At 46.3% G+C, this 144,179-nt stretch overlaps 2 protein-coding genes across 4 annotated transcripts in view; both read left to right on the forward strand.

Annotated features, from left to right (window-relative positions):
* Window positions 1–881: 881 nt before the first annotated feature.
* Window positions 882–72,454, forward strand: LOC120943730 (caspase-8-like). Of its 2 annotated transcripts, XM_040357213.1 has the most exons (9): window positions 882–988; window positions 14,850–15,170; window positions 23,870–23,969; window positions 30,923–31,061; window positions 42,902–42,952; window positions 43,033–43,085; window positions 52,878–52,986; window positions 67,805–68,285; window positions 72,161–72,454. In XM_040357213.1, the coding sequence occupies exons 2-9, from the start codon at window positions 14,866–14,868 to the stop codon at window positions 72,324–72,326; spliced, it is 1,404 nt and encodes a 467-aa protein (XP_040213147.1). In that variant the 5' UTR covers window positions 882–988; window positions 14,850–14,865; the 3' UTR covers window positions 72,327–72,454. The 2 variants fall into 2 exon arrangements, with proteins under 2 accessions (XP_040213147.1, XP_040213148.1); XM_040357214.1 differs by lacking the exon at window positions 14,850–15,170 and having other exon boundaries at window positions 887–988.
* Window positions 72,455–108,231: 35,777 nt separating this feature from the next.
* Window positions 108,232–144,179, forward strand: part of LOC120943731 (caspase-8-like) — a 44,356-nt gene continuing 8,408 nt past the window's right edge. The window contains exons 1-4 of one of the 2 annotated variants that reach the window (XM_040357215.1): window positions 108,233–108,429; window positions 108,520–108,606; window positions 134,184–134,522; window positions 140,976–141,081. In XM_040357215.1, the coding sequence (XP_040213149.1) occupies window positions 134,227–134,522; window positions 140,976–141,081 (402 nt within the window). In that variant the 5' untranslated portion in view covers window positions 108,233–108,429; window positions 108,520–108,606; window positions 134,184–134,226. Of the gene's footprint in view, window positions 108,430–108,519; window positions 108,607–134,183; window positions 134,523–140,975; window positions 141,082–144,179 lie in introns of both variants that reach the window. The other variant, XM_040357216.1, reaches the window with a different exon arrangement.

Here is a 144,179-nt window from a genome sequence, read left to right on the forward strand (position 1 = left end):
CCAAGTTGGGTGCAAGGTGGTTCGTCAGAATAACTAAACTAAAGCCTGGTACACACAGTGAACTTATTTTTAATTTCCTTTTTCGTTCAACCCAGCAGGTTGAACGAAAAACTTAATAAAATGGAGGAGCTCTCTGTACTAACTATGCAATGTTATTACAGCTATATCCCTGCTGAGATATTGTGTTCTGACAAGGGGACTGCCCACCTCTCCACCAGAACACACTGGTCTGTGCTCGCAGAAATTGGCTGCCAGCGCTGATCGGATACTGATCAGCTGCTGGTTTTCCAGCATGTCCATTCTACAGAAACCGGATAGGCTGCTGTACACACTGTTTCGGTCACTGTTTCTGTGGACCCGGGTGACACTGGCCCATATTCGGCCACTGTGTACCAGCCTTTAGCCTAACAAGTCCCTAATACTCAAGTTACCTCTAACTTATTTTTTATTCTTCATATCATAGACCGATCTAGTCCAGAAGTTTCAGCCTATACTAGCTAGCACTTCAGTCTCCCAAGGAGGACCTGGAGTCACATTGGTTTGGCTCATGGACAATGTCAGAGGTGAAGGATTTACAGAGTGGAGGCAACCAGTAGGGTACAGAATCTATTAGTAGCCCTCACTGGGGTAACATTATACAACAACCACCATTTTATTCTCCAGAGCTTTTGTTTTTAGAAAATATCTAATATTTGGGGGTTCTAAGTAATTTCCTAGCAAAAAAATGCAAACTTTTACATGACAAAATTGTCAGAATTGGCCCGGGCGTGAAGTGGTTAAAGCACTGTTACGTAGAATGGAAATATGTATAAGGAACTACCGGTAAGCACCATTCTGAGAAGGGGTGGAACCACATTAGAATGGAGCAGTGTAAGTGGGCGTACTTTACAACTGTTGTATAGCTAGTTTCAGTTGTTGGCTTCCTGAGAAGAAGTAACGTCTGGAAACATACAGTCTGCTACTGAAACAGCCAAGAATCATTCCAAAAGTAAGCAAAAATTACATAAACTTCTAACTAAAATTCATATTTAATCATCTAAATACTTTATAGATCCCTTCAACTTTTATTTCATAGATTATTTTGCTGTATATAGAAAACGAAAGTAAGATCGCATTCCATAAGTACAAAGTACATTATATACAGTATGCATAGCTACTGCATGTTTAAAGTGTAAGTATAGCTAAACATTTTGTGCTTTGGATAGAATAGGAAAGGGCTAAAACCTCTGCTATATTATTGTTTTGCTGTCTGGGTAAATCTCCCTTTATGTGCTCTCCAGAGACACGCCACAAAGTTAGAGAAAATCTCCCACAGCGTGGAGAATTCTGCTCTTAAGCATATACTAGTAGATCTTGGATTTAACTTTTGTACAGAAATGTTACATACACCTGTTTGAAAGCATTTCAAAACTTTGTTTGATTTTAGCATTTGATTTTGCAATGAGGCAGGGTTAACACTAGTACAACAAACGCTCCAACATTGGGAGCACAAGTCGCATGTAGTACTAGATTTTAACGGTGGTACAGAAGGGCAGGGAAGAAATTAAATTCCTCTAAGACTTCCAGCTGACATCAAGGGAGCAGCCGTCTGATTGGATGCTGGCACCCAACTGACCCCGCAGCCATCTTGGGTCAAGGCAGCGTTTTTTTTAGACATGAGTTCCTTATTTTTACGTGCATTTTGGTTAGTGCAGGGACAGGTTTCCCGACTGTCAGAGAGAGTGTTCAGGAGAGTTAGGGAAAGGTACTGGAGGAGTAGTGGCAGTGCAGGGACTACGTCTTTCTTCCATTTAGGAAGCCTCCCATTTGGGTGTGGACTGGCCAGGCTGCATTAACACTCCTCATTGAAGAAGCTGTCAGCATCATTCAAAGCTAATACTCTGCTGCTTCAGTTTCTGTAAGTGGCTCTGGTCAGCTGTGCCTACCCATTGGGCCTAATTGGGCATTGTTGTTGGAACTTTCTTAATATGCTAATATCATTCACCTTGGCCTCTGTGTGATCACTGCTTGCTGACACACCATGCTGCACCCTGCTCACAGTTATCGGTAGTCGGCAGGATATGCCCCATTTCCTCTCTGGTGCGGAAGGAGGCGCAGAGGAAACCATAACGCCACAAGGAGCAGCCTTGGCCTTAGTGCCCAAATTCAACTGGTCCAACATCTCTCTATCAAAGTGGGAAGAGAGACTGAAGAGTGCCACCCACCTGTATCAGGTCCCCACCCAGCTGATTGTGTTCGCCAGATGTTGCCCACTGAGTGGTGATGGTGCTACCGAAATACTCGCCGGCTCACCTAGAACAGATTGAAGTGCGGCTGGAAGGCCTGTTTTGGGAGAACGTGACAGTGCCGGAACTGAGACACAGGTTTTTCTTCAGCAGACAACAGAATACGAAAGCCTCAACCACTTTGCGATAGTCCTCCAAAATCTTTGGAAGTGGCTAGAGAAGAAAGGCATATATGACTGTGCCAACATATGCACCCCAGACTAGTTGTTGTGGGAATGAGGGCTGACCCCATTGGGAGAACTCTTTTGGAGGTAGTAGAAGTGGTGACGTGGGAGCAAGAAGATGCAGAGGCTACTGTCACCATGACAAAGAGACACAAACTGCTTTATGTATGACAGTCTTCCCCTCTGTCGGCTATGCAGACTGCCTATAAGGAGTTAACCCAGAGTATGGCATCCGTGCGGCAAGAAATGTTTACGTTCAAACAAGAGTTAACTCAGTTTGCAAAGGGCGAAAACCGTTAATGGAGGGACCTGGTCGGAAACAGGAAATGCTGGAGGTGTGGTCACTACAGGCATTTAGCTAGGGTCTGTGGCTGGTCCGAGAACAAGAATGCATCAAGGCTGCAGTAAAACTAGAGTTTCCCGGGGGAGAGGGACGATCTATGGGAATGGCACCACAAAGTCCAAAAAGACCAGAGACGATGGTTTCACTAAGCCCCGTAGTCGACAATCTAGTGAATGCTGGCAAGAACCGAACGAACGGGTAGGCACTTTCATGGCTGTGGCTTGGGGGCTGTGTGACTCAATGTGATTCAGGCTTCCTCCTTTTAGGAAGCCTTCCATTTGGGTGTGGACTGGCCTTGTTGCAGAAGTTGTCGGCATCATTCGAAGTTAACACTCCATTGCTACCGTTTACATAAGTCGCTTAGGCTAGCTATGCCTTCCTGCCAGGCCTGCATTATTGGAACTTTCTTAATACACTTTTCTCATTCACCTCAGCCTCTGTGTGATCACTGCTTGCCGACACACCACGCTGCACCTTTGTCACATGCTACAGGTGTGTATTCGATGGATATACAGATATTCACAGCAGGTAACAGGATATTTCACTTCAAATCAAAGCTCAATTCAAAAAAGATCTGTGGGTGGCCAATTGTCTTGTTACTATTAAAGTGTTTATTTTATTGCTGCACTTAGTCTGGCACCCCTCTGTCCCTGTTTTTATACAGAGTCATCTGCTTCCCTCTAAGGCCTTGTACACACGGTCGGACAAAACCGATAAGAATGGTCAGACGGACCGTTTTCATCGGTTCTTCGCTGAAGTGGCCTGATGGTCTGATGTGTGTACACACCATCAGTTCAAAATCCGATCGGGTCAGAACGCGGTGATGTAAAACACAACGACGTGCTGAAAAAAACGAAGTTCAATGCTTCCAAGCATGCGTCGACTTGATTCTGAGCATGCGCGGGTTTTGAACTGATGCTTTTCTGTACTAACCATCGGTTTGGACCGATCGGCAGCGGTCCATCGGTTCGGTTTTGAAGAACTTTTTTGGACCGAAGGAAAATTTTAGACCGAAGGAAAACAGACCGATGGGCTATACACACGGTCGGTTTGAACGGATGAAACTGAACCTCGGTCCATTCTCATCGGTTTTGTCCGACCTTAGGGTGCTGTGGCCAGGTACTGATTTATCATTCACCTATGGACTTTTACCATGGACTTTTAATAGACTAATAATATGATGATCTGCCGTTTTCATCTGTATAACATCCCTCTAGCGCCACTTTACACTTCTTTTTTCCTTTTTTTTTCCAAAAAATACGAAAGCCTTTATAGTGTAAACCATAAAACAAAGGGTATTAATTAATACCATAAATTGCACTCACATTAAGGAGCGAGAGTAACTGCACAAAGAAGTACCAAGCTGCCACCTCTCCTCACTTCTCTAATCAGCATAGACACAGCTGTATTGTGAGGAAAGAAGCTACCCTCTCTCTCCTGGATCAGTGGATAAAGCTGCAAAGCTTGAAAGACCTGGGAATAGTGGGATATATAGTTTCTTCACAGCAAGTGTCAGTTCTCAAACTATAGACATAGGTGATGCATTAACTTGTGCACTGCCATGCAATATGCCTCATGCATAGCTCCCAACTGTCCCTGATTTTGAGGGACTGTCCCTGATTCGGAGCAATGTCCCTCGTTCCTCCTCATTTTGGTCTGATCTATATAGTTGTATATAAAATACACTATTTATCTTTTAAAAAGTGTTTCCCAGTGCTAAACCTTTCATCCAATTTCTAATTTGATGCATTTGTAAATTTCTAATGCCAATATAAAGGAATAATAGTGGTAAAAAAAAGCCCTTGTGGATTCAACTAATCATTTTTTTTGTTAATTCTCCATTAAAGGGGTGTGGCAGGGGGGATGTCCTATGCCTACCTACTTTTGCTAGTAGGTGTCCCTCATTCACGTCTCAAAAAGTTGGGAGGTTTGCTCATGTTTGAACACAAGCAGAAAATTTTGTCAGAGGAATGTGATGATTTAGTCTGCTATAGGCTGTGCATACAGAGCAACAAATTACACCATGTAACTGTGATCAATGCACCTCTTGTGCAGGTGAAAAGCACAAGGTACAAATAGGAAGATTTATAATGCATTTACATACCTCCCAACTTTCTGAAATGGGAATACGGGACACCTATTAGAAACACTGGCCCAGATTCAGGTAGAATGGAGCAATATTTGCGTGGGCAAAGAGCAAAGATTTTTCTCTGCGCCCACGCAAATATTTCCATTTGCCCAGCGATTCACGGAGCAGTAGCTCCGTAAATTGCGCGGGCGCTATGCTAATTAGCCCTGCGTAAGGGCGCCTAATGTAAATGATCCCGCCGGGGGCGGGAATCATTTAAATTAGGCGCGCTCCCGCGCCGAGCTAACAGCGCATGCTCCGTCGGGAAACTTTCCCGACGTGCATTGCGGCAAATGACGTCGCAAGGACGTCATTTGCTTCTAAGTGAACGTGAATGGCGTCCAGCGCCATTCACGGTTCACTTACGTAAACGACGTGAAATTTAAATTTCACGGGCGGGAGGCGCAGCTATACTTTAGCATTGGCTGCGCCTGCTATTAGCAGGAGCAGCCTTATGCTAAAGGCGCCGTACGGAAACTCCGTACCTTGCGTACGCAGGGCCCGCGCAACTTTTGTGAATCGGTGGTAGTATGCAATTTGCATACTACACGCCGATCACAAAGGCCGCGCCCCCTAGTGGCCAACGCAAGAATGCAGCCTGGGATGTGAAGGCATAAGGAGGCTTATGTTTGTCACATCCTAGGCTGCATTCGGTGTAACGAGGTTCCTGAATCAGGAGCACTCGTTACACCGGAGCAAGTAAGCACTTGCGCCGCGCAACTATGGTTGCGCGGGCGCAAGTGCTTCTTGAATCTGGGCCAGTATGTAGGCATAGGACCAGGGCCGTTTGAAGGAATTTGGGGGCCCCAAGCAAAATGGACATGGAGGCCCCCAAACCCCAGAACCCCCCCCCCCCGCACGCAAAGCCTACAGGTACCACAGCATAGCGATACAGTTTACGTTCACCCACACGTTATATAAATAAAAAATGTTTACAGTGCAAATACTGCTGTTGCATATAATGTGCCGCAGCAAATGCGTGTAGCTGAATTGCGAGTGTTCTGCATGGAATGCAGGGGTCAGATATGTCCTGGGGAGAGAGGGCTAGTGCTAGAGAGGGGAGAGATAGATATGTGCTGGGGGCAGAGGCGGTCGGTGCTCAAATTTGTCAAATGCAGTCAGTGTGCCCCATCAAATGCAGCCACCGTGCCCCATCAAATGCAGCCACCGTGCCCCATCAAATGCAGCCACAGTGCCCCATCAAATGCAGCCACCATGCCCCATCAAATGCAGCCACCGTGCCCCATCATATGCAGCCACCGTGCCCCATCATATGCAGCCACCGTGCCCCATCATATGCAGCCACCGTGCCCCATCATATGCAGCCACCGTGCCCCATCAAATGCAGCCACCGTGCCCCATCAAATGCAGCCACCGTGCCCCATCATATGCAGCCACCGTGCCCCATCAAATGCAGCCACCGTGCCCCATCAAATGCAGCCACCGTGCCCCATCATATGCAGCCACCGTGCCCATCAAATGCAGCCACCGTGCCCCATCATATGCAGCCACCGTGCCCCATCATATGCAGCCACCGTGCCCCATCGAATGCAGCCACCGTGCCCCATCGAATGTGTTATATCCTCTGTGTTGTGAGGGACACAAGACTCTGGGCTGGAACAATGGATGTTTATTCAGTACAGCCTGTACACTGCAACATGCATCTCAGGACATTACATATCACTCTGCTTCCTACATGTGGTCTCTCTAAGATGGCTACTATGCCCCTTGACCCTTGTCATCACTGCTGGGTGGAGCCAGCCTTAAAGTGCCAGTACATGTGAAACCCTTCAGGTATAACACCTTCCATCCATCCCTAAAAAAAAACAAAAAACAAAAAAAAAAAAAACACAACAAAACAATAACAGGCACAAAACATTAACTGCTAACTGTCCAATAACAGTCCTCCAAACACAGGAGAATTACGGGACTTCAAGCTTGCGGGGTTAATATGTCATCGGATCACTTCCGTCGGCCCCGTCGAAAGTCTCGTAACCGCTCTTGCAACTGAAACCGGTCAGGAGGGCGACAGTGTCGTTGAGGCCGGGCATCCAGCGATTCGGGACCGGAGGATACTGGGCTGGCCGGAATGGGTACCGGCAGGGCCAAGAAGGGATCCCCCAGCTCAGAGGGTAAACAGACCTCCGGACCAGAGCTGGAGGGCTCTGTTGGAGCTGAGTTCAAAAGTTCAGAGTCCCCACAATCATCAGTCTCTGTGCATCCTGATTCGCTGGGAGCAGATCCTTGAGACACTGGTGGTTCAGCTGGCATCAGGGATTCGGGCAGTTGAGAACGAGGACGCAGTTGGTCCGCATGACGTCTGCAAATGGAACCATCTTCCAGGCGGACCTTGTACATCTTGGGTCCCAAAGTCTCTGCAATGACAGCAGGAAGCCAACGGGTGTTGGAAGCCCCATAAGATCGGGCCCATACCTTTTGTTGGGCTGTGAATCGGGGGAGCTCATTGTGTTGGACCATCTTGTCTTGGGACTGTAGGACATGTTCCTGGACTGTTTGAGGGCGGAGCATATCCAAAACAGTCCATGGCTGCCGCCCCAGAAGGAGTTCTGCTGGAGTTTTCCCAGTGGTTGCATGTGGTGTGTTTCTGTAAGCAGAAAGGAAGGAGTCCAGCTGCTGGGGTGACAGGGACTGTTGTTTACTTGCAGCCACTGTAGCTTTGAAATAGCGTTTAAAAGTCTGCACAAACCGCTCTGCTTGACCATTTGTAGCCGGGTGGTAAGGTGCGGTCAACTTGTGCTTGATGTTGTGGGCAGTCAGGAAATGCTGAAACTCCTGACTGGTGAATTGTGCACCGTTGTCTGTGACGATTTCTCTGGGGTATCCAAACGTAGCAGCGAGATGTAACAGTATGGAAACCGTTGCCTTAGTCGTTGGCTGAGGTACAGGAATGACCTCAGGCCACTTTGAATGGGCGTCCACTATGATCAAGAAGGTGTGTCCTCTGATCGGGCCTGCAAAGTCCAAGTGTAGGCGAAACCAAGGAACCGTGGGCCAAGTCCAGGGCTGGACGCACCCTCGAGGAGGGTCTCTTGCCGTTTGTGCACATCCAGCACAAGCATTCACATATGTTGTGATATCTGAGTCTAGGTTTGGCCACCACACATAGCCTCTGGCCTTTTGTTTCATACGTGTGCTCCCGGGATGACCAGTATGTAGCAAGTCCAGAATGTGTCTCCGGAGGGTCTGTGGAATGATCACTCGGTCTCCCCATAAAACACAGTTGCCAGCCACAGTTAATTCCATACGCCTACGGAAATAAGGTTCATACTCCTGTGTGACAGTTGCAGGCCAACCGGAACGTACCCAGGAGAGTATTGTTTTCAGAAAGGTATCCTTGTTTGTATGGGCTGCTATCTCCCCAGAAGACAAGAAGGACAGGCTGGTGTAACGACAACTCTTGACCGGTGGAGAAGAGTCCATGGACCTCCCTGTCAGTCGGGACATAGCGTCCGCATTAGCATTGGCATCATGACCACGATACTGAATTTTGTAGCTGTATGCCCCCAAGAATAGGGCATAGCGTTGGAGGCGGGCCGCAGTAGTCTGGGAGATGCCTTTGTCAGGGCTAAAGATCTGAAGGAGTGGTTTATGGTCCGTCAGTATGGTGAATTCCCTACCATACAGGTAAAGATGAAACTTCTTAATTGCCCATATCAGCGCAAGAGCCTCTTTGTCAATGTGTGAGTAATTGCTTTCTGCTTTTGTCAAAGACCTGGAGGCAAATGCCACTGGTTTTTCTGACCCATCTGGTAAGATGTGAGATAGTACCGCCCCCAGACCATAGGGTGAGGCATCACAAGCCAAGGTGAGAGGCTTCTGGAGGTCATAGTGCACGAGCATGCGTGACGCCAACAGCTTCCGCTTAGAAACTTCAAAAGCACGTTGGCATGCAGCCGACCAGTCCCATCTGGAGTGTTTCTCCAAAAGCTTGTTCAACGGAAACAAGGTGTGTGCCAGATCTGGCAGGAATTTGTGGTAATAGTTCAGCAAGCCAAGGTATGATCGCAGCTGCTGGACGTTGGTTGGGGCTGGAGCTTTGACTAAAGCATCAACCTTGGCTTCCGTGGTGTGTATACCTTCTGCATCCACAAGGTGGCCACAAAACTCCAATTTAGGCACCATGAATTGGCATTTTGCTAAGTTCACTTTCAGGCCCTGTTCTTGGAGTCTCGCCAACACAAGCTCCACATTCTGCTTGTGTTCCTGGTCGGTCCGTCCTGTAATGAGCATGTCATCTAGCAGGCACTGAGTGAAAGGAATGTCCGCCAAAATCTCATCCATTTTTCGTTGCCAAATGGCTGGGGCAGAGGCTACCCCAAACACCATCCGATTATATTGATACAGTCCCTTGTGGGTGTTGATGGTCAGAAACTTGCGGGAAGAAGGATGGACCTCAAATTGTAAATATGCTTGTTTGAGATCAAGCTTGGTGAACTTTTGACCTCCTGCAAGAGAGGCAAAAATGTCATCTACTCTGGGTAGGGGATACTGGTCTATTTCCAGTTGTGAGTTCAGTGCCATGCGGAAATCGCCACAAATGCGCAAGTCCCCATTCGCTTTCTTTACCGGTACAACTGGTGATGCCCACTCGCTGTGCTCTACCTTTGAGATGACACCTTGTTCCTCCAGCCGACTTAGTTCTGCTTCCACACCTGCTCGGAGTGCGAAAGGTACTGTCCGAGCTTTGAAGAACTTAGGCTGAGCGTTGGGTTTCAGCTTGAGTCTCACACAGTCATGCTTTATTTTTCCCAACTGGTCATCAAAAATCTTTGGGAACCGCTGCTTCAGGGACACCACCCATCCCTCATTATCTCCTAATGGAATGGTAACGGTGTTACAGGGACTTATGGCGATGTCTGGCATACCAAAGTGAGCAATCCAGTCTCTCCCAAAGAGAGGGGGTCCCCCATTTTCTAGGATATATAATGGCAGTCTCTTTGTCTGACCCTTGTACAATACCTTTACTTTTGCGTAACCCAGTGGGTGGAGTATCTGTTTTGAGTATGTCTGCAGTTTGATTGGTGTTGGGCGGACAGTTCTTCGGGTCTTAAGTTGTCTCCATTGTTTCTGGGTGATAACTGAAACTGCTGCTCCTGTGTCTACATCCATCCTGAGTTTCTTTCCCTCAACGGTTACATCTACAGTCATTGCGGAGGGTGCTGAATGCATATGATGTATGTCTAACCTGTGGAGCACAGCCTCATCCTCTGACTCAGATGATGATGTGTATCTTCCCACCATATATGTCTTTGTCTTGGGGTTCAGAGGTTGTTTATCTCGCACCTTCTTGCTACGGCAAACTCGTTTCAGATGGCCGGTCCTACCGCAATTATGACAGGTCTGATCCTTAAACCGGCAGACTTTGTGGTCATGGTCTGTATTGCCACAACGGTAGCAAGCTGACTCCCGGCTTGGTGGGGGTCTGTATTTCCAGTTTGCAGCAGTTGGCTTGACTGCTGTTCTGAAAACTTCCTGCTTCACCTCTTCCCTTCTGCTCTGGGGGTTCAATTCCTCTGTATCTTTCACAGCCATTTCCATCACTGAAGCTATCTCAATTGCCTTTGTAAGGGTAAGGTCTTTCTCTGTTAACAGTCTCTTTTGTGTTGACTCACAATTCAGTCCCATGACAAACTTATCTCTCAGTGCAGTAGGTAGGTAGTCCCCAAAAGAACAGGTCGAGGCTAGTCTGCGAAGGGCGAGCACATAAACTTTAATCTCTTCACCTGTCTGTTGCTGCCTCTGATAGAAGCGAAATCTTTCTGCAATTTCTAATGGTTTAGGCTGGAAGTGATCCTCTAGCAGTGTCAGCAGCTCTGCCAATGTCTTAGCTGCTGGTTTTACAGGGGAAAGCAGATCCCTAAGAGTGTCATATGTCTTGGCCCCAACCACTGTCAGAAACACTGCTACTTGCCTGTTGTCTGGGATGGCATTTGCACTGAAATACTGTTCCAGCCTCTCAACCCAGGAACTCCAAGATGTCTGTTCTCCAAACTCACTTAATGTCCCGATTAATGACATTTTCCTGCTGGGATCTGTGATTGCTTTTATCCAGGTGACAATCCACAATGTCTTTGTCTCTCTCTCAGACTGATAGACACTTTGTAAATCCCATCCTCGTCGCCACTGTTATATCCTCTGTGTTGTGAGGGACACAAGACTCTGGGCTGGAACAATGGATGTTTATTCAGTACAGCCTGTACACTGCAACATGCATCTCAGGACATTACATATCACTCTGCTTCCTACATGTGGTCTCTCTAAGATGGCTACTATGCCCCTTGACCCTTGTCATCACTGCTGGGTGGAGCCAGCCTTAAAGTGCCAGTACATGTGAAACCCTTCAGGTATAACAGAATGCAGCCACCGTGCCCCATCGAATGCAGCCACCGTGCCCCATCGAATGCAGCCACCGTGCCCCATCGAATGCAGCCACCGTGCCCCATCATATGCAGCCACCGTGCCCCATCAAATGCAGCCACCGTGCCCCATCATATGCAGCCACCGTGCCCATCATATGCAGCCACCGTGCTCCATCGAATGCAGCCACCGTGCCCCATCGAATGCAGCCACCGTGCCCCATCGAATGCAGCCACCGTGCCCCATCATATGCAGCCACCGTGCCCCATCATATGCAGCCACCGTGCCCCATCATATGCAGCCACCGTGCCCCATCATATGCAGCCACCGTGCCCCATCATATGCAGCCACCGTGCCCCATCATATGCAGCCACCGTGCCCCATCGAATGCAGCCACCGTGCCCCATCATATGCAGCCACCGTGCCCCATCATATGCAGCCACCGTGCCCCATCATATGCAGCCACCGTGCCCCATCGAATGCAGCCACCGTGCCCCATCATATGCAGCCACCATGCCCCATCATATGCAGCCACCGTGCCCCATCATATGCAGCCACTGTGCCCCATAATATGCAGCCACTGTGTCCATCATATGCAGCCACCGTGCCCCATCATATGCAGCCACCGTGCCCCATCATATGCAGCCACCGTGCCCCATCATATGCAGCCACCGTGCCCCATCGAATGCAGCCACCGTGCCCCATCGAATGCAGCCACCGTGCCCCATCATATGCAGCCACCGTGCCCCATCATATGCAGCCACTGTTCCCCATAATATGCAGCCACTGTGTCCATCATATACAACCTCTGTACCCACATGTGCTTAGGGGGTCAGATATGTGCTGGGGGGGAGCTTTGTGAGAGAAAAGATACAGTACAAGGGGGATGGGTAGGATATGTGCTGGAGGGGTGTTTTGGGAAGGAAGAGAGGGGTTGTCAAATTTAAAATCTAATCCACACTTCTAGCATTGACTCCCCCCTCCCAGCACATGTCCTCCTAACCTAACCCCTCGATCACTCAAATGACATCTACCTTGTCCTCCTTTCCAGACAGACACTCTCCCCCTCCTCCATCTACAGTAGTACAGAGCATAATAAAAACTTAGTGCAGACCTGATCAGAGTGTCCCATCTCCCCCTCCTCCTCCTCCTTCTCCTCGTGTGTGTGTGTGTGTGTGTGTGTGTGTTTACAGAACGGAGGAGGGGAGGAGCATTGATACACTGACTGCTCAACTAACCAGAGGGGGAGACTGGTCTCTGCCGGGAAAAAAAAAATAAAAAAATGTTAAAGTAACAGACATCGCTGCGGCCGTAAATCGCTGGGATTAAATATCCGGCCTGCCACACACAGCCCAGTCCGCCCCTGCTTCTCTCCCCTCAAACAAAAGCCCCCATTCCCGCAGTGGAACAAACAGGCACCTGCTTGGGGGCCCCTGGCCATCTCGGGGCCCTAAGCAGTTGCCTGCTTTGCCTCTCTTGTTCCGACGGGCCTGCATAGGACACATCCCTTGCCATGGCCTCCTCAAAGAAGAATTGTACAAAAAAAAAAGAAATGATTGGTTAAACCTACAAGTGCTTTTTACCACTACTATTCCTTTATATTGGCTTTTAGTATTTACAAATGCAGCAATTTAGAAATTCAATGAAAGGTTTAGCACTGGGAAACACTTCTTGATAGATAAGTTGTGCCTTTTTATATACAACTATATAGATCAGACCAAAATGAGGGACAAATGAGGAGGAATGAGGGACAGAGGGACATTGCTCCAAATCAAGGACAATCCCTCAAAATCAGGGACAGTTGGGAGCTATGCATTTACGCTGGTGGTAAATACTAAGGGCCCGATCCTCAAAAGGGATACGCCGTCGTATCCCTGTTTCTAACTATGGAACTGATCCACAGAATCAGTTTTCCATAGTTGGGCAGAAGATCCGACATGTGTAAGGGACTTACACTGCCGGATCTTAGGATGCAGTACCGCATCCGCCTCGGGTATGCAAATTAGCACTTACGGAGATCCACAAATCTTTTCAGCTTCGTTTTTCTCCGTAAGTTTTACACCATGTAAAAGCAGACCCTTCTGTCCAGCGACGCGATTTTTTTTTTTGTTTTGAGTTTTTTTTTTTTTCGCCGTATTTTTTTTTTTTTGACGCAACTTTATTGACCCGTCGCGATCCACAAAGCTCGGCGTAACGTAATTTCGCGCTAGGCACGTCGGAAAAATGACGTCACGAGCATGCGCAATACGGCCGGCGCGGGAGCGTGCCTAATTTAAATGGGAATCGCCCCCTGTTGAAGAGGAACGCCTTTGCGCCAGACGGATTTAAGTTACACCGCTCAAAATTTCTAGGTAAGTGCTTTGTGGATCGGGCACTTAGGTAGAGATTTTGCGGCGGTGTAACTTAAATGCCAAAAATTACGTTGCGCCGGGTTTGTGAGGATCTGGCCCTTAAGCACTATATCTAGCCTATAGTACTTTGCCCTAATATATGTTATACTTAAAAGAAGCTGGCGATATACATTTCTGAAGAAAATTTTATAAATTTTACCTTTTCTTCATATTATGAACTATGAATGCATTTTCTTGTTAGGAATCTTAGGGCCAGACCTCACAAACCCGGCGCAACGTAATTTTTGGCATTTAAGTTACACCGCCGCAAAATCTCTACCTAAGTGCCCGATCCACAAAGCACTTACCTAGAAATTTTGAGCGGTGTAATTTAAATCCGTCCGGCGCAAGGCGTTCCTCTTCAACAGGGGGCGATTCCCATTTAAATTAGGCGCGCTCCTGCGCCGGCCGTACTGCGCATGCTCGTGACGTCATTTTCCCGACGTGCCTAGCGCAAAATTACATTACGCCGAGTTTTGTGGATCGCGACGGGTCAATAAAGTTGCGTCGAAAAAAAAAAAAGATACGGCGAAAAAAAAAAAATTCAAAACAAAAAAAAAGAAAATCGCGTCGCTGGACAGAAGGGTCTGCTTTTACATGGTGTAAACAGTTTACACTTTGTAAAAGCAGCTTTAATTTTGCGTTTGCAAACTAAAACTTACGGAGAAAAAACGAAGCTGAAAAGCTTTGTGGATCTCCGTAAGTGCTAATTTGCATACCCGAGGCGGCATTTCGACACAAATGCCCCCAGCGGCTGATGCGGTACTGCATCCCAAGATCCGGCAGTGTAAGTCCCTTACACATGTCGGATCTTCTGCCTAACTATGGAAAACTGATTCTGTGGATCGGTTCCATAGATAGAAACAGGGATACGACGGCGTAACAGCAGTTACGCCGGCGTATCCCTTTTGAGGATCTGGCCCTTAGTTCTTGTACTGATTTTTACAGACCTATAAAAAATATTTTTAGTTTGAAGGGGACTGGGTAATGGCGGCAGTTTTCCAGAATGCTGGGCAGTGGGCAATGTCTGTAATCAAAGTCATTGGCTCTTCTGGATTACTCATTATTGAGTCTATTTGATTATTTTATGAAAGTCGTATCATTTAAGGCAAAATGTGCATCACTGAAGATTAATTCAAATGTACAACATTTCTTTCACAGTCACAGCCTGCTGAAAATGAATCAAGAACTACAAGCCAAGCTGCTAAAAATTGCTGACGCCCTTGATAATAAGGCTGTGAAGGAGTTAGTATTTTGTTGCGGAGACAACATAAGGGCTACAAAAAGGCAAAAAATACATAATGCTCGATCGCTTTTTGAACATCTGCAGGAAAAAGTTTTGGTGTCAGAGGAAGACTTATCATTTCTAAAAGAGATTCTCTGGAAAATAGACAAAATTGACATCCTAAAAAAACATCTGTCAGTGACTCAGGAGGAACTAGCAGAGCTACAAAAATCTCCAAGGCACATCTCTCCTTACAGGTGAGACAAAGCTGCATTCTTCCTGGTAACTATTTTATGGAAACACACGTTACACATGTTAAGTATCACTAACATGCCAGAGTAAGAGCAATAATTCTAGCATCAGGCCTACTGCATAACTCTAACCTGATGTCCTGTAGGGGCTTTTAAAGTGTTGCCTATGAAAAATTATAGCATACTGAGGTTTTTTGCCGTTTTATGGGTGCACACACGTGTAGCGCCTGGCTACTTTCAGAGCCGGTGCTATGTTAAATTTCAGAGAGAATTCAGAGAATTAGTTAGCTCTGAATTAGTTTGATTGTTTAAATTTGGGTCTCTGCTCTAGCTTGGCTGTACTGTGGGCTAGCCTTTCGTTCGGGGACTCCCGTCACCCTCGGATGGCAGGTGGCAGCAGTGGGGTCAAGTGAGACTGAGTATCTCTCCTTGGCTGCCAGCCAGGGGTGTGCCGCCTCGCTGTGCATGCTGGGAAGGGGTATAAAGGGGGCAGACGCCATTGCCTCGAGGTTCTTCCTCGTGCGGCGCCCACCTTTGGGGTAGCCATTCCACGTCACCCCCGCATATGGCCCTCCTGGCCGGGGTGTGCGTGGGTAGCAGTGTTCCTGGTTCCGGGACCACGTTGGCCCGGAGCAATTGATCTGCTGTGCGGGCCCAGTGTTTGACTGGGTCCCCAACTTGGAGAGGGTCCCGAGCTGTCTGTCCAATTGGAGGAGACTCACTGATGAGGAGTCTGTCCGAAGGATACGAAGCACGAGGCTGGTGTTCCAGGAGGGGCCTGTCCATTCATTGGAGGACTACCTGGGATCTGACAGGCTGGATGTTGGTCGCCTGCCAGTCGCTAACTTGCAAAAAACTACCTGAAGAAGATCCGGGTGCTGAATCTACTGAGAGAGGATTCTGGACCATAATTGTCTCCATTCCTTTGGGAGGGTCTGTGGTAGAGACTTGATCCTAAGTTCAAGTGACATTCTGGCTGCCAGGCTTGTGAGAGAGGCCTGTCCAGGTGCGCTACACCCACTCCGGCTGGAGTGGCGAAGTAAAGTTTTGTTGGAAGCAGGACTGTTTCCCCATATGCAGTTACACCTCTCCTATTTGCTATCCCTTCACCTTTCTACTGTTTAATCGTTTTTACCCGGCTGGGTAATAAAAGCACAGAAAAGATACCTGTTGTGTGGACATTCCCTTTACTACAACTCTCATCAAGTACCCTAGATGGAGGAGATAAGGAGGTAACATGCCACCCAAAACAAACCAGTAGCTCCTTCGGGGGTAGTGTTACACACGCAAAGCCCCTATAAATCATCAGTTTAGTGTTATGCAGGAGTTCTGGTTCTAAAATGATTGAATTCATTTGGATTTTTTTTTTTGGGGAGGGGGGGGGGTTGGTGCAAGTAGCTGGTCTTGCCTAGGGTGCAAGATAGTCTAGCACTTTCCCTGAAGGGTATGGTTGAATAAAACCTGAGCCTATGTTGCTATGGGTCAAGAGAGTGTAAAGCATAGAGTACAGAGATCAGGAACAATTTGGACATACAGTGCAGTGGTCAGAAGTAAGTAAAACACAGAGTGCAGGGGTCAGGATTAAGTAAAATACAGAGTGCTGGGGAAGTAATTAACGCACAGAGTTCAGCAGTCAGGATTGGGTAGCTTTCAGGAAAGACAAAATATACCCAGGTGCATTGTCAGGTGAGTCCAAATATGCCGAGGTGCATAGTTATGCGCAGATGGAGAATTTATGTTAGCCATATGTGCGCACACCATCCACTACATTGGCGCCAAGTGGGCTATTTAAACTTCTCTACTACACTAGGACATTGCCTTATATTTGACAGCATTTTGCTACCTGCTACTTGTTCCTGTGCTTGATCTCCTGTTGCCGTTCTGCTATCTGTCTGACCACACTTGAACTCTGCCTGAACCAACCCCTGGCTTGCTCTTTGACCATGTGCCTGCCTGAACCCTCTGCCTATCTGCTTACTGTTGGCAACTCCAGCCTGAACCTGCCTACTCTTCTGCCTGCTACTCTGTTCCTGATGTACCTGCTAGTTACCGACCTGGCTTGCCTGATCCTGCTCAGTGTCCAGCCTGTGGAGGCCATCCCTACTCCTGCAGTCTGCCAAATACCCACTGTCTGCCATATGCCAGCCTGCCAAGTGCTTGCTGCCTGTATGCTGCCAAGTGCATGCTGACTGTCTTCCAGCCTGCTGTGCCTGCTGCCCTGCTTCATGGTCCAGCCTGCATTCAAGTGCGCACACAGATCTCTCAGCTGCCATCACCAGAACTGCCAGGCACTTGTGCCACTCCAGGCTCTTGCGCCTCCTGCTACCTTATCTGGGGTACTGAGAAAGAGGTGTAAGAGATCGCCTTCCTCTTCATGTTAGGCTCATAACCAGGTACGTGACAGTAGCACACAGAGTTCAGGAGTAAGTAAAGCACAGGGGTTCAGGACTAGGTAATGCACAGAGTTCAGAATTAAATAACGCAGATTGTTCAGGGGTCAGGATTAAATAACACCCAGAATACAGGAGTCAGGATTAAATAACATGGAGAGATCAGGGGTCAGAATTATACCCAGAATGTCGGGGTAATGCACAGAGCTCAGGGGTCATGAATAATCCTGATCCCCTGAGCTCTGCTTCTTACTTAATTCTGACCCCTACACAGAATTCCAGGGATCAGGTCAGGAGCAAGTACATGGTGGCCCCTACGTCTGGCATTCAAATTCATTGCCCTCCCCCAGTATCGTCCCAAGGTCCTGGGCAGCACAGAGTAAACATTACAGTGCACAGGTTCAAACTCAAGTCACACAAGTCAAGCATAGAGCATTCTAGCACTCTGTTTTGGATTGATGCTTAAGTTATGCGACTTAAATTGGAGCCTGGACACTGAAGTGTTTCTCTGTAAATCCTGGCCTGAGGCCTCCTATTTTCCGGGCACAAACCCCTCAACAACAGGGACCAAGGGTAACCATATTCCATAAAGATCACCTTTTCAGGTGCACACTATGCATAATTCAGTTCTGTAAAATTCACAACCTTATTACCGAACTCAGTAGCAATTCAAAGTGATAGCATCATAAACAAAAAGAACAAATATGTTAGTGAAGGTGAAAAGGTCTTTTAACTTCTGTGTCAATACCTTATAACCTGACAGTATACGACTATATTTATAGTATATTTGTAGCTTCTGTGCAGATTTCTGGATCTCCATACTCAGTCAGTCTCTGTCAATCAGGTTACTCTTTGTGTCCTCCCTACTGGCAACAGGCCTACCTGCCTATAAAAATAGGAATTTTTAATACAGCTTACCTGTAAAATCTTTTCTTGGGAATACATCACGGGACACAGAGCCTTAATTACTTAATGGGTTATGTAGTCACCACAAGTGATTGGACACTGACAAACCCAATTAGAATTGAGTTCCTCCCCTATATAACCCCTCCCAAATGGAGAGTACCTCAGTTTTGTAGCAAAGTAATAAGTGTTCCATGTTAACTCCGAAGAGGGGTGGGAGCTCTGTGTCCTTCGGTCCATTTTTTTGTTACTACTGTGTACCCCTCTCCACAACTGCACCTCTAGACCCCTTTACATTGCACAGCACCCTGCATCACTGGACCCCTTTACATTACACAGCCCCCTGCATCACTTGACCCCTTTACATTACACAGCCCCCTACATCACTGGACCCCTTTACATTACACAACCCCCTGCATCACTGGACCCCTTTAAAATTGCATAGCAACCCTGTATCACTGGACCCCTTTACATCTCACAGCCCCCTTCACCTCTGGACCCTTTTACATTACACAGCACCCTGCACCTCTGGGCCCCTTTACATTACACAGCACCCTGCACCTCTGGACCTCTTTACATTACACAGCCCCCTGCACCACTGGACCCCTTTACATCACGTAGCCCCCTGCACCACTGGACCCCTTTACATTACACAGCACCCTGCACCTCTGGACCTCTTTACATTACACAGCCCCCTGCATCACTGGACCCCTTTAATATTACACAGTACCCTGCATCACTGCACCCCTTTACATTACACAGCACCCTGCATCACTGGACCCCTTTACATCTCATAGCCCCCTGCACCTCTGGTCCCTTTTACATTACACAGCCTCCTGCACCACTGGACCCCTTTACATTACATAGCACCCTGCATCACTGGACCCCTTTAATGTAAAGAGGTCCAGAGGTGCAGGGTGCTGTGTAATGTAAAGGGGTCCAGAGGTGCAGGATGCTGTGTAATGTAAAGAGGTGCAGGGTGCTATGTAATGTAAAGGGGCCCAGAGGTGCAGGGTGCTGTGTAATGTAAAAGGGTCCAGAGGTGAAGGGGGCTGTGAGATGTAAAGGGGTCCAGTGATGCAGGGTGCTGTGTAATTTTAAAGGGGTCCAGTGATGCAGGGGGCTGTGTAATGTAAAGAGGTCCAGAGGTGCAGGGTGCTGTGTAATGTACACAGCCCCCTGCATTACTGTACCCCTTTAAAATTACACAGTACCCTGCATCACTGGACCCCTTTAAAATTACACAGCACCCTGCATCACTGGACCCCTTTACATCTCACAGCCCCCTTCACCTCTGGACCCTTTTACATTACACAGCACCCTGCACCTCTGGGCCCCTTTACATTACATAGCACCCTGCACCTCTTTACATTAAACAGCACCCTGCATCACTGGACCCCTTTACATTACACAGCACCCTGCATCACTGCACCCCTTTTACATTACACAGCCGCCTGCACCTCTGCACCCCTTTACATCACATAGCCCCCTGCACCTCTGGACCCTTTTACACTACACAGCCCTCTGCACCCCTTTACATTACACAGCACCCTGCATCACTGGCCCCCTTTACATCTCATAGCACCCTGCATCTCTGGACCCTTTTACATTACACAGCACCCTGCATCACTGGACCCCTTTACATCTCATAGCCCCCTGCACCCTTTTACATTACACAGCACCCTGCATCACTGCACCCCTTTTACATTACACAGCCACCTGCACCTCTGGACCCCTGCATGTCACACAGACCCCCTTCAGTGCAGACACCCCCTCAGTGCAGACACCCCCCCCTTAGTGCAACCACCCCCTCAGAGCAAATCCCCCCCTCGGTGCAACCCCCCAGTGCAAACACCCCCAGTGCAACCCCCCCTTAGTACACCTCCCCCTCAGTGCAAACCCCCCTTAGTGAAAACCCCCTCAGTGCAAACACCCCCTTAGTACAACCCCCCCCTCAGTGCAAACACCCCCCCTTCAGTGAAATCCCCCCAGGTGCAAACACCCCCCTCCCCATTCAGTACCTCAGATCATCGCAGGCAGCGCCACGGCACATGGACAGAAGGTCCCCTCGGCCCCTCCCCCTCTGTACACACAAACAAAGAGGAGGGGGCTGTGCCTGTGTGCCGAGCACCGCTAACAGCCCGTGGCCTCAAAGGTACAGTATAACTGTCCTGCCCATGCCTGACACTGACATCCCGTGACATCACCTCCTGACTGAGGGCGCAGAGAATTACCGCTGCCTTCCTCTTATGTGACCTCACACACACAGAGTGATCATATGCATGCTATCCGGCATATGATGCCACCTACTGACCCCATGCCATCATCATCATCATCCCCCCTGTACCCCACTGTCAGCTGCCTACCACTCCACGTCATCAACCCCCCACCGTACCCCGCTGTCAGCTGTCTACCACCCCACGTCATCATATTCCCCCCTGTACCCCACTGTCAGCTACCTACCACCCCATGCCATCATCAACCCCCCTGTACCCCACTGTCAGCTGCCTACCACCCCATGTCATCATCAACCCCCCGTACCCCACTGTCAGCTGCCTACCACCCCACGTCATCATCATCCCCCCCTGTACCCCACTGTCAGCAGCCTACCAACCCATATCATCATCACCCCCCTGTACCCAATTGTCAGCTGCCTACCACCCCATGTCGTTATCATCATCACCCCCCCTGTACCCCACTGCCGACATCCCACTCATCAACATCCCCATCATCCCTCTGTATCCCACCTCTGGCATTGTACCGCCCCACCCCCTGTCATCCTTCTCATCTTAATCCCTCCTGGTACTCCACTGCCAGCTTCCTACCACCCCACCCCCTGCTGTCATCCCCCGATGTACCACAACCCTGACATCCTACCCTGCCTCCTGTCATCATCATCCCCATGTACCCCACCTCTAGCATCCACCACCCTACCCCTGTTATCCTTATCTTTATCATCCCTGTACCCCACTCTCAGCTTCTTACAAACCTACCCCCATCATCATCATCTCCATCCTTATGTGCCTGGTATCCTACCACCCCCTATCGTCTTCACCCCCCCTGTACCCCTCTGCCAACATCCTACCACCTTACCCCCTTGTAATCACCTTCCCCCGTACCCCACCTCTGAAATCCTACCACCCTGCCTCCTGTCATCATCATCCCCACATACCCCACCTCTAGCATCCACCACCCTACCCCCGTTATCATTATCTTAATCCCCTTGTACCCCACTGTCAGCTACCTACCACCCCACCTCATCATCATTCCCCCTGTACCCCACTGCTGACATCCTACCACCGCACCCATTGTCATCAACATCCACATCATCCCGCTCTACCCCACCTCTGGCATCCTACCACCCTACCCCCTGTTATCATCCCCCTGTCCCCCACCTCTGGCATACTACCACCCTACCTCCTGTCATTATCATCCTCATCCCTCCTGTACCCCACCTGTGGCATCCTATCACCCTACCCCCTATCATTATAGGGGAGATATGCTCTCAGCCTCTCACCAATTCTGCCACTATCACCCCAAACTGCATCCTGTCATCCAATGAACTGTACCCCAACAGTTGCATCACACACACCATAATACTGCCCTGTCACCCAGTGAGCAAACAGCGAGTGATAATGATAAGCAGTAACCCATAGCAACAAATCAATGAGCAGTAATAATGTGCAGTCTAGCAACCTACCAGTGAGCGTTAATCATGTGCAGTAACCTCTAGCAACCAATGAGTAAGCAGTAATGACATGAAGTAACACCTAACAACCCATCAGTGAGCGGTATTAAAGGTGAAGTAACCTCTAGCAATCCCATCAGTGAGCTGTAATAATGTGCAGTAACCTCTAGAAACCAATCAGTAAGCAGTAATGATGTGCAGTGACCTCTAGCAACCAGTGAGCCTGGAGCAATCAGTGAGTGTGAACTAGATCTTAATGCTTACATTATTAAAGTTTTTTTTTTTTAGATAAGTCTATGTGCGTTTTTTTTTTTTTTGGGATTGGAAGCGAAATTGCTAAATGGTGGGGGGGTCAGAAAAATGTTTGCATTATTTTTTTCCATTATAGGCATGAGTGGGGCCTCAAGTCATGTCTAATGCCGCGTACACACGATCATTTTTCGGGTTGTAAAAAACAACGTTTTTCAGGCTCCAGAAAAAACGAAGTTTTTTTCAATATTTGAAAGGCGTTTGGGTGATTTCCAGCACAGACACAACTGCACCAGTCCTTTGAAGGGTTAAAATTATAGGACGAGACAAACCGAGTGGGTATTTAGCCACATCAGTAAAACAGGACTTTGTTGGTGCGTGATGTCAAGGATAGGTGAGCTAATGAATTGAGGTAGAATGTTTTATAGAAAAAATAAAAATTGTATTATAAATATATAAAACAATAAAAAAATCAATTGTTGCCCTGTTACAGTAAAGATGCTGCGATTAGTTAGATGAAATTGATGCTGGTCGCCAACATGTTTCGCATAGAGTTGCGTCGTCGGGGCGCCGCATCCATCTATAGTTTTTTTCAACTTGATCGTTGGAACGGCCTTGCCTACACACGATCGTGAAAAAAAATGCTCTAGCATAGCGCGGTGACGTATAAGACGTACGACGGCACTATAAAGGGGAAGTTCCATTCGGATGACGCCACCCTTTGGGCTGCTTTAGCCGATTTCGTGTTAGTAAAAGACGATTTTCGCTTTTCTGTCTGTTACAGCGTGATAAATGTGCCATCTCCATTATGAACGCTAGTTTTACCAGAACGAGCGCTCCCGTCTCATAACATGCGTGGGTTTTTCACATCGTTAAAGCCCACACACAACCATTTTTTACAACCCATTTAAAACGTTGTGAAAAAATAGAGCATGTTCGAAATGTTTTTGGGACGTTTTTCAGAACCCGAAAAACGCTCTGAAGCCCACATACGATCACTTTAAATGACATTTTTGAAAAACGTTTTTTTTACAACCCGAAAAATGATCGTGTGTACGTGGCATAAGATTTGCCTAAGGCCTCACAAAGCCTAGAGCCGCCTCTGTCTGTGTTCACACTTCGTGCAGGAATGAAATCATACTGAACTCGCACGATTTCATTCCTGCATGTCAGTCCCGATTTCGTGGACGATTTCAGAGACATCTGTGTGGGTTTCTACATAGATCTCAATGGAAATCGCACCCCGAAATCGCCAAAAGTAGTACAGAAACTACTTTTGGAAATCGCCGCACCGATTAGGATGGTGCAATTTCCGGCAATTGCAGCTGATTTGGCATGTGATTTGACATGTCAATCGCATGCCAAATCACCACAATGTAAACCAGGGCTTAAGGATTAGTAAACTGAAACTATTTGTTAACATTTTTAGGATGTAATAAATATAAGGAATTGCATTTTCTTTTTGAATCTTATAGGTCAATGCTATTTGACATTTCACAAGATTTAGATTCTGATGATGTGAAGAAGGTGACGTTTCACATGTACCATGAAAAAGCCATAATGAAGCAAGAAGACGTAAGAGACTTTTATTAAGAATTATAAATGAAACATTTAACAACAACAACAACAACAACAACACTATTTACTAACCCTCTGCACTGGTATCAGGATAAGCCTGCACCCATGCTCTGGGAGACAGGGATATGCTTTTTTACTGCTACTCTGAGCAGCGCAAAAAGCAATATAACAGATCACAAGATATAAAATCATATTCAATTATGATCCATATGAACTTATGTGTGAATGATCAATATAAAAAGTACAATCGATGTGCACAACCAGTCAATAAAAAATGACAAACATCAATAAAAATCAAGTTTATATAAGATTGTGTTCACTCATGACCCATGCAAACTTATTTGTGACCAGTGTTGGAGTTAAAATTGCAAGGAGAAATATTAATCCAGAAAAGCACACATTGGACTGACACTAAGAATCCCCCAATAGGTGTATACTCACCTTAACCACTTTAAAACTGCACGCCGTCATATGACGTCCAAAAAGCGGATCTGTTATCCCGGGTGGACGTCATATGATGTCCTGTTCTTTGTGCGGTGATATCTGAATGATGCCTGCACCTAGAGGCATCATTCAGATATCATTTTTTTCCGGCGGCGATCCTGCGCACCGTAAGAATGATCATAACGACGGTTCCACCGCTTGATCGTTCTTATAGGCGGCGGGAGGGGACATCCCCCCTCCCGCTGCCATCCGAGAGATGATCGCCGTCCGCCGGATGTGAAGCATAGAGATGACTGGTGACGAGATGGTCACCAGTCATCTCTATGACCGTCGGAGGCCCAGGCGCGATGTGATGACATCACGCCCGGGTACCCGTAAGTAAACAAACCACAATTGCGGCTAGTAAGAATGAGATCTGTGAATTTTTTCTCACAATCTCGTTCTTTCCAGCCTGGAGGAGAGATGTGGGGTCTTGTTGATCTCGCATCTCTCCTTAAAGAGGACCTGTCACACACTATTCCTATTACAAGGGATGTTTACATTCCTTGTAATAGTAATAAAAGCGATAAAAAAAAAAAAAAAAAAGTGTAAAAAATAAATAAATACGTAAAATAAAAAATAATGAAAAAAGAAATTAAAAACACCCCAGTCCCCGGTAGCTCGCGCTCAGAAGCGAAAGCACACGTAAGTCCCGCCCACGTATGTAAACTTTGTTTAAACCACACATGTGAGGTGTCGCCGCGTGCTTTAGAGCATGTGCAACAATTCTAGTACTAGATCTCCTCTGTAACTCTAAACTGGTAACCTGTAAAAAATTAAAAGCGTTGCCTATAGAGATTTTTAAGTAATGAAGTTTGGCGCCATTCCATGAGTGTGCGCAATTTTAAAGCATGACATGTTAGGTATCTATTTACTCGGCGTAACATCATCTTTCATATTTTACAAAAATATTGGGCTAACTTTACTGCTTTGTTATTTTTTAATTCATTAAACCATTTTTTTTTATTATTGCGCAAATACCGTGCAAGATAAAAAGTTGCAATGACCGCCATTTTATTCCCTAGGGTGTTTGCTAAAAAAACATATATAATGTTTGGGGGTTCTGAGTAATTTTCTAGCAAAAGAATGATGATTTGTACATGTAGGAGAGAAGTGCCAGAATAGGCCCGGTATGGAGGTGGGTTTTAAAGCCGGTATTGAAGTGGTTAAAAGTTCACCTTTTATTTTTTTCTAAATTCCAGCTCCCTTATGTAACAATAAAGCATTAGTGTACTTATTTTGCAAAAATACGGATTTCCATTATTGTACACATGCATAACTCACTCTCTTCATAGCTGTTTAAACACACTGCTCGATTACTTCTGCCTTACTTACTGGTCAGATTTTAAGTCATGACACAGGAAGGAGTTGACCAGTAGAAGGTAGATGATGCAGGATGTGTGCTAAGGAGATCAGCAGGTCAACTTCTTCCTGTGTCATGACTTCTAGGTAGATTCACAAAGAGTCAGGCCGGCTTATCAGTACGCCGTTTACGTAAGAGATAGGCCGCGTAAAGTTAGAGCTAGGCTCTAGTGGAATAGTAATGTCAAGTATGGCCGCCGTTCCCGCCGCGAAATTAGAAATTTTTACGTCGTTTGCGTAAGTCGTCCGCGAATCGGGATTTACGTTGTTTATGTCCACGTCGAAATCAATAGGCCCGTGCGGCGTACGTAACCGCAATGCACACTGGGAAATGTAGTCGCCCGGCGCATGCGCAGTGACAAAAAATGTCAAAAACGTGAGGTCAAGCCTCATTACCATGAAACACGCCCCCTCCAAATCATTTGAATTTGGCGCCCTTACGCCCACCCGCTTTAGGCTACACCTCCGTAGATTAGCAGGCAAGTATATTGAGAATCATTACCAGGGCTTTTTTTCAGGGGGAACTTGGGGGAACTCAGTTCCACCACCTCTGGCTCAGACCCTTTGGTGCCTGCTCACCACAATCACTTGTAAACACAAAAGTCTGGTTTCTGTGTTTACAAGTGACAGCTTTGTAACCCCCTGAACTCTGAACTCTGCACTCTGCATGTAATGCAATTCTGGTATTTAATGCCCCTTTAAGACCCTTCTACTGTTTGTGAAATCTGAACGGGTCGTGGTTGAGTTCCTGCACCTATTTTCTGAGAAAAAAAGCCCTGATCATTACTAGCCTAGCTAATTTATGGCAGCGTAGCCTAAACAGGCTAAGCTACGCCGCCGTAACTTTACACAATTGTACCTGACCTATTAGTCTGTCCAGGAACCAAGGCATACGTAATGGAGCAATGTGTTTAAACAGCTTTGAAGAGAGTGAGGTAAGTGTGTGTAGAATTAATAGAAAGCCATTTTATTTTTGCAAAAGAAGTACATTAATGCTATATTGGTACATAGGGGAGCTGGAATTCAAAGAAAAACAGAAAAGAAGGTGAAAACAAAGGTCAGTTTAGCCTTTAAAACTAGGCCCTTAGTACAAGGGCCAATGAAGACTCAAAACTATCTGGGGTCCGAGATGGCTGCTACAGGTGTGTATCCAATGGATATGCAGGATGACAGGATATTTCACTTCAAACCAAAGCTCACCAAAAAAAAAAACAGAAGAAAGCCTCAGATTGTAAGCTCTAACAAGCAGGGCCCTCTGATTACTTTTGTAACTGTAATGTCTGCCTTCATTTTGTTAAGCGATGCGCAAACTGTTGGCGCTATATAAATACTGTATAATAATAATAATAATAATAATAATAATAATAGTGTATCCCATAAAACAAATTTTATTGATTAAAAGCATGACTTGCAATCACATTAACCACTTCCAGGCCCATTGTAAAATGCGTCCACAACGGACCTCTAACGATCCGGGTGGACGTCATATGACTTCCTGGGCTTTGTGGGTGGATATCTGAATGATGCCTGCAGCTAGAGGCATCATTCAGATATCCTTCTCTTGTGCCGGCGATTCTGCACAACGTAAGAATGATCATAGCGGCGGAGAACGAATCGTCCGGCGCTGGCAGGAAGCATAGAGATGACCAGTCATCTCTATGACCGTCGGAGGACCCGGGCGCGATGTGATGACGTCACGCCCGGGTCCCCGTAAGTAAACAAAGCCGCAATTGCGGCTGCTAAGCAACAGTAAGCATGAGATCGGTGAATTTTTTTTCACCAATTTCATGCTTTCCAGCCTGGAGGAGAGATGTGGGGTCTTATTGACCCTGCATCTCTCCATAAAGAGTACCTGTCACACACATTCCTATTACAAGGGATGTTTACATTCCTTGTAATAGGAATAAAAGTGATAATAAAAAAATAAAAAAAAAAAAGTGTAAAAAAAAAAAAAAAAATATGTAAAAAAAAAAAAAAAAGAAATAATTTTTTTTTTTAACGCCCCTGTCCCCAGTAGCTCGCGCGCAGAAGCGAACGCACACGCAAGTCCCGCCGACATATGTAAACGCCGTTTAAACCACATATGTGAGGTATCGCTGCATGCGTTAGAGTGCCAGCAACAATTCTAGCACTAAATCTGTAAATCTAAACTGGTAACCTGTAAAAAATTTCAAAGCGTTGCCTATGGAGACTTTTAAGTACCGAAGTTTGGCGCCATTCCATGAGTGTGCGCAATTTTAAAGCGTGACATGTTAGGTATCTATTTACTCGGTGTAACATCATCTTTCATATTTTACAAAAAAATTGGGCTAACTTTACTGTTTTGTTATTTTTTTAATTCATGAAACAATTTTTTTCCAAAAAAAAGGCGTTTGAAAAATTATTGCGTAAATACCGTGCAAGATAAAACGTTTCAATGACCGTCGTTTTATTCCCTAGGGTGTCTGCTAAAAAAAACATATATAATGTTTGGGGGGTTCTGCGTAATTTTCTAGCAAAAAAATTATGATTTGTACATGTAGGAGAGAAGTGCCAGAATAGGCCTGGTATGGATGTGTGTATAACAGCCCGGTATGGAAGCGGTTAAGGAGCCAGAGAAATTGCACAAAGAAGTACCAAGCTGCCACATGCCCTCACTTCTCTATTCAGCATGGGTACTAGCTGCATCGCATACTAGCTCATTTTGAAAAACTTGCCTTAGATCAAAGCTGTTGCAGTGGTCCCCGCACAGCGATGTGACTGGCGACATATCTCCCGGAGTTTTTTTATGGGTTCTCGGGTTTTGGCGCTGTAATGGCCAGAGCCACGGTGACAGCACTACCCGCGCAGGAGCTGCTGGTCACGGCACAGCTACTGAAGAAACGGTGCGAGCGAGCCGTTTCTTCAGTGCGCATGTGCCAATGACGTCAGCACATGTGGATACAGTGAATATCTCCTAAACTGTTCAAGTTTAGGAGATATTCACTGTACCTATAGGCCTTATTATAGGCTTACCTGTAGGTAAAAGTGGTAGTACAGGGTTTTCAACCACTTTAAGAAGTGTGATATAAGGTTATCCTTTCATGTCATATCCACATTAATATTATAGCACATACAGTAGCACTGTCATAATAAATAGCAAGTTTATTTCAGTAATTCAATTCAAAAAGTAAAATTCATATTTTAGATAGATTCATTACACACAGAGTGATTGGTAAGACGCTTCTGAAGTTGTCTCTGGTTTAGGAGTGGCATGACACAAGAAATGTGACAGTTGTAGCCCATGTTCTGGATACATCTGTGTGGTGGCTCTTGAAGCACTGGCACCAGCTGTAGTCCACTCCTTGAGACTCCCCCAAATTCTTGAAAGGCCTTTGCATCACAATCCTCTCAAGGTTGCTTGTGCACCTTTTTCTACCACACTTTTTCCTTCCACTGAAATTACCATTAATATGCTTGGATACAGCACTCTGTGAACAGATTGCTTCTTTAGCAATGATCTTTTGTGACTTACCCTCCTTGTGGAGGGGGTCAATGACGGTCTTCTGCATAACTGTCAAGCAGTGGCGGCTGGTGGTATATTTTTTGGTGGGGGCAGCAAACAATCCATCCAGTCCTCTAATTTTCTAAAAATACTGAATTAAGGGTGTTCACTAACTGTAAACCATAATCATCAAAATTAAAAGAAAAAAATTCTTGAACTATATCACTCTGTGTGTAATGAATCTGTATAATATGAGTTTCACTTTTTGAATTGAATGAACTGATGATATTGAATTTTTTTTTTTTTTACATAAATGGTTCAATGTCCCTAATTGTATCTTATATAATTTTATATCTTATATCATTTTTAAATAATCTCTCGTAAGATTGCTAAATGATAAAACATGCATTCAACTAAATAAATAATAAATAACTGCAGGCATCACTTTATCGCAGTGCATCACATAGCACAGCACCACATATCATCTAAGTGCAGCACAATGCAAAATGCTGCTGTATGGAGACTTGAATGAAGTGTAAAAAAAAAATGAAACCCTTACCCTTCATCACCCTTACTGCTCCTACACAGCAGACATTAGCAGCCTCGCGTTGCTGGTGTGAACCAGCCCTAAAATATACTCCTGACCTACTTTAAAATGTTTGCTAATTTTACAGAGGAACATGTTGGAATTCTGATGAAAAAATTTAAAATGTAAAAGAATGAAAGAATGTTGCATGAATGAAATGAATGAAACAATGTTTTCCCATGTCTCTAGAATACATGACTACGTATGGGTCACAAAATACACTTTTATATTGTGGCATCAGTTCTACTTTTGTGTCAATGTGCCCAAACAGAGATTTTTCAGATGTGATCTGCAAAAACTTCCCAGTATGCTGTGAAGATCTATCACTATCACTACCCCTCTACCCCTGACCCTTATTCCTAGTACACACGAGCAGGATTCCAGACGGGAAAGATCCGTCGGAAATCCCAGGGGTAAAACCGAGAACCTGCTTGGTAACTTTTACCCCGTTGGGAAAACTCCGATGAGAGCTTTGGTCGGGAATCCCGGCCATGTGCATGCTCCCTCACAGTTTTTCCCATAGGAAAACTGCCAAAAACTGACAGGAAAAAGTCAGCTGGGAAAAAAGCAAGCAGGTTCTTTTATTTTGGCAGTTTTCCCGTCGGAAAAACTGTGAGGGAGCATACGCACGGCTGGGATTCCCGGTCAAAAGCTCTCCTCACAGTTTTCCCGTCGGAAAACCCGCTCTTACATGTTGAATGTCCTTATCTCCTTGCTCACTGACACCAGAGTACATGTGTGGCATTTTACAGCTAGGTTTAAAGGACCATATTTCAGATTTAGTTTGTGGGAGAAGTTAGCAGGTTTTTATTTTAAAATAAAATCTTTTGGGTTGTGAATATTTGGCCCTGCCAAATTGATTACAGGACTGGATTTGGTGGATTGCAGACAACCACTTGAATTTAATAGAAATTTCTAATTTCCAGCATTTTGTTTTCATACTGTAAACCTAAATTAAGGCACCATCTGCAAACTAAACTAAAAATGTTGTATATTTAAAATTCACATCTATATTTGAAATAATTTGGCCCTGTTTTTTATGTTTTTATTGCTAAGGTATCCATGTTGGATGTTATTACTGAAATGGAAAAGGATGCATTTTTGAGTGAAAGTAACTTGGAAAAATTAAAAAAAACGTTAACTGCAATTGGCCGCGAAGACGTCCTTCTGAAAATTGGATCATATGAAAATCCAGGTATCTGTAATTTAATTAACCACTTCAGCCCCGGAAAAATGTACCCCCTTAATGACCAGGCCATTTTTTGCGATACGGCACTGCGTCGCTTTAACTGACGATTGCGAATCGCATGACTCTGTACCCAAACACAATTGATGTTCTTTTTTTCCCCCCACAAATAGAGCTTTCTTTTGGTGGTATGCGATCACCTCTGTGTTTTTTACGCTATAAACAAACAAAAAAAAAAACGACAATTAAAAAAAAAATAATAATAATTTTTACTTTCTGCTATAAAACATAAAAAAATAAATAAAAAATTGTTCATCAATTTAGGCCAATTTGTATTATGCTACATATTTTTTATAACATTATCCAAATAAACATATATTGATTGGTTTGCGCAAAAGATACCGCAACTACAAAATAGGGAATAGATTTATAGCATTTTTATTATTTATTTCAGTGATTTTTAGAGGGACTGCGACATTGGGGCGGACAGATCGGACACCTAACGGACATTTTTTACACTTTTTTGGGAACCAGTGACTACAGTAGTGCTAAAATAATGCACGGTTACTGTACTAATGACACTGGCAGGGAAGGGGTTATAATCAGGAGCGATCAAGGGGTTAACTGGTTGCCTCATTGTTTGTTTGTTCTAACTGTATGGGGGAAGGGCTCACTGGGACAACACACAGATCCATCTTCCTGCATAGCAGAAAGACAGTATCTGTTTGCTCTCCCCTGTCAGAATGGATATTTACCTTGTTTACACAGGAAGAGCCCCATTCTATCACTGCGGGGAACGATCGCGGGTGGCTGGCGGACATCGAGTCCCCCGGACCCGCTGATTGGCTCCCCCGCTGGCAAATTGAAGCGTGTGTGTGCCTCCGGTGGTGTGCATGTGCCCACAGCCCTCGCAGGGGGGTTCCAACATTCCTGTATCTTGCAAACTTCAACAGCCGCACACAGCATCTGATTCGCACACAGCGTCTGATTCGCACACAGCGTTTGAGCTTCTTTGACGCACACAGCATCAATCTTCTTTTCTCACACAGACACTAGCCGACATCTGCCTCCTGCAGATATGCATGCTCTAGCTGCAACCCATGCAGCCTCTCTCTCCTCTCATAGAGATGGAAGCTCACCTGGCTCCCGGGTACAGACCTCCTGTCTGTGGGGTGGGGCCCTGAGTCATGTCAGATCAGAACTATATAGCTGGACACACAGCTGTCCAATTAGTGTGTCTTTTTCTCCAGAATTTGGCGTAAGCCAGTAATTCCTCACACAGCACAGGGTCCTACACTCACAATATATATATATATATATATATATACTAGCCCCCTGCAACCACACTAAGGTCTGATTGGTGTTTTGGGTGACTTTGCAGTTTGCTGCATCTGGCTCTGCTTCCTGTGTGGACCCAGGGTAGGTACAGCGCTTGTCTCAGCTTCTTCACAATGGTTATTTTCCACACATTGGATCCATGTTTGTTCATTTATTCTCTGAGAACTCAGCCCTGTTTTGAATCATTAATTTTTTCATATTCTCTGAACTAATTACCTGTATGTATCTTTTAATAGATTGTACAAAATACATTGATTGATTCATACCCCTGAGGAAGGCAACGATTTGCCGAAACATGTCGGGACTTTGTAACAACCCATGTCAATTCTAGTCTACCGTTAATGTTTTTAATACTACTTTTGTATTATCAATAAAATGTTTATATTTATTTACTGATTTGACTATAATTTTTTGTGACTTGTTTAAGGCACCGCTATAATCCCTCCCATTTTCTCTCACAACCCTGTAATATAACTTATAGGGATGAGGTGCCAGATTCAACAGAGGACACATCAATCACTCTTATTCACAATTTTTTAAAGGTATATATGTGTTGTACACAAATTACAATCCCTTTTTTTTTTAGTTTAAAATATCTGTAAAAAAAGAAGTGTGGGGAAAAAAAAACATATATACTGCTGCAGCATCAATCTGCTGTCCCCCATCCGCTTTATGCCAAAGCGATTGTTCAGTTCTCGGTCCACTCTGAACATAGAGCAGTGACTGTCAGACACCAATCTCTGCTCTGCCCCTCCAGCACTCACTGGAGCCCAGGGCTGAAGAGGGAGTGTGAGCGGCTGGCTTGACTCTCAGAAGCACACTGAAAGGCTGAGCCAGCTGCCAATAAGGCATCTAGGTGGATCCCGATATTATTGTCGGGATCCTTCCAGAGCCTGAACCAAGGTCAGCCAAAACTGGGCTTTAGCCCACTGTCATCTGATTTTGGGTCACAGGAGAACACTCTTGTGGCCCACAAGAGAAGTGTGGCCAAAAAAGCTATTCTAAGGAGTTCATATGTTGAATAACATTTATGACAAGTGTAGCGGTACCCTTGTAGGGGCTGCAGAGAATTATGGTCTGTCTGTCACCCTGTATTCACTCTTAGGACTTCCAAACATAAAGCAGTCAATTAACTATTTTTTTTTGAGGGGTATAACTTGGATGGGGATGGGAGATATGGGCTACCCAACGTGAATAAACGGCAATCATTTTTTTTTGGAACAACTATGTACACTCCCTGTACATACTCCTCCAGCTTGATCACTTGCTGCAGACTGTCACTTCTAGTCACAACACTTGGTTCCCCAGGGACAGCTAGCAGTATTTGTCCATATTTGCAGTATTTGATCTTTCCAGATCTTTCTAGCAAGCTAGAAATAAGCTAGAAATAAGATGGAGGTCTCAGAGATTCTGCCTATGAGCCACCAGCTGCTACCCTCTGTCACTCCTAGCCCAGAATGAAAACAAACAGGCCTAGCAACCAGCCAGGTCTGCTTAAATTTACCTCGAAACGCGTCAGGGTTCTCATATGGAAGCTAATTTATCAACGGCATATAATGTACTGTACTGTATTGTTGATCATTTCAATAATGTTTTTAACCAGAGATCACCTTTTTAAATTTAACTATTTTTCATTCATTGTACAATAAAAGGTGAGATTTTAATATATTTTCATCTTTTGAATTTAATACACTATGTCGCTTAAAAACCCCCTGGGGGAACTTTTCCAATTTTATTGTTGCAATTTTTGGGGTGCGCAGCCCTTGGACTCTCAATATACCGGTATGCGTTTTTTCCAGTTCTGCTTAAATGTACCTATCCTCCAAAAATCCTAACTCTAGCACCTACCTACCTAGAGGGTGCTACACTCACCTCCCACCAAAATCCAGCCAGTCCCTTGGCTGGGAAAATTAGAAAAATGGCTCCTGGGCCCAGAAGCAAGGGCATCCCATAAATTGAAAAGGAGGGGGAAAGGAGAATAAACTTGGATGGGAATCATATATACAAATAAATAATATAGAAGATTATTTTGTTCAGTATCTACAGCATACACATTGCATTCCTAACTACAAATCCCTACCACTAGGTAATCGTTCAAATAAAATGGACCAGAGCATCTCCCCCTCAAGGGAAGTCCTCAGTCCGCAGAATCCATAACTCCTGCCGGAGATAGACAGCCGTCCCATCCGAAGGCTTCCTTTGAAAACGCAACAATCATCCTATTCTACCAGTTACCTGTTCACTTTACAAACTTTCTGTTAGAAGGGGGTTATGACCTGCAGACAGAGCATTAAAAGAGAAAAACACAGCATAAAGAAGCAACAGTCCTCTTTGGATTTTGTGATGGGAGGGTCACCTTCCCAAACAAACTGTCATGATCGTTACTGTGCCAAACAGACAGCGAGGCGTGGTCGTGCCCCAGTTGGCTCTGGGTGGAATTGAACCCAGGGCCTCTGCGTTGCTGGTCCAGGTCTTTGCCTCTGAGCCACTGCTCAGTGATATTCTTCCTGCTGTCCGTCGGAGCCTGGTTCTGAACTTGTGCTACTTTGGACCAATCAGTGGCCTGAGCGGCCTATTTAAGCCAGCCCCTTCCTCCTTGCAAATTGCTGGTTCGTTGTCAGTGTTTGAAGTATTTGCTACTGGAAACCTTATCTGTGGATATCCTGTTTTACCTGACCTTTGGCTTGCTCTCTGGATTGCTGCTCTCCTCAACCCTGTGACCCCGGCTTGAACTTTGGACTATCTGACTTCTCAACCCCTTGACCTCGGCTTGTTCTCTGGATTATTCTTCAGCCTTGTCCCTGTTTGAGCACCTTCTGTTTGGACTATTTCCTGTGTGCTTCTGAACAGCCTCCAGTGAGCTTCGGCTATCCAGTTCCCGGTCCACCTTGGATTCCCTCCTGCCACTGGACCCGGTGCCTCTTGGTGCGTCCTTCCCTCTGTCTCAAACTCCAGCGGGTGGATCGCATCGAGTCGCAAAGGTGAGCCGCCCTTGGCATCTCGGCCTCGGTAAGTAACGTTCCTGACATTACGAACCAGCCAGATGTCCGAGGCCGACAGGGCACGCTCACCCTTTGAAGCCCTGTGTCAACAGGTGTCTGTATTGACTGATGCCATTCAAAAACTGCAAGAAGGTAAGCCCTTACATAATGGACTGACCAATAACATGGAGTCCGCGGACTTGTACAAAATGCTCACCTCCCTGGCTCTGCAAGTCTCCAGCCTGAACCATACCATTCTGGAACTACAACAAGAAGTTCAAATATTTAAAGGGACAGCACGCCCAGCCCCGGAACCAGCATATTCTGAGCCATTTGTTGTCATGCCAGAGAAATTTGATGGTAACCGTGCATCCTTCTTGTGTTTTAAAACTGATTGTGAGCTGTTGTTTACACTTAAACCTAGGACCTATGCCACGGACTATGTTAAGGTTCGTGCTTCCATCAACTTACTAACAGGGCAAATCAAATCTTGGGCTCATCTGCTGTTGCAGGAAAAAAGTCCAGTCTTGGACAGCTGGGAGACGTTCATGTCTGCTCTGGACTCATACATTCCTGTCTCCAAGAGGACCAGCGCTCCCAGGTCTGCTCTCAGTTCACGTGGCCTACGTGTATCTAGGGACAGGAAGCCCCAGTATGGATATGACATCAAGCCAGTCCAGCGTGTGCCAAGTTATGAAGCTCTGTATGTGCCCAGCCATGAAGCTCCCCCACCACAAAGTCTTGACATTCCTGTGGATGCACACACGCCTACCTTGGAGGATGAGGAACCCATGCAAATCGGGGCCATCCGGTCCAGCCTATCTAAGACCGAAAGAGAGCGGAGGAGAGGCTTTGGACTCTGTTTTTATTGTGGTGCTAGCGGGCACTTAATATCTCTCTGCCCAACTCGCCCACCTCGGCCAAAGGTTCTTCAGGTGGGTACTATTGGGAGTTTTTTCTCTACCTCAGAATCTGTACCTACCTTCCCAGTTGAAGTTCCGGCTCCAGTGTCCCCAGTTCCGGCTCCAGTGTCTCCAGTTCCGGTTCCTGTGTCCCCAGTTCCTGTGTCCCCAGTTCCTGTGTCCCCAGTTCCTGTGTCCCCAGTTCCTGTGTCTCCAGTTGAAGTTCCTGTGTCTCCAGTTCCAGTTCCTGTGTCCCCAGTTCCTGTGTCTCCAGTTGAAGTTCCTGTGTCTCCAGTTCCTGTGGCTCCAGCGTCTTCTGTTCCAGTTCCAGTGTCCCCAGTTCCAGTTCCTGTGTCTTCAGTTCCTGTGTCCCCAGTTCCAGTTCCTGTGTCCTCAGTTCCGGTGTCCTCAGTTCCAGTTCCTGTGTCTTCAGTTCCGGTGTCCCCAGTTCCAGTTCCTGTGTCTTCAGTTCCGGTGTCCCCAGTTCCAGTTCCTGTGTCTTCAGTTCCAGTTCCTGTGTCTTCAGTTCCGGTGTCCCCAGTTGAAGTTCCAGATCATGTGTCCCCATGTGAAGTTCTTCCACCTGACTGTGCATATGCCTCAAATCGTACTATGATCCGTAAACAGGATCTAGTAGTGTTTGAACGAGCTTTGCAAGCGGTGAGTGCACCCCCTACCAGAACTTCAAAAGCAACGAAGTCCAAAAAGAAAAAGAAAAAGTCTTCGGACTCTGTCGTTGGTGCTTTGTTTCCCCATGGGTTGGATGAGAACTGTGTGTATGGCATGGATGCCTATGGCAACATATCTCTCCTGTCGGACGATGTGTTTGGCTACTCTAGTGAAGAGGGTGGTTTGGACCTTAAAGACAGTGCCTATGAGGAAGCTCCTTTAAACGCCCGGAGGGCGTTTCTAAGGGGGGGGAACTGTCATGATCGTTACTGTGCCAAACAGCGAGGCGTGGTCGTGCCCCAGTTGGCTCTGGGTGGAATTGAACCCAGGGCCTCTGCGTTGCTGGTCCAGGTCTTTGCCTCTGAGCCACTGCTCAGTGATATTCTTCCTGCTGTCCGTCGGAGCCTGGTTCTGAACTTGTGCTACTTTGGACCAATCAGTGGCCTGAGCGGCCTATTTAAGCCAGCCCCTTCCTCCTTGCAAATTGCTGGTTCGTTGTCAGTGTTTGGAGTATTTGCTACTGGAAACCTTATCTGTGGATATCCTGTTTTACCTGACCTTTGGCTTGCTCTCTGGATTGCTGCTCTCCTCAACCCTGTGACCCCGGCTTGAACTTTGGACTATCTGACTTCTCAACCCCTTGACCTCGGCTTGTTCTCTGGATTATTCTTCAGCCTTGTCCCTGTTTGAGCACCTTCTGTTTGGACTATTTCCTGTGTGCTTCTGAACAGCCTCCAGTGAGCTTTGGCTATCCAGTTCCCGGTCCACCTTGGATTCCCTCCTGCCACTGGACCCGGTGCCTCTTGGTGCGTCCTTCCCTCTGTCTCAAACTCCAACGGGTGGATCGCATCGAGTCGCAAAGGTGAGCCGCCCTTGGCATCTCGGCCTCGGTAAGTAACGTTCCTGACACAAACATGCTCCTTAAAGAGTTAGTTCAAGGAACAGACCTCACCCTTAGTGTCCTTGAAACAGGAAAAAGGATTACTGGGCACAACAGGGTGGCAGGCTGGTCTGATTCTGCAAAGCCAGGGAAAAGAAGCACATTCACACTGCAACTCCCCAGCAGTCCATGTGACCACTTTTATGATGGCTGTACCTCCAACAGTCCTTTCAAGAATAAAAGTGTGGGTCGGGTAATCTCTTCCTGACACTCCTTCCTCCCTGATGGAGACAGAGTGACTCTTCGTAGGCTGTGCCAAATTGGCAACCATCACTCTGTCCCTGTAGATGGACCTCCCTAGCTGCCATTCCTTACGAATGCCCTCAAAACGGGCCCAGGTCTTCTGTCCTCTCCTTGCTCTCTTGTGCCTCCAGTACAGGACATTTTCAGGACCTCTTCATGTGTTCCTGACTGCACCTGAGCCCAGGCCCAAGGTCATCCTCCCAGACTGGGGAGCTCCCTCAAAGGCCCCAAAAGCCTCCACACTCTCTCATTCCAGCTCATATGATCTCCTTTCCCTGAAGAATCCTTATGTGGGGAAATGTATTGGGTGGAGTCATTACCCTAGACGCTATTATACTTGAGCTGGTCAGGCTACGTGCTGTGGTTGTGCTTTTTGAATTTTGTTTGGTGTTATGTTCTGATTTTGAGCAATAAATCTTTTAAATGAACTGCACCGTGAAGCCTTTATACCAATACCAGTATGGTGAACAAGTTTATATATTCATTTGATGTGTAAAATCCATTGAAAAAGGAGTTTTGCATAGCACCTTCATTGGAATCCTCAGGTGCTGATCCCTATCTGGCTGTTGGTCTTCTGACATGCCTTTCTGATCTCTATAACCTGAGATCCAACAGATCTGGAAAGCGGCGGTGATTGCCTTATTTTCTTTGATGAACAGAAAATCTTACCTGCAGGCAAGTTGTAATTGTGGATACCAGGAATTCTGAAGTTACTCCGATTATTTTTGGATCCCTAATTGTTTGTTTGGGACATTGTATATATTGTATCTATATCTTCCAGATATTCTCTCATTTATGTCATTTAAGGTTTTACACTTATTTCACCCCTTTTTTGATATTTATGTGGTAGCACACTATTTTTTGTTTTACACTTTTATGGACTGAATATTTAAGGTTTTTAGTTGCTGCACCACTTCACTTATTTTTGTTTTTTATACCATCCTGATTATTATTAATTCACAACATATTTGTTCACTTGTTTATTTAGTTTATAGGGTTTAGCGCAGTTTTTTTTTCCTTTACACACACAAAAGCTATTGACTGCCCAATTCATACGGCGGATGTTCCATGAACCCGGGAGCGGTACCCCCCAGCTCTGTGCCAGAAGTTCAAGGACTTGCATCTAAACATGCTGCAAAGCAGGGTAATTCGGGAGAACACCTGCAACCACAGGGAAGCTTACCTGTTGCCTCAGGTAAAGGAATCACTGATGGTATTGGGGAAGGCCAAATATTTATGAGCGGCTATCATCTTTTTTTCCAAGGCTTTTGAGAATCATGTCCAACACTTGGACTGGGTGTTGGTGAAAAATTCCCAAAATGAGAGAGGTAGCAAACTGGAACCCAAATGAGAACATACCCCTTATCAGGTGGAAAAGCAGCCCTTCTCTCCAACTCTGGTGTACAATGTAGTCTCGGAAGGGCCTAATCCCACTAAGAAACGCCTCCTCTGTAACCTACTGAGACCTTGTGTGCCAAGTGGCGATTGCTCTACCAAGCCAATTGAAGACAGATATCCATTCAACTCTACAGATATTGCACAAGTACAGGAGGTGCTCGAGGAATGGTACCTGCCCCCTCTCCTTTGGCTCCTGACACTCTTGAAGTTAAAATCCCAAGCACACCATGGACAGTCCAACTACCCCAGAAAGTACCACAGACTGTCTGGAACTGTCACAAGTTAGCCTGCAGTTTCCTACCTGTGTATTCTTACCTCCTTGCTATAGTGCTTTTTCTACCCTGATTCCTTTCACATGTGTGGTTTGGCTGTGTTCACCTATGGGCGTCATCTGTTATTCTCTGGGCTTTTATTTCCTTCCCTTCCATCACTTCCTGGCCCACCTCCTAGTTAGCATGCCTATATAGGACATGCTCAGTGTAGCCCATGTTTCCTGAGCAACTTCACAGTGCTCTGAGCTCCCGTTTGCTTGCTACTTGTGTATCCCGTGCCTGACTACCTGTGTGCCGATTCATTCTCGGTCTGTGCTTGTTTGCTGCCCATCCTGACCTAAGCTTGTCTCTTGGATCTCCTGTTGTCTCCAGCTGTTTACTTTGCACATGCGAGTGGTCTCTGCTCCTTCAGCTAGGCATACCTGGTGGCTGCGACCTGGTTTCAGCTTGCTGCAAGGCCATCCCCAACATCAGGGGCCCTGGTGAAGAAGAAGGCTGGGGCTTAGACTCTGCGCCCTGGGTAACCCAGAGTTGGCAATCTACAAGGACTCACTGCCACAGACACGAGTCATGTGGGGATACCTGGACCAGCCAGACTGCATTCCGCCCCTCAAGACAGTGTCAGCATGACTAAGACCTGCTCTGCTACATTCTGCTGTTATCCGCGAGTGTTTCCCAGTAGCTTCAATACAAGTTTTTCAACTGCATCTGGACTGAGTGTGTGCTACTGCCACTGTACCACACTGCACCCACCCACATTCTGCATATCCAGCCAGCTTATATGACTGAAGGATCAATCGTTGTAATCCTTTTAAAATCCACTACGTGGCCCTGTTGTAGAGTTCCTGTGACTACCTGTCTAGTAAAACCACTGTAAACCGGAAAAGATGTGAGGGTGAATCTCTCTTACCTAAATCTTGGTGTGCTTTGTGTATTTATTTCATATCTGTACACACATATGTGGTTTTATTCTAGTGTTAGGAGTACCAACATTGAGACATACTGTATCTAGAAATTTAAAGAGGAACAAATAAAGTGCAGATCACAAATGAAGCACAATTCAAACATTATTAGCATTAATGTAAATTAAGTCACTAAAGGAAAAAAAAAATTGTCTGAAATTACTGTTTACAGGCTCTAGAGACATAATAGTTAACTGATTCCTTTTAAAAATGATTAAAAATAGATAGATAAAAATCAATCATATAATGTGCCTGCAGTTTAGTTTCGTTTTTGCTGTTGTTTCCTGGTTCTCTGATGTACAAAGTGATACTTTGTCTAAAACTCCTCAGCACCAATCCAGTTTCGTTTTACACACAGTAATCACACCTCCTTGATTAGTCACCATAGAGAGAAATCTCCCAGTACTGTGGCGATCAGGAAACAGACAACCAGGAAGTGTGCAGAACAGAGAGGATTTACAGCAACATCAAAGCAAAAACGAACAATTAGGACATGAAACCAGGACTGCAGTAAGGTTAAGGAAGCTATTAAGCTAAAAAAAAAAATCCTTTTAGTGACTCTTTAATCCATTAAGTTAAAATGCCAGGACAAGAATCCTTATTTTCAAAAAAGTGACTCGTTTTCTACTGGGGATCCAAGCCTGGTGAAGAAACTGGCCCGGGTGAGGATACCACTGGATCCTGGGACAGGTGAGTGTCTAATTATTAAAAGTCAGCAGCTATAGTATTTATAGCTGCTGACTTTACATTTTTTAATAGAGGACTGAAGAACCACTTTAGGTCCAGGGATAGAGGTAATACTTACCTTATTCCTCGCTCTGGTAGGCTTCCTCCATGCTGTGCGACCAATCCATGGAAACCTTTTCTCTAAGTTGCTCTGGCTGGGGACTGCATTGTGACATCATCACATACAATGCAGGATCAATAGTTCTGCATTGTATATGACAGTGAGAGCCCACCCACAACCTGGAGCATTGGGTAATAGAGGTAAATGCTGGAAACCTGGCAGAGCGAGGAGTAAGGTGAGAATTGCACTTTATTCGTCTACTCCCAGACATAGCAGGGGCTGCCCACTGCAAAAGTATTTTTGTTTTGAACCCAGAGTTTAACTTTAACCACTTCGCACCCGCGCTATAGACAAAAGACGTCTACAGCGTGGCGCTCAATTGCCGGGAGGGCGTCCCTGGACGTCCTTATGTTTACTAGTTCCCTGCACGCTGCCGCGCATTGGGGAAAATCTGTGCCCGCCGCGTCACGCGATTGCCGATGCACGTGCCTAGTGGCCGAGATGTCCGCCAAGTACCCGCAATCTGCATTTACAGAGCCAGGGACGTGGATCTCATAGTGTAAACGCAGAGATCCATGTCCTGTCAGGGAGAGGAGACCGATGGTGTGTCCCCTACCCCCACAGTAAGAATCACTCCCAGGGAACACATTTAACCCCTTGATCGCCCCCTAGTGTTAACCCCTTCCCTGCCAGTTACATTTATACAGTAAACAGTGCATATTTATAGTACTGTTCACTGTATAAATGTGAATGGTCCCAAAATAGTGCCAAAAGTGTCCGATCTGTCCACCGCAATATCTCAGTCCTGACAAAAATCGCAGATAACCGCCAATACTAGCAACAAAATAAAATAAGTTATAAATCTATCCCCTATTTTGTAGGTGCTATAACTTTTGCAGAAACCAATCACTATACACTTATTGCGATTTTTTTTTTTTTTTTTTTTTTACCAAAAACATGTAGAATACATATCAGCCTAAACTGAGGAAAAAACTTTTATTTTATTTTTTTTAAATTGGGATATTTATTATAGCAAATATTGTGTTTTTTTCAAAATTGGCAGTATTTTTTTTTTGTTCATAGCGCAAAAAATAAAAACCGCAGAGATGATCAAATACCACCAAAAGAAAGCTCTATTTGTGGGAAAAAAAGGACATACATTTTGTTTGGGAGCCACGTCGCATGCCCGCGCAATTGTCATTCAAAGCGTGACAGCGCTGAAAGCTGAAAATTGGCCTGGGCAGGAAGGGGGTGAAAATGCCCAGTATTGAATTGGTTAAGGCACACAAGTTATGTTTCTCTGCAAGTGTAAGTATTTTTATAGTATAAATGACCTCGGGTGTATTGTTTTTTACAGGCAGACAAGCAAAATACCTTGATTCCACACAGGAGAAGATACCAATCCAAGGTATGGATACATTTAAAAAAATCAATACTATTGTAATCAGATTTATTGTTAAGTCCTGTATTTATTTTACTTTCTCTTAGAGAATCCAAATAATCAGCCAGAGGAGCTGAAAGCTGATTCTGGAAGAGGCAAAGTAAGACAAATTTTACATAATAAATAATATTTATATTAATATATTGTTTAAAGTGATTCTGTCATTTTAACCATTGCTGACAGATATAAAACTAAACAGATGCCAGCACACTAATATTAGCAATACAAGTTGTAACTTTAGTTACAGTATGTAGCATAAACACTGACATTTCAGGGCCATACAGTATCACACAGCCCCTTAGGCCAGGGGTCTCCAAACTGCGACCCGCATGCCAGATGTGGCCCTTTGCTTGCCCTAATCTGGCCCTTGAGGAACTATTCCTCCCACTGACAGCAATGATGGGTTACTACTTCTTCCACTGACACCAGGGATGTGGAAATAATTTTCTCACTGACAACAATTATGTGGCGCTATTCCTTTCACTGACACCAATGATGTAATTTTTTTTATTCCCACTGACCACCATGGCGTTGTTTACCGATCCCAGGGCATTTTCTACTCCAACTGGCCACAGTCTGGCCCCCTATAGGGTGACCACATTTCCAAACTGCCATTCAGGGACACACCCCCTCTCTCACCTTCCCCCCCAAAAAATGAGGGGGGGGAGGTAGTCTCGGGGGTTGATGGGGAATTTGGCGGTGGGTTATTTGTCAGGTGAATGTGCCTTTTGCCAACAGATGCAGTGCCGCTTGCCACCCATAGCCTGCCTCCAGATGCAGTGCTGCTGTCACTCCCTCTGCATGAGCCACGTGCATAGAAGGAAAGGAGTGGCGTCACTATCTGGAGAGTGAAGATCACACCAGTCCCTGCTGCTTGCCGCTGGGTGCCAGAGAAGGAGGTGCCGAGGTGGGTGGGGACAGCAGTGCTGCACTAGGCGCAGGCCTCGCTCCCGATCTCACTGTCTGAGAGTAAATTGTCACTGGTTGCAAGACGCCAGGCAGTGCTGGCCCTAGCAATCAGTTACGGAAATGTAGTTATTAGTTAGTAAGGGGTGGCTGTGTCCTCTATTTCATTCCGGGACATTGTATTGTCCCAGAATGAAGGTGCCCGGGACCCGGGACAGACATGTCAATTGCGGGACAGTCCCAGGCAATCCGGGACACGTGGGCACCCTAGCCCCCTATAGTTTGAATGGCAGTAAACTGGCCCTTTGTTTTGAAAGGTTGGAGACCTCTGCCTTAGGCAGACAAGAACCCTGTGGCAGACACAAGCTAATACATGAGCACAGTATAAATAGTCAGAATGACCAATATGCACTTGTGCTTTCATTCAAGGGCAAAGTCATTCACAACATCCAATTTGAATTGAATCTGAAAGGCCTATACAGATATGATTAAAACTGACCTTCAGTAATTTTTTCATCTTTCCATTTATTAAATCTTCTGTCCTTGTTGTTTTAACTTTGGATAGTAAAAAAAAAATTCTGCCAGTAAATACCTTATACAGCCCACTTCCTCTTTCTTGTCTGGTAATTAGCCTAGGCTTATGACATCATGCACAGCTCTGTCTCTCACCCTGGGGAGAATTTGCCAGAAAGGGAGGGGGGATAAGTCGTAAGAGGGTCAATGAGAGCTGTAGGGCTGCAGAGCTGGAGGTATGCCTCTGTGTGTCTGTGTAAAACCAGGAAGTGAACAGGCAGCAGCTTCAGCTGCCCACAGTTCAAATAGATGCAGCCAGACTTAATGGACAAAGATTTCTCCAGCATATTTGGCAAATAAGAATCACAGTATATATAATATAATATGTGAGCAGACTGCAGTTCCCCCTTAAAGAAGAGAAAAATGAAAACAATTTTGTCTTGATTACAGTTAGGCCGGAATCACACTAGTGCGTTGCTTTTTTGAGCTGCGTTGTCGTTGCAGATTTCTCTAGAGGGTGTTCTGCAGATCAACTGCGGTTTAGCTGCAGATCAGGTGCGAATTTGGAGACCTGGGAGAACTTCCGGGTGAGAGGAGAGTGGGGGAGAATTGTATTGAGCTGAATGAGAGAAACTCCTGCAGAGAACTGAACACATGTGCGAATTAGATGCGTACCCATAGAAGATAATGGGACTGAATTCGCACCTGAGCCGCACCGCAAGACATAAAAACCGCATGCGGTTTGGAGGCAATACGCAGTGCGGATGCATCGCACATATGTGAACCAGCCTCATTGAAAACAATGTATTTTGAAATGTCCTGCGAATTAGATGCGGTTTAAACCGCACTCAATTCGCATAGGTGTGAACCTGGCCTAAAGGTCCTGTTTATCCCTGGCTTATGGGAATTGATATCCCTATACATCGGCCACAACGCTTTGGTTGCAATAACTCTACCACTGCTAGACAAAGAGTATGGACACCCAACAGTGATTTACTGACAGAAAATGCAACATCTGACAACTTTTGCCTAACCACATCAGGCACAGTTATCAACTCTGGTTTGCATGGCAAACACTGACCCAAGAGGGGTGGCCATAACCCCACTTCAACAAACATGAAGGCACAATATACCACTAGGAGATACAACTTTAGAAGCCGGAATGAATCATATTTCCAGGTTACACACACCAGCCAAGCTGAGTCCTTTATCTTAAAGGGGTTGTAAAGGTTTGTTTTTTATTTTCTAAATAAGTTCCTTTAAAGGAACACTAAAGGCAGGATTTTTTTTGTTTAAAAATAACAAACATGTTATACTTACCCCCCACTGTGCAGTTCGTTTTGCACAGAGTGGCCCCAATCTGTGTCTTCTCGGTCCCTCTGCGGCTGTCTCTGCTCCTACTCGCAAAACCTTTCTACCTTCATGCGAGCTCCCTTGCATGGTGGAAAACTTTTGCGAGCGCGCTCCCGTGATACATGGCCGGCCATAGCCGCCGACTGTATCACTCGGCCCCGCCCCCCCCCCGGCGCTCCGCGTCATCCGCTGTGATTGACAGCAGCGCCAGCCAATGGCTGCGCTGCTATCAATCCACCCAGCCTAGCCAATGAACGGCCAGGCTGGGAACCGAACAGGATGACAAGCACGCGCCCGGGACTTTCGAGGGGTGAGGTAAGTAAAACGGGGGCTCGGGGGGGGTGGTGCTGTCAGATGTTTTTTTACCTTAGGACTATAGGATGCATTAAGGTAAAAAAACTTTTACCTTTACAACCCCTTTAAGCTAGTGCATTGTTGGTTCACTTACCTTTTCCTTCAATTTCCCTTCTAAATGTTTTTTTTCTTTCTCTGAATTTCTCACTTCCTGTTCCTCCTCAGTAATCTTGCCCCCATCATCCGAGCCGTTCTGGCTGGGGGTTAGTCAACGTGCTCGCCCCCTCCCTTGGGACTACATCCCAACACAGCGTCTCCCCACAGGGATGTAGTCTCAAGGGAGGGGGGCGAGCACGCTGACTAACCCCCAGCCGGAACGGCTCGGATGATGGGGGCAAGCTTACTGAGGAGGAAGTGAGAAATTCAGACAAAGAAAAAAATCATTTAGAAGGGAAATTGAAGGAAAAGGTAAGTGAACCAACAATGCACTAGCTACCTCGACACTTCCCTGCGCTGCTGATGGGGAGGGAGTTGAGTGCCGGCAAAAGAGGCTTTGTGTGTCGCTTGCGGCACCAGTGCCAGGGGTTGTACTACTTTACATTGTAGCAAAGTGTCATTTCTTCAGTGTTGTCACATGAAAAGAGATATATATATATATATATATATATATATATATATATATATATATATATATATATATATATATATATACACACAAAAATGTGAGGGGTGTACTCACTTTTGTGAGATACTGTATATGCCAACACTTTATACCTGTTAGTATCTTTTTTTTTTTTTTTCCAATTAAATTTTTATTGAAAAGTTTCTATTTTTTACAAACATACAAAAAAAAAAGAAGTCATAAGTCATAAGTCCACAGAGAAAACAGGAACATATCATGAGTGTTTGACAAAAGAGTGGGTCCACATTTCCGCCACAACATAGATAAAACAGGTTACATAGTAAGACTTATTATACTGACTGGCGTAATGCAACTACTTCTAATAGACAGCCCTGCAGACTCCGTCAACTACAGGCAAGGAAGGGAACATAATACCAGTAAACGACTTGCAACAGGGAGGAGTGAGCAGCAAATAATAAAATAAAATAAAATAAAATAAAAATGGATCAGAATAAAAGGGGTGGGAACAAAACGAGGGCGAGATGGACCACGAGTAATAAGTAATATACGGAGTCGTAGTCATATCAGGGCATGACGGGAACCTCTGCCAGCTTTACGCTATCATCAAGAAAACAATGTACCAAAGGTAAGTTCACACTCTATCCCATTCACTCCAGACCTGCCATTTTTTATCAAAGCTTCTCCTCTGACCAGCTCTCGAGGCTATTTGGGATTCATATACATAATTATTACGAGTGAAAGTGATTACATCGGAGAGACTCGGAACTGTGTTTGACTTCCAATTCCGAGTGATTAGTGATCTCGCCGCTAGTAACAAATGAGTCACTACAGTACGGAACTGGGGGGGAATGAGTCGATGTTCAAACCTAGCAGGGCCAACGCGGGTCCTGACCGAGTAAGAACTCCCGTAATAGAGGATATACACCTGAACACACTATTCCAGAAGCTTGTTAAGCGTTTGCACTTCCAGAAGACATGCATAATGTTACCCACCTCCCCACAGTCCCTCCAGCACAGAGGGGAGTTGTCTTGAGAGAACTTTGACATCCTGTATGGCGTAAGGTACCATCTTAGGATAATCTTCTGGGCAAGTTCCCAGTGGTTAGTACATTTGGAGGCCTTATATACAGAGTTGAGAGCAACTTGCCACTGAAGCTCTGTAAAGGTGTTACCCAAGTCCTCTTCCCATTTCAGGAACGGGGGGGATTTGACAAAGGAGCGTCTGTGCTGAAGAAGACTGTAGAAAAGGGGGATCCCCTTGGTGGAGGGGCTAGTAGACATGTAGAACTTCCAGACCTGGTCAGGGAGGAATACCCTACACTCAATGACAGATTTAAGGAAGTGTGATACTTGGCGGAACTTATACACATCTGCCTGAGTGAGGTTGTATGTAGCTTGAAGGGACTGGAAAGTGGAAATATGGCTTGCACTTAAAAGGTGAGACTGAGACATGAGTAATACCCCTGTCTCTCCAGCTCCTAAGGCTGACATTGGGAATGGCATTCTCCAAGGACTCAATAGGAACTGGTATCTCCACCAACACATCACGGGGATCAGAAATGTTGCCAAGGTCCCTCCAGGCCTCCAAAGAGGCCCTAAGAGACAAGGGCAGCTGGTGCAAAGGAAAAGGTCTCATCCTGTCCAGGTATAGCAGGGAGATCAAGTCCTTAGTGGGGCTCAAATATCTTTCAATACTACACCAGGGGGCCACCGGGGGATCTGTAAACCACAACTTAAGTTGGTTTAGAAGGGGAGCGCGGTAGTAGTCCCTTATGTCCGTGAGACCCATACCACCCGCAGATCTATGTCTAGTCAACAGTAGCTTTGAGCACCTGGGTTTACGCGAGCTCCAAACATGGGACCTAAGGATGGAATTCAATGATTGGAGATGTAGGGGTTTCAGAGGAATAGGGAGTGTGCGAAAAATGTACAGGATCTGGGGAAGTAGCAGCATCTTAAAGGAGGCAAGACGACCAGCCCAGGAGAGGTCTACTTTGGATAGGCGCAACGACTCCTTAGTGAGTTTTGCTATTAGCACTGGGTAGTTGGCATCAGCCCGTCCATAAGGGTCTGCTGTGATCTGGAGACCTAGGTATGATATGCTTTTCTTAGCCCACGAATAGGGGAATGCTCCTTCCAAATAAACCTGGGCAGGGGTTGGGAGGTGCATTGGCAGAATAGTTGACTTGGAGGAGTTCACTTTATAGTAGGAGATATTGCTGAAGGAGTGTAGAACCTCCTGGACGTGGGGGAGCGAAGTGGTCGGGGATGTTATGGACAAAATGATATCATCGGCAAACAAATTAATTTTATGGGATGTACCGTGGATAGAGAAACCCGTGATGTGGGGATGGGCTCTAATCTTTTCGGCCAGTGGTTCGATCAGGAGGTTGAATATTGAGGGTGAGAGGGGGCACCCCTGACGCGTCCCGTTTGATATATGAAAGGGTCGTGAGAATTGGAGGTAAAGACCTGGGCTGAGGGGTGCGAGTAGAGGGCCAGAATAGCTGACCTAATAGGGCCATGGAACCCAAATTTAGTTAGGGCATGGGACATATATGTCCAGTGGACCCTGTCGAACGCCTTCTCCGCATCCAAAGAGAGGAGCAGAGAAGGCGTCCGAGAGGCCCAAGCATGTTGCACCACTCCAATAATCCTACGGGTGGCGTCTGATGCCTGTCTGCCCGCAGTAAAGCCGGATTGGTCAGGATTAACTAAGGATGGTATAACAGTCAGAAGTCTCTGGGCTAGAATTTTGGCATATAGCTTAACATCTGTATTTAAAAGTGAGATGGGGCAAAAGTTAGAGGGAACATCCAGAGGTTTACCAGGTTTGGGGATTGTGACAATATAGGCAGAAAGCATCTCAGGAGGGAAACTTGCAGAGGACATGGCCTGAGAAAACACTGAGCACAGTGAAGGGGCAAGGATCCCACCAAACGTTCTGTAATAGTCGTTTGGCAGGCAATCAGGGGTGGGGGATTTACCTAGGGGCATCTTAGATATTATTTTCTGGATCTCCGCAACTGTGATGGGGGCATTTAAGGCATTTAGTTGTGTAGGTGACAGGGCAGGGAGGGATACATCAGCCAAAAAATGTTGTATGTCTTGATCTGAGGGCTGCGGGGTGTTGCTATCTTCTTTTATGTTGTACAGGGCAGAGTAGTAATCTGTGAAAGAGTTGGCAATGTCTCTCGGGTCGTACAACTTGCTATTGTTAGTTGGGCTGCGAATGAAGGGAATGTTCGTACGAGTTCTCTGGTCTTTCAGGCGACGTGCCAAAAATTTGCCAGCCTTGTTTCCTTAGGAGTAGTACGTTAGCTTCAGGGCGTTAACAAATTTGCTGTGGGATTCTAAGAGTAGTCGCCAAAGATCACATCTAAGACTGACCAATTTGTTTGACAGATCTAGAGCTGGCGAGGCCTTATTTTGCACTTCCAGAGATCTGATTTCCTTCAGGAGAAGGTCTATCTTCAGAGTTCTCTGGCGTTTTAGTCGTGAGCTAATTTGGAGTAGAATGCCCCTAATGAAGGCCTTGTGGGCGCACCACAAGACCGCCGGGTCAGATACCAAACCTTCATTCAACTCAAAGAATTATTTTACATGTTTGGTTATGGTATTCACCTGAGCCTGTGTTTGAAATACCCCGGCATTGGCCCTCCATATGTAAGCAGGGCTGGGGGTCATCTCCTCCACCAGCGAAATGGAGACAGGTGCGTGGTCTGACCACGAGATATCGTGGATGGTGGAGGAGGTGACCGCCCGAAGCAGAGCCTTATCAACAAGTACCATGTCAATACAGGAGTAAGAATTGTGCCTGGTCAAATGGAAGGAGTAGTCCCGTTCACTAGAGTGCTGAAACCTCCAAACATCATAGTAATCCTCTCTGATAAGAGCAGGGTGTAGAGAAGGGAGAGGGCGTTTGGATTTAGAGGTAGTGTCAACACTGTAGTCAACCGTCATGTTATAGTCACCACATATAATAACATTACCTTTCTTAACAGCAAGTAGTTTCTTAAAGACCTTGTTGACAAACCTGACCTGATTGGCATTCGGGGCATAAAGGTTCACAATTGTATAAGTGCGATTATTAAATTCTCCCACAAGGATCACAAATCTACCCGCCGGGTCAGAAATCACTTCCCCTAGTTTGAACGACACAGAGTCTCTAATGATCGTGATAACCCCTCTATGCTTCTTGTTAGGGGCGGAAGCAGAAAACAGATGGGGGTAGTTCTTATGCTTGAAGCAAGGGGGATTGGAGGAGAGAAAGTGGGATTCCTGTACACACAAGATGTCCGCCTGTAGTTTCTGAGCCTCCTTCCACAGTGCCCCTCTCTTAGCAGGGTGATTTAACCCGTGCACATTAAAGGAAACTACGTTAAGCACCATGGCAATGTGGGGTGATGATGTAACAGTACCTCAGGTTGAAGAAGCTGGCGTAGCAAAGATGGAATCCAAGGCGTCGTTTCCGGAAGTGGAGGCCTCGACATATCCTGGTCCATGGGGTGCAGTCCATCTCTTGACAGGGGATAAGGAAAAACAAAGAGAGAAGAGCAAAAAAAGAAAAAAAAACAACGCCACATGGGTTAGTGGTCTTTAGACAACAAAACAGTTCGATCAGAACCAACTCGAGTAATAAAAAGGGAGATCCTATGGAGAATCTGGGAGCAGGAGTACTGCTCATTTAACACGGAGGGGGAAACATCAATGTCAGTAGGGCAGTAGGTAGTACGATGTTGTAGTCGTAACCAAGGAACTTAGGAGGGTCATTTCTTGCCCTTTTTCTTGTGGGACACCGTGTGCCACGAATCCTGAGTAGCAACTTTAGAGGCCGAGGGCGGGTCACCCTACCCCTGCACCAGCACAATGTCCCAGGAACGAAGGAGGGCCAGGCCCTCTGTGAGGTTATTGACCACGGAGGAGTGGTTGTCTCTCGTGACAGTGAGTTTGGCCGGATAGCCCCATCTGTACACAATGTCATGGTTGCGTAGTGCCTTAGTGACTGGCAGAAGGGCCCTGCGTCTCTGCATTGTGTATTGGAAAAGGTCTGCAAATAGTTGAATAGATTCGTACTGAGCAAGAGGGTTCTTGTTCTTCCTGAAGGACATCATGAAACGCTCCTTTATTTGGAAGAAATGCACCCGCATTAGAACATCCCTGGGGATGCTATCAGGGAGGTGCGATGGCTTAGGCAGGCGGTGTATTCTGTCAATAGCCAGATCTGCATCCGACAATTCAGGAACGAGCAATCTCGTGAGGTCTTGAGCATATTGCTGCAATTGGTGAGGGAGGACAGATTCAGGGACACCACGAATCTTGACGTTGTTCCTCCTGGACCTGTCCTCCAGGTCCGAGACCTTTGCTTTGAGCCATGCCAGTTCATCCTCCTGGTCGTTATGGGCATCCACCAGTGAATTGTAAGAGGAGGCAAAATCCCCCATCTTCTGCTCTACATGATCCACTCTGCCCCCCAGCTCCTGAACATCATTTTTAAAACCCCTCATGCACTCCATCATATCAGCGTGGAGGGAGCTGCGAAGGGACACCAGCATGTCCCTCAACATGGTGTCAGATAGTGGTTTGTCAGCAGTGGGGAAGGAGTTAATGGGCACCGCCAGCTCTCTAGTGTCATTCAATGAGTTCTGCAGAGTAATTGCCTTCGCGCCGGAACATTCAGGGGAAAGCTGGGCTGCGCACCAGCGGTGTGGAGGCCTCAGGGGACCTATGCGCCTCTCCCGGCATCGGATTGGGGCTTGCTGGGGCTGAGCTGGAGCCGCTGGAGGAGGACGGTGAGGCGCCGCCGGCGCCATCTTGGAGTAGGCCGCGGGGCGTCGGGGGAAAGAAGTGGGAGAGCTTCTGTACCTGAGGAGCCGTTTTGCGTTTGCGGGCCATCCAGGGATTCTAGTTGGTCCGGAGGAGCGATCCAGGTAGGTTGGGGCCGATTTCAGTGCCTCGGTATGTCAAATCCCCTACAATTGTCACGGAGCTCTCTGCCTAGACGTCCATGCAGAAGCCCGGTAGCCATGCCCCCCCCTGTTAGTATCTTTTGTTTACTTTTTTATAAAGCTTGTTAGCAATTCAAGAAATAAACCATAAACGCATCTGTGAAATAAACATAGTTTTCTATAAATCACATTCTTTTTGGAATATAACTAACCACTGTCATTATTATTGTTGCAGAATCTGGAACATTACAACCTGGACAAAGAACCACACGGCTGGTGTGTGATTCTGAATAATGAAGATTTTGAAAACGGTGTGAAGAGGATTGGAACAGATAAAGATGCTGGTAAAAATAAACAATCATGCAGAGTTTTTATAACCATGTATTTAATGCCAAGTTTTAAAATAAATCAAAAACGATGTTTACCATTCTGTAATGGTTTTAACACATGCAGTAAATGAGCTGAATGCACCGCTTGCATGCTGTATTGTAGATTTAAGCTGGATTCACACCAATGCAAATTGTATGCATATTTTCTTTGCATTCAATTTGCATGGTAGGAGATTGTGACCCGTTCTCTATGGAGCCAGTTCACACATCTCCGCTAAGGCTTTGCACAGGGGTCCTGTGCATCTTTTGGTGCTCTCCAGGTCCGAATTCAGCCCAAAAATTAAAGGCTGAAATTGGACTTGAAATGGTGAACATGGAAACGCACCGGACCCCAGTTGTGAGCCACATGCCGCAATAGTGTGAACCCAGCCTTATGTTCTATTTTGCATAAATAGAATGCAAAACATTTTCTGTGTGTCTTATGTTAAAATATCACTAGCCTTTGAGGTGTTAGGTGATGCCTTCCTTCTTTTTCAAGAAAAAAACATCATAATCATGAGAATAAAGGTTTACAATGGGTAAAAAACAATTTCACACAAAGATAACAATTATGCACCTATTAGTAAATTGACCTTAATGACTGAATGATTGTGGAGGCTGTGGGGCACACCTTAGAATCTGATTTAAAAAAAAGGAAAATAGTGTACAAAGTAAAAAATTATTACAACTTTAGTTATTTATAACTCCCCATAACCCCTAAAACCTAATTTTGCCATATTACATGGAGGACACTGATGAAATCAAGAGCTGGCAGCTAAAAAATGTTCTGCAGCTTACAGGTGAAACTCAAATGAGTGTTGGTCCACTGTGCTTCATTAAGCCCAGGGTCAACGCAGTCGTCTACCAGGAGATTTTGGAGCACTTCATGCTTCCTTCCACGAGCTCTGTAGGGATGCTGACTTCATTTTCCAGCAGGACTTGGCACCTGCCCACACTGCCAAAAGCACCAAATCCTGGTTCAATGACCGTGGGATTACTGTGCTTGATTGGCCAGCAAACTCGTCTGACCCGAACCCCATAGAGAATCTATGGGGCATTGCCAAGAGAAAGATGAGACCGAACAATGCAGAAGAGCTGAAGGCCGCTATTGAAGCATCCTGGTCTTCCATAACACCTCAGCAGTGCCACAGGCTGATGGCTCCCATGCCACACCGCATTGAGGTAGTAATTGCTGCAAAAGGGGCCAAAACCAAGTACTGAGTACATATGTATGCTTCTACTTTTCAGAGGTCCGATATTGTTCTATGTACAATCCTTGTTTTATTGATTGCATGTAATATTCAAATTTTCTGAGATTGTGGATCTGGGGTTTTCATGAGCTGTAAGCCATAATCATTCATCACAATTATGACAAATCACGGCTTGAACTATCTTGCTTTGCATGTTATGAGTCTATCTCATATATTAGTGTAGCGCTACCCCCGCAGGAGCCGCTGATTTGTTGTTGGGATCGGCATATTAAGTTACCTTGATGTGGCCCAGGGGTGCAATTGTAGAAACAAAGTAGTGAGCGAAGGTCCAGACAGTGAATAAAGGTTTTCCAATGCTTTATTTCCAGGCCAAACACAGCCAACATCAACATCAATTAGGAAAGGAAAGGTTGATCAAAGAGAAGGGAACCTTGCGATATCAGGCCTGGATATGAACAGAGCAGTCCTGCTCTGTGTAGTATCAATTTGCGATTCGTTGCCACTCAAGCTGGAGTGGGTGAAGTGCCCCCGGACAGACCCCTCCCACAAGCCTGGCAGCCGAAGTGTCACTTTGGATTTCTGGGAGGAATAGATCTCTCTTACAGACCTGGCTCTAGGGCCTCTGCCACAGGCCAATTACTTTAAGTGAGCTGAATGAATGAATGGAGCAAATCCTCCCAGTAGATTTCTGCATAGGTCACTGGATGACAGCAAAGCATACCTGTCAGCGTTTATTTATTTATTACTATTTGTTTGTGAAGCGCACATATACCACCAGTTGGTGGTGCCAAATCGCTTCTGGTCACCAGATCCCCGATTGGTTCGTTCAAGCCCTGTTGGACAACCTGCCTCCGGGTTCTCCTCAAGCCGACCCCCCAATCGAACGGCATCCAGCCTGGGATCTTCTCAATAGGATCGGGAATCCAGTAAGTCACTTGAGTCCCCTTTTACCTCCGGATGAGATTCTGTATAGCCTGCAATTTTGGCCAGGTTGGCCGCGCCGGCGGGGTCCATGGATGCGCGCAGCCTGAAGGTGGATGCCACACCTGGAACCGGGACCCCGTGAAGACTTTTTAGCACATGACACCTGTCACAGATATACCCCTCCCCAGCATGCCCCGCAAGGGAAAACTCCTCTAATTGGCTGCTGGGTAAAGTTGCTCTGCCAGAACCCCTCTGGTGCCAACTGCTGGCCAGGGATGGTATCACATCCCTGGAGTACAGACTGACCCAGTGGACATTTCTGGAATGACAGAGGTCCAATTTAAATAAATTGTGAATAGGAGTAAAGTAACTCTCCTATTCCCCATTAACCTTAGCGTAGTGCCCATACTGAAAGTAAGGGGGTGCTACATTAGTTTTACCTTTTAAGTTGCATTAGTAAAATAAATAAACTTTTGCACGATATTCAAATTTTTCGAGTTTCACCTGTACTTATTAAATACAGTGGAGTTACTTTTTGTGCTACTGGCCACATCAGGCAGCAGTTTCTGGCTGTTTATTAAATTGGTTATTGATTTGTTGTGGAGCTTAATGTCATATCTGCATAAGCCTCACCAGTATCACATAGACTTCTTAGTAATATTCTTCATTCCTATGGGTAGGATGTACTCTGCTAGACCACTTTAGGGCCACCATGAGTACAGACTGTCCACTAAAATGAATGGGGCCTTGGCATACATTCACACTAAGGCCGGGTACTCACGACCAAACATGTATGGTGAAAGCGGTCCGTCGGACCGTTTTCACCATACATGTCTGCCAGAGGGCTTCTGTACGATGGTTGTACAGACCATCGTACAGAAGTCCGCGCGTAAACAATACGCGGGGCGTGTCCGCGGTGTCGCCGCGTCGATGACGCGGTGTCGCCGCGACAATGACGCAGCGACGTGGGCGGGCCGCCTTTAAAATGCTTCCACGCATGCGTCGAAGTCATTCGACGCATGCGAGGGACGGCGGGCGCCTGGACATGTACGGTAGGTCTGTACTGACGACCGTACATGTCCGAGCGGGCAGGATTCCAGCGGACTGTTTTAAAACAAGTCCAGGAATATTTGTCCGCTGGGAAAAGGCCCGGCGGGCAAATGTTTGCTGGAATTCGGCCCGCTCGCGCCCACACACGACCAAACATGTCTGCTAAAAATGGCCTGCGGACCAGTTTCAGCAGACATGTTTGGTCGTGAGTACGGGGCCGAAGAGGTAGACCAGGCAGGGGCTTTTATTGCTAGAAAGGCTGTGGGGTACTAGTCTGCATTTTTGTAGGTACCAGAAGTTTTCTCTACACCCTTATTATTAGTGAACACTAAATGAATCTTATACATTCATTAGCAATTACAGTAGAGGCTGGAGTAGAACTGCTACTTATAGTTTTAGTGCCTTTATCTGCATAGGTACATTAAATGGTGAGGTGTGTACTCGCTGTTTTGTAGTTATGAGTTGTGTTAGATTTTGGCTCCTTGCCCTGAGGTAGTCATGGCAGGATGTGTGTCAGTATGTCTTCCTGGCACCTATCAAGTGTCTCCATGGGGGTACTTCATTGGCATTGACTGGTAAATAGCTATATTGCTTTTTTTGTAGTAGAGATCTGCTGGCTTATGTCACATGGCATGTTTCAATGTGCCCCGCCATCATAATGTGCAGACTCTGGGCCATTGAGGAGATTAAACAGGTTACCAAGCCTTTACAATTTAGGACAGCTGACCACACATGTTTGATGCTTAAGTGGTGTTACCAATGATACAGAATAGTTCCAGGGCCTCCATAAAAAAAAGTGGAAGCTCTTCTGTCAAGGCCACGTTGAGCCTTATCTTTGGTCAGTCAGCAATAGTGATAGCTGTGAAAGGTCAAGCTGGTCAATGGGACAATGTCTGCTGCAAGGCCTTCTTAGGGGAGGTACCCCAGGTAAACATAACAAAATCTGACTATCTTCTGGTCATTAATTGATGTTTGGGAAAATGATTATGAAGAACAAGTAAATGCCATTGAAGAAAAGTGGAGAAAAGGAATCTGAAAGAAGAGACGAGCAGCAATCAGACATGCAGTGGAGAAAATGACCAAAAAGGGAAATAGAACAGAAATGGTAGCATTACCAGGAGCAAAAGTTGGCTTGAGTGAAAATAAGGAAAGGTACCAGGGAGAAGGGTGGGTATCTAAGGAAGGAAGTGACCAACGAGGAATGAAGAAAGTGGCCATGGGTCAAAGTACAATGTTGAGAAGATTATCATGATTAAAAAGAAGGCTTGGGTGAAAGTGGAGGAAAATGGCCATAGAAGAATTACGTCAGGAGAGTGGTAATGGATGGAAGTGGAGTAAAGACTCAGGCCCCGTACACACGGTCGGACCGAACCGATGAGAATGAACCGAAGTTCAGTTTCATCGGACCAAACCGACCGTGTGTATAGGCCATCGGTCTGTTTTCCTTCGGTCCAAAATTTTAAAACATGCTTCAAAATCGAACCGATGGACCGCTGCCCGATCGGACCAAACCGATGGTTAGTACAGAAAAGCATCGGTTCAAAACCCGCGCATGCTCAGAATCAAGTCGACGCATGCTTGGAAGCATTGAACTTAATTTTTTTTCAGCACGTCGTGTGTTTTACGTCACCGCGTTCTGACCCGATCGGATTTTGAACTGATGGTGTGTACACACATCAGACCATCAGGCCACTTCTGTGGTGAACCGATGAAAATGGTCCGTCGGACCATTCTCATCGGTTCGGTCCGACCGTGTGTACGGGGCCTAAGGAGGAAAAAGAAAATCATAAAAATACAGAAAGGAGCACTAGACCAAAACCAGATAAAAGAGCCCAAGATATTGTTATTATTTATTAATTAATGAAGAAGGTGAGCGCCCATGGATGGAAGTGGAATATAATGTCTAGGGAGGAGAGTGGCATTGGGGAAAGAAAACTAACCAGGGAGATGAGCAAGCATGACTGTATGTTCAGAAAAATAACCAAGGAAGGAAGCGGGCTTGGATGGAAGTGCAGGAAAAAGACCAGGAAGTTTAGCTGTTATGAATTAATGTGGAGAACTTTTAATTTAGAAGCAATCAAGCAATAGGAAAAGGAAGAAAAGTAGCAGAAGAAAGAGAGGGCATGGGCTGGGTATGCATAAAAGGGAAACAAATTGATAAGGAGAACAGGTATTTGGTGGAAGTAGTGGAGAAAAAATAAAGAGGAAAGTGAATATGGATGGAATCTGAGAAAAATTAACATAAAGGAAGGGAGAAAATACATGAAAAGGTATACAGCATTACAGTGCACTGCAGCTAGAGCAGACACGAAACAAGGGTCGATCCTAAAGTTAGACACATGGGTGCAAAAATATTTATGGTGCCCCCCCACATGGGCATGGTCATCTTACTAACTCCTCCCCTGTACAAATGTTTCTATAGCAACGACTCAAATACAGAGATGCTCCCAGAAGGAGTCTTTGTTACCCTGGGGTTCTCCCACGATCTTATATATATTTTTTTGTAATTCATTTTTTTACCTTTTTTAAAGTTTAACACATATTCATTAACATCACATTACATACTAACATCACATTGAGATCTAATACCCCCCTTCCTCTCAAAGCAAACCCACACAAAACAAACAAATAAAAAAATTCCCCTCCCGAAGTTTCCCCCTCCCTCCCTCCCTCCCTCCCCTTCTAGAGCCATCTTGCCCCTTCTATTAACTCATCATACCCTACCCTAATCTCAACCCTACATATACCTATTATCTCTCCCCTATTTACCCATCCCCTTTTTTAATCCCTAATAGCTTCCCTTTAGGGGGCATTGATGAATTCTATCCCCCATCACTCACATATATCTCCCAAAGAAAAGCGAGTAAAGAAAGGGGGTGGGGAGAAGGAAGGGATCGAAAAGGAGAGGAAAAAAAAAAAAACCCTCCCTTCCCAGGGGCAGTAATATGTCTCGACCAGAGGGACATGAAGGACATTCTGCACTGTATGTCCATTTGGTCTAATGGTGCTTTTTCTTCATCCCAACTCAGGGGAATAATATTCCCATCCTGCCCATATTTCATTAAATTTGTCCTGTTTATCCTTGACTGCATGTATCCATTTCTCGACCTCCCTGATTATATTAACCTCTCTTCCATTCCAACAGGGTAGGACCTCGGGTCTGTTTCCATAACCTGGGAATTATAATTTAGCTGCATTCAATAGATGTGGGGTGATGCTGTTCCTATATGATTTGATAGATCTTGGAGTCCCATGAAATAGGACATATAGTGATGTTGCCTCCATGGGTTCCGCAGTTAAAGGGTCACTAAAGGAAAAATTATTTTTTGCTGAAATGATTGTTTACAGGGTATAGAGACATAATATTTAACTGATTCCTTTTAAAAGTGATTAAAAATAGATAAAAACCAATCATATAATGTACCTACAGTTTAGTTTAGTTTTTGCTGTTGTTTCCTGGTTCTCTGATGTACAGAGACAAAGAGCCAATAGAGGGCAGCGATGCTTTGTCTAAAACCCCTCAGCACCAATCCAGTTTCGTTTTACAAACAGTAATCAAACCTCCTTGATTAGTCACCACAGTGAGAAATCTCCCAGTACTGTGGTGATCAGGAAACAGACAACCAGGAAGTGTCCAGAACAGAGAGGAATTACAGCCACATCAAAGCAAAAATGAACAATGAGGACATGAAACCAGGACTGCAGTAAGGTAAAGGAAGCTATTTAGCTAAAAAAAAAAATCCTTTAGTGACCCTTTAACTTCCTGACCCATGGGATAATCGCATCCCAAAACAGTTTAATCTTGGGACATTCCCACCAAAGGTGAAGAAATGTACCCTTTTGGCCACACCCTCTCCAGCATCTACCGTCGGGAACATCTGCGCAATCTTAGCTGAAGTCCTATACCACCTTGCCAGAAATGTGTATGACATTTCTTGTATCCGAGTATTTATGGAAGTAGAATGTGTTAAATTAAAAAAAAAAAATGTAACTTGCATAGTGGAAAAGGTTTGGTTTAATTCACCCTCCCATTCCCTAAAAAAATAGGGAATTGTTGTGTTTTGGGCCCCTAGGACCAATTTGTACATTTGTGACAACAAATGTCTGGCATCTGGTATACGGACACACATGGACTCAAATGTAGTAAGAGAATTTCGAGGCCTAGTGATGGTTTTAGTTTAATAAAAAAGCACCTCAATTGGTGATATCTCCATTCCTCCATTGGTATATTCCCTAACCTCTATACCAGATCCGAAAGAAGAATCAGCTTAGTCAGAGACTGCAGACATGATACCGGAGATGGTCAGAGACTGCAGCCATAGTACAAGAGATAGTCAGAAACTGCAGACATGATACAGGAGATGGTCAGTGACTGCGGACATAATACAAGAGATGGTCAGAAACTGCGGAAATGATACAAGAGATAAATGCAGCCTCACCAGTGCCCACCAATTACAGCCTACCATTGCAGCCTTATCACTGCCCACCAAATGCAGCTTATCACTGCCCACCAAATGCAGCTTATCACTGCCCACCACATGCAGCTTATCACTGCCCACCAAATGCAGCCTACCAGTGTCCTCCAAATGCAGCCTTATCAGTGCCCACCAAATGCAGCCTCATCAAATCCCACCAAATTCAGCCTACCAGTGCCCACCAAATTCAGCCTACCAGTGCCCACCAAATTCAGCCTACCAGTGCCCACCAAATGCAGCCTTATCAGTGCCCACCAAAATGCAGCCTTATCAGTGCCCACCAAAATGCAGCCTTATCAGTGCCCACCAAAATGAAGCTTATCAGTGCCCACCAAATGCAGCCTCATCAAAGCCCACCAAATGCAGCCTACCAGTGCCCACCAAATTTAGTCTACCAGTGCCCATGAAATTCAACCTACCAGTGCCCCTGGATCACACAGAGTGGCAATATCCTGCTGTCACGGAGCTTGTATTTAAGTCGCCTGGGTGGTCACTGTAACAAAGTCCCGCCTCCTAGACCGGCTCACAGCTCCTATGATACAAGTCACACTGATTAAATTTGGCTGGATTGGATCAATGTTCTGTCTATCACAGTAGATGGTCTTGGAGGAGGTGATTTGTTACAGTACTGCTGGGCATTTCAGACCAAAGCTACACAAGGAGAGAAAGAGGGAGGGCAGCATTTTTGACTACATAGGCGAAGATGCATTTTGCCACCCCCAACCCATCTGCACCATCCTCTTGCTACTCCCTGTCTAAAAACGAGCTGGCACCGCCTTCACAGTGCGCCTGATGGGGCACAACGTGAAGGACGTAGCACATAACTGAAAATGGAGCTGTGCTAAACTTCCAACTAAACGACAGTGTGTAATAAGGGGTGGGGTTATGCATTCCTCGCTTACCCTCACTGGCCACAGGCAGCTGAGGCGAACTAAAACTTTCAATGGCTGGGTTTCCCCTATAAGGAAACTCCCAGATCACCCCCCCCCCAAATACTCCCACCTCCCTTATAGTATATCCCCATATACCCCCCCCCCACCCTGATCACACCTCCCCAGATACCCCTACCCTGATTGCAACCCCAGATACCCCCCAAACTAATCATAAACACTGAGATACCCCTACACTGATTATACCCCCAGATACCCCCCACTCTGATCACACACCCCAGATAACAGATTTCTTTCAAACCAAATAGTGTGATTTTTGGGTAATTCTAGCTCCAGTATGGCAGGCAGGGGCTTTCAAAGAGAAGCTGAGCAGTGGCCTCCATGAGAATGAAGTGTACTAGAACAGTGTATGTGTCAGTGAGGTAGCAGCAGACTTGTAGGTCCCAATGCCTAACCTTTTATTCATGAGTCCAAGAGGCTGATTGTGAAAAGGGGATGCAACACAGATTGAACAATTCAGACTGCTCTTGGTAAGTAAAGATAAAGGCAAAGATGAGCGGAGGAGTAGGACAAGGCAACACTAAAAAATTATGGTAGTGAAGCAGATAGTCCTGGAAACCTGAGTTGTTGTCAATATCAACAAAAGATGAAGGAGCAGAGGAACAACAGAAGCATGGAAGTAAAGATATAGCAAACATACATAGTTTGCAGAAATAGACAGAGAGAAGAATACAGTTTAGCTCAAAGGGTGAATATTATTGATCAGAATATTGATATGGACCAGGCCTTAGGGGAGGAGGCCATGCATTTAAATTAGAAAAGTTAAAAGTATAACTAAAGGCAAATATTTTTTGTTTTAGTTTTGGATAGAGTAGAGGGGGATTAGAACATCTGTCAGGTTTTTACTGTTGTCTGTTAGGCTAACTGGTTCGTAATTCCCAGAGATGTATTTTGTCTCTTTTTTAAATATTGGTGCTACATTGGCTTTTCTCCAATCAGCTCGTACCATTCCGGTCAGTAGACTGTCAGTAAAAATTAGGAACAATGGTCTGGCAATTACCTGACTGAGTTCTATATGTACCCTCGGATGCAAGCTATCTGGTCCCGGTGATTTCTTAACCAGTTAATCACCGCCTCATAGACAAAATACGTCTACAAGGCAGTTCCTTAACTATCAATCCCCCCCCGCTGAAACCACCACCTGTGGAAGGGACGTCCTTCCTGAATCGCGCTACCGCGCGCCACCTGGGGCGCGCACACGGGAGTGTCCATGACCGCCGTGTCCAGAGGACCCGGCGCATCACGAAATCGTGGTAAATTGCCGTGGATAGCGGCTGTTTACCACGTGATCGCTCCGTCCAATGATGGAGCGATGGTGATGGTGATCGCTCTGTCCAATGATGGAGCGATCACATGTAAACAAACCGGCGTCATTTAATACTCTGCAATACCCCCTGCACAATACTCTGCAATACCCCTGCCAGTACTCTGCAATACCCCCGCACAATACTCTGCAATACCCCCGCACAATACTCTGCAATACCCCCGCACAATACTCTGCAATACCCAACCAATACTCTGCAATACCCGGAAAATACTCTGGAAAACAAACTGCGTTTTAACCACTTCCTGTCCGCCGTCATATGACGTCCTTGACTTTGTGCAGGGATATCTGAATGATGCCTGCAGCTACAGGCATCATTCAGATATCATCTTTTTCAGCCGGCGACTCTCTACACCATAAGAACAATCATGGTGGCTGTTCCACCTCTGGATCATTCTTACGGGAGGCGAAAGGGGACGTCCCCCCCTCCCGTCGCCCTCCGGTGCTTCTTCCGACTCACCACTCACGATCGAAGCCAGCAGAAAGCAAAGTGGTGGGAGGGGCACAGCAAGTGCCCACTATAAGCTGCCTGCAGAAAACTACAGGAAGGGGCCATCATTAGACCAGTCACCCTGTATGGGGAGAGAGAGCAGCAGTGACCAGTCTTTATTACAGGAAGCTATGGCATAGAGATGCTGCACACTGGCTAACTGCAGAGATCTGGAAAAATACAAAAAGCACAACAAGGTTGTCATTCAAGATGTGAGAGCACCGAAAGCTGAAAATTGGTCTGGTTATTAAGGGGGTTTAAGTGCCCAGTGGTCAAGTGGTTGATGTTAATTTTCCCAAGTCTATTTCTAATTCTGTCCTCTGTTAGCCATGAGGGTGCTTCCTGTGATGTGTCATAAAGACAAACACTGCAGTTTTGGTTACTGAAGCCCCCCAATTCCCCCTGTAAAGGGAATTCTTTATGGGGCCAATATGGTCTGTCCTGCCTTTTTTACTGTTGATATACTTGAATTTATCACAAAACATCTTGTGATAGCCAGTGTTAGTGCACCATCACAATTTCTTATTGCAGGCAAATAGGGAGTTTTGGACAGCATAGAGGAGAGAGAAGTACATGAACAGAACAATGGATTGGGGTGCTAAAATGGAGATAGATGTAATGTTTGGGGTGGGATTGTAAATACTGCAGAGAGAAGAATGTTTGTAGAGGAAGCTTGGACACTGGACAGTTAAAAAATGCAGTGCTAAGGTGATACATGTATTATTTTTAAATTCAATACTCCAGCATTAAAACCAGTATTTGCAATCTCTCTTTGGACTACAAAATTGGATGGAATAGGATGGGCTCCAAAATTTGCACTGAGCTCTGTACATTTTTTTTTTTTACATAGAGTCTGTGTTGCTGTATACATGTTTACATCCTTCCTCTGGGGTGCTTTTTATTGCCAGATTGCTTCCAAGTTAAATAAATATAATTCTGGATGCCCTATACAGATATACTGCACTAAGGTAAAGGAAGCTATTTAGGGAAAAAAATTGTACCTTTACAACCCCCTTAACCCTTAAAATGTGTGATGTTATTCCTGTGTCAAGTGGTTAGACCTTCCCTTGCTGTCCAAACAGGCCCATTAACTGGGCTCCCATGTATTTTTATAGTAATTACTGTAATGGCCCCATGTGCAGGGAACACAGGTAGCAGTCCTGTCCCTTGTCTCAACCTTTATATTTGCATGGGTTTTCAGTTTCTTAAAAGCTAGTCCTGGTTCCTATGAGAACTAATTTTTTCAGGTTTCAAAAACATTTTCTAGATAAAAATGGAACCCATGTTATTATATTGTATAACTAGATAACACAGGACTGCTAAATACCAGGGGCACATTATTAGGTACTTGGGGTTTGTCTACAGGAATCTGTTAGTACTAAAGGTCAATGGACTGGTTAAAGCGGAGCTCCACCCTAAAGTGGAACTCACGCTGATCGGAACCCTCCCCCCCTCCGGTGTCACATTTGACACCTTTCAGGGGGGAGGTATCTGCACCCACTTCCGGCCACACAGTTTTGGGTTTTCTGCGGGCAGAACGTCACCTCCCGTTGTGCTCTGGGAACACTCGGCTCCCAGAGCACAGCGGGAGCCAATCAGCGGCGCAGCGCAACTCTCGCATGCGCCGTAGGGAACCAGGTAGTGAATCCGGAGCGCTTCACTTCCTGGTTCCCTCACAGAGGATGGCGAGGGGAGCAGCAGAGTGACGAGCAATCGCTCGTCCTCTGCTGCGGACGGCGCTGGACTCCAGGACAGGTAAGTGTCCTAATATTAAAAGTCAGCAGCTGCAGTATTTGTAGCTGCTGGCTTTTAATATTTTTTTTTTAGTGGCACATCCGCTTTAAAGGGGTTGTAAAGGTACAATTTTTTTTCCCTAAATAGCTTCCTTTACCTTAGTGCAGTCCTCCTTCACTTACCTCATGCTTCGATTTTGCTTTTAAATATCCTTATTTCTTCTGAGAAATCCTCCGTTCTTCTGTCTGTAACTCCACACAGGAATACAAGGCTTTCTCCCTGGTGTGGAGTGTTGTGCTCACCCCCTCCCTTGGACTACAGTGGAGTCAGGAGACCCACTAACACACAGCTCCTTTCTCTATCTGCAACGTAGAGAGCGTCCTGACTCTCCTGTATTCCAAGGGAGGGGGCGAGTACGACACTCCACACCAGGGAGAAAGCCTTGCATTACGGTGTGTAGTAACAGACAGAAGAACAGGAAGTGAGGATTTCTCAGAAGAAATAAGGACATTTAAAAGCAAAATGGAAGGATGAGGTAAGTGAAGGAGGACTGCACTAAGGTAAAGGAAGCTATTTAGGAAAAAAAATTGTACCTTTACAACCCCTTTAAAGCTGAACTCTGGGCACAAAAACTTTCAATATATACCCTTAATAGCCACAAATGAAATACGTAAATCCACTTTGTGTAAACTAAATGCCTTTGCGAACCCAGTTATTACTTTGCAAAAGTAGCAGTGACATAGGGCCAAATCCTCAAAAGAGATACGACAGAGTAACTGCTGTTACTCCGTCGTATCCCTGGTCCTAACTATGGAACTGATCCACAGAATCAGTTTTCCATAGTTAGGGAGAAGATCCGGCATGTGTAATTGAATTACACTGCCGGATCTTAGGATGCAGTACCGCATCCGCCTCGGGTATGCAAATTAGCACTTACGGAGATCCACAAAGCTTTTCTGCTTCGTTTTTTCTCCGTAAGTATTAAGTTGCATACGCAAAATTAGGGCTGCTTTTACATGGTGTAAAGTTAGTACACCATGTAAAAGCAGACCCTTCTGTCTAGCGACGCGTTTTTTTTTTCGAATTTGAATTTTTTTTTTCGCGCCGTATCTTTTTTTTTTCCCCGACGCAACTTTATTGACCCGTCGCAATCCACAAAGCCCGGCGTAACGTAATTTCGCGCTATGCACGTCGGGAAAATGACGTCACGAGCATGCGCAGTGCAGCCGGCGCGGGAGCGCGCCTCATTTAAATGGGAATCGCCCCCATGAAATGAGGAACGCCTTGCGCCGGTGGAATTTAAGTTACACGGCCAGAAATTTCTAGGTAAGTGCTTTGTGGATCGGGCACTTAGGTAGAAATTTTAAGGCAGTGTAACTTAAATTAGAATTTCGCCGTTACGCCGGGTCTTTGTGGATTTGGCCCATAATCCCTATGCTGCACATAGCCTCTGCAGAAAGCAAAGTGGTGGGAGGGGCACAGCAAGTGCCCACTATAAGCTGCCTGCAGAAAACTACAGGAAGGGGCCATCATTAGACCAGTTACCCTGTATGGGGGAGAGAGAGCAGCAGTGACCAGTCTTTATTACAGGAAGCTATGGCATAGAGATGCTGCACACTGGCTAACTGCAGAGATCTGGGGGGAAAAAAAAGCACAACAAAGTTAAAGGGTCACTAAAGGAATTTTTTTTTTAGCTAAATAGCTTCCTTTACCTTACTGCAGTACTGGTTTCATGTCCTCATTGCTCGTTTTTGCTTTAAAGTAGCAGTAATTCTGCTGTGATTTCCACACTTCCTGGTTGCCTGTTTCCTTATAACCATCATACTGGGAGCTTTTCACGGTGGTCTAAGCTGTCATTACTGTGTGTCTAAAACTCCTCAGAACCAATCAGATTCATTTTAAAAACAAAACACTGCCCTGGATTTGTTTGTTTTTGTTCTGTGAGTCTTCCCGACTCACCTCTCACCCGGAACTTCATGTATGTACCTTTAAAACCGAAAGTGAAACTAGAGGCACATTATATGAAAGATTAAATTCAATTTTTAATCATTTTTAAAAGGAATCAGTTAACTTTTATGTCTCTATACCCAATACACAGTCATTTCAGCAAAAAAAATGTTTTCCTTTAGTGACCCTTTAAACTAAGAATAAACTTGCCTATTATATTTAGACAATATTTGCTTATCCTGGAGTACAGCTTTAAGTATCTACACACATTTGAGTAATTTTTGAACCATTACCTTGTGGCTATAGAATTAGTTCTGTCACAGCCTTGGCTACCTTAGGTCTAAACAAGACTAAAACATGAGTGGTCCATACCAGATCCTTTTTTTAAACTTAGATTTTGCAGGCTTTACATGATTGAATTGCCACATCAGCTTGTACTCCTGCAGAAGCATAGGTTGTAGTGTGTCGATATTACTCCTGCATAGACCTTTAGAGTCAGTTTTGTCACCCTAGGAGTGAAAGCACCAGGGAAGGCAGGATCACCAGGTACATTAAAGCCAAAGTGCAAAAACAAGACACCTACTGGACATAATTTTGGTTAAGCTACCATTAATTGTTTTTTTGGTTTAGATACACTTTATATTTAGGTTCTTGATATTAATATATTTCTTGATTGTTTTGTATGGCAGGTGCAATACGGAGAGTATTTGAACATCGAAGATATACTGTAGAAGAATGCAAAAACCTGAAAGGAGAAAAAATGTTAGACATCATGAAGGAGTATTCGGAAAAGGATCATGCTAATAATGACAGCTTTATCTGTTTTATTCTCTCACATGGGTGTCAAGAAACTGTGTTAGGTGTTGACGGAAAAAAGGTGCTCATTAAGGACCTAACTAGTTGTTTCAATGGTCAGAATTGTAAGTCTCTCATTGGGAAACCTAAGGTGTTCTTCATTCAAGCATGCCGAGGAGATGAACTTGATGGGGGAGTCCCTTATGAGGGAGACGGCAGTACATCTACATATGAATGTGATGGAGGAACTCTTCCTATTACTGCAGATTTCTTAACAGCCTACGCTAGCACTGAAGGTTATAAGTGTCTACGGGGTCTCGAAGGCTCTGTTTATATTCAGAAGCTGTGTAAAATCTTGGAAGATCCTGACCATTTGTAAGTACAAATATTTTGGTAGATAACGATAAAGGATTTTTTTTTAGATTTCAATGGGCCATATTCTTGTACATTTGAGGCGGGCGGCGCGTAAGCCATTTACACTACGCCGCCCCAACCTACAGGAGCAAGTGCTGTATTCCCCAAACACTTGCTCCGTAGTTTGGGGCGGCGTAGTGTAATTGGCCCGGCGTATCCCCGCGTAATTCCAAGGGGGCGGCTTGTATTTAAATTAAGCGCGCCCCCGTTTTGATTGAACTGCGCATACGCCGGGCTAAAAATAGCCCAGTGCGCATGCTCCAGTTCTCGGCGGAAAACGTCAATGACGCCGACGTGTGCGTCATTGACGTAAAGTCGTATTCAAGAGCGACTTAGGGAAACGACGTACCCGACGGGAAAAGACGACGCGGACCCGACGCCATACTTAACATGGCATACGTGGGACTGGCGTAAGGTTACCCCTCATATAGCAGGGGTAACCTTACGCCTACGCAAACGACGTAAGCGACGGTTACGCGACGCAAATTCGTTCGGGAATCGGCGTATCAGGCTCATTTGCATAAACAAATGAGACCTGAATGTAAACGCCACCTAGCGGCCGGCTGGGTAATTACATTTAAGATCCGACAGTGTAAGTGACTTACACATGTCGGATCTTCAGCGTATCTATGCAAAAATGATTCTAGGAATCACTCGCATACATACGCGGGCCAAAAAAGAGAGATACGACGGAGTATCCTGAGATACTCCGTCGTAACTATACTCAGAATATGGCCCAATATGTTTATTACCGTATTTGCTGGTGTATAAGGCGACTGGGCCTTTAAGAAGACCCCCTAATTTTACAGTTTAAGATTTTTTGCCTGTACTCACTGTATAAGACGACCCCCCTTCCAAGGCTTCCGACACTTCATATTTCTTCCTTCTGGAGCCATATTCTTCTTCCTTCTTGCTGGAGCTGGAGCCAATCACGGCGAGCAATGTATTCTATTAATGAATACAAAGCCTGCTTGGATTGGCAGAGGTTGTAACATCATCAGCCCCCGCCTCTGACTCTCAAAGCCAATCTGAGCAGGCTACTGTATGTATCCTGCTCGGATTGGCAGAGGTTGTTACTCCAATTTAAATACATCGCTCACCGGGATTGGCTAAATAGTATATACAGTGGGGATCGAAAGTTTGGGCACCCCAGGTAAAAATTTGTATTAATGTGCATAACAAAGCCAAGGAAAGATGGAAAAATCTCCAAAAGGCAGAAAAATTACAGATTAGACATTCTTATATGTCAAAAAAAGTTAGATTTTATTTCCATCATTTACACTTTCAAAATGACAGAAAACAAAAAAATGGCGTCTGCAAAAATTTGGGCACCCTGCAGAATTTATAGCATGCACTGCCCCCTTTGTAAAGCTGAGACCTGCCAGTGTCATGGATTGTTCTCAATCATCATTTGGGAAGACCAGGTGATGTCAATCTCAAAGGTTTGAAATGCCTAGACTCATCTGACCTTGCCCCAACAATCAGCACCATGGGTTCTTCTAGGCAGTTGTCTAGAAAACTTAAACTGAAAATAGTTGACGCTCACAAAGCTGGAGAAGGCTATAACGCAAAGCGTTAACAGAAGGCTATAACGCAAAGCATTTTCAGATGTCAATATCCTCTGTTCTGAATGTAATTAAGAAATAGCAGTCATCAGGAACAGTGGAAGTTAAAGCAAGATCTGGAAGACCAAGAAAAATATCAGACAGAACATCTCGCAGGATTGTGAGAAAAGCAATTCAAAACCCACGTTTGACTGCACGATCCCTCCAGAAAGATCTGGCAGACACTGGAGTTGTGGTACACTATTCCACTATAAAGAGATACTTGTACAAATATGGTCTTCATGGAGGAGTCATCAGAAGAAAACCTCTTCTACGTCCTCACCACAAAAATCAGCGTTTGAACTTTGCAAATGAACATATAGACAAGCCTGATGCATTTTGGAAATAAGTTCTGTGGACCGATGAGGTTAAAATAGAACTTTTTGGCTGGAATGAGCAAAGGTACATTTGGAGAAGAAAGGGCATAGAATTTAATGAAAAGAACCTCTGTCCAACTGTTAAGCATGGGGGTGGATCAATCATGCTTTGGGGTTGTATTGCACCAGTGGCACAGGGAACAGTAGAAGGAAAAATGGATTCAATAAAATTTCAGCAAATTTTGGATGGTAACTTGATGCCATCTGTAAAAAAGCTGAAGTTGAAGAGAGGATGGCTTCTACAAATGGATAATGATCCTAAACACACCTCAAAATCCATGGGGGATTACATCAAGAGGCGTAAACTGAAGGTTTTGCCAGGGCCTTCACAATCTCCTGACCTCAACATAATTGAGAATCTATGGATAGACCTTAAAAGAGCAGTGCGTGACAGAAAGCCCAGAAATCACAAAGAACTGGAAGACTTTTGTAAGGAAGAATGGGCAAAGATACCTCAAACGAGAATTGAAAGACTCTTGGCTGGCTACAAAAAGCGTTTACGAACTGTGATACTTGCAAAAGGGGGCAGTAAAAGATATTAACTCTGCAGGGTGCCCAAACTTGTAAATAATGGAAATAAAATCTAACTTTTTTTGACATATTATAAGAATGTCTAATCTGTAATTTGATTCCTTTTGGAGATTTTTCCATCTTTCTTTCCTTGGCTTCGTTATGCACATTAATACAAATTTTTACCTGGGGTGCCCAAACTTTGCGGAAGCTACATACAGTATTACCGCACATTCAGCAGGCATCCGCGGAGCTGACCCGGCGTATAAGACGACCCCTGCTTTTTGGCCAGTTTTTTTAAGTGTAAAAGGTAGTCTTATACGCCAGCAAATACAGTATTTTTTTTCCCAACAATAGCAGTTGCAAAAACATAAGATAACTCCAGAACTCCACAAACAAGGAGAGTGATGGGCAAATATTTTCAAGTAGTAATGCGCACATTTTCGAGCAACATATACATAATGGTAGTAACCGGATATATCACAGAAGATAATGACGAGATAACACTTAGGCCCCGTACACACGATAGAATCCATCCGCTGAAAAATCTCAGCGGATCGGTTTCAGCGGATAGATTCTATGGTGTGTACATTCCTGCGGATATTTATCCGCGGAAATTTCCCAATTCCAGCAGATAAAAATTTGTAGACATGTCGCATCTCAGGCCCCATACACACCATAGAATCTATCCGCAGATAAATCCCATCAAATGGGTTTCTGCGGATAGATTCTATGGTGTGTACACTCCGTCGGATATTTATCCGCAGATAAATCTCCCCTGGGATGGATTTCCAGCAGATGGATATTTGCTGACATGCTCAACAAATCCATCTGCTGGAATCCATTCCAACGGATGGATCCGCTCGTCTGTACAGACTTACCGGATCCATCCGTCCAAAGGGATTCCCCGCACGCGTCGTAATGATTTGACGCATGCGTGGAATTCCTTATATGACAGCGTCGCGCCCGTCGCCGCGTCATAATAGCAGCGACGGCGCGACACGTCATCGGCAGAGGATTTCAGCGGGGATTTCAATGCGATGGTGTGTACACGCCATCGCATAGAAATCTTCTGAAATCCTCGAGAGGATTTATCCGCGGATACGGTCCGCTGGACCGTATCTGCGGATAAATCCTCTCGTGTGTATGGGGCCTTAGGGCTATCTATGCGGAAATGATTCTATGAATCAGCCGCATAGATAGGACAAGAGATACGACGGTGTATCAAGAGATACGCCGTCGTATCTATTCTGTGAATCTGGCCCTTAATTCCTATGTTAGTGTTAATTTTAACAGGTTAATAGAAAAAAAATATTAAATTGCACTTTTTGTTTTTATTTTTTAGCCAAGATGATTTGAGAGACCTCCTGACCAAATTACAGGATGACATAGCGAACGACCAACCTTTCAAGGTTAAAGAAAAAGGAGTGACACAACCTGGAAAACAAATGCCATCATACACATCAGAGCTTCGCAAAAAACTGATTTTACCTCGTCCAGAAAATATATAAAACCAATGACTTCTAAATCCTCTCTCTGTTTTTAACTTTCCCTTGGAAGCAGCTGGAGATGAACAAGAGACACATCGATACAATCCTCTGAATATATCTTAAAGTAAAAGTAAACCTTAAGAAAAGCACAGCGGGTAGGGTATTTTGGTAGAACAACTTACCGTATTTGCCGGCGTATAAGAAAAATTTTGGTTTTGGGATATACTCGCCATATAAAAATGTTGGTTTCGGGATATACTCCCCATATAAGACGACCCCCTTCCTACTAGTCTTTCTGGAAGCTGAGGGGTGGCCAGAACAACCGCTGACAGAAACAGGCTTTTTTCAAATCTCACTGTGCCATTACATTACATGCCTCACTGCCATTACATTACATGCCCCCACTGTACCATCACTTGCCCCCACTGTGCCATCACTTGCCCCCACTTTGCCATCACTTGCCCCCCACTGTGCCATCACTTTCCCCCCACTGTGCCATCACTCACTTTTTGCAGATTCTGGCTTCTAGGCCGATGACAATCTCCGTCAGGCTGCGGGCGTCCATGATTTAAAAGCCGCGCCTTCTCCTCAGACTGTTCCGTGATAGGCGGAACACAAATTTTCCCAGCAGGGCCTCTTTTCAGTGTTCCGCCTATCACGGACGTCCTCTCGTTCGAGGATGAGAAGGCATCCGTGATAGGAGGAACACAGAACAGAGGCGCTGCTGGGAAAATTTGTGTTTCCGCCTATCACGGAACAATCTGAGGAGGAGGCGCGGCTTTTAAATCATGGACGCTCGCAGCAGACGGAGACTGTCATCGGCATATAAGACGACCCCCGACTTTGGATGCATTTTGTTGCATCCAAAAGGTCGTCTTATATGCCGGAAAATACAGTACTATTTGCTAAATCCAATGGCCTCTACTGAGTACTTTTAGGCCTCGTTCACACCATGCTGCATCAGTTTTTTTACCCGTGTTCTGCAAGGGCACACAAAAAACAGTTGTTCCCTATGTGCCCTGTTCACACCACAACACTGGTATCATGTGCGGATTTTTTCTGCACAGGAATCTGCAACATGTATGCAGTTTTCTGCATGGGACAAAAACTGACATGACCATCAACATTGGTGTGAACAGGGCACATAAGTGACGGGCATGAAAATTGAGGTCAATGGGCCATATTCTCATAGAAGTTACGATGGAGTATCTCAGGATACTCCATCGTAACTCCCTTTTTTGGCCCGTGTATCTATGCGACTGATTCTTAGAATCATTTTCGCATAGATACACTTAAGATCCGCCATCTGTAAGTCACTTACACTGGTGGATCTTAAATGTAATGAAGCCGGCCGCCGCTAGATGGCATTTACGTAAAGAACTCATTTGCGTATGCAAATGATCCTTCTACGCCGATTCCCGAACGAGTTTGTGTCGCGTAACCGTCGTTAACGTCGTTTGCGTAAGCGGAAACTTACTCCTGCTATATGAGGAGTAAGTTTCCGCAAGTCCCACGTAGGCCATGTTACGGATGGCGTCGGGTCCGCGTCGTGTTTTTTCGTCGGGTACGTCGTTTTACTAAGTCGTTCTTGAATACGACTTTACGTCAATGACGCACACGTCTGCGTCATTGACGTTTTCCGCCGAGAACTGGAGCATGCGCACTGGGCTTTTTGAAGCCTGGCGCATGCGCAGTTCATTAGAATTGGGGGCGCGCTTAATTTGAATACAAGCCGCCCCCTTGGAGATCCGCCAGGCTACGCCGGGGCATTTACACTCCGCCGTCCCAACTTACGGAGCAAGTGTTTGGGGAATACAACACTTGCTCCTGTAAGTTGGGACAGCGGAGTGTAAGTGCCTTAAGTGCAGCCCGCGGATTTTTAGAGAGAATATGGGCCCTGGTGCATAAAAAACTGATGTAAAATTATGAGAAACTCATGTCACTGCAAGTGAATTTTGTGTGGTTTTCCCATCAGTTTTAATGCACTTATGGTGTGAATGAGGCCCCGTACACACGTCCGAGGAACTCGACGGGCAAAACACATCGTTTTGCCCGTCGAGTTCCTTGTGAAGCCGCCGAGGATCTCGGCGAGCCGCAATTTCCCATTGAACAACGAGGAAATAGAGAACATGTTCTCTATTTCCTCGCCGAGATCCTCGTCGGCTTCCTCGGCCGAAAGTGTACACACGGCCGGGTTTCTCGGCAGAATACGGCTCCGACCGAGTTTCTGGCTGAATTCTGCAGAGAAACTCGGTCGTGTGTACGGGGCCTGAGCCTTTTGGCCTTATTTTACACCTATGCATTTTTAGTGCACATTACGACAAGATCTAAATAAAGCTGGCCATACATTATACAATTTTTATTCTTGTTCCATTTCCTTTAGATTTACCTTCAACTATGTAGTACAAGGGCCTGTCTGATTGAATACAAATTGAAAGTGTTTACGCTTGACCTCATATTTTATGGTTTTGGTACATCTAAAGACAAGTTTACAAGAACATTGTATGATGTATGGCCAGCCTTACCCCCACCACAGTTTAATTTGGCTTTAAACATGAAAAGTGTTGAAATGAAACAGTTATGCCACGTATACACGATCGGAATTTCTGAAGAAAAAAGTCAGATTGACCTTTTTCATCCGAAATTCCTATCGTGTGGGGGTCCCATCAGACTTTTTTCCATCGGGGTAAAAAAATAGAACATGTTCTAAATTTTTCCCATCTGATCGAAAATTCCTATCGTCTGTGTGCAACTCCGAAGGAGAAAAAACCCACGCATGCTCAAAATCAAGTCGACGCATGCTCGGAAGCATTGAAATTAATTTTTCTCGGCTCGTTGTAGTGTTTTATGTCACCTCGTTTTGGACGGTTGGAATTTAGTCTGACAGTGTGTATGCAAGACTGATGGAAGTCAGCTTCATCCGAATTCCGAAGGAAAATTCCATCGGATTTTATTCCATCCGAAATTCCGATCGTGTGTGCGCGGCATAACTGTATATCTGCAAATCTAGATGACAGTGATTCCTATAGATGCTAGATAGCATGTGGCATGCATGAACACTCTGACCATTGAATTAACTGCTTGCCGACTGCCCACCGTCATATTACGGCGGCAAGTCGGCTCCCCTGCGCGAGAGCCCTTAGCTCTATGTCGGGTCTCGCGCAGGCCACTAGGGGTGTGCGCGCGCCCCCCACTCACCCCCGACTCCCGTGCGCGTGTCCGGTGGGCGCGATCTCCGCCGGGCACCTGCGATTGCTCGTTACAGAGCGGGGACCGGGAGCTGTGTGTGTTCCCGGTCCTGTCAGGGGGGGAAATGCTGATCTTCTGTTCATACAATGTATGAACAGAAGATCAATAATTTCCCCTAGTGAGGCCACCCCCCTACAGTTAGAACACACCCAGGGAACATACTTAACCCCTTCCCCACCCCCTAGTGTTAACCCCTTCACTGCCAGTGGCATTTTTTATAGCAATCCAATGCATTTTTATAGCACTGATCGCTATAAAAAGGCCAATAGTCCCAAAAATTTGTCGAAAGTGTCCGAAGTGTCCGCCATAATGTCGCAGTACCGAAAAAAAAAACGCTGATCCCCACCGATACTAGTAAAAAATATTAATAGAAATGCCATAAAAATACCCCCTATTTTGTAAACGCTATAACATTTGCGCAAACCAATCAATAAACGCTTATTGCGATTTTTTTTTACGAAAAATATGCAGAAGAATACGTATCGGCGTAAACTGAGGAAAAAAAATGTTGTTTTATTTTTGGGGGATATTTATTACAGCAAAAAGTAAAAAATATTCATTTTTTTCAAAATTGTCGCTCTATTTTTGTTTATAGCGCAAAAAATTAAAACCGCAGAGGTGATCAAATACCAGCAAAAGAAAGCTCTATTTGTGGGAAAAAATGGATACCAATTTTGTTTGGGAGCCACATCGCACGACCGCGCAATTGTCAGTTAAAGCGACGCAGTGCAGAATCGTAAAAAGTGCTCTGGTCTTTGGGCAGCAATATGGTCCGGGGGTTAAGGAACACATTTTATGCAAGGCTCACTTATGCACTGGACCACTTTAAAGCGGACCTTTAGTCATTTTTTTCAACTTTCCATCTATTAAATCTTGTGTCCTTGTTGTTTTAACTTTAAATAGTTGGGCTGGATTCACATTTCAGCTCTCTTATCTCTGCAGAGAGATAAGAGAACTGTTCAGCAGATCATCTCCGTTTTGGCCGCGAATTTGGAGTGCGAATGTATAGCACATATGTGAACCAGCCTCATTGCAATTAATGTATTTAGAAATGTTCTGAGAATTGGATGTGGTTTAAGCCGCAACCAATTTACAAAGGTGTGAACCCGGCCCAAAACATTTTTTTTTTTTTACCATTAAATACCTTATACAGCCCACTTCTTGTTTCTTGTCTGATTATTAGCCCAGGCTTATAACATCATGCACAGCTCTCTCTCTAACTCTTGTGAGAGGTTGCCATAAAGGGTGGGGGGATGAGTCATAAGAGGGCCAATGAAAGCTGCAGAGCTGGAGGTGTGCCTCAGTGTAAATCCAGGAAGTGAACAGGCAGCAGCTTCAGCTGCCAACGGGTAAAATGGCTGCAGGCAGACTTGGTGGAGGGAGATTTCTGCAGCATATTTGGCAAGTATAGAATCAAAATATATATAAAATAATATGCAAAGTGGTTGGAGGGAAGCTTCAGAATGGCAAAGATGTTTTTATTACAAATTGTGTCAGCAGACTGCAGTTCCTCTTTAAGATACTAGTGAACTCTGGAGAAACAGATATATGTCCCTTATTATTCACATGTGCAAAGCTCAACTTTAGCCAAAACGTTTTATTTTTATATTGCTGGGTAGTGTTACAGCCTCTGTCTGGTTGTTATGCTTTCTGCATAACATTCACTATACACCTGGAGGTGATTGAAAATGTCTTTAATGGGGGAAAAACACATTTTTAGTAGAGTGGGAAAGGGTCTTCCTGCCCTAGTGATAACCCCCTCTTTCTTGTATGAGAAAACCAGTCTTAAAGAGTTGTAAAGGGTAAAAAAATTGCCTAAAATTAATGTCTGCAAGGTAGACAGACAGAATAGTGTAATGATTCTGTTAAAAATTGAGTAAATACCTATTAAATTCCTTCATCTATATCACCTCCGGCATTCTAGTTTCTGTTCTCTCATTCATTTCCTGGTTTGCGGCGCTCGTTCATGTAAGAACTGCATTTTCCAGTATGCATTGTGGCACGCCCAGTAATTCACACCTCCTTGAAGTCTCTAACACGTAGAGAGTGTCCTGCCCAGGCCCGGACTGGCCCTCGGCGGCCCGCATGTCACTTCTACCCAGAGGTGTACCAAGGCCCTTGGGGCGGACTGGGCTGGGTTGCAAGAATGCATTTGCCCCCTGGGCTGCTCTAATGTCCTGCAAAAAGGCCACTGAGCTGGCCGAGTGCGCCACCTGCCACAAGTTGTGGATTGTCCACTGGCCACGTCACCTGCCATGTCACCTGGCCACGTCACCTGCCGCAAGTTGTGGATTGTCCACTTGCCATGTCACCTGGCCACGTCACCTGGCCACATCACCTGCCACATCACCTGCCCACATCACCTGCCACAAGTTGTGGATTGTCCACTGGCCACGTCACCTGCCACGTCAACTGGCCACGTCACCTGCCACAAGTTGTGCATTGTCCACTTGTCACGTCACCTGACCACGGCACCTGCCACAAGTTGTGGATTGTCCACTTGCCATGTCACCTGCCACAAGTGGATTATGCACTTGCCAAATCACTTGGCCACGTCACCTGCCACAAGTTGTGGATTGTCCACTGGCCACGTCACCTGGCCACGTCACCTGCCATGTCACCTGGCCACGTTACCTGCCACAAGTTGTGGATTGTCCACTTGCCATGTCACCTGGCCACGTCACCTGCCACGTCACCTGGCCACATCACCTGGCCACGTCACCTGCCACAAGTTGTGGATTGTCCACTGGCCACGTCACCTGCCACGTCAACTGGCCACGTCAATTGCCACAAGTTGTGGATTGTCCACTGGCCACGTGACCTGGCCACGTCACCTGCCACATCACCTGGCCACGTCACCTACCACAAGTTGTGGATTGTCCACTTGCCACGTCACCTGCTTCAAGTTGTGTATTGTCCACTTGCCATGTCATCTGCCATGTCACCTGGCCACACCACCTGCCACAAGTTGTGGATTGTCCACTGGCCACATCACCTGGCCACATCACCTGCCACAAGTTGTGGATTGTCCACTTGCCATGTCACCTGGCCACGTCACTTGCCACGTCACCTGGCCACGTCACCTGCCACAAGTTGTGGATTGTCCACTGGCCACGTCACCTGCCACGTCAACTGGCCACGTCACCTGCCACAAGTTGTGGATTGTCCACTTGCCACGTCACCTGCCTCAAGTTGTGTATTGTCCACTTGTCACGTCATCTGCCATGTCACCTGGCCACGCCACCTGCCACAAGTTGTGGATTGTCCACTGGCCACGTCACCTGGTCACGTCACCTGCCACAAGTTGTGGATTGTCCACTTGCCATGTCACCTGGCCACGTCACCTGCCACGTCACCTGCCACATCACTTGGCCATGTCACCTGCCACAAGTTGTGGATTGTCCACTGGCCACGTCACCTGCCATGTCAACTGGCCACGTCACCTGCCACAAGTTGTGAATTGTCCACTTGCCACACCACCTGACCACGACACCTGTCACAAGTTGTGGATTGTCCACTTGCCACGTCACCTGGCCACGTCACCTGCCATAAGTTGTGGATTATCCACTTGCCAAATCACCTGGCCATGTCACCTGCCACAAGTTGTGGATTGTCCACTTGCCACGTTACCTGCCACAAGATGTGGATTGTCCTATTGCCACGTCACCTGGCCACATCACCTGCCACATCACCTGTTCACATCACCTGCCACGTCACCTGCCACAAGTTGTGGATTGTTCACTTGCCACATCACCTGGCACATCACTTGCCACGTCACCTGCCACAAGTTGTGGATTGTCCACTTGCCACATCACCAGGCCATTTCACCTGGCCACATCACCTGCCACGTCACCTGGCCATGTCACCTGCCACAAGTTGTGGATTGTCCACTTGCCACGTCACCAGGCCATGTCACCTGGCCACATCACCTGCCACGTCACCTGGCATGTCACCTGCCACAAGTTGTGGATTGTCCACTTGCCACATGACCTGGCCACGTCACCTGCCACGTTACCTGGCCATGTCACCTGCCACAAGTTGTGGATTGTCCAATGGCCACGTGACCTGGCCACATCATCTGCAACATCACCTGGCCACGTCACCTACCACAAGTTGTGGATTGTACACTTGCCACGTCACCTGGCCATGTTACCTGCCACAAGTTGTGGATTGTCCACTGGCCACGTGACCTGCCTCATCACCTGGCCACGTCACCTACCACAAGTTGTGGATTGTACACTTGCCACGTCACCTGGCCATGTTACATGTCACAAGTTGTGGATTGTCCACTGGTCACGTGACCTGGCCACGTGACCTGCCACATCACCTGGCCACGTCATCTACCACAAGTTGTGGATTGTCCACTTGCCACGTCACCTGGCCATGTCACCTGCCACAAGTTGTGGATTTTCCACTGGCCACGTCACCTGGCCACGTCACCTGCCACAAGTTGTGGATTGTCCACATTGCAATGCAAGCAATTACATTTTTAATGTTTTTTTATGGTTTTTCATAATTTGCCATCATTTTTGAGATTTCGAATGTAAAGAAAATAGGTCACATTTAAAAACGCCTTTAAACGAAATCGCAGCAAAACGCCGGTACCGCGTTTTGCCGCGTTTAGCAGAGATTTGCATCTGAAACGCGAAAACTTTTGTGTCTGAACCCAAAATGTTGCTTCTGAAAAAACGAGCCTAAACCCAACTGCTTTAAAACGCAAAAAAAAAACGAATGTGTGCATGGACACATAGGATGACATTAAATGTGTTCAGGGACAGTTGAAAAAAATGCCCAAATGCCTCTGAACTCGAGTTTACCAGCGTCTCGTGTGCATGGGGCCTTAGATATACCCAGCCCCTCCCTCCTTTACACAAAGCTCTATCAGAGGCTGGGCGGAGCTGCTCTTTCTTTCCCCGCCCACACTCCTGGCAGCCCTGTGTTGTCTGTGAAGAAGATTTGTGGGCGGGAAAGTTAAAACAAAGCAGTCAGCTCAGCATCCACAGCCTTAGAAAAAAAACCACAAGTGAGCCCCTCCTGGGACTGTCCATTATGTCCCATCCAAGTAAGTGACAACAAGTAAGCTTCTCCTCCCTCCCTTCCTGCTCTCTCTCCCCCTCTCTGCATATTAAGTGTTATATTACAGCAGCCTGTGACAGTTTATTGCCCTCCTAGATGTTATGATGTGGGTTCACACTGGCAAGCTGCAGTTTAGCTGCAGTGCTGGTGTTCTGGCATGTTACCCTCCAGTCCCATAGACTTCTATTAGGTTGTACATTTTTGCTGCATGTCCTGAAAGTGCACAAAAAGTCCTGCATGCCGCATCTGTGGTGCAATTCCAAAAAATGCAGCAAAAATGCACAATTTCTAATTAGAAGTCTGAGGGACTGGGGCTATGGAAAACCACCACAGTGGCGGCCTGTCCATTAAGGGCACATGGGCACTGCCCCCTCCATTATGCCACCCCCATATGTAAAATGGATAGATTCATGCCTGACCGGCCACTAAGATGGAGTAAGTTTCGGTCAGACAGCGAGTGGGTGGAGGGTGTGTCACAGTGGCTGCATTTGATGGGACAAAGTGACTGCATTTGATGGGACAAAGTGACTGCATTTGATGGGGCACAGTGGCTGCATTTGATGGGACAAAGTGGCTGCATTTGATGGGGCACAGTGGCTGCATTTTATGGGACAACGTGACTGCATTTGATGGGGCACAGTGGCTGCATTTGATGGGACAAAGTGGCTGCATTTGATGGGGCACAGTGGCTGCATTTTATGGGGCAAAGTGGCTGCATTTGATGGGGCACAGTGGCTGCATTTGATGGGGCACAGTGGCTGCATTTGATGAGACACAGTGGCTGCATTTGATGGGGCACAGTGGCTGCATTTGATGGGACACAGTGACTGCATTTGATGGGGCACAGTGGCTGCATTTGATGGGACACAGTGGCTGCATTTGATGGGGCACAGTGGCTGCATTTGATGGGGCACAGTGGCTGCATTTGATGGGGCACAGTGGCTGCATTTGATGGGACAAAGTGGCTGCATTTGATGGGCACAGTGGCTGCATTTAATGGGGCACAGTGGCTGCATTTGATGGGGCACAGTGGCTGCATTTGATGGGGCACAGTGGCTGCATTTGATGGGGCACAGTGGCTACATTTGATGGGACAAAGTGGCTGCATTTGATGGGACACAGTGGCTGCATTTTATGGGACAACGTGACTGCATTTGATGGGGCACAGTGGCTGCATTTGATGGGACAAAGTGGCTGCATTTTATGGGGCAAAGTGGCTGCATTTGATGGGGCACAGTGGCTGCATTTGATGGGGCACAGTGGCTGCATTTGATGGGACACAGTGGCTGCATTTGATGGGGCACAGTGGCTGCATTTGATGGGACAAAGTGGCTGCATTTGATGGGGCACAGTGGCTGCATTTGATGGGACACAGTGGCTGCATTTGATGGGGCACAGTGGCTGCATTTGATGGGACACAGTGGCTGCATTTGATGGGGCACAGTGGCTGCATTTGATGGGGCACAGTGGCTGCATTTGATGGGGCACAGTGGCTGCATTTGATGGGACAAAGTGGCTGCATTTGATGGGGCACAGTGGCTGCATTTGATGGGACAAAGTGGCTGCATTTGATGGGGCACAGTGGCTGCATTTGATGGGGCACAGTGGCTGCATTTGATGGGGCACAGTGGCTGCATTTGATGGGACAAAGTGGCTGCATTTGATGGGCACAGTGGCTGCATTTAATGGGGCACAGTGGCTGCATATAATGGGGCACAGTGGCTGCATTTGATGGGGCACAGTGGCTGCATTTGATGGGGCACAGTGGCTGCATTTGATGGGGCACAGTGGCTGCATTTTATGGGACAAAGTGGCTGCATTTGATGGGCACAGTGGCTGCATTTAATGGGGCACAGTGGCTGCATATAATGGGGCACAGTGGCTGCATTTGATGGGGCACAGTGGCTGCATTTAATGGGGCACAGTGGCTGCATATAATGGGGCACAGTGGCTGCATATGATGGGGAACAGTGGCTGCATTTGATGGGGCACAGTGGCTGCATATAATGGGGCACAGTGGCTGCATATAATGGGGCACAGTGGCTGCATTTGATGTTTTTGTTCAGTTTGATTGCTTCCCCCCCAAAAAATGTTGAGCACCAGTGTGAGCCAAAAGGCTTGCACTCACAGATACTCTACTGAAAAGTTATCAATTCTCATGTCACTTTTCAGAGGCATTTGACAGACAGTAAGGAGGTGATGCCTAATTTCCTTCCTGCCTGTTTTAACCTCAGCCAGTCCCTCCAGATATTTCACTTTGTACTCCACCTTATTTTCATTACTCTTTATAGGTATTAGACAGGCCCGGACTGGCCATAGGGCAGACCGGGCATATGCCCGGTGGGCCGCCGAGTCCGCCATGATGATCAGGCCACACAGCGGGAGGTAAGCGGCGATCGCGGCCTGGACAGGGTTAACACAGGTCACGGCCGCCGCTCGCCTCCCGCTATGCGGCCGTGCCTGTGCCTGTGCCTTCTCCGGCGGAACTAGCGGCTGCATGGGCTGAGTTGTGTGTCTCTCACACACAGCTCAGCCTCAGAGCCGCGCTGACGGCTCTGCTCTCAGCCCCTACGGACTGCTCCGCATCCAGCCATGGGTGTCCATCCGCACAGTGGGGTAAGGGGGGGGGGGAGCTGCAGGCACTGTCAGGATGTCCCCCGACCCCCCCTCTCCTCTCTCATGTCGGGCTTGTCGGCAGCACGGGAGAAAAGAAAACTTCCTGCTTCCCTCCCAATTGGCTACAACGGAGCTCCAATCAGAAACTAGTGGGGCATCATGGGAAATGTAGTCCCAGAGATAGGAGGCTCAATTAATGTCAGCAGGGAGACGGCTACAGTCCCTGCATGCACTCTGCTGGGGGGGGGAGAGAAAACCCAGAAACAAGCAGGTACTACAGGAAAAAGAAAGAGGACTGTGCTGGGGGAACTAATAGCCTCAGCACCACCAGATAGAGCCACGCTGTACCCACCCCACCAGAGAGAGAGAGCCACACTGTACCGCACCACCACAGAGAGAAAGTCACGCTGTACCGCACCACCAGAGAGAAAGCCACGCTGTACCGCACCACCAGAGAGAGCCACGCTGTACCGCACCACCAGAGAGAGAGACATGCTGTACCGCACCACCAGAGAGAGAGCCACGCTCTACCGCACCACCAGAGAGAGCCACGCTGTACCGCACCACCAGAGAGAGAGAGAGAGACACGCTGTACCGCACCACCAGAGAGAGAGCCACGCTCTACCGCACCACCAGAGAGAGAGCCACGCTGTACCGCACCACCAGAGAGAGAGCCACGCTGTACCGCACCACCAGAGAGAGAGAGTCACGCTGTACCGCACCACCAGAGAGAAAGCCACGCTGTACCGCACCACCAGAGAGAGAGAGTCACGCTGTACCGCACCACCAGAGAGAAAGCCACGCTGTACCGCACCACCAGAGAGAGTGAGGCACGCTGTACCGCACCACCAGAGAGAGAGCCACGCTGTACCGCACCACCAGAGAGAGAGAATCACGCTGTACCGCACCACCAGAGAGAAAGCCACGCTGTACCGCACCACCAGAGAGAGAGAGAGAGCCACGCTGTACCGCACCACCAGAGAGAGAGCCACGCTGTACCGCACTACCAGAGAGAGAGCCACGCTGTACCGCACCACCAGAGAGAGAGCCATGCTGTACCGCGCCACCAGAAAAGAGTGCCATGCTGTCCAGGAGCACCAGAGAGAGCATGTCAGTGTCACTGAGCAGTGTGGGCACAATAGGAGACAGACAGTACTAGAATTTTATGGACACAATAGGACTGGGACACTGTAATATAAAGGGGACTGCACTGTAAAAGGGCACTACAGTCCCCTTTATATTACAGTGTCCCTGCACATTACAGTGTGGAGGACCGACACCATCCACCCCGTGAATGTTTACCGACATCTCTGACACCCCCCTTCCCCCCGCCCCTGGAAAAGTTGGCTGCTCATTCTAAAATGCCCGGGCCTATTTTTCGTCCCAGTCCGGGCCTGGTATTAGATGTTCTCTCACCTTATTCTTTGCACATCTAATACATAATGAGAGTTCGGGAAATAAGGTGGAGTTCAAAGTGAATTTCTAAATCTAAGTTGAGAACCCCTTTCAGATTATTATTAAACTCAGAGACTGGTGGACTTAGGCCATCATAAATAGATTGAAATTCTGCCAGTTCAGCAGAAATTTCAATCTATCAATGTGCAGACTGGTTATACAGACTCCGATCTATCAACTGACTTCAGTACAACAATGGGAAATGTCGAACGATTTCTCTCTGTTCCAGCAATGTGGAGTGATTTCTCTCTCTGTGCTACAAATGTGGAGCAGTCTCTCTCTCTGTGCGGGCATCCCATCATAAACCCCCACCGCGTCGTCCCCCCCCCCGGGCTGCTCAGTCTAAAATGCCCGGGCCTATTTTTTGTCCCAGTCCGGGCCTGACTCCCATGATATTAGCATAGTAAGACATAGTGGTTAGCACTCCCATGATATTAGCATAGTATGGCGTTGTGGTTAGCACTCCTGTGATATTAGCATAATATGGTGTAGTTTTTAGCACTTATGTGATATTAGCATAGTATGGTGTAGTTTTTAGCACTCCTGTCATATTAGCAGGGCTCAAAATTTCAAGTCCTGAGCCACTAGCCAGACCTTAAGAGTTACTCGCCACCAGTTGCCACACCCAACCTCTCCCCTGCCCCACCCCTAAGTCCGCACTCCTGTGATATAGTGTCGTTTTTAGCACTCCTGTCATATTAGCATAGTATGACATAGTGGTTAGCACTCCTGTGATATTAGCATTGTAGTGTGTAGTTTTTAGAACTCATGTGATATTAGCAAAGTATGGTGTAGTGGTTAGCACCCCTGTCATATTAGCATACTATGGGGTAGTGGTTAGCACTCCTGTGATATTAGCATAGTAGGGCATAGTGGTTAGCACTCCTGTGATATTAGCATAGTATGGTGTCGTTGTTAGTACTCTTGTGATATTAGCATAGTATGGTATAGTGGTTAGCACTCCTGTGGTATTAACATAGTGTGGCATAGTGGTTAGCACTCTCGTCATATTAGCACAGTAAGTTGTAGTGGTTAGCATTCCTGTGATATTGGCATAGTATGGCGTAGTGGTTAGCACTCATGTGATATGAGCATAGTATGGCATAGTGGTTAGCATAGTATGGTGTAGTGGTTAGCTCTCACGGCATATTAGCATAGTATGGTGTAGTGGTTAGCACTCCTGTGATATTAGCATAGTATGGTGTAGTGGTTAGCACTCCCATGATATTAGCAAAGTATGTCGTAGTGGTTAACACTTCTGTGATTTTAGCATAGTATGATGTCTTGGTTAGCACTCTTGTGATATTAGCATAGTATGGTGTAGTGGTTAGCACTCCTGTCATATTAGCATAGTATGGTGTAGTGGTTAGCACTCTTGTCATATTAGCATATTATGGTGTAGTGGTTAGCACTCCTGTGATATTAGCATAGTATGGTGTCGTTTTTAGCACTCCTGTCATATTAGCATAGTATAGCATAGTGGTTAGCACTCCTGTGATATTAGCATAGTATGGTGTAGTTTTTAGCACTCCTGTAATATTAGCATAGTATGGTGTAGTGGTTAGCACACCTGTCATATTATTATAGTATTGTGTAGTGGTTAGCACTCATGTCATATTAGCATAGTATGGTGTAGTGGTTAGCACTCCCATGATATTAGCATAGTAAGACATAGTGGTTAGCCCTCCCATGATATTAGCATAGTATGGCATAGTGGTTAGCACTCCTGTGATATTATCATAATATGGTGTAGTTTTTTGCACTCCTGTGATATTAGCATAGTATGGTGTAGTTTTTAGCACTCCTGTCATATTAGCAGGGCTCAAAATTTCAAGTCCTGAGCCACTAGCCAGACCTTAAGAGTTACTCGCCACCAGTTGCCCCACCCAACCTCTCCTCTGCCCCACCCCTAAGTCCGCACTCCTGTGATATGGTGTAGTGGTTAGCACTCCCATGATATTAGCAAAGTATGTCGTAGTGGTTAGCACTCCAGTGATATTAGCATAGTATGGCGTAGTGGTTAGCACTCCTGTCATATTAGCATAGTATGGTGTAGTGGTTAGCACTCATGTGATATTAGCATAGTATGGTGTCGTGGTTAGCACTCCTGTGATATTAGCATAGTATGGCGTAGTGGATAGCACTCCCGTGATATTAGCATAGTATGGCGTAGCATCTAGTGTCAGGCAAGTGACATTCTGCAATTTGTGGCAGGTGATGTGACAATCTTCAACGTGTGTCAGGTGACATTGCAAGTGACAAGCTGCATCTGGTGGCAGGTGACGTGGCAAGTGACACACTCGGGGGTCCCACTGATTTTACATTATGGTGAGTTGAACCATTTCATTTTATATTACAATGTAATAATAGAAATAATGCATTTCAATCATCCTGACACCAAAACAACCATGGTGCCATGATAATTGAAGCGCCAACACCAGCAATTTTCCTGATAAATTGCCACCCAAAAAAATATTTTCTGGTAGTGCCCCTCCCGAGACCAGACTCTGGATCCGCCCCTGTCCTATGGTATTAGCATAGTATGACGTAGTGGTTAGCACTCCCATCATATTAGCATAGTAAGGTGTAGTGGTTAGCACTCCTGTCATATTGGGATAGTATGGCGTAGTGGTTAGCACTCCCATCATATTATCGTAGTATGACGTAGTGGCTAGCACTCCTGTCATATTAGCATAGTATGGCATAGTTGTTAGCACTTCTGTCATATTATCATAGTATGTTGTAGTGGTTAGCATTGCTGTGATATTGGCATAGTATGGCGTAGTGGTTAGAACTCCTGTGATATTAGCATAGTATGGTGTAGTGGTTAGCACTCCTGTATAGTATGGCATAGTGGTTAGCACTCACGTGATATGAGCATAGTATGGCGTAGTGGTTATTATAGTGTGGTGTAGTGTTAGCACTCCTGTCATGTTAGCATAGTATGTTGTAGTGGTTAGCATTCCTTTGATATTGGCATAGTATGACATAGTGGTTAGAACTCCTGTGATATTAGCATAGTATGGTGTAGTGGTTAGCACTCCTGTGATATTAGCATAGTATAGCGTAGTGGTTACCACGCCTTTAATATTAGCATAGTATGGCGTAGTGGTTAGTACTCCTGTGATATTAGCATAGTATGGTGTAGTTTTTAGCACTCCTGTGATATTAGCATAGTATAGTGTAGTGGTTAGCACTCTTGTCATATTAGCATAGTATGGTGCAGTGGTTAGCACTCCTTTTATATTAGCTTAGTATGCAAAAATGGTCAAAAGCATAGGATCGATTTGTGCCTTAGGCGGTAAAAATGTGGTAAAAACGTGAGTGAATGTTTGCTGCGTTTTTCGACACGCATTTTTACAGTGATTTTACCGCAATTTGTGTTTTTTTTTTATATATATATATATTTTTTTATAATATTAGCATAGTATGGCGTAGTGGTTAGCACTCCTGTCATATTAGCTTAGTATGCAAAAACGGTCAAAAGCAACATGCATAGGTTTGATTTGTGCCTTAGGCGGTAAAAATGCGGTAAAAATATGAGTCGATGCTTGCTGCGTTTTTACTGCGATTTTACCACCATTTGCATTTTTTTTATATATATATTTTTTTCGTTTATGACATTAGCATAGTATGGCGTAGTGGTTAGCACTCCTGTGATATTAGCATAGTATGGCGTAGTGGTTAGCACTCCTGTGAAATTAGCATAGTATGGTGTAGTGGTTAGCACTCCTGTGATTTTAGCATAGTAAGGCATAGTGGTTAGCACTCCTGTGATATTAGCATAGTAAGGCATAGTGGTTAGCACTCCTGTCATATTAGCATGTCAGATAAAAGCATTTAAAGGAAAAATTGATTTTATGGATCAGAGCATTGTCTAACTATCTTCCTGAGATTGTCTTTCAGGTCCCAGGAGGAAGGCGAATATCAGAAGACTACACCAAAATGAAGACACACCCCCCTGGACAAATACAAGCCTCTATTAGCATATGTATTGATAACTGCGTCAATCACTCTACTACTTTGCATCACAAACATCAGAGTGGAAAGTGTCAAGTTGAAGAATTCAAATGCTTACCATTGGGGAAATCTGATCGAAATAAAATACCACAGAACTTAATGTTTTAGAGAACTCAGAAGGCATCCAGATACATGGGGATACTGTCAAGGGCATAGTCGGGGGGGGGGGGGGGGGGGGGGGGGGTGGATAGTCGTTGAATGTGAGATCATGATGCCAAAATCTGATTACCTTGTGGAATATGCCGTTTGGACTTACCCAGAAGGAAGCGATCGTCACAGGAGTACAAATATAATTTTAGTGGAGACAAAGAATGGACCACAAATGACCTTAGGAAGGAATTTTACAATATTCAAGGAGGGTATTATATCCTGTAGCCCTCATGATATGAAGAATGGAGTATATACAAAGGTCTTAAAGCGGTCCTCCACCCTAAAGTGGAGTCCCGCTGATCGGAACCCTCCCCCCCTCCGGTGTCACATTTGACACCTTTCAGGGGGGAGGGGGGTGCAGACACCTGTCTAAAGACAGGTATTTGCACCCACTTCCGGCCACACGATACGGGCGAAAGACGGGCATTCCGTCACATCCCGTCTGTCGCCCGTTGTGTGCTGGGAACACTCGGCTCCCAGCACACAGCGTGTGAGCCAATCGGCGGGCGCAGCGCGACTCGCGCATGCGCCGTAGGGAACCGGGCAGTGAAGCCGCAGCGCTTCACTTCCTGGTTCCCTCAGCGTGGATGGCGGGGGGAGCAGCAGAGTGACGAGCGATCGCTCGTGCTCTGCTGCGATCGGCGCTGGACTCCAGGACAGGTAAGTGTCCTAATATTAAAAGTCAGCAGCTGCAGTATTTGTAGCTGCTGACTTTTAATATTTTGTTCCCATGGCACATCCGCTTTAAATATAATGGTCACAAATTCTAGAGACTGTCCTACAATTTTACCGTGGCCAGAACATGGACTTTTCCTTGAGCGAACTCAAACTTTAGTGTATAGTAGGGATGAACCGAACACCCCCCCGTTCGGTTCGCACCAGAACCTTCGAACGGACCGAACGTTCGCGCGAACATTTAGAAACCCATTGACATCAATGGGACTCGAACGTTTGAATTCAAAAGTGCTAATTTTAAAGCCTAATATGCAAGTTATTGTCGTAAAACGTCTTTGAGAACCCGGGTCTTGCCCCAGGGAACATGTATCAATGGAAAAAAGTTTTAAAAACGGTCGTTTTTTTTCAGGACTCCTGAAAAAACAACCGTTTTTAAAACTTTTTTTCCATTAATACATGTTCCCTCGGGCAAGACCCGGGTTTTTAAAGACGTTTTCACAGGCATACTATAGACACCCAGCAGGTACAATATTTAAAGTAATTTTTCCTTTTTTTTTATTTTATTTAAGCATCATTAAAATCACTACTCCTGAGGAGCAGTGATTTTAATGATGCTTAAATGAAAAATTCCTTTAAATATTGTACCTGCTGGGTGTCTATAGTATGCCTGTGAAAACATCTTTAAAGCGGTTCTCCCACGCCAAAACTTTTTTTTTTAAAGTGCTATTTAAATTGCTAATGCTAGTTATTCTTTAAACTCACGTTTTTTTGTTTCCGCGTCCGCTCCGCTGCCATTCGGTGCGAAATATGTAGTTATTTTACCCGTTTTTTATTATTTGCCATCTTAACTGTGGGCATAAGCCCACAAGCAGGCACTTCCTGGTTCGGGTGGATGCTGATGTCCCAGCATCCACCACTTGACGGGGAGGAGAGGCCGTAGCGTCTGTGTTGCTAGGACAACGGCAAGGCTTCGCACGGGAAGTGACGCAATGCCCGTATTATTCCCGCAACGATGCAGACCGGAAGCCTCACCAATTATACAGGTACTGTACAGATTTACAAAACGTAAACATCGGTTTTTAGCGTTTAGGATAGCGCAAGTGTGATAGAAGAAATGTTGTTATTAGGGTGGAGCTCCGCTTTAAATAGCACAATCACCTGCCTGCCAGTAAATTAGGAAGAACTGATCTAGCTAAACTATACAATGTATAAATATATGTATGTAGCGGGGTCATACTATTGTGGACTATTGATAGTATGTCACCTTAAATTCTTCCTGGGAGTTTCAGTTACATTGTAAATATGTGTTTATTTTTCTTAAAGCAATGCATTGTGGAAGTAGAAATAGACTACAGTTCCCACAATGCCTTGTCTTCCTGGAGCACATGACACCTCTGCACAGCTTTATGGGGGAGGTTATTTAAAGGCTGGGAGGAGCCAAACTCACTCTCTTGGGACCAGCATTCTCCCCTCTGCGGAACGAGGAGGAGCGCTCCAGCCAAGCAGCTAGGCCAGAAGCCTGAGCCTGGATCCAGCGGATGATCAGACACCCGGAGAGAAGCGAGATCAAGTGCGTCCCGCTCATGCTTCCAAGAAACCGGAGAGACTCACCAGTTGACGGCTGAAACAGTGGAGAGCAAGATTCCGGAGACCGTGCGGTGCAGCGTGGTTACTGATCAGCGTATCTTCCGTGAGGAACCCATGCGAACCAGGCCTGCTCGGGTGAGAGGGCACTTGCCAACGTTTCAATAATACTCTAACCTTATGACTTGTAGTGATTCACATATCAGAACGGCGCGCTGCCTACTGATCTGGCCAAGAGACTAAACATCTGAATGTCACGCTAGCCAAGTTGACTGATACCGACTTGAGGGTCGGCCCACGGCGCTTTTATCGATCATACCCCTAGACTGAGCCTGAACACCCTTTTGGATTACAAATACAATAAAGTGCACCAACGGACTTATAATAGACTTCATCACTCTTCAACATTCTGAAGTTACCCAGGCTAGGCCTGATTAAGAGTGCCAGTAATTGCATTTAAATGGACTGCCCACTAGGGGAGCTCGCAAGCATAGATTATTTATAGTCACTTGTAGATTTCATAACGTTAACATTTCAGTTTGGTTTTATTGACTCTTGCAAAGGATCCTTGCAGAGTCAGCTGTACCTGTATATGTAATTTGTAACCTATTGTTGACCTGTTATTCCTTCTTATTATATGCCAAGTAAAGTTACTCTTGGTTTACTATATCGCTTGTGTGAGGTGTGTTTGCTCCTGAGGACTGCAATCAAAAAAAGGTAATAACAACATTACATGTCAATATACAAATATATATATGTGTGTGTTATTGTGGTCCTAGTCAACGTGGACTCACAATATATTTGCAATTGCTTGGTGTGCCAAGGGAGGGATCGAGCTACTTAAAGGGTTGAATAGATTAGAGAGTAGACCCAAAACTAATCAGTGGCTCCTGCGGGGGTAGCGCTACACATGGGGGCTTGTCCGGGATTGGCTGTTGCCTCTGACAACGGAACTGTGTGATTTTATTCTGCCATTGAGAGCCAGGAATTGTCGTGGTGTTGGACTGTGCAGTGAAGAAGAAGTTAACTTCAGGTAGTAAAGTCTGGGCGCACGTGCAGCGAAGTGAAGTGTGCCTGCAACGTGCCCAGAAAAGAACTTCAAGGGGGAGGAGTTAACCACCCCTGCGTGAGACGTAGGGTGAGTTTGGCGCCAAGCAGCAGAGTGATTTCCCGCCCACGAGAGAGAGATGTGCAACATGTCTGTGCCCCCGACGCCGTTCGAGAAATTGAGGCCTCTGATGTCTACTATTGGAGTCCACCCAATGCCTGCTGCCACCGGAGTACCTTTGACCGATACTGGGATCCATAACTAGGAATTAAGCTGGGCTAATGAAATGGACTTTAGGCGGTACAAGTAGATATAGTAAAAATACTATGGGTATATTTATTCATAAAAGTAGAAAATTTACAAAACAAGAAATGATATACAAAACTTTGTGAACATGATATTATAATATCGGCATATTTATCACAGTACATACATAGGAAAAAAATCATAAAAGTTGATACTAATGCATGTATGTTAATTAGACAAAAACCATACAGCACCAGAAATTATATAAAAACTTTTAGATCCTTAGAACTGGACTGAATATGCAGAGTGATGGGGGTTTCTTTTACTCGCTTTTACTCAACATGTTTTGTGTTGAAAAATGCTTCATCAGGAGCATAAAGGTCTAATGATACATAAAATATGACACGAACAAGAAAACATCAAGAAACATATCAATTAGTACAGAAATTAAAACATATCAGAACAATAACAAAACAGATGTGTGGAATAAAAACGGATGGAAAATTGCTGGTAGCATATAGTAGACCAAAGGACCCCTCCCAAAAGAGGGAATAAAGAACACCCAAGAAGATGAGAATGAGGAAGAAAATAATATAAAGGAGAATGGAGATGACGGAACAAAAAAATAATTACTGTGTAAACTTACAAGTACGATAAATCTCCGCAGGAATGTATGAAACAAACCATCGAAAATAGTCATATGGCATATTCAATGATGTTACTGGGATCCAGATGGGGACGCAAGGGCGCTTTGTGCTGTTCACAAGCGGCAGTGTGGAGGCCCTTGGTCTGACTTGTCCCCGATGTGCAGAGCTGGCTGTCCGAATCTTACCTTTCGCTCGGTGCAGGAAGTGCCAGGAATATTTGTTTCGGGTGGAGCAGCCAACGGAGTCTCCTCATGAGTACCGGGTCGATTGGGTCACCGGAGCGGTGACCGCGGAGAAAGAGGTTCCCTGGCCAGCACCTGCTACGGCTGCTGCTGATATCGACGCAATCTCATGCACGCTGACCCTGCCATCGGCTGCTAATTTGATTATGTCGCCTGATGTGAGTGGCTCTGAAGCCAAGGAATGTGTGATTCCTGCGAATTTGGAATGTACCATCGAAACTTCAGCCATGGCGGTGGTCCCTGCTTGGCTCTCTTTGGGAAAAATGGGTCCCGTGAAGGCCTCTCACGACTGTGGTCGAGGCCTACCCATGCGAAGACCTGAACCGGACTCCAGGGAGGATGATGCCCCTGTCGAGGCCGCAACTAAGGACAAGGTCAGTGTATCCACTGTTGAGAGACTGTATTTACCCGCTGAGGAGTGCGACATCTCTTAATTAGACTCATCGTCTGATGTGGGGGATGACCACTGGTTTGAGCCGGAGCTGCCCGAGTTACAATGCGGTAGAGGGTTCCGTGCTACAAACCCCCGAAAATTTAAAAGACGTCCCGGGAATGCCGCACCATCAGTGAGTATCCAGCAACTGACTTGGGGGGTCACAGCGTCTAATGCTAGAAACCACAGAGAGACTGCACCCATCCCAGCTGCATCCCCTGTGTTTAAGAGGGCCCGGGATTCTCTTGTTATGCCGGGATTGGGACACTCCCGTACACTGCCAAAACTAGTACGTCTACAACGGATGGTTATGAAAAAGGTGACCCTAGATTACGGATGGGAGTTCCCGTATGTGCCTGCAGACCTGATGCAGGAAATTAAAGCAAAGCAGGAAGAATGGTGTAAAGACGCCATCTGGGACTACCTAAATGTGCCAAAACCTGACCGCAGTACTGACTATTCTTTCATTTGTGTTTTCCACCGCTTTGAAGGTTGCATGGAGGATTGAAGCCCTGGCCTGTACATTTATCATGATAGAGGGGTCCTAAGGAGCCCCGGAAAAGTTGATTGGGTCTATTCAATTACTACGGTGAATGACCAAGGGGACATTATCACTCTACCGGATCCCAGGTTTTACTTGTAGGCCCAAGTGCCTGTAATATCTGCTGTTGCTGCTTTGAGGAAGTTGAATGGGACAATTACCCTTTTCAGTTGTTTGTTTCATCCTTCCTGGATTCACCTTTGGGCCCAAATGTGCAGAACTTTGGGGGATGATAGTAAGAAAGATTAGGGTCCCAACGGCTTTATCACAGCAAGAAAAAGAAAAAAAAAGAGGAAGAAGGGAAAAAGTTTTATTGCCTTTGTTTTTTCCCTGCTGATTACTTTACTTTGAATATGGACTGCCTTGGACTGGTAGTACCAGTGCACTGACCACTAGGGGCAGTGTTCTGCACTTCTGCCACTACAGAGACTAACCTGTACATATATGTTTTTTACCTCAAGTCTAGCAACTTGTGGAATTCTCAGCGCTTAGTCCATTTATATGATGTGTCTCTTTGGGAGGAAAGGAGGCTTCACCTTAGTTCTTAAAGGTGCAGCTTAATTTCACCCTCTGTGACTGTGTGTACATTTTTTTCTGTGTGTGTTTCTCTTTTGCTTAGCAGGTTGTTGATCGTCAATCAAGACTGTTGGAGAATGGGGCTGACTAGATAGTTAGGAATGTTTAATGTCGTGATGTATCATTGTGAATATTGTACAGAAAAATGTTTTATATTCTTATATTTTTCCTATTTTCTTCTATTTCTTTCCTTTTACTGTCAAAGCAGGTTCAGGTCAGGTGTTCAGGTTTGAACACCAGTTGGTAGGACACTGGGGACAGTGTCTATTCAAGTGGGGGGAGTGTGTAGCGCCTGGTTACTTCTAAGTACCGGTGCTGACAAAATTTAAGGGGTTAATCAGAGTGTACAGACTCTGATTGTGATTTTGATTCTATATCGGGTCTCTGTTTCAGCTGGGCTGTGCTGTGGGCTCATGCTGTTGTTCCCGGGGTGTTATACCACCCTGGGGCGACAGGTGGCGCCGGTGGAGTCCAGGCTGGGGTGCCTCTTCCCAGCAGCCAATGAGGAGGGAGCTTCTCTCACGGGGCATGTTGGGGGAGGGTACTTCTGGAACAGATGCCATTAAGGCAGGGTTCTTTTCCGGTGTGGCACCCACCTTCAGGGTGACCACACATCACGGCCCCCGGCGAGATGGCCTACCAGGCTGAGGGGGCGCGTGCCACACAGTGTGCCTGGTTCTGGGACCATGTCGGCCCTGGAACAATTGAAGCTGTGGCGGGGCTCCAGTAATTGACTGGGTCCCCAATCCTGAGGAAAGATCCCAAGCGAGATAGCTGTTCAGTGAGGAGTCAGTCTGAGGAGAGCCAAGAGAGGCAGGCAATCCAACAGGGCCTCGACAATCCATAGGGGATCAAGGTCAGGGCCGAAACGCCCTATAGGCTCACTATGCAAGCCGCTTAGGGCCCCGCAAATTTGCGGATGGCCCCTCAAATTACTAGAGGCCCCGCCTGGTGATTTTTGGCCCCTCACCGCGCTTCTCAACTCGCTGGCTGCATGGGAGAAGAGGTAAGAAGTTAGCACCCCCCGCTTCTCACCTTAATGTAAGATGTAACTTCCAAAAGCAGAACACCCCCTCCCCCCACTTCTCAACTTAAATGTGACATGTTATTTTTGGCAGCCCCCCGCTTCTCAACTTTAATTTGACATGTCTTTTTGCTTAGGGCCCCAGGGAGCTCAGGATCGGCACTGATCAAGGTAACCAGACACTGAAAGGTTGGACGTTGGTCGCCTGTCAGTCGGTAACCTAACTGCAAACTACCTGAAGTTAACTGAAGCTCAAATTCTACTGAGGAGGATTGTCTCTGTGATCAAAGTTCTAGGGAGGGCCTGTGGCAGAGGTTCTTTTCCCTCAAATTTCTGAGTGATATTCTGGCTGCCAGGCCTGTGTGAGAGGCCTGTCCAGGTACACTATACCCACTCCGGCTGGAGTGGCGACAAAAGCAACGTTTTGTTGGAGGCAGGACTGCTTCCGTACTGTTAAGCCTGAATCTGCTATTTCTTCTCCTCATTACACCTTCACTATCTACCTCAAGATTTATTGTTTACCGTGTTGGGTAAAATAAAAGCACAAGAAAAGACACCCTGCTGTTTGGACATTCCATCATTGGCGCTTTCATCAACTACCCTAGACGGCAGAGCTACAGAGGTAACAGGCCATGCCAAATCTATCCAGCGGCTCCTGCGGGGTTAGCGATACATGTACAACACCTGGGATGTATATATATCCTCTACACACTGTAACATTAACTGACTAGCCTGCCTGCTCTATCTACCTGCAAAAAATGACACTCTCTCTGTCTCTCCCTGTTCTCTCTAACCACCGCCGCAACACACTAACACAAGGCCGACCTGCATGCGGCCTTTTATAGTGTGGGGCGTGTACTAAACCCCCTGAGCCATAATTGGCCAAAGCCACCCTGGCTTTGGCCAATTATTGCTCTCCGTTTTTGGCGCGCTGTGATTGGCCAAGCATGCGGGTCATAGTGCATGATTGGCCAATCATCAGCCAGAGATGCCGCAGTGAATTATGGTCTGTGAAACGTAACTAGAATTTGGCGCGAACGACCCGTTTTGTTTGTATTTCGACGAACGATCGAACATACGATGTTCGAGTCGAACATGAGTTCGACTCGAATACGAAGCTCATCCCTAGTGTATAGCGATGTTTTAAACTTATCAGTATCATTATTGTTGAATTCAACATCATTTAACATTCCAGAGAGATGCCCAAAATCAATGGGATTATGATTTAAAATGGTCTTTCAAACACATATAAACTTATTTTGGGATGCTACACAAGGGCTTAATTTTAAGAACGTTTCAAAGAGAGATCTGGGTACTGATATCATTTCAGGCCTCAGTTGGGGTAGTTAAATTTGGAATAGGGTTGATATAGAGAACCTAAATATGAGAGGACTACATTTTGTGGGTGGATTACAGCAGATACTGCTTAAAGGGGGAAGAGTGGAATTAAACGCTCTAGCTGAAATTAAAGTAGATATTCAGAACATTCACACCATTGCTGCAGATTTGCAGAACATTAAAATGTTGGTAAATGCACTGAATAAAACACTTCAAACCAATAATGTATCCAAGTGTATAGTTTGTGGTATCATAGGAAACTTGCTGAGTTAACACCTGAGGCTAGGGCTTCGAGAAATCAAACAAGGAGAATGGCCCAGGATAATGAACTCAACCTTGTTATTCCATCTTGCCCTTGCTAAAGTAAGGAGCCTGGATACTCTTTGCAATAAAGATCGCATTGGAAAGCAGGAATGTCACGGAAGCATGAATCAGACGTACAACAACAGATAAATGAAATAGGAAGGCTTTATTAAAAACCAAACAGCAGGGTTAAAGTCCAAACGGATGATCAAACAGTAAGCAGAGTCTTCCACCGGAGCCAGGGATCAGGATCCAGAAGGATAGTCCGAACGAAGCCAGGGATCGGGAGCCAGAAGGATAGTCCGTGGAAGCCGGGTCGGTAACCAAAAGCAGCACAATCTCAGGAGCATGTGTATACAAGAGGACCAAGCAGGGAAATGAAGCAACAGACCTCCTATATATATATGCAAGGCATCCATCTCCTCCCAGTGGGAAGGAGGAGCCGCAGGGTATGGGAAGTTATAAGAAGCCCAGGAACCAATATGGCCGCCAGCACATGTCAGATGAAAGAAGCCTGAAGAGAGGTAAGACCATGACAGTACCTCCCCCTCAAGGGCCCCTCCTCCGCGGCGCAAAAAACGGTTTCTGGGGGAAGCGCGCGTGGAAGGCTCGGAGCAAGGCAGGAGCATGGATATCTGCGGAGGGAACTCAGGAACGTTCCTCTGGACCATAACCACGCCAGTGGACCAAAAACTGCACCCGACCGCGGACCAAGCGTGAGTCCAGGATATCGCTCACCTCATATTCTTCATGATCGCCCACCTGGACCAGACGAGGCAGAGGAACCGAGGAGGTGAAGCGATTGCACACCAGTGGTTTCAACAGGTAAACGTGAAACACATTGGAGACCCGCATACCAGGTGGGAGCGCAAGGGCATAGGCAACCGGGTTTACTCTGCGAAGCACTCGGAAGGGACCAACAAAGCGAGGAGCCAGCTTAGGAGTGGGCACTCGAAGGTTGAGGTTGCGAGTGGACAACCATACACGGTCTCCGACCTGGTAGGAAGGAGCAGGCGCCCGTCTGCGATCAGCCTGGAGTTTCTGGCGCTGCGGAGAGACCTCAAGGGACCTCTGGATCTGTACCCAAGAAGCACGTAGAGCGGAAAGGTGATCCTCCACAGCTGGAATATCCTGGGGAGAGAAAGACTCCGGTAACACGGCAGGTTGGAACCCATAATTGGCCATGAAGGGAGACGTCCCAGAGGAAGAGTTCACCGCCGTGTTCCTGGCAAACTCAGCCCATGGCAGAAGGTCAACCCAATTGTCTTGATGATCGGAGACATAGCAACGAAGTAATTGCTCCAGGGCCTGATTGGACCGTTCTGCGGCCCCATTGGACTGAGGGTGGTAGGCCGAGGAGAAGGAGAGTTGAATCCCCAACTGGGAGCAAAAGGCGCGCCAGAACCTGGACACAAACTGACTTCCCCGATCCGACACTATCTCCTTGGGCAAACCGTGCAACCGGAAGACCTCCCTGGCGAAAACCGTGGCCAACTCTTGTGCAGAGGGTAATTTCTTGAGAGGAACACAGTGGCACATTTTGGAAAACCGATCCACAATCATGAGAATGACCGTATGGCCTCGGGATGCAGGAAGGTCCACAATGAAGTCCATCCCAAGGTGTGACCATGGGCGCTCCCCAGTGGCGATGGGTTGCAGAAGGTCCAACGGAAGGTGCCGAGGGGATTTACTCTGGGCACAAACAGAGCATGCCGCTACATATGCGGCGATGTCAGAACGTAGAGAAGGCCACCAGAACAAACGTGAAACAGCCCAGGACAGCTGATTCTTTCCAGGATGCCCCGCGGTCTTGGAGTTACGGTAGGTTCGCAACAACCGAGTGCGCAACTCCTCAGGCACAAAACATCTGCCATTGGGTCTCCCAGAGGGAGCACCAGATTGGGCCGCCAAAATATGCTCTCCAAGGGGAGAGGTCATGCTGGTGCGAATGGCGGCCAGGATCTGATTAGGAGGTATGACCGAAGTCTGTATCGATTCCTCCCTGGACAGCTCGGAGTATTGACGTGATAAGGCATCCGCCCTGACGTTCTTGGAACCGGGTAGGTAGGAGACCACATAATTAAAACGTGACAGGAACAGAGCCCATCTGGCCTGACGGGGTGTCAATCTCTTGGCCTCAGAAAGGTAAGTCAGATTCTTGTGGTCCGTCAGGATGAGAACCGGAACCACCGAACCCTCGAGCAAATGCCTCCACTCTTTGAGAGCCTGCACGATGGCCAACAACTCTCTGTCACCAATCTGGTAGTTGCACTCCGCGGGAGACAGCTTCCGGGAGTAAAACCCACAGGGAAGCAGAGGACCCTCTGGTGTCCGACGCTGAGACAGAAGGGCGCCTACTCCCGTCTCAGATGCGTCCACCTCAAGAACAAAGGGCAACCCAGGGTTGGGATGAGACAGTATTGGAGCCGACACAAAGGCAGATTTTAGAGCCTCAAAAGCCCGGATGGCCTCGGCCGGCCAGACCTGGGAATTACTGCCCTTCCTGGTCAGATCTGTGAGAGGCTTGGCCAGCATGGAGAAGTCCCTGATGAACTTCCGATAATAATTGGCTAAGCCCAAAAAGCGCTGCAGGGAACGAAGACCACTGGGCTGGGGCCACTGTAAGACGACCAAAACCTTCTCAGGGTCCATGGAGAACCCCTCCGCGGAAATGATGTAACCTAAGAAGGTTACCTGGGACCGGTGAAATTCGCATTTCTCAAGCTTACCGAACAGCTTGTTCTCTCGTAACCGTTGCAACACTCGTTTGAGATCCAGGATGTGGGCCTCCATGCATTCAGAATATACCAAGATGTCATCCAAATAGACCACCACACACTGCTGCAACAGGTCACGGAAAACATTGTTGATGAATTCCTGAAAGACTGCGGGCACATTGCACAACCCAAAGGGCATAACCAAGGATTCATAATGACCGGTCCTGGTGTTGAACGCGGTCTTCCACTCGTCACCAGCCTTGATCCTTACCAGGTTATATGCCGCCCTCAGGTCGAGTTTGGTAAAGACCGTGGCCCCTATCGGGTATGCGTTCTTGATCGTGATGCGATTAAGGCCCCTATAGTCGATGCAAGGCCGCAACTCTCCGCCCTTCTTTTTCACAAAGAAAAATCCAGCCCCTGCCGGGGACGAGGATTTGCGAATGTGACCACGGGAAAGCGCCTCCTTCACGTACTCCTCCATGGCCTCATTCTCCGCAACCGACAGTTTATAGACCCTGCCACGAGGAGGAACGGCGCCAGGTTGTAAATCTATGGCACAATCGTAAGGGCGATGCGGGGGTAGGAACCCAGCGCGCACCTTATCGAATACATCCCGGTACCCCTCGTATTCAGGAGGCAACACAGAGTCCGAGGAGGTACACAACAACTTGACAGGCCCATGGATGCAACTAGAAAAAAGGCAAGGAGAGAGGCGCCTCTGGGTGTAGTAGCTTTAAAACAATTTAATAATTAAAATCAGACACGTGGTTATTACACTCACATTTGAGCAGTATAGAGCAGGCATGTAAGGGTTTCTTTAGGCAAGGTGAGCTGTCATCCGAGGAGGGGAGTTCCTTTTCCAGTCAGAGGGAGCGTTGTGCGGGGAGGTCACTGCTTCATCAGAAGGAGGGCATCCAGGCGGGGGGGGGGGGTGGGTTGGGGATTTATGGGGGGAAAAAAAGGTGGGGAGAGAGGTGGGGAGGGGGGTAGAAAAAAAGGGGAGGGGGGGAGCGGCAGGGGGGAAATAGAAGAGGGAAAGAGAGGAAGAAGGGGAAAGAGAAAAGGGAAGAAGGGGAAAGAGAAAATCTCAGGAGCATGTGTATACAAGAGGACCAAGCAGGGAAATGAAGCAACAGACCTCCTATATATATGCAAGGCATCCAGCTCCTCCCAGTGGGAAGGAGGAGCCGCAGGGTGTGGCAAGTTATAAGAAGCCCAGGAACCAATATGGCCGCCAGCACATGTCAGATGAAAGAAGCCTGCAGAGAGGTAAGGCCATGACAAGGAAATACCTCTGACCGTCGACATCCCTACATGGTCAACAACACCCTTACCCGTATACAAGATGATCGTTCTTGGTGAGGTGGAGGTGAGAAATGGCACTAATATACCGAAACAACTTCTACCGCAAAGCAGACTTGTTGTCAAGGACAACCAAGTGTGGAAAACCATGGATCCCAACTGCTGTACTAGACGTGCCCAGGCCTGGCTTTGTTCCTGTTCTTTTGAGCGGCACATAGATGGCTGTGCTGCTACACACTCTGGAAACTGCCTGGTTCAATTGCAAAAATTTGAACCGGCCTGGAAGAGAATAATTCATGGAGAAGACTCGAGGGTCTGTGCATTAGGGGTTCCCTCATTCACTTGGCAGAAACAAGTTCAGAAACAAGAGAATAATTCATGGAGAAGACTCGAGGGTCTGTGCATTCGGGGTTCCTTCATTCACTTTACAAGAAACAAGTTCAGTGCCGGACACCTATCGCAGGCTGGTGTGTGAACCTCACAGAAGGACTGTTAACAATTGGAGAGGAAGACATTCAAGCTAATATCCAGATGAATCAAGTATCTATGGACATTGAGCAAACTGATCTTGGCAAATGGGGCCCGCGGACCCCTCTGATGTGGCCCACGACCTCCTGCTCTGGGATGGAATAAAATAGAATAGAATACTGTTATTAAAGGTAAGTTTATTATATATGGGCATACCTGTTGTCAGGGAACTCCTGTAAGACGTTTTGCACATAGACGTGCGCAAGCGCATAGCATTTGCCATAGAATGGCTCACAGGCGCGCGCATGCCAGAGCTCGCAATTGCGGGCACGCATGCGCACAGATATGGGCACGCGCGCACACGTACGAGCCTAATTCAGTTTGGCGCCAGACAGCCTATTTAAAGGGAGTCTGGGCTCTTATGCCTTGCTGACTGATCTTCAGCTGTGTTCCTGAATCTTGCTCTGATCCTGTGTGTTTTCCTAGTATTTGACCCGGCTTGCTCTTGACCTTGGCTCTGTGTTCTGTTCCTGTACTGATGTCCATCCCTGACCCGGCTCCGTTCCTGACTCTGGCTCTCTCTATGATTTGGTACCTCTCTGCCCGTTTGCTGACGAACCTGGCTATCCCTGAGACCTCGCTCCTGTCTACGTTCCTGGTTGCTGTTAACCCTCAGTTACCTGCCTGGCTGTTACCTGTTCCTGCTAAGCTCATTACAGTCTGTTCCAGGCCGCTGAACCCTGCCAAGCTGTTCCCTAGGGACCTCCAGCTCCAGGCACTCGTGTCCCTCTTGTCCTTCGACTTCCTCTGTTTCACTTTCAGCAGAGCCAGGACAGGAGATATAAGAGAGGCCGACCTCATCAAATCAGTCTCCCATCCGATCCCTGACACCTGTTCTGCAGTGGTTGCTGGGCTGCTTTCAAACTGATCCACAGGTGCAGAGAAGTGCACCTGTGGGTTACCTGCACTGAGCCATAAACTTCTATTACCTGTGAGTTTGGTGTGCTGAGAGTAGAGTGGGCTCTATAGAGCGGAGTGGAGTGCCATCCACCCACTCCACTCATTGTGGCCCGCAACCGGTTACCAAGTCACTTATGTGGCCCTTGCTCTTCAAAAGGTTGGGCACCCCTGCTCTATGATTTCTCCTTTATCCCTTTCACGCCGACGGAACGCATATATGCGTCCTCGGCTTTCAGGGGTTATACCGGGATGATGCCTGCAGCCGCAGGCATCATCCCGGTACCGTTGTTTAGAGCGGGCGATCGGCTTTCCAAACATAACAACCGATGCGGCTAAAAGCCGCTCGAATGTTATGCCGGAGGAGCGGGAGGGGACATCCCCCCCCCTCCCGCCGCCTCTCGCCGCTCTGACCGGGCCTCCCGTCCCACCGGGAGACCCGATCCACGATCCGGCGCCTCCAGCGTCTCGGCGAGCTCTGAAACAAAGCCGTAAACGGCTTTGATTCAGTGTCCGCATTGAAACCACGGAAGCGGCGTCATGACGTCACTTTCGGGTTTCTCAGATGCCAATGGCGCCGGTTTTAAAAAAGTACACAGTATTCAGAATCGCCGTTTTCGGCGATCTGAATACTTTGAAGTGCAAAGGAGGTCTCGGGGGTCTTTTAGACCCCCGATCCCTCCATAATGAGTACCTGTCACCACCTATTGCTGTCACAAGGGATGTTTACATTCCTTGTGACAGCAATAAAAGTGATCAAAATGTAAAAAAAAAAAAAAAATTTAATATTAGAAAAAATAAATAAATAAATAAGAAAACAAAAAACATTTTTTTTAAAGCGCCCCCCTCCCCGCGAGCTTGCACAGCAAAGAAAGCGCATACGGAAGTCGCGCCCGCATATGAAAACGGTGTTCAAATAACACATGTGAGGTATCGCCGCGATCGTAAGAGCGAGAGCAATAATTATAGCACTAGGCCTACTCTGTAACTCTAACCTGGTAACCGTAAAAAAAAGTTTAAAGCGTCGCCTATGGAGATTTTTAGTTACCGTAGTTTGTCGCCATTCCACGAGTGCGTGCAATTATAAAGCGTGTCATGCTTGGTATCTATTTACTCGGCATAACATCATCTTTCACATTATGCAAAAAAATTGGGCTAATTTTACTTTTTCATTTTTTTAAAATTCATGAAAGTAAATTTTTCCCAAAAAGTTGTGTTTAAAACACCGCCGCACAAATACCGTATGACATAAAATATTGCAACAACCGCCATTTTATTCTCTAGATTCTCTGCTAAAAATATATATATAATGTTTGGGGGTTCTAAGTAATTTTCTAGCCAAAAATATGGATTTTAACTTGTAAACACCAAATGTCATACATAGGCATAGGCATGAAAGGGATTTATTTAAGAAAATACCACCACTTACAGTTGAATTGTATACATTATTTAAGAGGGATAGTAGGAAAATTATAGAATTACAAGAACTGGTAAAGGAAAACCTCATCAATTCTAATAAAATTACTTGGGAAATTCAGGAGCCTTGGTGGAGCATACCCAATAACACTTTTACTCACCCGCTATTGAGAACTCTTTCCATAATTTTTTTGTTTATTCAATTTGTATTAATAGGTTTTTTGTTTGGTTTATATTGTTGTGGTAGAAGACAATTAAGAATAATTCAGAAAAGTAAGGAAAACCTAGAGATGGCTTCAATCTTAAGAGCCATGGATGTCTGAGCAGTTTGGTTGTGAATCGATTCTGATTCAAACCTATTCAAGTAGGGGAATATGTTGTAGTATATGTAGTAATATGTTGGCCGATTTATGTGGGATGTATAATAAATAAATATATTATATATATATATATATATATATATATATATATATATATATATATATATATATATATATATATATAATGTGTATGTATGTGTGTGTGTATATTGTATTGCTATATTATAAATCCAAAATTGACCAGGCCAGATTTCTGTAACCTGTAATTACATGATACACATCAAAAGACGCTTGTCGATTGTCAATAGACAAAGAGACAGGATGGGTCTATTTCTACACATTAAACCAATCAAACCATTACTCAGGCCACATGTAATCTAATTACATATTAGAGGGAGCATATTAGTATGCAAGGATGCAAAATTATGAATAGGTGATGATCTCCGGCTAGGGTCATTGTCCTGTCACTCTGAAAGACAGGATGTAGATCAAAGATGGCCAATCAAATTGCTCAGCTATTCAGTGGATAGAGAATATAATCTTGGAGGTGAGCCTTGTCACTCAGAGAATATACTCCCTATGTATTCTCTGTATGAATATATGTTGGTCTGGAAGTGATCAGAATATATATTATCTATGTATTCTCTGAGAAATATGGCACATGTCTAGGAAGAGATTTGAATTATATACTCTGTTGGATTTGTATCGTCTGTGGACTTTGGACTTTGTTCGTTATTGGAAGTTAATTAAAATGTGTTCTCTGGAGAGCCTGTGTGTTGCTGCGGAACAACATAATTTATAGTCATCATACTAACATCTAAACATCAATTATATAATCGGACTGGACACTATACCTTTATTTCACTACAGCTGTGGAGTATCTTTAAGGGACATACACTCTCAAATTACCTGAGCTATATTTGCCTCTCTTACGCAACAATCAGTTGCCTACGCCTTGCTTAAATTACTACATGCTTGACATAAGTTGTTACTTGTTTATGGGGCCATGCCCTAAGTTGCTGAACATGTTCGCCTTAACTTTTCTATGCTAAGGGTTGAAGGTATTTCATACCAACACCCTTAGTGGCCTAATGCATTTCTCTAGGTTAAAAGAGATATGATGTAGAGAACCCCCAAACTCCTGTTCTCTGATTGGAGTGAAGCCTGGGGTCCCGTACTGATAATCACTTGCATACAGAAGTGCATTGGAATCTTCACGTGCATTGTAATCTTTTAATGCTAGGGTTTGGACGCATGTTGTAATACGTCCATCCTTAGTAGATAAACGCAGTCCTATATGTGAGAGAGAGACGATGTAGAAAACCCCCAAAATCCTGTTCTCTGATTGGAGTGACGCCTGGTGTCCAAGATTGAATTCTCACATAACATAGAGTGGTGCATTGAAATCCTTGCTGATCGCAGTTGTTGTTCTCTCCCGTTCACCATAGTTTGTGACAAACAGCCAGGCAGATAGGTACAGAATCACAATCAGAATCCAGGTCAGAGACAGTCAGGCGTTGGCAACTTGCTGGCATCGCAGTACAAAATCAGCAGGCAGAATCTTAGTCAAAAGTCCAGGCTAGGGTTAGTAACACAAGTCATGCAGCAGACATAAGCAAGGGAATTCCAAAGAAAAGTCAGATGGAGCCGGGAGAATAACAGGATCAAGCAGGCTTTCAGGACCTGGACCACACATCACAAGTCAAAATGGTAAAGATGAAGACCATCCAGTAATGATACTAGGCAGGCCTCAGATTTAAATAAGCCACCAGGTGCCAGGATCTGTGGGCATGCCCATTCATTGATATGTGCACTGTGGTGTGCCTGCGAGTGTGCTTGTGATCTCATTCTTGCAAGTTCAGTTACACATTTATGCGCAGTAGGAACACGTCTCTGTGCATGAAAATGAGCATGACAGGCTTGAGGTTCCTGACACTAAGACCCCTTTCACACTGAGTATTTTTTCAGGCGGTACAGCGCTAAAAATAGCGCTGCTATATCGCCTGAAAAACTCCTGCCCAGCAACCTCAATGTGAAAGCCCGAGGGCTTTCACACTGAGGCGATGCGCTGGTGGGAGACAAAAAATCTCCTGTCAGCGGCATCTTTGGAGCGGTTAGAGGAGCGGCGTGTATACCGCTCCTTCACCGCTCCTTCCTATTTAAAACAATGGGAACCGTGGCAATACCGCCCGCAATGCGCCTCTGCAGAGGCGCATTACGAGCGGTATTAACCCTTTATCGGGTAGCGTCCGAATCCCACGGCAAACACGGCGGTATAGCGCCGCTATTTTTAGCGGTGATATACCGCCACTGCGACTACCGCCCCAGTCTGAAAGGCCCATAGTCAGTGGCAGGTACTAATTAAGCTTCTCTTGTCTGTTTTTGTTGCCTCAAATGGGTCTTTCTTCTGACCAACAATGTAACAATGCATTTTTTCCACAGACCAACAATATAAGTGGACTGTTACCCAACTTACAACCTATCTAAAGAGGCACTACACTGATATATATCAGTGTAGTGCTCCTTATAAAGAGCATTCTTACCTATAACGATGAATGTAACATGGCTATCTTTTCACTGACCATCAGTTTAAAAGGGCCATTCTCTCACTGACCACCATTGTAAAGGGACACTACACTGATCCCCAATGTAATGGGCACTTATTTACTAACCACCAATGTAAAGGGGTAGTTCTACAATGGCCATCATTGTAATTGGGCATTTCTGCACTGGCCAATGTAAAGAGCACTCTATTTTTCACATTTGGTGTGTGTTTACTTCTTCATTGTATAATTTTTTAATCATTATAATTACAGTATATACTTTTATAGTATTGTATAGAATGTGTTGTATATAGTGTGTTGGGGGGGTCACATTTTTTTGCTACTCTGAGTAACATATTTGCAGCACCTTTGCTTCATTCACAGGCGTGAATCCTAAAACAAAAACTTAAAGCGGTTGCAAACTGCATAAACTTTTTTTTTTTTTTTTTTTAAACCTGCAAGGCAAAAGGCATAATCAGCCAGTATGCACCGCATACTGGCTGATTATGAAATACTTACCTCGGAACGAGGTGAGGAAAACTCACCTGGTTCACGCCGAGCGAGATGTCATCTTGCTCCGGCGTGTCTTCCGGGTATCGCCGCTCCAGCGCTGTGATTGGCTGGAGCGGCGATGACGTCACTCCCGCGCGTGTGCGCGGGAGATTTAAATTCGGCAAGGTCCAGCGGATGCCGGTCCTTTAGCCGAGGATCCCCCCTGCACATGCGCTGCTGCAATCAGCGGCGCATTGCAGGGTGAATATCTCCTAAACCATACAGGTTTAAGAGATATTCTTGATACCTACAGGTGAGCCGTATTATAGGCTCACCTGTAGGTAAAAGTGACAAATAAGGGTTTACAACCACTTTAAGTAGGCTTTTGAGAACGGCCCATTGTAAAAAAAAAAGAAAAATATGATTTTATTGTGGAAAATTACAAGTAACCACCTTCTCTACATTGCCTATGATTTACAAAGGCATGAAAAGCCCAGTACAATATGTACATATCTTAATCATTGTATTGCATGTGCTTTACATGCTGAACTGTTTTTTTTTTTTCACCTGAACATGACTCTCTATCTGCACTTACATAATCCACAGCTCTGCAGCACATTACACGGAAGTGGGGGGAGGAGAGTTCTTATTTGGTACACTGCAGAATGCTCTCCTTACTGTTGGTATGTGTTTTTCTTGGATATATGACTTTGTTGCGTTTCATTTTCTCTAACTTTAATGCATATTGTAACCTGTTACTTTTATAAATTCAGAAATGCAGGAAGTATAACACAGGTCAGATGGTCTCATTTGCATGCTCTGTGCAATTAATGACTTAACAGTCAGAACAACAAAAAGTGGTAAGCGGAATAACAATTCCTTCCTTTATGTTAAAACCTGATCTCCTTATATAGTTGTAAGATTTATGTGGATACTTCCCTTTGACGTAAACAGATAATTATGATAAATCATGACTACAAGTGCTTAAATGCTTGTATTAGGAGTTTGCAAGTTACTTAATAGTATAGTGCAGCAGCATTAAAATAAATAGTTAGGATTTTTTTTTTAATCCTTTAGTATAGTTTGAGTGTACTGTCAATTTTAGGAATCCAGAAAACCTAAACTTGAAAGATAAAGCAAAACGTTGTCTATGCAGCAATATACCCACAGTATTATAAAATTGCCTCTATGGCAAAATATTATTAGAGCTCCAAGGCTTCATTTAAATCATGAGAACACACCCATATATTCTAGGTGCCAAAACGTTTATTATTAATTATTTAATCATTCATTATTTTTAGTAGTAATTATTATAAAATAACAATTTACATATCAAACAAACAAAATTCAAGTATACTGTACCAGTCACATACAAAGTTTATTACATCAACACACATAATAGAAACATTTAAAATTAAGGCTTTGATGTGGTCTTAACTGATTCACAGAACATTATTGTCGCATAGGAAATAGGTTTGATACCAGAGACAAGAGGTTTAACTACAGGCAGTGATAGATATATTGAAAGAATTACCAAGAAAAAAAATTGGGAGTTTTGAGGTGCAAAAAAGCTAATCAAATTGATATTACAAATTTCATAATTTTATTAAACCAACATGGTTAAAATAGATAAAGTTTAATACCAAACATTAAAAATCATGCAGTAACAATACAAAAGTTGGTTACCTCTACATGTTTCGCCATAATCATGTAATTCATATATTTACATTAATACAACATTAAATAGATCGTCTGATGTATGTACTCTCATCCCAAATGTGATCAAGGTTCCAAAGGACCCTCAAGGCCCACCAAGTGACCACTAATGTATCCATGTAAATATATGAATTATAAATATGACAGACCCTTTTGGGTCTTTGTATGTACCAGTGTCCTCTTCTTCCCTTCCTTTTTCCTTCTTTCTGATTATTCATTAAAATTGTTTATCTCGTTTTTAGTGACATTATACATAAGGTCTTACAAAAGCTCCAGAAGAAGCCATGACTATGGCGAAACATGTAGAGGCAACAATTCTTTGTATAGTGACCACATGATTTTTCATGTTCTGGTATTAAACTTTATCTATTTAAACCGCTTAACGCTAGTGTCACGTTGATATACGTCGGCAGAAAGGCACGACTGGGCAGATTAACGTATATATACGTTGCCCATTAAGAGGCGGCATTGTGGGCACGCCGCAAGCTTCATGAGTGTGACGAGGAGGGCTTCAATATAAGCCCTACCCCAAAAATAAGACCTAGCGCAGTATGTGATGTGGGCTGTGTGTGTTGGTATAGCGCCGCTCGGCGCTCAGCTTGCTTCCCGCTGCTCTCCTCCTCTTCAGACAGCTGTGAGTGGGGAAATTTTGACCTCCCCTCAGTGCTCGGAGTGGGAACAAGGGCTCCGGCGGGCCATGGAAGCACATAGCGGCACTCAGCTGATGTTCCACTGCTTCTCTCCTCTCTTCAGCCTGCTGTCAGCAGGAGATTTTGACCCCCCTCAGTGCTCGGAGCGGGAACAAGAGCTCCGGCAGGCCATGGAAGCGCATAGCGGTGCTCAGCTGATGTCCTGCTGCTTTTCTCCTCTCTTCTGCCAGCTCTCTTCTGTGGGGGATATCGGACCCCCATCCATTTGCAGTGCTCTGGCTGGAGAAGGGTGTGGCGCTATGTGAAGGTGTTTGTCACACATGGATTGCAGAAAGGTACAGTTTTCATTATCTGATAATGTAATCCAGAGCATTCTTGAGTTTTGCAGGCACTTTTACTCGGTTCCACTGGCCACTGGGGATTCCTGACAGGCAGGGAGGGAGATTGGGGGAGAAATCAGCACATGACAAGCCCTACCCCGAAAATAAGCCCTACTGGGACTATTGTTGCCAAAATTAATATAAGACCCGGGCTTATTTTCGGGGAAACACGGTATACACTCAGAAGCTATGGACAACACTTGCCTAATAATCCTTGGTTCTGGCCTGGGTTAGTGGAAGCTCCTTCATAGCAGGATAGGTGGTATTATGGTATAACCCTTACCCAGACACACAGAGACAGGAAGTGGTGTACATAAATAACTCTGTGAACATCAGCCTATGTTCACACTTTTGCAGGGGTGTTGCCAGTGTGGGACCGCACCTGTTATTGCACCTGCAACCGCTCGCTGCCCATTCTCTGATCCCTATATCTTTTGGTTTATGTACAACAATGATGATATACAACCCATATACTACCAATCTTACTTCAGCTGATTTTTTTAGGATCTGTCAAAGATGGCCTATATTGTAAGTGTTATAGCGCTTTGAACGTTGTTTTTATCCTTTTTGACTAAGCCACTGTATGCAAAGACACATTATAGTCCACACAATGTATCTATTAGGTATAAAATCAATCTTCATGTAGAAATGTTCCAGCTTAGGGATGAAAAATATTGTCAACTGAATGTCCAATAAGTCACAAGTGTGATGTAACTACAATTGTGAGAATAGGACAGGAGGCCTCAGAGGATATAGAGGAAACAAGGAGCAGGAAGAAGAGGAAGAAGCTGGAAAATTCTTTAGCAGTTAAAATGTCTCTGATTTGTTTTTATGGCATCTAACAGTTGCAAAAATGTATTCCACTAATCCACACACTATGATTCCTAATGCTGGGTATACACTATAGCGAAAAAACTTTCAGATCGCCATACTAACACATGCAAGTGTTGAAATCCCTCTTCACTCTATCCAAAACGAGAAAAAAAAGAGTTTTGCCGCTAAAGTGGTTGTATAGTCAAATTTTTTACTTTTACATAGAGGTAAGCCTATAATAAGGCTTACTTGTAAGTAAAAAAAATCTCCTAAAACGTTATGGTTTAGGAGATATTCCCCTCGCAATGAGCTGACTGCAGCTGCGCATGCGCATTGGGGATTCTCGGCTGAGCGCTGGAGCCGCGATACCCGGAGGACACAACGAGAAGAAATGTCATCTGTCATCTCCCTTGGCGTGGACCGGCAGAGATACCGACGCCTTGTTCTAAGGTAAGTATTTCATAATGAGCTAGTATACTAGCTCATTTATGCCTTTTGCTTTACAGGTGGCACAAAAAAAATGTTTTGACTATACAACCGCTTTAATTATACCGTAAAGTGGTACTCTTATTGTTTTTAAATAACAAACATGTCATACTTACCTGCTCTGTGCAATGGTTTTGCACAGAGAAGCCCCAATCCTTCTTTTTTCAAGTCCCTCGCCTGGCTCCTCCCCCCCACACACACAGAGTGTCCCCATTACAAGCCGCTTGCTATGGGGTCCTTGTGCATGTTTGCTACCAAGCCCTGCTCTATGTATCCATTGACACACAGAGCAGGACTCACTGGCTGTTATTGACAACAGTGGGAGGCAATGGCCCCTACTGCTGTTGCTGAGCCAATGAGGAGGGAGAGAGCAGATGCTCTCAGGCACATTGCAGCATCAAGGGTGGGCTCAGTTAAGTATTAGGGGAACTGGGGTGAAAGCTGCACACAAAAGTTTTTTTTTTACTTTCATTTATTTAGAACTTATATAGCACCATTAACCACTTCAGCCCCAGAAGAATTGGCTGCCCAATGACCGGGCCATTTTTTGCGATTCGGTACTGAGTCGCTTTAACTGAAAATTGCATGGCCGTGCGTGAGTCCATCAACCTACCAGCATGTCCTTTAGAGTGGGGGGAGGAAACCGGTCACCCAGAGGAAACTCACGCAAGCACAGGGTCAGGGAGAACATGCAAACTCCAGGCAGATAGCACTGTGGTTGGGATTCAAATTGATGACTTTAATACTGCTAGGCAGAAGTGCTAACCTTCAGCCTTTAAAATCAGAGTTGCCATGGGGTGCCTGCAGACCTCCATGTGCCTCTATAAGGAACACCTGCAGTGGACATGTCATTGGGCTCAGTTCTATATTTGTCCTATACTAGGGTGATCAGACATCCCCAGTTTCAGGGGACAGTCCCCGGATTGCGGACACTGCCCCCGGACCAAGTCTGTCCCCGGTTTTGTCCCCGGATTGGATTTGAACAGGGGCTGGTGCAATTTCAAAGACAGTCAGTGCAGAATAAAAAAAAAATCGGAATCACACCCCTGCCCCCTGCTCCCCCGCTCCTACTAGCTTAGGGGGGGGTGTATTTTTTTCCATTAACTGTGCCCCTTTCTGATGATCATGTGCTGGTCGGAGCAGAGGGAATATTTCTCCAGTTTCAGGTGCATGCCAATTCAGCTTCGCTTGCATGTTCTTCTGTCTTGGCTCAAGCCCCGGCCAGCCACCTGTCTGCTTATCTCCTTGCCTTCCCTGGTGGAGTGATCTTCCTCCGCTCCCCACACAGTAGTAGCCGGGCCCGGAGAGTAAGACTCCACAGGCAGGGCCAGATTTAGAACATCATGGGCCTGGTGCTGAGGATTTTGGTGGGGTCTTTTATAAATAATAAATAAATGCGTGGGAATGACATGAACGCAGCCCGGCCAAGGCATGTGACCAAAGGCACAGAACCCAGAAGGAAGACCAGGTGAAGATGGAAGTGCCTGGGCCCGCCTGATTCATCACAGCGCAGCACTGGAGGGCTCAGTCTGAAAATTTAAGTGTACCCTAATGTGCTAATATGCTGTGCATACTTGTACATTGTGGCATAACCTACCCCAGGGCCTCTAAAAAGTAGTAATGTCAGGAAAGTTTACTACCACTTTAATATAACAGGATCCCAGGAGCCTCTCATGGGGCCCCCTACTGACCCAGTGGCCCTTGGGCAGTGCCTAAGTGCACAGTTGCCAACATTTAAAAAATATTTTCAGGGACACTTTTTTTATATAAGTGCTATATTTAGAGTAGCTGAGATCCCCGATGTTCCTCTATACATCATAGTAGTAATCACAAAATTAAATGAGTACTAATAATGGGGCAGAACAAATATGAGAACTGAGATTTCCTTTAGTTGAACTAACAAAAGTGTGTCCATTCTAGAGCTGGTAACATTGAGGATATTCAGTATAATTTTAAAGAACTGTTTTTGTGGGTAAGCGACATAGAGGAGGAGTATGGACGGTATATAAGTGGGAAGTATGTGCAGGTGAGGGAGAGGAATGTGGAGGGTCTAACAGTGGGCACTATGTAAAGGAGAGGAGTGCAAAGGGTACGGCAAAAGGCACTATGTACAGGAGAGGAGTGTGAAGGGTATGACAATGGGCAGTATGTACAGGAAGAGTGTGGGGGTATGACAGAGGGTAATACATACCAGAAAGAAGTATGGATGGTATGATGGGGAGTATGTACAGGAGAAGGAGTGTGGAGGGTATGACAGTGGGCAGTATGTACAGGAGAGGAATGTGGACAGTATGATATTGGGCACTATGTATAGGAGAGGAGTGTGGAGGATATGACAGTGAACGCTATGTATAGGAGAGGAGTGTGGAGGGTATGACAGTGGGCACTATGTATAGGAGAGGAGTGTGGAGGGTATGACAGTGAGCAGTATGTACAGGAGAGGAGTGTGGAGGGTGCGACAGTGGGCACTATGTACAGGAGAGAAGTGTATTACAGCAGGCACTATGTACAGGAGAGAAGTGTATGACAGCAGGCACTATGTATAGGAGAGGAGTGTGAAGGGTATGACAGTGGGCGCTCTGTATAGGAGAGGAGTGTGGAGGGTATGACAGTGGGCACTATGTATAGGAGAGAAGTGTGGAGAGTATGACAGTGGGCACTATGTACAGGAGATGAGTGTGGAGAGTATGACAGTGAGCACTATGTACAGGAGTGGAAGGATATTTAGGGACTGCGTAGTGGTTAAGCGGGTCATACATGGATTGAAATTACACCAATTATGCAGAGACCAGCCATAGTCGATCTATTTATGGGCTAGCTGGTTTTACACAAGTCAATCTATTAATTGACTTGAGTACAACCAGCCTGTTAGGTTTTTCCCAAAACAATCAGTGCTGCCAGCTATAGTTAGCAACACTGATCATTGCACTCACTGGCAGAACACAATAACACTGCAGGATTGATTCCCCCATCCACAGGTCAGCAGGTGAGAGGGTGTGTGGGGGACAGGCTGGGGGGAGATACTAGTCAGTGGCTGGGTAGGCACTGGTAGTATCAGAGCCAGATACACACCATCACTTTATGTGATGAAAAAAAACGACATTTTCTGTGAAGTAAAAAACAACGTTTTTGAAACTTCAATTTTCAAAGACGAAGTTGCCTGCACACCATCGTTTTTTCACAATGCTCTAGCAAAGCGAGGTTACGTTCACCACGTTTTTCCATTGAAGCTCGCTTCATAACTAGCTTCTGGGCATGCGCGGGTCTAAAAACGTCGTTTTAAACGTCGTTTTTTGCTACACACGGTCAATTTCTGTGAAGTAAAAAACAACGTTTTGAAAAACGACACATAAAATTGAAGCATGCTTCAATTTTTTTTTGTCGTTTTTTACAAGACATAAAACAACGTTTTCCCCCACACACGGTCATTTAAAGTGACGTTTTTAAAAATGTCGTTTTTTTTCATCACATAAAGTGATGGTGTGTACGCGGCATTAGAGCGAGAACAATAATTCTAGCACTAGACCTCCTTTGTAACTCTAAACATGTAACCTGAATAAAAAATTAAAGCATCGTTTAGGATACCAAAAAAAATTGTGATAACTTAACGAACTAGTGTTTTTTTTTAATGAATGAAACAGTTTTTTTCCCAAAAAAACATGTTTGAAAAATTGCTGCGCAAATACCGTGCTAGAGCTGCACAATTAATTGTTAAAAAAATCGTGATCTCGATTCAACCCCCTGACGATCTCCAATGCAGAGTTTGCTGATTCTTTCATATAACAAGTGGAAAGACTTTCAGCTATCAAAAGAAAATATCTGGGCAGTCTGCCAAGTTTTTAACAGGAAACATTGGGGCAGATTCTCGTAAAATGGCACAAAAATGGGCGGGCGTAACGTATCTTATTTACGTTACGCCGCCGCAAGTTTTTCAGGCAAGTGCTTTATTCACAAAGCACTTGCCTGTAAAGTTGCGGCGGCGTAGCGTAAAACACCCGGCGGAATTCAAACTCGGTGGGTAGGGGGCGTGTTTCATTTAAATGAAGCGTGCATTGTGCTAAATGACGTCGCAAGGACGTCATTGGTTTTGACGTGGACATAAATTACGTCCAGCACCATTCACGGACGACTTACGCAAATGACGTAATTTTATAAATTTTCGACGCGTGAACGACGCCCATACTTAACATTGGTTGCGCCTCATATAGCAGGGGCAACTATACGCCGGGAAAAGCCTAACGTAAACGTCGTAACTTTACTGTGTCGGCCCCGCGTACGTTCGGGAATTCGCGTAGCTAGCTAATTTGCATACTCGACGTGGAAAAAAAAACGGAAGCCCCACCTAGCGGGGGAAAAAAAAATTCAGTTACGATCCGACGGTGTAAGAGCCTTACGCCTGTCAGATCGAATGGATATCTATGCGTAACTGATTCTAAGAAGCAGTCGCATAGATACGACGCCCCAGATTAGGACTTACGACGGCGTACATGGCGCTGCGCCGTCGTAAGCCCTTTGAGAATCTGGGCCATTGTAACTAACACTTCCTTCTTAGATCAAAGGGATACACTTCTGTGTGTAAAGAAAAAATCTGGGCAGTCTGAAACAACATGAAACATTGGGGCAAATCCACAAAGCAGATGCGCCGACTTAACTCGAGATTTCTAATTTTACTCCGCGCGTATCTTTGCGCCCGATCCTCAAAAGGAAAAATCCGGTTTTTCCGTCCTACTTAAAATAATTACTCCGGCGCATCCTCTGACGCAAATTACGCTAGTCACGCCGCTTTATTTGATAGGCAAAGATGCAAATGAGGGAGATAGGGCGATCCTCAAAATTAAGTGTGTGCGCCGTAGATTACGCCCTGTGCGCCGTAGATAACGCCCTGTACGCACCTGTTAGTTTTCTGGAGCAAAATTAGACTTTATAAAAGCAGCCCTAATTTTACACCAGCCCTGTAAAGGTCTGCTGAAGCAACACCATTTAGGAAGAGCTGCCAACACTTCTTTGCTTGACTTCATTGTGACTGCCAAAATCCCTGGGCCATCAATGATTATAACGGCACTCGCAACTTTACAGGCGCAGAGAAGGAGGAGGGCACAGAGGAGGAGGAGGAGGGCACAGGAGAGGATATACCGCCCACGCCAAGATCTCTTTGGCATGACTGCGTCTGAGGTCATTGGCAACTTCAGATTTAACCAGGAAGCCATCCTGGACTTAACCAGGATCCTGCAGGATGATCTGAACACCCCAACCCAACGATCCCATGCCCTGCCAGCTCACATTAAAGTTATGGCCACCCTGCATTTTCTGGCCACTGGGTCTTTTCAGAGAACATGTGGAGGTCTGGCTGGGATGGTACAGTCCTCGATGAGCAGGTGTGAGCACCAGGTTGTCCCTGCAATACTGAGACGCATGGGCAGTCAATTTGAAAAGCCCACCCAGGAGGACCAGCGAATGAAGAGCATGGCTGACTTCTATCAGATTGCCCGATTCCCACGGACCATTGGGGCCATTGACTGTACCCATGTGGCACTACAGCCACCCCATGATACAGAGCACCTGTTCAGGAATCGCAAAAACTGGCATTCCATCAATGTCCAGGTAATCGTGGATGCCCATGGCCTCATCTGGCATGTGTGTGCCAAATTTCCAGGTTCGTGCCATGACAGCTACATCTTTAGGCAGACCAACATATCACGTGAATTGGAGCAGAACGTGTATGGAGACAGCTGGCTGGTTGGTGAGTGACATGTGTGTCAGGTATGACTGTCCCCCCCCCATGATGCAGACATCACATGGGGCACATGCATGACTAATATCCTCCTGTCTTTTCCCTTCCAGGTGACTCTGGATATGCCCTGGGACCTCACATGATGACCCCATTCAGGAACCCCCAAACCCCAGGAGAGCAACGCTACAACGAGGCTCATATTCGCACCCGGGCAGTAGTGGAGCGTACTTTTGGCCTGCTGAAGTCCCGCTTCAGATGCCTGGACAAGACTGGGGGTACACTGCTGTATTCCCCAGACTTTGTGTGCCAAATAATAGGGGCTTGTTGCATTCTTCATAACTTTGCAATGAGAAGGGGACTGGAGATTAACTTACGTGCTGACCTGACCCCCCACCCAGGCAATCCCCCCCTAGCCCACTCTACCCGGTCTACTGAGGGCACAGTAGCCAGGAGACGCCTCGCAGAAGGCATCTTTTCTCAGTAAATGGCCAGAAATCATCTCACAATGATATTATTTGTTTTCACTGCAAACGCACATGAATTATGTGACAATGATATTATTTGTTTTCACTGCAAACGCACATGAATTATGTGACAATGAGAATGTTGCTTTGCACAGTAAACGCACATGTTTAATGACACATTGAGAATGTTTTTGTCTCTGGAAACGCACATGATTTATGTCACAATGAGAATGCATGAATGCACACCACTGTGGTCCCTAGCACAAACACATCACATGCACATCGAATTGGATTAGATCCAAGTACCCCCCCCCTTTGGTACTTGGGAGCAGTAACGCCCCGCCACGGCTCCAATTATGTCACTGTGCATTCATACACCATTCAGGAACCTAGGATGACTTCTCCCTGGTCCTGGGGATCCCTTCTCCACCAAAACTGAGGGTGACAGCCTTATTTTGTCAGGAATGCCACCCCCCCACATTCACACATCATTCACACACATAAACCAAATCATAAGTACAGTATAATAACCCAAATTTTAAAACCAAAAAAAAAAATAAAAAAAAAGTACCCCTGGTATTTAAGTCCGGCGGCGAGTGCTCCGTCTAGGCTGCCCACGGGCAGGGGCACGGCCACGGGCACCTGGAGGATCTTCACGGGGGGGGGAGCAGGGGAGGGAGTATCTTCATTGGGGGGGGGAGCAGGGGAGGGAGTATCTTCATTGGGGGGGGGAGCAGGGGAGGGAGTATCTTCATTGGGGGGGAGCAGGGGAGGGAGGAGCCTCCCCTGGTGTCTGACCTCCGGCTGGCCTGCCCTCCAAGGCCACTGCTATCCTGGTCAGGCAGTCAGTGATGGCAGCCGTATTGGCCTGGCCAGCCCGTGTGTTCTCCTGCACAGCCCGGGTGTTGTCCTGCACAGCCCGGGTGAGGGCAGTCACCTCCTGGCCCACGCCTGTTGTGGCGGTATGCAGGGACCACAAACAGGTGATGACACCCAATGAATTGGTGGCCACATCACTGAGTGACTCCCTCATTACATCCAGGCTGTGCTCCATCTTGGCCATAGTTTTTTTGATGTCACCCAGACTGCGGGTCTGCTTGGCATTGTCCCTCAGCAGACTGGCCGGCATATGCTCAGACCCCACCCTGGTGTCCTGGGTCGCCATCCTGCCTGCCCCTGAGGCTTGTGGCCAGGTAGGAGGGGATAGAGTGACCCTTGTGGGTTGCGGCATGTTGTGGGAGGAGTGGGAGGGGCTACCTCTGATGGTGGCCTGACTGGTGCCAGCCTCTGGGGGAGCCTCTGGGGTAGCCTCTGGGGGAGCCTCTGGGGGAGCCTCTGGGGGAGCCTCAAGGGGAGCCTCAAGGCTAGCCTCAAGGGTATCGTCAAATGTCATCAGATCTGTGGCAATAATGATTTCCCGGCCAATATGGAGATCTTCTTCCTCCTCCCCCTCATCCTCCTCCCCCTCATCCTCCTCCCCCTCAGCCTCCTCATGAGGGGAGGTTTGGCCACTCCCCTCCCCTGGGGACTCCTCAGCAGCCTCCTGTCTTTGGGGTGGTGCAGCAGCCTGGCCTGATGGCCCAGCAATCTCCTGGTCATCTGTGGAAGACACCAAACAATCACAGGTTTGAGGATCCACACACTTGGCACATGTTCCCTTCCCCCACCCACACATGCTAATCACCAAATAAAAAAACAAAAAACCTTACCTGGCCTCACAGGAACATCAGACTGATAACCAGGCAGGCCCACCACCTGCTCTGGCTCGAAACACCGGGCCACTGCCCATTCCTCCTCAGTCAGCCGGATGGGGCATGGTCCCCCTCCTCCAGTGCCCCTCCTATGCGCAGTGAGCTTGGCCACCTTATTGCGGACCACGCTCCTCAGATCATTGATCTTTTTCTTAATGCCAGCGGGGGTCCTCGTCTCCCCTCCCCCCGCCGCATTTATGTGATCTGTTATTTTGGCATAGATCCTCTTCCTTTGGGCCGGGGAGGTGTTCCGGCTATCAGGCCCATGTAAATATCTTCCATATTGGATGATATACCTGGCAAGGATTTGCTTTTCAACATGTGAAAAATTCAGCTTCCTGCGTTTGGGAGCCATCACAGACACCACCCAGCAACAAGAAGCCAAACAGGACAAACACACAAAAATACACACACAAGCAGACAGCTACTACAAAGTAAAATACAAACACACAAAAATACACACCAAACAAATACACAAAAATACACACAGACGCAGACAGCTACTACAAAGTCAAATACAAACACACAAAAACCAAACACAAAATCCAAGCAGAAAAAAAACAAACAAAAAAATTAGCAGAAACAATCAAACAAAAATTACACTTATCACAAACAAACAACAACTACTATCTACTACTCCTCCAACACTTCTCTATCAAACACAACTTACCAACAAACACTGACAAACTAAGAGCAGAAGCAAATTGCTCATGGAAGGGAACACAGGGAAATACTTTTGCAAATGAAGTGTGTTTGACTGGAGCTAGTTAAGCACAGTGCGATCCTCAAACTAAGTACACTTGGCCTTTTACCTATCTCACTGATTGCGCCAAGCAAAGTTCTGCACATGCGCAGTGAGCAGCAGATTCCTGCGCGCATGAGCAGTACGGCCGGACCTTCATTTGCATGGGGTCACGGCTCATTACAATGAAGCACGCCCACTTCCTTCCCACTTGCCATAACCCCGCCTTACGCCTCCGAATTTAGGTTACGGCAGGCGCAATTTTGTGCGCAAATGCGCTGTGGATACGGCAATTACGACACCAACTTAGGGCGCCGTAACTTAAATGACATAAGTTAGGAAAAACTTATTTTGCGCCGCTGGCTGTGGATTTGGCCCATTGTAACTAACTTCCTTCTTATGGGCCGTACAGACGACCGAACATGTCTGCTGAAACTGGTCCGTGGGCCAGTTTTAGCAGACATGTTCGGTCGTGTGTAGGCCCGAGCGGGCAGGATTCCAGCAAACATTTGCCCGCCGGGCCTTTTCCCAGCGGGCAAATATTTCTGGACTTGTTTTAAAACAGTCCGCTGGAATCCTGCCCGCTCGGACATGTTCGGTCGTCTGTACAGACCTACCGTACATGTCCGAGCGCCCGCCATCCCTCGCATGCGTCGAATGACTTTGACGCATGCGTGGAAGCATTTAACTGGCAGGGCCACCCACGTCGCCGCGTCATCGTCGCCGCGTCATCGTCGCGGCGACGCCGCGGACACGCCCCGCGTATTGTTTACGCGCGGATTTCTGTACGATGGTTAGTACAGCCATCGTACAGAAATCCCCGGGCAGACATGTACGGTGAAAACGGTCCGGCGGACCGGTTTCATCGTACATGTTTGCCCGTGTGTACGCGGCCTTAGATCAAACTTCTGTGTGTAAATGCAGGAAATTTAACCACTTAAAGTCCAACACTTGTTTCTTAAGTTAAAAAGCAATATTTTTTGCTAGAAAATTACTTGGAACTGCCAAACATTATATATATTTTAGCAGAGACTCTAGAGAATACAATGGCTATTGCTGCAATATTTTATGTCACACTGCATTTGCCCACTTTAATGAATAATAAAAACCATAAAAACAAAACAGTGAAGTTAGCCCATTTTTTTTGTTTTGTTTTAATGTGAAAGATGATGTTACGCCGCAAGAATCGTGAGAGAATCGTGATCTATCTCTATGCAAAAAAATTGCAATTCTCATTTTAGCCAGAATTGTGCAGCTCTATACCGTGCAACATAAACAGTGCAAAGACCACCATAGAGTAATTCTCTAGCAAAAAACAAATGATGATTTTTACATGTAGTAGAGAAGTGTCAGAATTGGCCTGGGTGGCAAGGGGTTAATTACCATGAGTAATATACAAATATTATTATAAGCACTGTGGGCCAGATCCTCAAAAGAGATACTCCGACTTAACTGCTGTTCAGTCTGTGTGTAACTTTGGAAACGATCCTCAAAAGGCTTTTTCCAAAGTTAGACAGAAGATCAGGCATGTGTAATTGAATTACACTGCCGAATCTTAGGATGCAGTACCGCATCCGCCGCTGGGGGCATTTCGAGTCGAAATGCCGTTGCTAGTATGCAAATTAGCACTTAAGGCGATCCACAAAGCTTTCTAGCTTCGTTTTTGCGCCGTAAGTGTTATTTTGCAAGTGTAAAATTAGGGCTGGTTCTACAAAGTGTAAACTAGTCACACCTTGTAAAAGCCCATTCCAGCGACGGCATTTGGTATGCTTTCCCGAGGGAGAACTCCACGGCAATTTGTAAAAAACAAAACCGGCATGGGTTCCCCCCCAGGAGCATACCAGGCCCTTAGGTCTGGTATGGGTTGTAAGGGGACCCCCCCTACGCCGAAAAATCGACGTAGGGGTCCCCCTACAATCCATACCAGACCCGTATCCAAAGCACGCTACCCGGCCGGCCAGGAATGGGAGTGGGGACGAGCGAGCGCCCCCCCCCCTCCTGAGCCGTGCCAGGCCGCATGCCCTCAACATGGGGGGGTTGGGTGCTCTGGGGCAGGGGGGCGCACTGCGGGCCCCCCCACCCCAGAGCACCCTGTCCCCATGTTGATGAGGACAGGACCTCTTCCCGACAACCCTTGCCATTGGTTGTCGGGGTCTGCGGGCGGAGGCTTATCGGAATCTGGGAGTCCCCTTTAATAAGGGGGCCCCCAGATACCGGCCCCCCACCCTAAGTGAATGGATATGGGGTACATCGTACCCCTATCCATTCACCTGGAGGCAAAAAGTAAAAGTTAATAAACACACAACACAAGGCTTTTTAAAATATTTTATTATTCTGCTCCGGACGCCCCCCCTGTCTTCGTTATTAGCTCTTTTACCAGGGGGGGCTTCTTCTTCCACTCTCCGGGGGTCTTCTCCGCTCTCCGGGGGGGGTTTCTTCTTCCGCTCTCCGGGGGGGGCTTCTCCGGACTCCGGGGGGCTTCTTCCATCTTCTCTCCTCTTCCGCTCTTGACTCGGCGAACCCCGGTTCTTCTGCAGCTCTCCGGTGCCTTCTTCTTCAGCGCTGGCTGCCTGCTATGTTTGTGTGTTAGCTCGATTTCAAACAGGCAGCCAGCGCGGTCTTCTGTGGCGTCAGGGTCTTCTGGTCTTCTGTTCTTCCGATGTTGCCTCGTCGCCTGTTGTCGCTGTAATGATGGAAGCGCGCCTTGCATCCCATTTATATAGGCATCACCATCCCATCATGCTCCGGCAGGTACCCACGTGGTGGGTGCCTACCCACGTGCACCCACCACGTGGGTACCTACCGGAGCATGATGGGACGGTGATGCCTATATAAATGGGATGCAAGGCGCGCTTCCATCATTACAGCGACAACAGGCGACGAGGCAACATCGGAAGAACAGAAGACCAGAAGACCCTGACGCCACAGAAGACCGCGCTGGCTGCCTGTTTGAAATCGAGCTAACACACAAACATAGCAGGCAGCCAGCGCTGAAGAAGAAGGCACCGGAGAGCTGCAGAAGAACCGGGGTTCGCCGAGTCAAGAGCGGAAGAGGGGAGAAGATGGAAGAAGCCCCCCGGAGTCCGGAGAAGCCCCCCCCCCGGAGAGCGGAAGAAGAAACCCCCCCCGGAGAGCGGAGAAGACCCCCGGAGAGTGGAAGAAGAAGCCCCCCCTGGTAAAAGAGCTAATAACGAAGACAGGGGGGGCGTCCGGAGCAGAATAATAAAATATTTTAAAAAGCCTTGTGTTGTGTGTTTATTAACTTTTACTTTTTGCCTCCAGGTGAATGGATAGGGGTACGATGTACCCCATATCCATTCACTTAGGGTGGGGGGCCGGTATCTGGGGGCCCCCTTATTAAAGGGGACTCCCAGATTCCGATAAGCCTCCGCCCGCAGACCCCGACAACCAATGGCAAGGGTTGTCGGGAAGAGGTCCTGTCCTCATCAACATGGGGACAGGGTGCTCTGGGGTGGGGGGGCCCGCAGTGCGCCCCCCTGCCCCAGAGCACCCAACCCCCCCATGTTGAGGGCACGCGGCCTGGCACGGCTCAGGAGGGGGGGGGGCGCTCGCTCGTCCCCACTCCCTTCCTGGCCGGCCGGGTAGCGTGCTTTGGATACGGGTCTGGTATGGATTGTAGGGGGACCCCCTACGTCAATTTTTCGGCGTGGGGGGGTCTCCTTACAACCCATGCCAGACCTAAGGGCCTGGTATGCTCCTGGGGGGGGAACCCATGCCGGTTTTTTCTTTGAAAATTGGCATGGAGTTCTCCCTCAGGAATGCATGCCGCTGTCATTTTTTTTTTTCCCCGACGCAACTTTAAGCCGTCGCGATCCTCAAAACTCGGCGTAACGTAACTTCGCGCATGCGCAGTACGGCCGGCGCGGGAGCGCGCCTCATTTAAATGGGACTCGCCCCATTTGAATAGGAACGCCTTGCGCCGGCGGAATTTTAGTTACACAGCCTGAAATTTCTAGATAAGTGCTTTGTGGATCAGGCACTTAGGTAGAAACTTTAAGGCAGTGTAACTTAAATTGGATTTTTTAAGTTACGTCAGGTTTTTGTGGATCTGGCCCTGTGATCCTATCAGTTTGCTGCAGTGTGTCAGCTTGTATTTATATTGGCCGCTCTGAATGTAGCTTCTGACAGGCTGTGCAAGCAGGCCGGTATCTCCGTCCCATATTTTGACCAGTTGTGGGGTAGGTCTTCAACTGCCTACCCCCCAAATGTGGGGTTTCTGTGACCTCTGGTCGTCGAGCTACAACCCCCGAAGTCGATCTTTTTTTTTTTTTTTCTGAATTATTTTTTTTTTTGGGCAAATGGGCCTATCTTGAGAAATGGGCCTTGGAGCTGCAGCTCCATCAGCCCCTATGTTAATCCGGCCCTGTCCACAGGCTGAGGCCAGCAGCGATGGCCAGAGAGGCGCTGATTGCCACCATTCTAGTAAAAAAAAATATGTCCCCGGATTTCATTTAAAAGATCTGGTCACCTTATCCTATACCCCATTGGAAATTGTTTGGTCCTACCCTTTCTATATCATTGTGGGGACACACAGTTCTGCACACAAACATATTGTACATGTGATGAGATATTGTTCTCCCTAAAGACATACATATGGAAGATGTGAAACAATCAGTAGTACTCTGCCCTAGGTTCTGGCCTATATAACCATTTACACGTTAAACCTAGGCCTACAATAGGTGTGAATAATCAATATTTATGACCATTTCGGAAAACTAGGGTTTTAGAGTGATCTAAATGTGGCAGATATTTAAATACAGTGGGCCAGATTCATGAAGCACTTACACCGTTTTTTTGGTAGATGCACGGCGTAAGTGCAGATTTGCGCCGGCGGATCGCTGCGCCGTACCCAGAGAACCAGATTACGCCTCCAAATAGACTTCATCGCCTCGGTGTAACCTTTCCACGCCGGCGCGGCGTTGGCGCAGATTTACGCTGGTCGGATCTGGCGCGGCCATGGTTTTTGTGTTTTAAATATGCAAATGAGGTTTTTGGGCCGAATTATCAACTTAAGCTTGACCGGCGCAGGCTACTCCCGGTGAGCGGAGCTGAAATTTCCAGTGCAAAGTTACACCTCATAAAAGCAGGGGTAACTTTGCACCAAACTTGCAGAGGTCAGCTGGAGAGCAGCTAAAGCAGCAGTGTTACAAACGAACTGAGCAACAACACTTGCTGGACAACACATAGAGGCGGTCCCCATGTTGGGAGAGGCCCTCAATAATTACATCCCTCTCCTCTGGGCTGAAATTGGTCATCCGCCCACCTGAGGATTCCTCATCAGCCATAACTGCCCCACCACAATGCAAACGACCTAGCTTGGAAAAAAAAAAGCTTCAGTACATTTGCACCTGCAGGGCGGAAGTCTGGGCTGATTCATGGACTGGGCTTTGGTAGTGGGTCGGCGTAGCTCAGGGATCACGCCGGGGCGCAGTTCTGAGCATGTGCAGATTGGGGCATTTACCCCTGGATGTCACTGAGCATGTGCGGTCTAAGATGCGCCCCGGTGTGACCCCTGCGCCACGGTCGGCACTTCATTAGCATAGGGTGACTCCCAGTTGGCCTTTCCCCGCCTTACGCCGTCTAAAATCCGCCCCGCTGGGGCATCGTAGACAAAAAAAGTTTCTTGAATCACCTAACTGCCGCTCCGCGCTGGACCGGTGTAGTCTAAAAATGATGCGCCACGCCGGTGCAAATCTGCACCATTGTTCATGAATCTGGCCCAGTTAATTCATTTTGCATTTTGTAAACCAAAGGCTAAAGGACGTGTGTGCATTCAATAAAATGCTTTTGCAATGAGTCGTAGAAAATTATAAGCGGAAATTCCTGTTTTTCTCTTTACTGAAAATGACACAAGCAAGAAACAAACATGTTCCTTATCTGAGATGTATGTGAAATAACACCTGTGACTAAGCTTTTTTCCCAGAACAGGAGGGTAAAGTCCTCCTGAGCAAGGTATGCTAAGGTGAGGTAAGTTACGGTAGATAATGTCTTCTATAAAATGAAATGCTATTCAGACTCCAAGGCTTTGGCATATGTAGTTATTGTTTCAAAGTCTTGTCTGGCTTTTTAACATATGAGAACAATATGCAGCCTCTCTTATGTCCACTCCAATCCCTTTAAGAACTCAGAGTACCGGCTTTTGTTCTCCCAGACAGTCAAAACGAATACAGAAATGCTCTACCAAGCCTAAGGGCCCTTTCACACATGCAGACCGTGGGCCAGATTCACAGAGAGATACGACGGTGTATCTCCTGATACGCCGTCGTATCTCTGACTTAGGCCCATCGTATCTATGTGCATGATTCATAGAATCAGTTACGCATAGATATGGCTAAGATCCGACAGGTGTAACTGTGTTACACCGTCGGATCTTATTTGCAATTTAAAAATGGCGCGGGGGGCGTTCCCGCTGATTTACGTTGAGAAATATGTAAATCAGCGAGATACGCCAATTCACAAACGTACGCGGACCCGACGCAGTGTTGTTACGACGTTTCCGTAGCGGTTTTCCCAGCGTATACTTACCCCTGCTTCTATGAGGCGCAGCCAATGTTAAGTATAGCCGTCGTTCCTGCGTAGATTTTGAATTTTTTTACGTTGTTTGCGTACGCCGATTCACGAAACCCGTCGCAAGTTATGCTCACGTCGAAACCACTGACGTCCTAGTGACGTCAGTGGGAGCAATGCACGCCGGGAAATTTCGCGGACGGCGCATGCTCATTTAAATTGGCGCGGGAACGCGCCTGATTTAAATAGTACACTCCCCCTAGCCGCGAAATTTGAATTCCGCCAGGGGATTTACGATCCGCCGCCGCAAGTTTGGAGGTAAGTGGTTTGTGAATTACCCACTTGCCTCTAAAAAACTTGCGGCAGCGTATCTTAAATCACATAGGCCCAGATTCAAGAAGCAATTGCGCCCGTGTAACCATGAGTTACACTGAGCAATTGCTTACTTGCTCCAGTGTAACGAGTGCTCCTGATTCAGGAACCTCGTTACACCGGCTGCAGCCTAAAATCTGCGCGGCATAAGGCTCTTATACCTCGCAGATTTTAGGCTGCATTCTTGCGGGGGCCGCTAGGGGGCGCTCCCATTGTGTATCAGCGTGTAGTATGCAAATTGCATACTACCACTGATTCACAAGCTTGCGCGGGCCCCGTGCAAGCCAGGTACGGAGTTTCCGTATGGCAACTTTAGCGCAAGGCTGCCCTTTCTAATATCAGGGGCAGCCAATGCTAAAGTATAGCCGGCCTTCCCGCGCCGTGAAATTTGAATTTCACAGCGTTTGCGTAAGTGCTTCGTGAATGGCGCTGGACGCCATTCACGTTCACTTTGAAGCAAATGACGTCCTTGCGACGTCATTTGCCGCAATGCACGTCGGGAAAGTTTCCCGATGGAGCATGCGCTGTACGCTCGGCGCGGGAGCACGCCTAATTTAAATGATTCCCGCCCCCGTGAATCGAGGGCAGCGCAAAATATTTGCGGGGGCGCAGGGCAAAATCGTTGCCCTGCTCCCCCGCAAATATAGCGCAAGCTATGCTGAATCTGGGCCATAGATCACGCAGATCTAAAGATCCGCTGATCTATGTGAATCTAGCCCTACATGTCCATTTTTCATCCATCTGTTTTCAGATGAAAAACAGGCATACATGTATCCCTATAGGATTGCGGATGTCAGCGGATGAACATCCGCTGACATCCGATCTCATCAGTCCCCGCTATGGTCCATTTCTGCAGACGGAGGAAAATCCTCTTGTTCCATCCGTCTGCGGATTGGATCGGGTGAACACGGACAGACGATCCATGTTCATCCGATCCCCCCATAGAGGAGAGCGGAGATCTGACAGTGCGGTCCCTGCACAGTATGCAAGGACAGCCCTGTCATCTGCCGGCTCAATGATTATAAAAAAAATAATAATAATTATTCTTTGTCCTGAAGTTTATTTGTGTCTGTGGGACTGTTAGTTGTGGCACAATAATTAGGAGTATTTTTTGGGGTACAAGGACTGTAGTATACAATATGAGCGCAGTGTATACAGCGACTAGGCACAGATTCTGTTTAAAGCCAAAGTCAGGGCCGATGCAAGGATCTATGTCTAAACAGACAATGGTGCATTTTGATGCCCCTTCTCTGTTCTCCCGCCACCCATTTGTTATGTGATGGGACGCAGTGTGAAGAACATAATGCTGCATTTAAATTTGTTATCAAACAGCCTCTGAACAGTGTCTGTATTAGGGGGAGGACTTATTCACTTCCCACATCCCCTCACTGTCTACACCATGCTGGTACCTCCTTCACATTGCACCCATAATATGATGGGGTGCAGTTTGGAGGACATCACACAGCAAATTGCAACTAAACGGCAGTGTGTAATGAGGGGGCAGTGTTATGCATTTCCAGCTTCCCCTTACCACTGGCTATGGGCAGCTGGCAGGTGAGATAAAAAAAACTTGCTGTGCCCGGTAGGTAAGTGGCTGGGAATTTGGAATTTAAAGAAAAGTTCCGGAGTTAAAAAAAAAAAAAAAAAAAAACTTACATACTCGGGTGGATGCAGAATCATTCTGATGCTGCATCTGTCACCCGCCGGCTCTGCACTGAGAACTGAGAGCCAGATTCTCGTACCTGCGGCGCAGCGTAACGTAACCTGTTTAGGTTACACCGCCGCAAGTTTTCAGTCTAAGTGCCCGATCCACAAAGCACTTACCTGGAAACGGCGGTGCGGCGGTGCGGTGTATCGTAAACACGTCCGGCGCAAGGCGGCCCAATTCAAATGGGGCGGGTACCATTTAAATTAGGCGCGCTCCCGCTCTGGACGTACTGCGCATGCTCCGTTCGCAAGTTTCCCGACGTGCTTTGCGCGAAATTACGACTCGCCGACGTGTTGAGAATCGCGATGTGCGTAACGTACTTACACCGGGAAAACAAAAAAATTCAAAAGCGACGCGGGAAAGACGGGTATACTTTAACATGGTGGAGTAATTTTCCACCATGTTAATAGCAGCCCTATCTTTGCGACGGGAATCTAACACTTGCGCTGACGTAACGACGGGAAAAACCTTTGTGGATCGCCGTAACTGCTAATTTACATACCCGACGCTGGTTTACGACGCAAACTCCCCCCAGCGGCGGCCGAAGTATTGCATCCTAGGATCCGACGGTGTAATTCAATTACACCTGTCGGATCTTAGGGCTAGCTATGCGTAACTGATTCTATGAATCAGTCGCATAGTTAGAACGGCCCTAACACAGAGATACGACGGCGTATCAGGAGATACGCCGTCGTATCTCTTTTGTGAATCTGGCCCTCAGTTATCAAATAGCGCTGATCTCTCATTTCTCCTCTCCGTTCTGAGCAGAGAGCCATGACTGTCAGTCATTGGCTCTCTGCTCTGCTCCTCCAGGTGCTGGTTAGGCTTTAAAGAGGAGTTCCACCCAAAAATTGAACTTCCTCTTAACCCACTCCTCTCCCCCTTACATGCCACATTTGGCATGTAATTTTTTTTGGGGGGGGAGTGGGGGCTTCAGGAGAAGGGGACTTCTTGTCCCACTTCCTCCTTCCGCCGAGGGGCTGCAAAGGCGATACGTCATATCGCCTTTTGGCAGCCCCTCCCTGTAGGCGATCGCCTGTGACACGTGACAGGTCCCAGACGATCGCCTGTCCAATCAAGCAGCGCAGTGCCGGGCCGCGCACGCAGTGCCGCTCGCGCATGCGCAGTGGGTGCCCGGCCGTGAAGCCGAAAGCTGTCACGGCCGGGTGCCCACAGTGACAATGAAGACGCCGGCCGGGGAGGGGGGGAGAGGAGCGGACCCCCGGCCGGCGCGTCGCTGGAACGCAGGAGCAGGTAAGTGTCAGTTTATTAAAAGCCAGCAGCTACACTTTTTGTAGCTGCTGACTTTTAATAAACTTAAAAAATGGGTGGAAAACCCCTTTAAAGTCGGGGTCTCTCCAGAGTCTGGACCGGTGCTGGGCTATCAGCCGACAGCAGGCTTTAGTCCGCTATTGGCTGAATCTGGATAACAGGAATGCAGAACAAACTGCACTCCTGTGATCCATAGGAAATGGAATAGTATAGCCAAAATAGCTTTAGCCATACTTCTCCTTTAATTTCATCTGTGAGATTAGTTAGAGAGGTGCCATAAGTTTGAACTGCAGCCAGAAGGTTCTGAATGCATCATCAGTAACAGAGCAAGCAATATCAGAAATCTGAGCAGCCTTACTCAGTGTTTGAGGGGGATGCTGTCGTATGCAGCATGACTCATGCAGCCTGTGTGTGCTCCAGAGATAGTGAAGACTCTCCGGTCTGGGCGGGGGGCTCTGTGCAGCAGGATAGGGTTGGGAGCGAGTCTGGAGTCTGAGCAAACTTGCGCAGTTTAGAAGCTGTGTCTCTCTGCTTAGGCTTAGTCACTCTTGAAGGCAGTGCTCCACTATCCTGGATCTGCCAGCTGCTCTGCGTGCCCTCTTCAAGAGGATTTTGTCATGGCTGGGGTGGGGTGCTGTTAAACACTGAGGGGCAGAGCCACAAAGAAAGTACGCCGGCGTATCTACTGATACGCCGGCGTACTTTCAAAATTCCCGCGACGTATCTTTGTTTTGAATCCTCAAAACAAGATACGACGGCATCTGGGTTAGATCCGAGAGGCGTACGTCTTCGTACGCCTTCGGATCTTAGATGCAATTCTTCGGCGTCCGCTGGGTGGAGTTCCCGTTGTAATCTGCGTTGAGTATGCAAATTAGCTATTTCCGACGATCCACGAACGTACGAGCGGCCGTCGCATTCTTTTACGTCGTTTCCGTTCGGCTTTTTTCGGCATATAGTTAAAGCTGCTATCTGGTGGCGTACGCAATGTTAAGTATGGCCGTCGTTCCTGCGTCGAATTTTAAAAATTGTATTTAGTTTGCTTAAGTCGTCCGTGAATGGGGCTGGACGCCATCAAAACCAATGATGTCCTTGCGACGTCATTTGGAGCAATGCACCCTGGGAGTTTTGACGGACGGGGCATGCGCAGTTCATTCGGCGCAGGGACGAGCTTCATTTAAATGAAACACGCCCCCTACTCGCCGCATTTGAATTCCGCGCCATTACACCGCGAGAGATGCAACTTACGGCGCAAATTCTTTCAGGATTCAAACCAAAGCCAGGTAAGTTACGGCGACGTAGCGTATCTCTGATACGCTGCGCGGGTGCAGATCTATGTGGATCTGCCCCTTAACCTGCATATTGGTCCGGGTCTTATGGACCTAGCCCCTTTTTGTGATTCGGCACTGCATCGCTTTAACTGACAATTACGCAATCATGTGACGTGGCTCCCAAACAAAATTGGCATCCTGATGCCCTAAGGCAACTGCCTAATCGCCTAATGCTGGCATTGGCCCTGGGCAAAGTTCACCTTTTACCAAAAAACAGCCTGGGCAGATAAGGGATGTATGTAGATTAAAACAAACTGTGCAGCTTTGACTGAAGTTGAATAATGCCCTTGTTTTATGTGTAGGCCATTTACATACCTTAGGAAGCATAAAAACTCCTAAGACGTTGCTAATTGGGGCCTAGTTATTACTGTTCACCTTCCCCATCATAGGAGTGAGCTCTTTCTCTGATTCAAACCTTCTCACATGCACTCTTTCTCCCTTGAGCTCTGAACTCAGCATTTAAGAGCGCACTCCTGTGATGGGGAAGGTGACCAGTTATAGCTAGGCTTCGCTTAGCAATGTCTTAGCAACGTCCTGGGAGTTTTTAGATCAGACTTCATGAGGTACATAAATGTCATGTGACTGGCATTGAAGGGGTTAACATAATTAGGCGCATGAACCAGCGTAGCAGCCGGTAATATGTAAAGCCGCGCCAAACTCCCTATAGAAGTCTATGGGAGAAATCAAAAGTGTTAATTTTAAAGGATAATATGCAAGTTTTGTCCTAAAAATGTATCAATGTTTTTTTTATTTTTTAAAACGGCCGTTTTTTCGGGAGCAGTGAAATTAATAATGCTTAAAGTGAAACAATAAAAGTGAAATATTCCTTTAAATTTCGTACCTAGGGGGGGGTGTAAAGTCAGCATGTGAAATAGCGCATTTTTCCCGCACTTAGAACTGTCCCTGCACAAAATGACATTCAGAAGGGAAAAAAGTCATTTAAAATTCACACGCGGCTATAATGAATTGTCGGCTCTGACAATTCAAAGAGGATTCATTCATAAAACAAACAAAAAATGTGTAGGGGTCCCCCAAATTAAATTACCAGGCCCTTCAGGTCTGGAATGGATATTAAGGGGAACCCCTCCGTAAAAAACAAAAAAAAAAAGACGTGCGGTTCCCCGCAAATATCCATACCAGGCCCTTCAGGTCTGGTGTGGATTTTAAGGGGAACTCCACCCCAAATAAAAAAAAATGGCATGGAGTCCCCCTAAAAATCCACACCAGACCCTTGTCCGAGCACGTTAACCTGGCCGGCCCTAAAAAAGAGGGGGGGACAGAGTGCGGGCCCCCCCTCTCCTGAACCGCACCAGGCCACATGCCCTCAACATGGGGAGGATGTCCCCATGTTGATGGGGACAAGGGCCTCATCCCCACAACCCTTGCCCGGTGGTTGTGGGAGTCTGCGGGCGGGGGGCTTACCAGAATCTGGAAGACCCCTTTAACAAAGTTAAACATCAACGATCTTGACCCGCTGCCACCACGATCGGGGCCTCGATTGGGCCCCCCCATCCGACCATCAACACGTGGGGACTATGGCCTCCCCTCCGCCCTGGAGCTGGCTGCTGCGTTAGGATACGGCTCCCAAGCCGATTTGCTGCGCCTCCCATGCTGAGTCCCCCCCCTCAAGGGCCCTGAAGAGGAGGGGGACCGATCGATCAGCCTGTCCGCGACGAGCAGGCGAGGTCCGGGTGCCATTGCGGCCCGAAGCCCCGCCCACCGTACCCACATGCGGCAGCGGATTCTGCCCGCCATCACCCCCGGCCAAAGCAGACGATCACTTAGCTGGGGGAGCGATGGGTCCACAGGGGGGCTCCTAGTAGGCCGTTGGGTTCTGCTGGGGCTCGGCGAATAACGCTCTGGCAGGCGTGACCGCCGAGCGTGTGGGGACACTACCTCCGTCGCCCGTGACCCCCCCCAGAACTTCCTGCCTCGTCCACTAGTAACCACCCACCTGGGCCTCCAGCCATCCCGGTTCCCGTGAAGCCGCCGCGGCCCTCAGCCTGGCCAGCACAAGGTCAATGTTCTCCATGGACTGGCAAAAAGCTTTGCAAAGTAAAACAGGGAGCAGAGTAAAAAACCTGCCTCCCTGTACGTTCTCTTCCCACAGTGTGCCAAGTGCGCCCCCGCCCCTCATTTATATGGCTCCTCCCCCACTCCCTTCTTTGTCCTACAGCCACTCCCCCTGATACTCCTTCTTCCCCTGTTAACCCTTAGTTGCCCATCCTATCACCCCAGTCATGCCCGGCCCTCCGTTATGTTTTTGGGCTTGTCACTCCGGGTCTCACTTTACCCACTGTAACCAAGGTCTTCTACATTTTTTATCTTATTGTAGGCCCTCTCAGTTATATTCCCTGGTGGCCCCCCTGTCTGGCAATGTCCGCCGACACCAATTTGACTTCTGTTATTATGTAAATCGTATACATTTATCTTAGTTCAGTGACATGTGATTTTCTATTTCTACCTCTATTTAATTCTAACTGTTCCTTTATTTAGGTAAAGAAAATCATTTTGAAACTCTCAACTGAATTTAACCACTATGGATAATCAGAATTCCCAGTTACTAAGCATTATCAATGACCTGAGCTCTGATGAAAGTAGAGATGTGAGTTTCTTGTGCAAAGACTTTGTTCCAAAAGGAGCTTCAGAACTGAAAGACCTTTTCATGGTACTAAAGAAACAAGGTTACACTGATCAAGAAATCACTGATTTTGTTGCAGAGCTGCTATACTATCTGAAGCGATTCGACCTTCTTAAAAAACATTTTAAATGTAGTAAAGATGAAATGGAGAAAAAACTAAGCGTTCCAAAAGTGGCAAAAATTACTCCATTCAGGTAAGCAATTGAAAGAAAAAGAAAATGTATAATTTACTTTTTATAAAGTTATTTGTGCTGATTTAAAACTAACAGTAATGGTCGGTCCATAAGGGTCACAGGGGCTTAGCCCCCCTTCTTTGCATGCGGTTTGCATTCGGGGAGCAGGACTCTTTTTATTTTGAACACATGATTTGAGCCTTAGGCTCTAATTGGCTTGAAAAAGGTTGGGCTCGGGCGCAGAGCACTGGGCCCCAAACCCACCCACTTGTGACACAAGTGAATCAATATTTGCTATTGTTTTTTTGCTTCTCCTCCCGGCCAGTCAGAACAGGAGGTGGATCTAGAGAAGACCAGGTTGGCCAGAGGGGGGAGGAGCAGCGGTGGAGGGGTGAGTGCAGACCTGGGGGTGGGTTTGTTTGCCGCCCCACACCCCCCAAAAAAAGCTTAGTACCAGGTGCCACTGATAACTAAAGGCATAATTATATATTTTTTTGTTTTGGATTGGAGAAAATAGGGATCTGCCAGAACATCTGTCAGTTTTTATTGCTGTCTGCATCCCAATTAGGGAAATTGACCCTCTCTCATTGGATGCAAAAGGGTTGTCCCAGGAAAATAGGGGGGAAATCTTCCAATGGTTCTGGTGACCTGGGGGTCCCCAAAAGATTACCTTTGGCTGTTGGATGGGAAGTGAAGGAAAATTCCCCATTTGGGACAAAGAGGGCAAAAATAAACCTTACAGGGGTTTTAATTCTCCCTTATTTTATCCAAAATGAAAACAAAAATAAGTGTAGCGCTACCCCCTCAGGAGCCGCTGATTGTTGTTGGGATCGGCATATTAAGTTACCTCTTACTGTTGTCTAGGGGTGAAGTTGATGAGTAGATTAGTGAGCGAATGTCAAGACAGTGAATGAAGGTTTTCTGAATGCTTTATTCTCGGCCCAACATGACCAACATCAACATGAGGTAGAGAGGAAAGGTTGATGAAGCGATAGAGAACTTTGCAGTATCAGGCCTGGATATAGAAAAGAGCAATCCTGCTCTCATTAGTAGATACAGTTCGTCGCCACTCTAGCCAGAGTGGGTGAAGTGCCCCCGGACAGACTCCTGCCACGAGCCTGGCAGCCGAAGTGCCACTTTATGATTGCTGGGAGGAACAGGCCTCTGCCACAGACCTGGCTCTAGGGCCTCTGCCACAGGCCTAGTACTTGGATGAGCTGAATGAATTAAGCGAATCCTCCCAGTAGGTTAATTAGGGTCACCGGGTGACAGTTGAAGTGTACCTGTCAATGTCCCGGTCACCAGATCCCCGATGGTTCGTTACAGCCCTCTTGGACAACCTGCCTCCGGGTTCTCCTCAAGCCGATCCCCCACCGAACGGCACACAGCCTGGGATCTCCTCAATAGATGGGGGGACCCAGGAGTCACCGGGGCCCCTTTTGGCAACATGGAGCTCTGCGTAGCATGCGACCCCGGCCTGGTAGGCCATATCGCCGGGATCCGTTGGATGCGCACACCCTAAAGGTGGGTGCCGCACCTGGAACCAGGAACCCGCGAAGAACCAACAAAAATGGCGTCTGCCACAGATATTCTCTCCCCCAGCATGCCTCACGAGGGAAAACTCCTCTAATTGGCTGCTGGGGAAAAGTGACTCCGCCAGAACCCCTCCAGCGCCAACTGTCACCCAGGGGTGGGATCGGCACCCCTGGAGCGCAGACTGACCTACAGGACAGTTCAGGAATGACAGCAGCCCAAATTTAACTAATTATGAATGGGAGTAAAATTACTCCCCCATTCCCCACTAACTTTAGCGTAGTGCCCATACTGAAAGTAAGGGGGCGCTACATAAGTTTTGCCTATAGTTCTATTTTAGGGAAGATACACCCTCTCTATTGTCCTGTTTACCACTATCATTGAAAATAAAAGAAATTACCACATTGTGAGTTGTCCCCAGAAAAAGTAAGAGAGGGTAACTCTTCCAATTATTTGGGAACCTGGGGGTCCCCAAAGAATTCCCTTGCAGAGATTTCCTCTCACTTCCTGTTTGGATACGGGACAGGAAGTGAAGGAAAATCTCTCCACAATGGGACACAGATGGTGAAAAAAGAATCTAAAAGGGGTAATAACCCCCCCCCCCCCTTACCCCGCCTCTATCCAAAATGAAGAAAAAAGTTTTCCCTAGAGTTCTGCCTTAAGAATCATTCATACCCCGAGCAGAGTGATTTTCAGGTGTTTATATTTGCGCATTTTGGAAGCAGATTTTAAGCATTTCACATCTGTATCCAGGCTTCAGGCATTTTTTTGTCAATGGAAAACACTAGGGGAAGGAGACCAGCTTTTAAAGGCTAGAAATGTCTTAAATATGCCTGAAAAAACTATCAAAAATTCACAATTTAAGCATTGTTAGGTGCTTCCATTGAATACTTTGATAACAAAAACACCCAGGCCTGCCTCAAAAGTAGCTCATGTAGCTTCAGGCTTTGAGCTACAGGTGCCTGAGCACACATAAGTGAACAGTCACTATTGAAATACATAGGATTTTGGATGCTGAGTGTTTTGGAGCTTCAAGCTACAAAATGCTTAGGTGTAAATGGTGCCTGAAGGTCATGCTGGCTGACAAATGGCTTCATGATGGATGAAAAAGTAAGACCATTCCTCCCCCACCCAATTACCATGACACGCACAAGAGCAGAATTTAGCAATCTACATATTGAGCATTGCTGTTTTACTACTGCAGTGCTGATTAAGGCTAGACAGTCCATAAATACCTTTACTCTGGCTATACAATGCATACAACATAACAATGTGATTGGGCGATTTTATGTCTAATCCATTTTGAATTTTCAAAAAGGTGAGGGCCTTCCTAAGCAACCCATTCGATTTTCTTCCAGTCAGACTGGCAACATATAGTTGTTGTTAGATTTAAATGACATGGAAAAATCAGATTGTAATAAACATACATATAGAAAGGTCAAAGTGGTAGTAGCCATCAACACACCTTTTAGACACTGCCATTCCACAACATATACTTGCTGTGTGATTATGTTATAAACTGTAAACAGATAGGGAGTCTTTAGTGCACAGTAATAGGTATTCAGTGCAATTGGTCAGCGGTTTTTCTCTTCAATGCACTTCACAATGAGCTTTATCAGAAAGACAGCGTTACTATATATATAGATCTCACATATAAGAAAAGCAAAAAAGCTCAAAGATACATAAGTATATACACATTGTGATTGAGCACAATATATCCCCCTGCCTCCTTCTGGGCCTTGGGGCTGGCTATCCTTGGGCTATCCTTGGGTGGTGACCAGTGACACCTCAAGGGACCACTTGATGTATTGCACCTACTCAGAAGATCCCTTGAGGTGTCACTGGTCGCCACTAGGGATGAGCTTCAAGTTCGATTTGAACTCATGTTCGACTCGAACATTGCCTGTTCGGCGAACCACGAACAATTTGGGGTGTTCGCGGCAAATTCAAAAAGCCACGGAACACCCTGTAAAAGTCTATGGGAGAAATCTAAAGTGCTAATTTTAAAGGCTAATATGCAAGTTATTGTGATGAAAGGTGTTTACCCCAGGGTACATGTATAGATGCAAAAAAAAGTTTTAAAAACTGCAGTTTTTCAGGAGCAGTGATCTTAATAATGCTTAAAGTGAAACAATAAAAGTTAAATATTCCTTTACATTTCGTACCTGGGGGGGGGGGGGGGGGTATAGTATGCCTGTGAAGTAGCGCTTGTGTCCTGTGCTTAGAACTGTCCCTGCACCAGACTCACATCTCAGGAGCTGTCCTGGATGGGCCGTCTCGCAGCTTTTAAAATGTTTCACCTTCCTCAAATCCTATACTTGTTCAGAACTTTACCCATTATCATCCCATCATACTACTTTAAATCCTTACAAACTACACACTACACTCTCTTCCTTCTTCTGGCAAGGTAAGAAGGCTAGATGCGCGCATTCCAGACTGATCAAACACAGGATATGTGGACTTCCGGGACTACTACATGGCCACGGTGCTCACCCAGGCCAGGGAGTGGTTCTCCCCTTCCCCACATACCATCTGGGGGCGAATTGAAGCTACCTACATACCAGGTGGAGACTTATCCACATGGCTACTCTCTACCCTCCCACTATGCTAGCCACAGTTCGGGTATGGAACAAATTTGTAAGTATTACTCATGATCACCCTGACGTACTCAAATTAAGAATCCCTATTCTAGCACTTCAACACAACATTAACTGTGACCCCTCAGAGCACCATGGGCCTTATCCCCACAACCCTTGCCCGGTGGTTGTGGGGGTCTGCGGGGGGGGGGCTTATCGGAATCTGGGTCACAGACCCCCAAAGCATCCTCCCAATGTTGATGGCATGTGGCCTGGTATGGTTCAGGAGGGGGGAACGCTCTCTCGTCACCCCCTCTTTTCCTGCGGCCTGCCAGGTTGCGTGCTCGGATAAAGGGTCTGGTGTGGATTTATGGGGGAACTCCACACCATTTTTTTTTAATTTGGGGTGAAGTTCCCGTTGAAATCCATACCAGACCTGAATTGTCTGGAATGGATATTTGGGGGGAACCCTACGCTTTTTTTTTATTTTTTATGAATGACTTTTCTCTTTATTGCCGGGAGCCGACAATTCATTATAGCCGCGAGTGATTTTAAATGACTTTTTTTCCTTCAGAAATGACACTTTGTGCAGGGACAGTTCTAAGCACAGGAAACAAGCGCTACTTCACAGGCATACTATACACCCCCCTAGGTATGAAATTTAAAGGAATATTTCACTTTTATTGTTTCACTTTAAGCATTATTAAAATCATTGCTCCCGAAAAAACTTCAGTTTTTAAAACCTTTTTTTGCATTGATACATGTCCCCTGGGGCAGAACCCAGGTCCCCAAACACTTTTTAGGACAATAACTTGCATATTAGTCTTTAAAATTAGCACTTTAGATTTCAAACATTCAAGTCCAAAAAGACTTTAACGGAGTTCTAAAGTTCACACAAACTTTTGGTCTGTTCGCAGGTTCTGGTGTGAACTGAATGGAGGGGGTGTTTGGCTCATCCCTAGTCGCCACCCAAAGATAGTCAACCCCAAGACTCAAAAGGGGCTTTGTGGAGGCCCGCAGGGGTATATATTGTGCTTAGTCACAATGTGTATATGCTTATGTAAATTTACCTTATTTTGCTTTTAATATATGACGGACCTAGAAATTGTGTAAAGCCCTGTACACACGATCGGTCCATCCGATGAGAACGGTCTGATGGACCGTTTTGATCGGTTAACCGATGAAGCTGACTAATGGTCAGTCGTGCCTACACACCATGAGTTAAAAAGCCGATCGTGTCAGAACGCGGTGACGTAAAACACAACGACATGCTGAAAAAAATGAAGTTCAATGCTTCCAAGCATGCGTTGACTTGATTCTGAGCATGCGTGCATTTTTAACCTGGACGTGCCTACAAACGATCATTTTTTTTCTATCGGTTAGGTATCCATCGGTTAAATTAAAACAAGATTGCTTTTTTTAACCTATGGATAAATAACCGATGGCGCCCACACACGATCGGTTTGGACCGATGAAAACGGTCCATCAGACCAATCTCATCGGTTTAACCGATCGTGTGTACGCAGCCTGAGTAGTGCCATCTTCCTGATGATGGTTGCAAAACTCATTGAAGAGAAGAGCTACTGTACTGAATACTTATTCCTGTCCACTAAAGACTCCCCATCTGCTAATGTTTTTTAACATACTCACACGGTAACTATATATGATGTGGAATGTCAGTGTCTAAAAGATGTGTTAGTGGTTACTACCACTGTATTATTTCTGTAGCCAGGTGCTTGGCTAAGAAGCGAGTGAGTGAAACTCTGGCTGCAGCTGCTTTCTATAGCTACTGCCTTGCGGTGCTGAACTGGTTGGTGGGTGTTTCCAGCAAAAAAGAACTACTGAGCAAGAACAGTTCAACAGACTGATGCCTCGTACACACGACCGGTTTTCCTGGCAGGAAAAAAAACAACGCTTTTCCTGATGGGATTGCTCTCAAGCCTGCCTTGCATACACACAGTCACAAAAAATACCGCTGAACTATAGACTGCCAAGAACGCGGTGACGTCAAAGACTATGATGAGCTGACAAAATGGCATTCTATGCTTCCGCGCATACGTCAAATTGTTTACGAGCATGCATGTTTTTTCCCCCCCTCTGGAAAGCATACACACAATGGTTTTCACAATGGGAAAAGACCGTCGGGATACTCGGCGGGAAAAAAGAGTTCTCTTTTTTGTTCCGCAGTTTTCTCGTCTGGAAAACTGCAATGGAGCATACACACGGCTGGTTTTCCCGGCCAAAAGCTGTCATGGCAGTTTTCCCGACGGGAAAACCGATCATGTGTACGAGGCATGAGTCATATATACTCACAGGACAGTGCAATCCCCTGTAGTGACCTATTCTATTTTTATTTTTTTTATAGGTTGCTTCTCTTTGAGCTCGGTGAGCTTGTACCAGACTCAGAACTTATGAAGATTAAGAGGGTGTTCAGTGATGAAATTTCCAATGCTAAACTGGACAAGGCAACTGTAGGAGACATTTTATTTATGTTAACATTTTAAAGTTAATGAAGCTGTTAAACTGTAATGCCGCGTACAGACGGTCGTTTTTTATGTTAAAAAAAAAAACGACGTTTTGAATCATGAAATAAAACGACGTTTTTGAAACTTCATTTTCAAAAACGACGTTGCCTACACACCATCGTTTTTTAAAATGCTCTAGCAAAGCGCGGTTACGTTCAGCACGTACGACGGCACTCTTTTCCATTGAAGCTAGCTTCATAACTTGCTTCTGAGCATGCGCAGGTTTAAAAACGTCGTTTTGAAACGTCGTTTTGCCCACACACTATCATTTTCATTGACACAAAAAACGACGTTTTGAAAAACGACACAAAAAATTCGAGCATGTTCGAAAAAATGTTTTGTCATTTTTCAGAGTACATAAAACAAAGTTTTCCCCACACACGGTCATTTTAAATGACGTTTTCAAAAACGTCGTTTTTTTTCATCACAAAAAACGACCGTCTGTACGCGGCATTATGGTCCTTTCACACAGAGCGGACCGTTTCTGTGTCCGCTCTGTGTGTCCGCCAAAGCTCAGCGGGGATCATCCGTCATCCCCGCTGAGCTGTCGGCGAATAGGGCGTTCCCCCGCACACAGTGCAGAGACCGCCCTGTCTCTGCTCCGCTCTCCCCTATGGGGGATCGGATGCAGACGGACCGTCTGTCCGTCTGCATCCGATCCGTTCCGCCGGACGGAAGAAAAATAGGGTTTCTTCCGTTCGCAAAAGCAGATCCCGACGGACGCGGATGGTCGCGGACGTTAGCGGATGCTCCATCCGCTAACGGACGCGATCCCATAGGGATTCATTACAAGCCCGTAAACGGACTTGTAATGAAAGGACGAACGGTCCGCTAGTGTGAAAGGACCCTTAGGCCTCGTACACACGACCGAACGTGTCCGCTGAACCTGGTCCACGGACCAGTTTCCGTGGACATGTCTGACCGTGTGTAGGGCCTAGCGGACAGTTTTCCGGCCGACCGGACAGGTTTCCAGCGGATAAAAGTTTCTTAGCATGCTAAGAATCTTGTCCGCCGGAAAGCTGTCCGTCGGACATGTCCGATGGTTAGTATGACTCATCGGACATGTCCGCTGGTTATGACGTATAACCAGCGGCCCGAAATCCCACGCATGCGTCGAATTGATTCGACGCATGCGTGGAAGCATTGAACTTCCGCGTCGTATACGTCACCGCGTTCTGTGTCCGCGGGGATTTTGGTCTGATGGTGTGTACACACATGAGACCAAAACCTCCCAGCAGACATGTACCATGAAAACGGTCCGCGGACCCTTTTCATCGGACATGTCTAGCCGTGTGTACAAGGGAGTAAAAAAACAATACTTTTTTTTTATCTGGATATAGATGCATTGTTGGAACCATACACACAGCTGTGTAATGATGAGTAATAGAGCAATGAGAGCTGTAAATCAAAAATAGCAAAAATTATGTGAGTGCAGTAAATTATGCACGTGCACACGTTTATACGTTTTTATGCATGTTTATGTGCGTATATTGCAATAAAGAAGAAATTTATGCTTGTATATGTTTACGCACCATTCGCTCCTTTACGTGCATTTATGGTCTTTACAGAACATTTTTTTGTTTACCAAAGTTTATTTTATATATAAATGTGGATAAGCAAACATGCATTGAAAATATATGGACAGTACATTGTTTAGCATAGTTTCAATGAAAGTCAATACATACATTATTGTGGGATAATCCAGAGGTATCAATGTAATACAGATAAAAAGTATTGCACTCTCTCGTGACTCGACACATCTTATCTATGAGTAATCTAAAATGTATGAGGTGAGATGATTGGATATAGGGTAGGGTATCCTAGGATGTGCTTACTGAACAAGGGACCAACTGGACCATTTAGAGTTATATGTTTGCAGGCTATCATTAAGGGTATGAAAAACTTTCTCTGTAAGTTTGAGGGTATCCATCCGATCTAACACCTGTTGCCACGAGACGTTATTGGATCTCCAGTTCAATGCAATCATCCACTGCACTGAACTACAGAGGGAATGAAGTAATCTAACACATGGGATGGGGATGTCAGGGATCCCAGCATAAAGAATGCAAATTTGAGGGGTGAAGGAGACTTTATGGCCGGATGTCTCCTCAAACTTAGTTGCTGCGGTTCTCCACACTTGTTCTAGGAATGGGCAGCTCCAAAATGTGTGTAGCAACGTCCCCTGTTCAGAGCACCCTCTGAAACAATTTGGAGAGACTGATGTATAAAAGGAATGCAGTTTATAGGGTGTGAGGTACCACCTGGAAAATATTTTAATTGGCGTTTCTCTAAAGGAGATAGCCTTATTGCATTTCCGTAGGTTTTCTGCCATGGAATACCAAATTTCATGAGGAAGTGTGATTCTGAGGTCTGCCTCCCAATGTAGCATTTGTGCGGATTTCTCCTCCATTCTAAGACTGTTAAGGTAGTTGTATAACAGAGAGATCATCCCTCTGTCCCGTGAGGAAGAGAGGCATATCCTTTCAAACAATGTTTTGGTAGGGAGGGTGGATAGAGAGAAGTGATCTGCGTAGAAGGATTTTATGAGTCTGTAATTTCCTATCTCTGAGTGAGGGAGGCCGTGGTCTCTTTGAATCATTTCAAAAGTCTTAAATTCCCATTTAGTTTGTAGTGAAGATAGGGTGATTAAGTTGCTGTCTAACCACAATGAAAAGTGTATTTTGTTGGTAAATGCCAGGTTGAGTCTAATATCGCCTAAGTATGAGGTAAGTGGGGAAATAGGGGAGGAGAGAGAGTGAATATTATTGATCTTCATCCACAGTTGGAATAGATGTGCTACTACAAGGTTAATTTTGGAGAGTTTTCTATATAGAACGTTTTGAGACCATAGTATACCTTGGAGGTGGTATGGCAGGATTGAGGAGGTTTCAAACCTCTTCCAGGGTATGTTTTGCAGCGAGGAGAACCATTGTGATATCTGGGAGAGCTTTGTGGCCAGGTAGTAGTGCCAGAGGTTGGGTAGGCCCAGGCCTCCTTTTGATTGGGGTCTGTGTAGAAGTGCATAACTATATCTGGGTTTCTTA

The sequence above is a fragment of the Rana temporaria genome, chromosome 6, assembly GCF_905171775.1.
Source record: "Rana temporaria chromosome 6, aRanTem1.1, whole genome shotgun sequence".
NCBI classification, from domain to species: domain Eukaryota; kingdom Metazoa; phylum Chordata; class Amphibia; order Anura; family Ranidae; genus Rana; species Rana temporaria.

Coding starts and splice junctions, on each gene's coding strand:
- LOC120943730 (XM_040357213.1), top strand. CDS start 14,866: ATGAATCAAGAACTACAAGCCAAGCTGCTAAAAATTGCTGACGCCCTT. Junction 31,062..42,901: donor TGGATCATATGAAAATCCAG/GTATCTGTAATT, acceptor TGTTTTTTACAG/GCAGACAAGCAAAATACCTT. Junction 68,286..72,160: donor TTGGAAGATCCTGACCATTT/GTAAGTACAAAT, acceptor TTTATTTTTTAG/CCAAGATGATTTGAGAGACC.